Raw genomic sequence first — 134,182 nt, 5'->3', positions numbered from 1 at the left:
TATATATATATATATGATTCAGAAATATAACCGTGTTCAACAAGGGTAAAGCGGAACTATTATTTTAGTGTTGTGTTTCTTTGGGGAACAAACGTCAATGGAGCAAAAAACATTTTCGGTTTTCAAAATGTCAGAGCGGACAGCGAGTGTTTACTGATGAAGTTAATTATATGATACTGCAGTCTGGCGACTTTGTCAGCTTTTTTTAATGTTTAATTAGGACACCCAACGGAAAGAAGACACCAAACGAGGCAAGATTTGACCAATATTCTGTGATTGATTGTTTTTGCAATGTGCAACAAAGAAGTGGAAGGTTGAAAGTCGCGTAATTTACCAATGAAGTTGAAAAGCACGTAGCTTTTAGCAAGATCTTATTTGGTTCTTGTACCTTGGTCATACTCTGGAAGGTTTTAAATGTGTTTCGACGAATTGCCAGAAGAGTTCGTTCAGACATTCAAGCTGTTGGTTGCCAACACACACGCGCATACCTTTAAAAATGCCATTTTGGAACAAAATACTTAAATTACTCATTTGGTAAAAGTAATCAAGTGATGTTATATGTGTGTGTGTGTGTGTGTGTGTGTGTGTGTGTGTGTGTGTGTGTGTGTGTGTGTGTGTGTGTGTGTGCGTGCGTGCGTGTGTGTGTGTATATATATATATATATATATAAAATTAAATCTGCGCAGGCGCCGTCTTTTTTCATAAAGAATTCTAGCTCCGTGTTCAACTATATAGACTCACATTTCAACCAAGTTTGTGAATACATTGAGTCAAGATCATCATAACGTCTACATATTTTTGTTTTGTTTTGTTTTCTTTGGTGATGTGTTGTGAGCTTTTTCGACTCTTAACAATGTGCCTTGGCTGGATTAAGGTTGGAAAACACTGCCTTCAGGATTTGTAGAGCCATGCCTTACCTCCACGGCTTTCGAAGGATCGTATATGAGTATCAGCCATTGGTGGATGCTGTCATGAGTGTGGTTGGGCAGGAAGAAGGAAACGGTAATCATGAGAGCAGGTATTTGAAAAAATGAAAAACTTTCTGAAGTGTTTCGTGTCAGTTCAGTATTAAAAACAAGGCACAGGCAGCATATCTCACAGTTATAATGTGGTTTAATTGTATTTCTTCTTTTGTGTCCTGACACCGAAGACCAGAAGATGAGAGACATCGATGCAGTTCTTTAATAGAGCTGCTGGAGCGAGAGTCCCAATCTGAAGTGTTCTTGGAAGGGATCGGCTATTCTCTGTTTAAGGTGGCTGAGCAAGGAAGGGTGGAGGCTGCTGAAGTCCTTCTACAGTACAGAGCAAATCTTAATTTTGAGGGTGAGCATAAATACAACTTCGCTTTCAGTGTTTTCCCAGTGAGCTCCGTAATTGCCTTTAAATTTAGAACGAGCAAGTGCATATTGAAAAGCCAGAAGACAGAAAAGACCAGAAAAATATGTGAAAATGTATGTCTTACAGAGTTGTTTTGTTTGTTTGAATTCTTGCAACGTATTTGGCATTCTTGCAAAATATTTGGTTTAGGAGTGATCCAAAAGTACTTCAAAATATCTTTTGAAGTACATTCCTTTAATATTATGGTACTTAGATTACATTACTGACTTTATTTTTAACAGATAACTTGAAACTGTGTTGGAATACATTTTTCAAGTAACCCTGCCCACTTGATTCGCCAGGGTCTCCTATAATGCGGTGTTAGCCAGGGTCTACTATAATGCGGTGATAAAAACCCTCACAAAGAGAAGACATTGCATTCTATTGTGTCATGTTTTTTTTCTTCAATTCCCCAGACCCAGTGTCCTTCTACAGTCCACTGCATATAGCAGTTCTGAGAAACAGACCAAATATGGTGAAATTGCTCGTTGAGCACAATGCTGACATTGAAAAAAGAGACCGGGTAAGTCAAAAAATAGGACCAGCTGGTCAACACAGTGGTACAGGTGCCTTTTAGTGCGAAAAATACGGTACAAGTGCGATAGAAAATTAATGGATGCCTATTTTTTTTTTTTTTTTTAATTTGTGTTTTTGACAAAGCTCATGTATTGGATCACTGCTTGTGCCAGTGTACCTTATTTTTTGACCAAGTGCATAAGTCCACTACAATACAATACATCCTGATTTATATAGCGCTTTCACAACAGCTGCAGTGTTTTATTTAGTTTGCTGTGTTGTTCATTTCTTGATTTTGCACCAAAAAATAAATACAGTGATCCCTCGCTCTAATGTGGTTCACTTTCCGCGGTTTCGCTGTTTCACTGATTTTTTTAATGCGGTTTTTTTAATGCTTTTAAACAGTGAATTGCGTTCTGCATCCTGATTGGCTAAGGCACTGGCCGACGTGAACATTCTTCGCACCTCGTCTCTGTACAGCTTGCCAAATTTACCTTTTGCAAATTTTTGGTTTGGTTTCATTGTATCAGTGGCGGATATGGTCTGTCAAGGAAGGGAAGCTCAATTTCGGCCTACATCATAAAATGTGTCATTTTATTTATACCGAAATTCCACTCTCCGTTCCTTTTCAAAAAAATGAAAAGGATGCCTTCACCATAAGATCATTGGCTCATTTTGCTGTCAATCAAAAATGATTCAGCCTCAGTGAGATCATCCAATCATCATGATGAAAAGCTGAGCTTCTGCACGCCCACTGTCCATAGACTCCCAGAGATGGTGAGCGTCCAATGGGCGGGACAAAACCAGCATTTATCCAATGACTCGTCTCGTTTCAATGCATTGGGACAACCTAACCTGAACTTTCTCTAGACGCCCAGCGTCCGCGCGGTCGACTCTCAGCGTCCACACAGTTTAAATTTAAAGCACAGTGAAGCTGTGGGAATAAATGAGAAGAGAGTCGCGTCGTAACCAGTAATAAGAAGCTGATTCGGAACAAAAGTTGAGCACGTTATGGCGCATATTTAGTCAATGCAATGTCCACACAATTGTATGTACAAACATATATTTGATCACTTAGTTTTTCACATTTTAGGGGAAGCTGCAGTCTTGGAGCAATCGCTTCTGCATTGTATACATAGTTCAATATTGTATAATAACTGTAAAAAATGACTATCAAGTACCAAGTACAACTTTATCGTCCCTCTCACATTTTTTTGATTTTTTTTTTTTTTTTTTAATAAATCCACTTATCACTGGTTCTTTTTGGAACGTAACTCCCGCGATAAACGAGGGATTACTGTACAGATCTTTTATTTGTCACCCATTAGATCCATGAGAGCAGCCCGTTGGATCTTGCCAGTGAGGACTCGGACCGTTTGCCCTGCCTGCTTGCCTTGCTTGAGCTGGGTGCCAATGTGAATGCAAGAGATAAACGAGGTGCTTTCGTGTTAGCCTCCGAAGTACACAAGAACAGCCTTTTTTTTTTCTTTCTTTGTACTTTTGAAATGTTCTGACTTGAGATGTGATCAAAACATTTCCCATTGATACAAAGCTGCAAACACACCTGAAGATACTATAACATTCAAAGTTTATAACAAGTGCACCAATTGCTTGTCTTCTCCCAACCATATTTTTGATGGTCTACTCACGACAAATGCCGGCTGAAAATTTGAGTGACAGGAGTGTACACTTCTTTGTAGCAACATTATCAAGCTACTTATCTTGAGCAGCACATGCACAAAAATAGTCTGGGGAATAATATAGCCTGCGTTTTCCAAACTGTCACTTTGAGACCGATTTTTAATAGGATGCATTTTATTCACCCGAGTGTTTAAGGGAGGCCTAAACAGCACCGCTGTTGTTTGAAAGCAGTCTCGCACAAACAAGGTTTGATAGTTGTAGACTGACTTTGTTTACGAGTCATTATGTTGTTGTCTCAAAAGGAAAAACGCCTTTGCTTCATGCCTTGGCCAGCAGCGATGGCCTAACCGTGAACAACACAGAGAACATACAGCTTCTCCTTCAGAGAGGTATTGACCACACATTGCTGTTATCTCTGAAGCGCTTTTGGAAAAGCAAAATTGTAACGGAGTTGAAATCAGTCACAGTTATAGCAAAGGATAGGAAAGAATGTGCACCTTCTGCACAGGTGCTGATGTCAAAGCTGTTACTGAAGATGGCGAAACAGTTGCATCCTCGTTGGTCTTCCTGGTCAAGGAGGCGCTTGACGGCAGTGCCGAGGAGGCTGCCGAGATGGGGAAATTCTGCCTGAAAACCACACAGTTACTGCTGGCCCACGGTATGGACCCCAGCTGCGATGCCAATGACAGCGAGTCCTCCCTGACCCAAACAAGCCTGGAGCACTTTGACCTGCTTTTCCCACTGGCTGTGCTCATAATCCAGAGCGGAGCCTCTTTGTTTTCTGCCGACAGTGACTCCTGCTGGCAAGCTCCCACAATTATTTTCAAGCGGCTTCAGTCAGCCCTGCGGCACTGCTCAGATCCGAATTATGCCTCCGAGCTCCTTGAGCAAGCTGAGTTGTTGTTGGACCTAGCGAGAGTGAACTACCCCAGAGTGAGCCCGCATCCCATCTTGGGGGCACTTACGTTTGGACAAGACCCTCACCCATGTGCTCCAGCTCTTCAAGATTTATACAGCCAGGTAGTCATGCAAGATATGTGCCCTGCTGCTCTCAAGTGCATTTGCAGGGCATTTATTAGGAGCCACCTCCAACCGTGGCCACTGGAAGAGAGAATCAATGCTTTGCCATTACCAGACAGACTGAAAGGATTCCTTCTTCCTGAGCGCACATATAAGCCAAAGCCTGGTTGGGACTGTTTTAAGCCCCAGCAAAGCCATCTCTGATCATCTGTCGTTTCAGTTTTGTTCCAGTATTTCACATATCATGCAAAATTTTATATAAAGCAGCTGTACGTTAATCATCAACTATAACGGGAAAAAACCTACAAACCATTGAGGCACGTTGCTCAGATCCAATCATTTGTGCTTTTTCATTATATTTACTGCAAGACGCAAAAGACAAATTTTGTAAAGATTATGAAGTGGCTGTCAGGTGTGCTGCAAGTCTTCGTAAAGGCCACCAGGTGGCAGTATTTCTCTTTGGGTCTTTTAGGCTGCAGCCTGTTCAAGTTCCAACACAATTGAATTGACTTACCTCCTCAAAGCGAGTGTCATGTGAAGTTTGTTTTCTTCCCACTCAAGCTGAAGTTTGACTCATAAAAAGTCACAGTCTGGTGATGAAACAGTCTTGTTGGTCAACATACTACACCAAAAAGGATTCAGCATGGTAATTATAAATGATGCAGTGAGAATGCAACATCACTTCCTTTCACTGACTCTGAAGACAGGAGTGTGCATGTTTCTCTCACATTTAAACTACCGAGTTAACCAAACATCGTTGTTCATGTTAACACCAACCAAGCGCCGTAGGGTAAATTGATCAAATATATTAACGGAAAAGGTGCCGCATGAGTGACCTATACATGCTTGTACTGTACTTCAGTGCCTATGTGCCTGCAGCAGCCCGTGGCATGGAAACTTTGACCAACCAGTCTTAATGTTGATGCTTGAATTTGGATGCATTTAGGGATGATTTCTTTCCTCTAATGGAGTCCCTCCTTTTTCCAGAACCCGTTTGTCTCCTCTTTGACAACGCCCACATATGAGAATCAGAGTAGGGTTGACCATATAGGCTCCATACGCTCTATGGTGCTTGCATCCATGTGTGACAAGCAAACTAAATAGGACATTGTGTTACACAACTAACCCCTTCCTGACATTGCTGAGGCTGGAGTGGCTCCAAGGCTTGCAGGCGCTCCAGCTCCTCTTGGTTATCTAGGTCACAGCCTCTGAGGAGAAGAGCCTCAGCAGCAGCAGCAGCCCTGCATGACACACGCTTCACTCTCCTGTCTGCCTCAATCTCCCTGCATACTCTTGACAAAACCTCAACACCGGCCCTGGCCGAAAGAGAGGAAGGGAGGGGGAAACGCAGGAAGCTCGATCTTTTAAAGATACAGAGATGACATATGTGGAGCACACATGGAAATAGCAAAGCTGGCTAACATTGTGCAGAGCCGTGGAAGCGTAATCCACGCAATCAACTGTGGCGTATCTCTTTTAAAACATGACGAAGAAGCCTCCTTCCACAGCATCCACGGCCAGTTTGAAGAAGGTGATAGGATCGAGATAGTGGGGTGGGGCGGGGGCTAAGTCTGTCCTCTCCATCCAGCATTTATTGGAAAACGGTGCGGGTGAAGCTTGGTACTGAAATTAGTTATTGATCTATTCTCTCCCTGAAGCACATGGGTCTTTCCACCACACCTGCTTGTTCTCTCACAGCCTTTTCTTACACTGCAGCACCTAGCGTACAACCTTTGGATTCAAGCCCCTGCATGTTTTCTACCGCCTTCATTTTCTCAAATTCTACTTTTCACCGACAGACTTCTCTTCACAATTAGATCTTGATTAAAAAAAAAAAAGTTTTCAAAAGTTAATGTCCTAGTGCTAAGTGCTAAAGACGTCTATGGGGGGAGAAGCTCATACTTTATTGCTCACGATTTATTCTTATTTACTCCAAAGTAATTTAAAAATAAAAGTCTTGCAATGGTTCTTGTCTTTTCAAGATATTTAATGCATACTAAAGAATGTAGCGATCCGATTCATAAAATATTTCTTGAGACTATTGCTGACCACAAATTCCCCGCTGCAATATTAACCTCACTTTTCCTGTCATACTAAATATGTGATATTGATATTTATGACACTCAACAAACTGCTGTCAATAATTCTGCCCCCGTGGTATGCACTGATATTGCACTGCATCACGCCAGAAAATTCAAATCATTTTTGTTAATTAGGAGACTCAAAGTTACTAGGATCATTCAGACTTATGTAATATTGTGTTTCTTCTGGCATTGGACTCGTTTTCAAAATGTGAAAAAAAGAAAATACATCACTATCTGCATTTGGCCCTGTGTCACTTCTTGATAGATTACACTCATACAACAAATAAAAAACACTTTTAAGTACTGAAGCGTTGAACAATCGGAAGTGTGTATTCCAAAATTTTGAGAGTGTCTGATTACATTCATCAAGGTTAGAGTTCATTTTAGGTTCTTCCTGAAATTTTGCTCGACTCCCAAATAGCCACAACTTTTTGTGAGTCGTCTTAAGAAGCATTCTGCCTCAACGAATTTGATGATGTACAATCTTGCGGCATGGTTTTCTCTCTGTATACAGTGGGGGGGAGGAAATTATTTTAATTTCTATTTTGATGAATTTGCTTGTTTTTTTTTAATGAAATTCTTTAATTTACCTGGTTGATTATTGGTTTTGATAATAGACAAAATATTATTCAAACATGCAAACAAGTCCAATATTTTAAAAATCCATATTTAATTGCATTTAATGCTCAGATGAAACTCTCTAAGTCCTTCAAGTTGCTTGGCTGCAGTTTAGAAAGTTGAATATTCAGCTCTCAGCTTTTTGACTCTGGTCAACTGCATCTGGAGCCTGACTACTCCATGTTTCCACCCTCATGCTTGACTACGGTGATGGTTCAGTAGATTCTTTGGGTCATATTGACATTTTTTCATCTTTCAAGCATGACGGGTCGAATAGATGTCAAATAGATCAACTTAGTTCATCTGACCTCACCTCTTTCTTCCAAGCCCTCCTTGAGTCGTTTCGATGGAATTTTCACTGGCAAACAAGGCGGGCCCGTACGTGTGCCCTCTTCAGCAGGGGGGCCTTACGGGCACTACAAGATTTGGATCTTTTACTGTGTTCATGGTGACTGCGGTCTCAAATGTCTTCAGCTCATTAACAAGTTTGTGCAGTATACTTTCAGGCTACTCCCTTAAGGGCCGACAGTATCTCAGGTCACTTGTTGGTGACCTGATAGCGACGAGAGTCTTAGCTGATTGCAGAGCTTGCCTCAGCAACATCTCTTGAAGACTAGGTGTGTCGCCAAGGGAGTCGCAGTAAATTCACAGTTCTTTTCTTCCAGAGACCTTTTGAAGACTTTTTCAAGGTCTCTAGTAGGTCTCTGAGATAGACGCTGCGGTGTGTTCGGGGCGAACTGGTCTCCGCAGGACGTCATGCCTTTGAGAGCACAGGCAATATTTTGGCCTCCTGAGTCGCTGCGACTAACCAGTCATGGCAGTCACCACGACGTCTCCACCAGTGAGGTAGGCCCTTACACCTTTCTATGATCCTCATGCCACAAGATTCTGTATTTCACACCAAGGACAAATAACGGCCTTTTTGTGTCTTCTACTGTTGAAAAAAATGGTGCCAATAGTCTTAGGTGATAGTTTTGTAACCCCTTTAGCCTTTGCAGGTCAACAATCTTGTCCCAGACATTTTTTGGCAGCTTTGCCCACAGAGAGTGGAAGGTTAAAAATGTATTCATAGCAGAGGTGTGCTTTAAACATGAAAAGAGGAGTTTAAGGAGTACCTGATTTTGTACTGGTCATTGGTTGATTGTGTGCCACATGGGCACCAGCTGGGAGCCAAAATTCTGGCTGAGTTGTAGGGAATCAAACTCCCTTTTTCCACACCGTAATATGCACGCTATTTCATATTGCATGGTTTTTTTTGGGTATGCATTTCTGACAGATATTCTGTCTATTGCCAAAAGCCGTAAAAAAATGGATGAATGGACACTGTCATGAAATTCATACAATTTCACAATATATTGGCATGTAATAAATAATTGCATTCGTCGTGAACTCAACAAATTTATATTTGACATCAGCAGTTGTTTTCTTCGAGAACCACAAACAACAACTTGAATTTGGATGCTTATTTCTTCCTCCTAGCCTGGCGCTGACCCTCTTTATGGACAAAGTGTAGCACGACATCACCAACTGAAAGAAATCGTATGCGTTCCAGGCCTATTCTCCTATAGAGCTGTGCCTGAGCAGAATGTGCATCACTAGACGTTGTCTAGACACGGGATAATTGCAGACATCACTGAACACTCAGCTGCTGCCTCAAACCTCATGGGACTTGAGGTGGACTTGAGAGCAGCAGCAGTCAGTTAGGGGCTCACAACGTTCATGCCCCTTCAGACTGAGTGCTTATTTGTGTGCTCGTTTGAACTAGGTGTTTGCTAGTATGGAGGCAAGCAATGCTTCACCATCGTGTGCGAGATGGGGAAAGAAACAAGGGAAAGCGAGAGCGGGAGTTGAAGCACAGAGCACTTAGTGTTCATAACCGCAGATGTGGTGACTTCATCAGTAAAAAATGTACCCCGTCCTATTGCTCTTCTGGTGTTGATGGAGCACGCTAGAACGAGGGGTGCTAAAACTAAGATGAAACCTTGGATTTCTTTCTGGATCCCAACATGCTATATTCCTGTGTGCCTATACGTTACGTGTTGTAAGATCATATGTAATTATCGTCTTGCAAGTAGAGGCTGTGGCCGTGTGGGTATACTGTGGGGGAGGTAGGTTGGTTTCTCAGCATTGAAAGATGGCTGCAGGTCGATGGGTTCAACTAGGGCTTAGGAATAATCTCAGTGGGGGTGGACAGGTTGCAGGATGACTGAATCCTGCTGGGACAGGACACCTTCTTATTCAACTGGAGACACCTTTTTTATTCATGGGAAAATGGTGGGAAATTCAATATATGGCTGCCCTTGGTCTCACAAATTATTATACAAATTGATTCATGGCTTACAAGTGACAGATCTGCATTCAAGAATAGATGCATCGACTGTACTCACAAATTGATGGGAAAGGTGACCATGTTCATTTTTTGTGAACACAAGAGGAGAGTTATTAATTTCACATGGTCTTTGCTAACTTATATTAGATCTTTATGAGCATTCATTTAGTTAGTGTGGAAGCCGTACTGCACATTTAAATGTGTGGTGGACCATAGCCACAAAAAAACCTGTTGTGAAATTAATACATCTCTGACTGTCAATCAAACTTCCTATCATTGTGTGTTCCTTGGGGAAACAAAAATAACAATGGATTGGAGTCTTGGGTTTTTTTTTTGTCCTTGGCCGCGTCCATTGGCTCAGCATTTTATTTGTCACATTTGGTGTGCTTGTACGAGATACAGTATCTCGATAAATTCAATTTTGAATTTTGACAGTTATGACATTTGCAGTGCTGTGCAAAAGTGTCAGCCACTACTAGCTTTGTTTTAAAAATTATCTGTTTCAAAGCAGGCTTTTGACTTTCATGACTGAAAACTTTAAATAAGGAAACATTCACAAAGCAGCATTACATAACAAACAACGAACCGCTTTTCATAAAACTTTGGAACGAATTGAAGATAAGTGAAGGGGTCCCCCAATGGTCTGTGCTTAATCCTAAACTATTTATACTCTATGTAAATGACATTTGCTGTGTATCAAAAGTTTTTTTTTTAATGATGACATACTTTATCCTGTAAATAATGTACAAAGCAACCAGTAAGCAACTTTGCCACTACATCCGGAAGCTTTTTGAAATCAGAGATGGTTGTTATAGTCAACTGGGGACAAGTGTCTTTCAAAAAAATAAAAAAGAAAATCAAGGACTAGAACAAACACCAACCTAGTGGTCCAGTGGTTAGCGCGTCGACCTCACAGTGCAGAGGTACCAGGTTCAAATCCAGCTCCGGCCTCCCTGTGTGGAGTTTGCATGTTCTCCCCGGGTCTGCGTGGATTTTCTCCGGGTACTCCGGTTTCCTCCCACTTTCCAAAAAAAAAACCCATGCATGGCAGCTTCATGGAACACTCTAAATCAGCGGTCCCCAAACTTTTTCCTGTGAGGGCCGCATAAGCTTTGCTTCTGTGATGGGGGGGTCAGTCTGGAACAGAAAAAGGGTGACCGCAAGAGTACGGAAATGTAAAAATGGATTGTTTTCCAGAAACCCACACAAAATGAAGCCGCCTCTTGACAGATGAGACTGACAGACGTTTCTTTGCGCTGAAAGAAACAAAAACAAAAACATCGTTTGTCCACTTTGGTTTAAATACCCCGCATTCTATTGTTCTCTTACCGAATCTTTTCGCCATGATCCCGTTCTCTGAGAGAGGGGCCGGTTTCGGATTTTTTTTTCTGGCGTTGCCAGATAACGGCACAGAAAGATGCACCAAATCTCACCTTATTGTATCTGTGTTTATGAAATAGTTACTAATTAATAGTTAATAATGAAAACGGTTCAGAACTAAGGAACATTTTATTGCAAAAGCCCAACTTTATGATCAAAGACAAATCCACATCGATGAAAAATAAATCAAAATATTCTGTGGTATTTTCAGGGGGCCGGACCAAATGCGGAGGCGGGCCGGATCCGGCCCGCGGGCCGTAGTTTGGGGACCACTGCTCTAAATTGTCCCATGGTGTGAGTGTGAGCACGAATGGTTGTTCGTCTCTGTGTGCCCTGCAATTGGCTGCCAACCGGTTCAGGGTGTCCCCTGCCTACTGCCCGAAGATGGCTGGAATAGGCTCCAGCACCGCCCTGCGACTCTTGTGAGGATAAACCGGATCGGAAAATGGATGGATGAATGGATAACATGATATCTAATGATTTGTAGAGAACCAAGGGTAGGACTAGCTAGGTTTTTCTACTTGTTCCTACTCCCTTTGAAAGTATAACTGCACTGAACTAAGATATGTATTGATCTTTTTTCTTTGTATTTATTTTCATGTCTTTTATGTTGTGTTCATATGTTCAACAACATTTGAAAAAAAATCTATGAAAGGGGTGTTGCATGAGACAAAGAGAAAACGTTTACATTTTGCTTGGGAACTGAGTACGGTTGCAGTTACAGAAGTGAAGGCCCAGGATCTAAATACAGGGCCCTCCACTGTAGTCCTGCCTGACATATATTCACACGAGAATGTAAAAAAACTGAATTTATTAGATGTACGTACAGTGGATAAAACAAGTCCACACAGCTCCCACCCCCCTCCCCCGCCCTCATTCAAATGCCAGGTTTTTCTGATATACAAAAAAAGAGACCAAGACAAATTATTTCCATTTTTTTCCTCCATTCATGTGACCTATAACCTGTAAAATTTAATTGGAAAAAAAAAAGTAATCTTTTCAAGAGGGAGTAGAAGTAAAAACAAACCACCCTACCCCAGAGCCAAGACATATGAAGATGTGAGATTGCTACCACGTGTATTAAATAGCCACTTCTTGCCAGAAATCTCTGCAGCCTTTCTATGTCGATGTCCGCCTCTTGGCAGTCTCCCCGACCAGTTTTCGTCTCGGTCTTTTCATCATTTGTAGGGGTATTGATTTCTTGGTATTGTCACGATTGTGCCATATTTTGTCCACTTCACTGTGTACCATATTATATTGAAGGCATTGACATTAACTGTTTTGCTCACCAGCCACTACGGCAACTGGTTTCCCAGAGTTACTACCACTTGGGTTGTGCATAAATTGGTGGTGCCTCTCCAAGAGCAGCGATTTGGCTGTTAAAAATGAACATCAGATCGAGATTTTCGGATTCGAAAACGGGTAAAAAACACATTGCTATATTTTCAGAGAGGAATGCTTGGGTGGCAACACTCACATCTCAGTACGTGTGACGCATTGCAGAATGAATCAGGCCAAGCAACACGCTAGCAACAGTCACTTTAATAAGAACAAAAACGGTTACTTATGGCCATAATCACACCAACACAACACCGCTAACCGGTGTGTAGCTTCCAGTGTCATTTCTTTGTTGTTTGAATTCATTTCCTTATCAAAATACATGTATCAAAGGGGGAGAGAAAGAAGTTTTTCCTGATCAAAATGAGGTCTGCCACAAACGATTTCTTTCATAATCAACAGCATTCCTGACATGTTTTATATGTTTATTAATAATAATAATAATAATAATAGTAATAATGTGTTCTCTGTAGTACTGTGTGGACCATGGCTTGTGTTATAAGATGTGACTACAAATACAGTATGCCAGGAAAAGCAAAATGAAACAACTTTATTTAGGGTATGTGCTGACTCCCATCGAACATGAGTTTGAATGTGATTGGTTAATGTTAAACACAACCACATCTCCATTTATAAGAGCAAATTTGTGCAACCACAATATCTCAGTTGGTTATTTTTATTTCACCTCTGTAAAATATTTCCTCCTATTTTCAGTTGAGTTCTACAGGTCATAGGTCATATTAACCGGGTGCGGGCGGGGTTCGATCGAACCCCAGGGGTTCGGTGAGTCGGTCTGCCATGGAGGGTAAGACACACGGACCCAACATGTTAATTAGTTATGACACGCCCGCTTGGCCATCACTGGCTGCAGATGATCACATGGCATTGCTTGCCCAATCAGTGCTGTGGGAAATCTAGTTCGCTTCGTAGTCAACGTGTGACTGTCGCGATAGTACGTCGTTCAATTTAAAAATAAGGATACTTATCCCTTGAAACTGTATTAACTTTTTTTCTGTTTTTAATACATGCGGGGCGGGGGGGGGGGTTATATCTAGAATTTGTAAAATACATATTATTTCTCACTCATGAAGGGTTCGGTGAATGTGCATATTAACTGGTTGGGTTCGGTACCTTTAAAAAGGTTAAGAACCACTGGTCTGCACACTGTATATATGTTTAGAAATAGGCTGACATGTTTTTCGAAAACATTGAGAATGAAACTCATTCGCTGCCAGTGACATATTGCATATTTATGTATTTTTGAGAATTCAGACATTCAATCCCAGATATGTATTTATATATATATATGATAACATTTTTCATGTGGTAGTGTATAGATGGGTCTGAAAATGGTTGGCAGTGAATGAGTTTTAAGTCATGTATTATTGTACCCTGACCAACCCAACTTGTGCGAGTTATATCACAACATTAATACTGTAATTTGGAGATATCTGGTGGTACAGACACATTGTGTCCCTCCATAACTCTGCATTTCAACATCTTCGCTATTGCAACTCTGAATGTGTTTTCCACAATCTCTTTTCATTTATCTTTCCTCGGTAAATGAGAGCAACCGAAGATATAACGTAACAACAGTGCTTCAGGCAAGTGTCCATTTAAGTTTGTTTTTGGTATTTTGAGGGCAGACAGACTTGAAAGTGCTGCGCAGCAAAAAGTCGCAGCTTCAACTCCTATTTTGTAAGCATACAAATGCACCACCCTCTACGTTTCTACAACTGACGCCATTTCACAAATTCCAGACAACTGGCGCCTGAGTTCTGCCTCCAAGAAGGACATGATGAATAGGACACACCCTTGGTATGCTAGTGAATGGTAAGATACAAGGCACACTGCAGTGTTCTAGCCCGGATTCATTACAGTCCATAATCGTAGCTCGCAGCTCTTTTGAGTTGAGCTTTTCTGCGCTTTTCTCTCCCCGTTTCATGCTGCTCGCCTATTTTTAAAGCTTGAATTTGAGAGAAATGCACTCAGGCACCAGGAAGGCGAGCCACAGCTCTTTCCAGTGCTGGTTCCTGATCCACCCCTTTGTTGTGGTCTATGCATGCCTGCTCCAGTCACATGACTACGTTTCTATGGCAACTCGGGTTTGAGTAATCATTTGCGTTACGACCTTTATTCCCTTGAGGAAAGGGGAGGGGGAGGTTAGACTGAGCCTGTAGAAAGAGGGAGCAAGAGGGAAAAGGAAAAAGACAGGCAGAAGGGGAGCGGCGCTGAAGCGCACAGAAAGAAAATAGGCAAAAAAACAACGGCTGCAGAGGGAGAATGCGGTCTATTCTTGCCTTCATGTTTTGCTTTTTATGTCGCTTTCTTCATACTGCATGACAGATTCTACCTCAACATGTTTGGCAATTGGAACAAAAGACAAAGAGCTGCCACTGAAAGAGGCTGTGCTCTTCAATTGCACCATAATGTCTGTGTGACTCACTCGGCGACGTTTGAGTTGGAGAGGCAGCAGGCATGTATGTTTCATAAGGAGAACGAACACACACGTGTTTCGTGTAAAGAGTTGACACTGAAATATGATTTGGCTGTGTATTTGCTTTAAGCGGTGGACCCGAGCCACGCTTAACTCAACTAAGATAGATTGCATTCGGATCAAATGCTTGAAAAGTGGCACATGCCATCTGTGCTTGTTTGAACTGTAAGGTTGAATACACAAATCACATGGGGCGTTGTAATGAGACACACACACACACACACACACACACACACACACACACACACACACACACACACACACACACACACACACACACACACGTCCCCTCCACTTCTCAGAGAAAATGCAGCACTGTGCCACATGTGCAAGTCTCAGCAGAAACAGATTCTGTATATTCCTGTTTCTTGCTCTCCCGGCTGCGTTGTCATGGTTACCGAGCTAGTCTACCAAGGCAAGCTCTCTCTTGCTCTCTCTGTTTTTCCTTTCTATCTCTCTCTTCTCTATCTCTCTCCCCGTCCACCGCGGGGTGATTCAACCCATCAGTTGGGTTGTGTCACCGCCTAGGTGAGGTTTCAAGCTCCAACATCTCTTAAATTTCTGTTTGGGCTTGTGGGGTTGAAACCAAATAATAATTTTGGGAGGAGGGGGTGTTTTCCAGTCCTAGGGGGGGAGGTGGGCCTGACTGAGGGGGCTGGTGATAGACATTGTGGTTGTAATGTGCTCATGGGGTGGAAGTGGTGGTGCTGGCTGCTTCCAGGTGCCTGTGACTGGGGCTGAATATGAATGAAGGACCCCGGTTCTCCAGAGATGGCAGTTTGGGAGAGAGCAGCTCAAACCAGAGACCAGAGGAGTCTGGCTCGTTGAGAGGCCCCCACAAGCTGCTGACAGGAGCTGGAGCTAGCCATCACGTTAATTAGCGTTTTTTTTTCTTTTTTTTTTTTTTTACTCCAACCGCACCGAATAGGGGGAGTGGGTCAGAGGGATGTGGGGGTGGTATATGACTCATAGACACAGTATGGTTTATTCATGATGGAGGAAGGGGTGTGTGAGCGTGTGAGAGAGGGAGGGAGAGAGAACATTTGATTTGCACACAGTCCTGCGTTCTGTGTGTGTGTGTGTGTGTGTGTGTGTGTGTGTGTGTGTGTGTGTGTGTGTGTGTGTGTGTGTGTGCGTGTGTGTGTGTGTGTGTGTGTGTGTGCTGCTTTGGTAGATTACTGATTGGCACCAAGCCAAGGTATTATTATAGGTTGAATATAAGAACTGCCATGTGCGAAAGTTCATGCGTTTGCTTTGTATAGTTTCAAGTTATACACTAAAGAAATGCTAAATTCTGAATTTGTTTCCTCTGCATAGGCGATTATTGAATTCAAAAACTGATGCCAAGGCGCGGGTGAACCGACACAAACTATTGGAGAAATGTCCGCTGTGCAGTTATTAATGTAGTTCTTTCGGTACAATTAGAAGATGTGATTGATCCGAGGCTCTTGCGTCCTGTCCGGGAATCATCAGCCTGATGAAATGAGCTGAAGGTGCCGTTCTCCTTGGTGACCTGACCTTGTCGTCTCCGCCTCAGCCCCTGACAGTGATCTTTTCCCCTGAGGGATGCAAGGGGTCAATAGTTTTGTCTTTGACTCAAACTAATCACCCAGCATTTCCCATCCAAGTCCAACACAAAGTGAAGACCCTCGGCAGTCAACAGAGCATTCACCAAAAGGCATCTTCTCTTCAGTTGGTTGCCTTTGCTTTGTTCTTTATGTCAGAGCGGGGCTTTGCAGCCTCGTGGATTTGTTGGAGTGTGTGCAAAGAGGGTGTATGGGGAGGTTACATTACAGCTATACTACATTCTAATTGTCTCTTCTTATCATTAGCGACAAGCATGACCTCTGTTATTGGCATATCTGCATTCTGCCTGCACTGCAGAGACTCCACCACACTACGCGCTGCATTTTTCTCCCAAGAGCGGCAGGGCCCATGCCTCATAAATACAAACACAATCTCTCCTACACCTCCTGACTGCAGGACAGGACTCCACACATATCTGCCCGTGGAGCGGAGCCCATTTGCATACATATTAAAGTGACGCCTCAGAAAAAAGGAAGAGAGAGAAAGAAGGGGAGCGGGTGGCAGGGAGGGGGGGAGAGAGAGAGTGAGAGAGCGGGTATATGCAAACAAGGCTTTCATCTAATATGCAAGAACCGGCATTGCTCTGGCATAAATCTGCATCTCAGCTCCGGCAAAAAAAAAGTGCAGAGCGTATTTGACAATGAGTGAGCCTGGAATGGCTGACAGATGCACAGGGAACACTGCGCCCCTCAGAGGCCTGGCCGATTGATCAGTATGGCATGTCGCATAGAGTTGGAACTACGTGGCTTTAACAATAGAGCAATAGGTGCAACCTATCAATACAATGACAAGAGACTAAACAATGAATAGGGGCGTTTTTGACCTTTTTCAAGTTGAGGTTAATGTGGGTAACCTTAAAAGTGTCTCTTTTTTTTTTATCACACTATTCATTGTCATGAGGTACACCTTTAGGTGCACCTGCAAAGGTGATTTTGCAATTCCTATGGGAAAATGAAATCTACGATTATCTGCACTATTTAGAAACAACGTACCGGTATATTGGAGCATAATCAAATTGAATGCTTTTAAAGACACTTTTTTTTTTATGCTTTGCGTTTCTATTGTTTTACCTGTCTCATGTATTGTCGGTAAAGTTACACTCTATATTAAGCAGTTTATTTAATTATTTAATTGTACGCTCAAGTTAACAGGTCTTGAAATGGCTCCCATTAGATAGGGTACATAATCATTCCGGAGCGGGGGGCGGGGGGTATTTGGTTTTTTTGTGTACTGTATATGAATAAGGGTCAGCAAAATATAAGGATCGTTGCCTAGCATCTCAAATACCAGCCTCCAAAATGGCGTATTTATTTTTTTATTAAGCCTTCAGATCAAAAAAACTAAACATATCATTCGAGTGCTTGTCTTGCAGTGGTATGATTTCTGTCCCTGATTTCAGCAGCCACCTCACCTCCCCCCAACTGTCAAAGTATTCTTGAGAAAGTCACCAAAGCCCGTGATGTAGTCCACACATGCATTGTGTGAGACCAGGGGTGTCCAACTCAAGGCCTGGGGTCCAGATCTAACCTGCCACATTATTTTATGTGCCCTGCGAAAGATGTTTCTTGCTAAAACATCAAAATTCCTGAAAGGCTTGTTTTGGGTGAGTTTGGTGATGAAAAACTCCTCACACAATCCTGACCTCAACCATTTCAAAACCTTTTGGGTTGAACTAAAAATGGAAGTAGCGAACTAAAAATGAACTGTTTGTGAGCTGGAAAAATTCCTATACACTCCGATTTAAAATGTAGTTAAAAGTTCATTTGGAAAAAAATCCAGTATAATATTTCTTAACTCTAAATACCACTTTTAAGGTTTAGTATGATCATCTTGTTGGATTCTTCAGCGTCTCTACTGCCTATACAGTATAGAAAACAAATTGTTCATGAGCTAAACTAGAGCATGAGTAAAACTTTACTTATTTTTCTTCAGAAACTGGAGTGCTTCCATGAGCCCTGGGTTTCCCCTCACTCCGAGTATTTCATGTTGGACACCCTTGAACTCCCTTTTCCTGTTTTCCTGCCTGAGCTTGTCGCACTGAAGCACGGCATTCTGTCTGTACAGGTGATCTTACGCACGGGAAATGGAAACTCTGAATGTGCGTGAGGATGTGTTTTTTTGCGTGTGTGTGTGTGTGTGTGTGTGTGTGTGTGTGTGTGTGTGTGTGTGTGTGTGTGTGTGTGTGTGTGTGTGTGTGTGTGGTGTCTATACACGCATGTGTAAAGCATGCTGGGATACGGGGGCAGGCCCGAAACAGGATATGTTGGTAGGGAGTAACTAAAGCTTAAAAAAAAAAAAGTCACATGATCTGAAACACAGAGTTGATTTATTTGGATTCAGAAAGAATCTGTTGCATGTGGTTTGGAGGAGAGAATGTTTTCCTTCGTTGCTCTCAGTATGCTCAGACACAACACATGGAAACATTTTCCGAGAGGCCGCTGCTCTGCCAGTGAGGGGGGGGGCTAAAGCTTGAGACCTTTATTTCTCCTCCCACTTTTCATCGTGATTAAATTGTATACATGTGCTTGCCATGTGTAGAAATATCTTCTCGATGTATATTGGTAACCCACTCTGGTTTGGAGGAGCAATTACAAGATATGTTAAAAGGTGAAAACAGAATGTCGACCAAGGACTGGACTCTTCACTCTGAAAGAATGGCAGAGATTTATCAATAAGCAGCCAATTTACAGCCTCGATTTTAACGTATAATAAATAGACTTCCACTCAAATGAGACAGTTGCATGTCTGCTCTATTGTCTGCCATAAATATGCTGGAAGGGTTAGTTAAATATTGATAACGCCAATTTTCTGCCTACCCAACACACCCTCTCCATACACACACACACACAGACACACGCACACGCACGCACACGCGCGCACACATACCAAACCCCTCCCTCTTTCTCTCCTTCTATCTCGTGGTTATTTCACCCTCACAGTAACCTTGCTTATGCATATTGCATATGTAAATAACGCAACCCACCTCTGAAGTAATCGGGCGCATCCACTACAGAGCGGCATATTCCAGCTCGATGTTCGAAAGTCAGAACTGCAAAGGAATATCAGATATTTGTGTTAACAAAAAAAAAAAATCTAAATCAACAATTGCAAATGGATGCATTTCAGTTTTAGAGTTGAGTTAGGTTTGTGTACATTGTTCATTTAAAATCAAGTCACATTAAATTTAAAACCACTCAAAATTATTCAAAATCATAATTTCAGTTTGGCACAATGAATTCCAAAAAGTGGACTTCTCACATGGTCAAAATTATGTCTGGAGTGTCTGTCAAGAACTATGCTGTATTCTCTTGTGATGTTAAACAGGGCTCTTATGCACGGTATGCTGATAGAAAGTGCGAGGAACGTGGGGAAATATTTATTTATTGTATTATTGCCGAGCCTTATTTAATGCAAATTATGTTGACACGTAACACGTCTTGCAAAACGTTTTTACCGGGCAAGTAAAATAAATACCTTTAAGGTCCACTATTGAATATATGTACTTAAAATCTCTTTCCACTGAATCGAGTCACATATAATTTATTTTATATTTTGGATTGTGATGTTATCGATGACTGCATGATGAGAATGAACCTTTCCTTTTATTTGGTTTCTTCACAACAAAAGTTTGCCCAACATGATAAATTGTAGCAGCTCTTTAGCTATTTATTATCTGTATTAGTCAAGTTCAAACGTAAAGCTGAACACAGAAATGTGTTTCCAGTGGGTACACCTCATAGTCCTTGTGCACATAATAACAGGAATAGATTAACAAAAAAGGTTAGAGCAAATGCTGGTGATACTTTTGCTTTTCTCAAATTCATGTGAGCAGAAATCTGTTTATTTGTGACATATTCAAAATAGCATCATCATCAAAATCTACAAGCTGTGGTCTCACTCCAATCAGTTTGTCTTTGTTGTTTTACCTTGTGGTATTTGCTGACTTTTTTTAAATGTCAAGTTTTGAACCTCGCTTTGTTACCCAAATGTATTTTGTTTGCGCTTAACATTTGTAAACAAAACAGTGATGTCTTGTATTCACCACCCGCAAAAGCAGGTACATTCACACCACTTCAGTGCATTTCAGACAAATGCTATGTCAACAAATGGGCAATACAAAGATAATAATACTCAAATTTGATTGACAGTATCAAATTTACGATATTAATTTAACAATATGATCATCGCTGTTGTGAGGAATACACAACCCTAAGGCCGATGTCTCACACAGATAAACACTATATTATTGATTTTATTGTGTCTTGCTTCGAATGAGTAGAGGTAGAAAATTAGAAACAACTATGAGAATGTTGCAGTGCAGTTTTATACCACTCCAACGCACAACCACATTAATAAATCCACAGTAATATCCCAGTCAATGTCATTATCTCATTCACCTCACAGCAGTATCCTTGTAAAGCACAATTTTCCATACAATTTGAGTATTTAAACTCATTACATGGTGCAGGTGTGAAGTGCACTGTGTGCGTATATGAATATTTAGCTTTCTATATTTAGGAATGTAATTCACTTTTGGCCTTTTGACATTATGTACTTTATGAATCATAGAAAGCATTCAGCAAGAGGGTTTTAATTTATGTTGCCGGGCCCTTTGTGTTACTCTGTCAAACTGTATTTTATGGCATACATGGCAACTTTTACTGTATCACATTGTCTTTTGCACTGGTATCCTAAATGCAGCAAAGCAGATGTCGAAACAGTGGCCATTTCCTCAGCCCCTACCTAATGACATTCTTGTTTAATATCATTAAAGATGTGTGCTCAATTAAGACAATTTGCCCACCGATACTTTTTCATGAAGTGCTGAAGCAACAATTCCATGCCTTGCCGCACATTTGTATCAATCTGCTCAGCGCATTTTATATTAGACTCCTGCGAGAGCGCATACATGCCAAGCTCCAGTTGACACTATTATCGGAGCATGATAACCGTAATAGCGGCTGTCCCCCTCATTCACCTTTTTTGGCAGCAAATCAAAGTAACATCCAGGTGTTCGGCATGATGTCAGCCATCTGCATGTACGCACAAGCAGATGTGGGATGACAGATAATATCTCTACTAAGAGCTTTTACCTCACACCTCTGAGTTCTGTCACAAGGTTTGTATTATCAGAGGCAGTCCGACAGACATCATCGACAGGTCCAGACTGTACAGTCATGATTTACTTTGTAATTTACCAAGCCGATGCCGAAAGGAACATGTATGTACAATCATGAAGAACACCAAAGGTGCACTTTCACGGTATCGAACGCTCCTGTTAACAGCTGTATCAAAAACGTTGCTCCTCCCATTTAGCTCAGCCAGAACCAAAATATCAAAAAGACTTCTCACACATGATGCAGCGCAGGTCTCTGTGCCATTATAAACTTCAACCAATAAAGTAAGCAACAGTACAAACTGCATACATTTCAACACCCCTTAATTCTAAACTCAATTTGACTAGTTTAAAAAATTATGGGTTGTACATACATTTCAACACCCCTTAATTCTAAACTCAATTATGGTTTGTCAATACATTGTGTGTAACTGGTGGAGTGCCTCACTTGCCTAACTTCTGCACACAGCGTGGCTTCAGTTCACACTGTGTTAATGTCAATGCAAATGGTTATCTATCTCTACAGTGGCCTACGCTAGACTGCTGACCAATCCCGGGTGTTATCTGCCTTTCGCCTGACGTCATCTGGGATCGATTCCAGCTCTCTGTGGTCCTGAGGTGGGATAAATGGGAATGGGAAGGGATGGAGAGATAAATACCCCTTCCTGTTATACTGTCGTCACTCCTGTTTTCCTCTTTTGTTTCGATATACACTATTTACTGTATATAAGCTACTACATGATATTGACCCTACTACTGTATGCCACAGTATACATTTAACTATACTATAATGTACTATACTATACAACACACTATTGCACTACAATCCAAGCACTATCTTGTTTAGAACTTTAGACCATCAAATTAAAATGTAATCAAAAATGTTTCCCTAATGAGTTGCTAATACTTTAATGAGTTACCACTCATACATAAAGGCAACACTATTGTAATATCCCCAAGAGAAAAACGTGAAGGTGTTTTTTTTTTTCTTCATCCCGATAGTGTGACACATACATTAGCTAGAAATAAACACACACACAATCCGGATCCTATGGCCATGCATAACGAGTGACCCAAACAGTTAAGGATTCAATGTCCTGCTCAAGGGCACCTCTGCAGTTTTTCTTGGGAAGTAAAGTGGTATCTCTCCAGCCAGAAGCATGCGTTCTGCGCCAGCAATAGGACTGACCTGAACCAGTCAGTCTCTATTCTGTAACATCGGCAAATCTGCGCTGCATTCTGCTCTATCCAGCTCTACTACTGCAACTACTTCTAGTCAGTTTAGTCAAAGGTATTTGAGTTCATTATACACGAGAGGCAGTTGCTGCTTTAGTCCTCAATGAGATCCAATACTTTAGATTTGGCTTTTACAAGGATTATTGGACTGATTTAGCAAAATGTTATGATTGTGGTTTAGAGTGCTGCACAACTGCACTGCATCATATGGAGAGGTGTTTTAAAATTTACATTTAATACATGAGAGGAGCAAATTTTTAGAATATAAGTCAGATGCTGGACAATTCACAGTTCATCATCGACATTAATAAGGTTACTGTTGAAAAGAATCATCTGAAATTATCAATCAAAAGTGACGGCACAGCGGTAGACTGGTTAGCGCGTGTGCCTTTCTGCATGGGTTTTCTCCAGGTACTCCCACATTCCAAAAAACATGCACAGTAGGTTAATTGATCACTCAAAATTGTCCTTTGGTGTGATTGTGAGTGTGAATTGTTGTTTGTATATGTGTGCCATGCTTTTAGCTGGCAACCAGTTCAGTGTACCCCGCCTTCTGCCCGAAGACAGCTGGGATAGGCTCCAGCACGCCTGCAACCCTTGTAAGGATCTGCGGTTTGGATAATGGATGGATGGAAGTGACTATTACCTTATTCTGCTACTGGTCTATAAATCACTGAATGGTTTGGGCCCTGAATACATGATACAGATGCTGATTGAATCTAAGACCAGTATGGTTCTGAGATTTGCAGTCTTGTGTCAATTAGTGGAGTCCAGAGTTCAAAGCAAATATGGTGACACTACTAAAGTACTTTTGTTTCCTCTGCTTTGCTTCTGAATGTTGTTCACTTTTGTGTTTGGAAATGCTTGTTTGTGTTGTGTCTTTGCTTGTGTGACGCACATTGAGTTGTCTCTTGTATGAAATGGGCTTTATAAATAAAGCTGCCTTGCCGAGCCTTGCCTTACAAAGGCAGAATTCTTTGGATTCATTTATTGGATTGGATTTCATTTTGAAAGTGTACCTCGTGAAGTGTCTTCAGTTCCTATCTACTGGTGAGATGGTGTTTTTTTTTTAATTTTTTTTTTTTTTTACAAAACTGCATCAATCTCATTTTCCTTTAATAATAGTCTGAAACTGTATTGTGCTGTACTACTAGATTATCCATACATGATTAGTAGCCTGTAATGCAATCCTGCTCTATACTATACTGCATTTACTGTATATAGCAGACTACACGGTACCATACAAAACTTCTACTCCAAAATGCTATACAGTCTTGTCTGTGTTGTAACTATACTACTCACTTCAAACAATAGGTTCTCTTGTGTGTATGGCTTAATATATCCTGCTGTACTCAATGTGACCGTTAAAGTCAAGTGACTGTTGCCGCACTAACATTTAAAAAGCCTGGAACGCGTTTAGTGAAATGCAGTATAGCCATACTTATATGTGCATTCTGAATGAGGCATATAGTGATATTTGCGTATAACAGAAGCACCACCTCCCTCCCATTGGACGGCGCCTGTGTGAGGGCGTGGCAAGGAAATATGAGAGTTGCAAACCCATGCCCTTACCGAGTAGACATGGAGCGCCATGTACATGGTCTACTCGAACCAAACAGGAGTCTCAACTAGAAAGCTTGTCATTTCTTCTGTTAAAAAGGCAAAATATTTGAAAGACCGGAGGAGAAGAGCGGTCCTGTTGAGGATGGAGTGTGCTTTTGACGCACAGAATCTGATCTCCATTTCTTTGAGGAAAATCCAGAGCTCCAGGACGCAGCGAGGAGGCATAAAGCTCCACAAGAACTTGCTGGTAACGTACGTGCTGAGAAACGCGAGGCAGTTTTATATGAGCAAGAACTTGTCGCCGACGCCAAGGACGCAGCAGTACGAGGATGTCGCCGCAGCCCGAGAGACGCAAGAATACCTCGAACTGACCGGGAGCTTTACGGAGTTGGCCAATGACTTCTACTGCAACTTTGGCGGCATGGACTCGGACACTTGGCACTGCGGAGCTCCCCAGCAGCATTCCAGCTGCCAGTCTGCAGAGGTGGCGCACCAAGATGCGTCGGCGTGCGCAATGGTTCCTCCAAGTGACTCTGACCTCATGGTGTCGGAAAGCTTTTGGACTTGTGCGGACAAACCCGCTTGGGAGTCACACGCCCCAAGCTCACAGGTCAACCACAAAACTGTCCTGGATCTGGACACGCATGTGGTGACGACTGTCACCAACGGATACTTCCACTCGGACTGTTGCGCGCAGCCAAAACAGTCTCTGGGCGCGCAGTGGTACGCCAAAAAGAGACGGATTGACACGAGTTATCATATTGTTGAGCCAGAGTTCTATTTGTCTGACTTTGGGCCGGTGCCTTGTAAACGGCTGAGGACTGATGAAGATTCACATTCAGACTCAGAAACGTTGGACTCCACGAACATCTCCAACCTGATCTCGGTGTTGGGTTCAGGTGGACTATCTGAGTTTGTGAGTTGGCAGCACACGGACCTGGAGCAAATATTTGCCTCGCAAACTATTAGTTTAAAACACACATTGTTAACAGGCAGCGGTTGGACGCGAGCAATCGAAGCATTTTGATTTGTATGATTGTGGCTTTGTGCCGTTTTATTTCATTGCTTTCGAATAAAAGATGTCACCAATAAAAATCTGCTTCTCTCTGCTCTGTTATTAAATGCAATGTCACATCCCCTTCAATATAAACAAATTAACGTACCAGACAGTCGTAATAATAAATGGCATACATACACTAGGAAGTAATGCCTATATACATTCATTAAATTCATGTAGTGCGCTATATTGTTGGCGCGTCTGTAGTTGCAAAGTCTCTGGGTTGTTTACTGGCGAGGTGGTTTAATGCGGGATTCTTTGCAGCGACGCTGGAAGAGCTCCACCATGTGGCTAGTAACGAGATATACATTCTCACGAACTACATAGGTGTGCAGTGTTATTTTGGAAATATTCTCTAATATGTATCATTGGGCATACTGACCGGCACATGTATTTAAAACACAATTATGTTTACAATCATCTCTTGATATCGATTAAAAGGTTGAGCATTATTCATGACTGGTGTATAAAACATCAACATTAAAAACATTCGTCGGTTCCAAAAGATATGATAATTATGTTATTGAGGGAGAGGTTAATTTAGTTAACATTATTTGATAAATATTGAGTCGGCATCAAAGTCGAAAAGCAGGTATTCAAAGGGCTCGCAGTTGTTTTTACGCGCTGGGTCCGGGAGGTGGGGGGTGGTGGTACGAGAGGCTCAGAATAGACGCGGAGCGCGTCCTTGAGACATGACTGCTCGAAGCTTTGACATCTTTAAAGACATCAGCGCGTCGACCTGACAGGATGTTGGCCGTTTTTGTCAGAACCGCGGTGAGTGTATAGTGGGTTTATTTCGCAAGCGCTTGCATAAACTAAAGGTAAGGACAGTAACGTGTGTTTGTTTTGATTGCACTGGGACGGTTTGACAGGGGGTGGGGCGCAGCCTGCTCGGGACTGCCTGACACTATTAGCTTTAATATTACTCGTCTATCTTCCATCGATTCTTATTTGACATGGTGCCATGAAAATGAAACACAGCGCGTCCCTGTCGTCATTCATAATACTAGCCTTGCTTTCTTTTAGCAGGCCGTGCGTGTCATTAGCTTTGTGTTTGTGCAAGCTGCTAACTGACCGACTATTGCACCACCTGACGTTTTAAAGTTTTGCATCGATATAAACCGCGTGTTCAATACATACATCGTGGTTTTAGGTAACCATAAAAGACATTACGACGAGTCATACGAGTGATTTTTTTTTAATTATGACTTGTTAGTCTCGAAATAGAAGGATGAATAAACAATATCAAAGGGTCATCGCAGTCTATGCACGCATCATTTCCGTATTTGGGTTACGACGGCGTGCCAACTTCCGGTCGCTCGTTGAACGCAAAGTGATAACATTGATGGCATCAAACCAGGGATGGCGCTACACCGTGGCTCGGGGGTACTCCAGCCCCGTCAAAAATATATGTAGCCCCAATAAAGCCCCACAGCATTTTATATGATATTAAATACGCAGTATTTTCAAATTATTTTATCACCCCCCACCCCCATTGAATCGGTCAAGTGCCCCTTTAGCCCAGGAACAGAAAAAATGGTGAAGCAGCACGTCCATCAAACTCTTTATAATATGCTGGCTGCCCCCTGGAATTACATCATGTCGCCATAAATGACGTACACTATTGCCTTTCTAATTGCTCCAGTTATGCATGTGATGATGAAGCGATCAAAGCACCATATCTGATTTAATGAGCTGATTTATGATCCAGATGCAAAAGAATTGAGGTTATGAAAACTTAAAATGACAGCCAACAATCAAATAATAACAATGACCAGCATACACTACTAACTGCAAGATGAGAATAAATGTTCCCACTGCTCGAAAGTTTCCCAATCCCTGTGCCCAGAGTTTGCGACTCAACGGCCGACGTCATGGCTTTGCCAGCCGGGTGACAGAGGGAGAGAGAGAAAGAGCACAGCTCTGTGATGTGAGCGGGGTGAAATGGAGAGAGACGGACAGACTATGATTGCCGATTCGTTGTTGCCACACTGAAATTGTCTCGCCAAATTTATAAACTTGTCATCTCCTGCTCTACCAGCTCACTGGTAGAAGTGTTCAAATACAAATCTGAGTTGAATCGCTGAACATAATGGCCGACACGCCCCAGAATTGACTAGAGGAACTTCGGATGACGTTTCCACTTTGAAAAGCATCAGCTCCAAACTATTGAATTGGTATAACATAAACACACATTAAGACACATTGAAATAATGAGGTTATTTTTCCTCCAAGGTGTGAAACAAGCGAAGACCGGAAGCACATAACACTCCGCACCTTTGACCCGTAAATGCTTAATGGTGTTGCCTTCCACACACTGTAATCCATTTCAATTGGCAGTTTCCAAAATGGATGAATGGACAACTTTCATTAAGTGTAAAGTAGTCGTTGAAGGAGTAACTTTTGACTATTACAGGTTCTTTCCGAAATAGAACACAATAATACAAAAAGGTTTTGTGGTCTCAAAATATTATGTCAAAAAAACAAGCTTTGATGCTGATAACCACAAACTTTATTTGGCTATATAGATTTCTTACATGTGCCCATGTTTGTTTCACCATTCCAAATGTTTGAGTGTGTTAACCTTCTATTTCAAGTTAACATGGTGCGCACAAACACATCTGCTTTTCTGCTTTGTTGTTTTGGTGTCAGTTTTCACAATTTCACTAATTTATCCTACTGGAATGGAATTTGTAAACCCTTTGAAATGATGTTTACAGCACTAATACAAGCTAAATGATTGCAGACTGTTTTCTCTTTGCCAGACAAGACATATTGATTAATGATCGTCTGACATCAGTCAGACTTGTAGGCCAAATCAGTGCTAGTGTGCGTATCCAAATGTTCGATCATTTTTTGGCACACGGGTGACTCAAAAGAAGTGCAAGAGAGTCAAAATAGTTCACTTCTTTGTTTGTTGGCAGGTTTGTGCAAAATCTAGTCTGTGCGGCTTCATGGTCCAACGAAGTATCAATTGAGTGTAGTGTAAAAGTAGGTTAATGTGTACGTGTAAGATTTGACTATACTGTACAAGACATTATTCAACATTTATATGTGATTTTTATATGAATATTAGTTGTATGTATGGGTGTGAGGGCGTACAATCCGGATTGTTCAGCTTTGTCAGAAATCTTTCTCATTCTCATCAAAAAATGTCTTTTCCAGTTGCGGCCTGGCATGATGAAGCCATGCCGCATGCTCGGACACGTTACACACATTCAGGAGAGGTCCCTGGTTCACCAAGAGGGTTTGCCAAAGCTGCCTGTGCCACCCTTGAAGCAGACGTGTGATAACTATCTGGCTGCCCTGGAGCCAATTGTCAGTGAAGAGGAGCTGGAACACACACGGAAGTTAGTGGAGGAGTTCCTCAAAGGTGGCGTAGGAGAGCGCCTGCAGAAAGGTCTTGAGCGACGGGCCCGAAAAACAGAGAACTGGGTAAATGGCTACAGGACCGTAGCTCTCCTTTATGTTGCAGGTTTGAACTCACCCTTTATCATTTGCAGAGGTGGCAAAAGTGCTCACACACCGTGTACGTAAGTCGAAGTACACATTGCGAAAAGTAAAATGACGGTTATGTACGTAGAACAGAAATTCTACTGTCAATTGTATACAATGCCTATTTTGATACTGTGGTACAAAAGAACTTCTCTGCACATAAAATAGTTTACCTCCTTTTTTTTTTTTTAAGAAGCTTTCTGTTAACAGATACCTGAAAAATCTTCTTCGTAGCAAAGTACTTGGTTACTTCCCACCGCTGACCATTTGGTGTGTCTGCAATTAATACTTTTGTAATCTGAATCTGCGGTGCCCTCTCGGCTTTTTAATTCATAGCTGTCGGAGTGGTGGATGCAGTCAGCCTATTTGGACTGTCGGATGCCGGTGGCTGTCTACACAAGCCCCGGTGTTGTTCTGCCACGCATGCACTTCCACGATCGCCAAGGACAGATGAGGTGAGCCACCGGCCACAAACCACAGTTCGAATAGATTTCCACCATTTTAAACACAAGTGTCAATACAGAACGCAATACTACCAAATACTATGCTTCGTCAAGTTCTTCCTCCGCCATATCAGACATGAACCTTTATAGATAATAAATATTTTGAGAGGAACGATGTAAGCTTAGTGTAAACAAGTTCACATGCAGCTGGAGTTTCAAGCCGACCTTTACTCATGCTTTCTTCGCCATGCCGGCTATTTAAAGCGGGCTGCTCCTAGTATTGCTCAGCTGTTTTCAACTGCTGTGACCCGCGAGATATGCGGCGAACACGACGGCCACATGCAGCAAGAGTCTAGCAAGGATAGCGCATATGCTCCAGCAGTGCAGTGTTTTCGTTCAAGACATTATTTGTCATGCTTAATGTGTCAATAACACAAGTGGCATCTCCTCTGCAGGTTTGCAGCTAAATTGATTGCCGGAGTGTTGGAGTTTAAAAAAATGATTGACAGGTGAGTTTGACCAACCATTCCAAATTGTACAGTGGAACCTCAAAATTGAATACCCATGGAAGTCATGCTTCATGTACCTAAGCATGTCATACTAAGACCGCAGTTCATTGAGCATGTAATGATTACTTCTGCATGTTTTCCTCTTTCTAGGACACTTATTTCAAAAAGCACCTGCACCTTCCAATTGAGGTGTTAAAACAAAAGTCATCACAGTTTCACATTCCATGCAATCATGCTCCAGTTTAAACATACGAATCTTCACTCATTATCAGGGTTAAAACAGGATGCTTTGTTGTTTTTAATCTGTTTACATCTTTATAAACTTTTATGTTAAGAGTGTTAACTTAAGCTTCCCGCAATCAAGATTTTGGAGCTGATCACAGATACGATCAGAAGATGGACCACTCCATCCACTCTATTTAAATATTGTTTATTTACTCGACAGTCAGCCTCCACTATTAGCGGGGGATTAGACCGGGTCGGCCCACCAGTAGCACAATTTTGCCGATAATTAACGGCCATTAAAATGCATTGAGAAAAATAATATAAGAATCATCAAACCATCAATTTCTTGCAAAATCATGAAGGACCTTCAAAGTGTGGAAAATGATTGACCAATCGGCAAATTATGATGAAATAAACACAGGTTTGGCATAAAATGGCAAGTTTTTGCCTATTCGATTTAGCCAGTCAGATCTGTGTAAAGTTTATTAAAAGATGATTAATTTGAATCTCAGTTTTTTTTTTGTAGTCAAGCCTTTGTCGGCCAGTGGTTCACTCTTTTTACTGAGACTAAGATTAAAAGTGGTTGACTTATTTTTACACTTTTATGACAGTAAAAGTGAAGTTTTCTGTCCATTTGTGTCTTCTTGAAGTCGGATGAATCTTATTCTCATTCTGAAATGTTTTACCATGGAGACAATTTGACCTTCGAACAAATTGATACAATTTCCAATGGGGGAAAAAACATTTCTAAATCTCGACAAATCGAAAGTCAAGCATCATAGATTGTGTTGGCTGTCAAGGTTACACTGTTTCCAACTGTTTTAAACCAAATAAACATGGATTATCATGCAAAATAATTTGTTGATGCCTCACAGTGAAACCCTGCCAGTTGAGTACCTGAGCAAGAAGCCACTTTGTATGGACCAGTATTACCAGATCCTTTCGTCTTGCCGAATCCCAGGACCAAAGAGAGACACTGTTGTAAATTACGCAATTGGCAAAACGCCTTCCACTCACGTCACTGTAGTTCATAACTTCCAGGTACTCTAGATGGCACTGTTGTACTTCTCATAGATCTGTTGTCACGCTCAAAACAGAGTGAACTGATCCAGCCTGTTTGTTTTCCCTTGCAGTTTTTTATCTTGGATGTATACAACAGTGACGGGACCCCACTGACAGTAGATCAAATTTACATGCAGCTGCAAAAAATTTGGAACACCTCTTTGCAGACCAACAAGGAGCCCGTTGGTATCCTAACGTCACAGCATCGTAACACCTGGGGAAAAGCATATAATAATCTCATTAAGGGTAAGCATACACAAAAATGGCCTTCAGTCCACTTCAAAATCGCATCCCGATATTATCATCAAGAGCCATTTGTGTTTTTTCCTCACTCTGCAGATAAGACAAATAAGGAGTCAGTCCGTGCCATCCAAAAAAGTATCTTCACTGTATGCCTGGATGCTCCGATGCCTCGCGTGTCAGACGAACTGTACAAAAGCCGCGTGGCTGCACAGATGCTGCATGGGGGCGGGACTCGCTGGAACAGCGGCAACCGCTGGTTTGACAAGACGTTACAGGTGAGTGACTGTCTCTCCCATTGATCAATAGATACAAATATTCTGGTGACTCAGAATTGTCGTATGGATCATCCACAGTTTATTGTTGGTGAAGATGGTACCTGTGGACTGGTGTATGAACATGCACCTTCAGAGGGCCCACCCATTGTGTTCCTCATTGATTATGTTGTTAAGTATATGTAAGGTTACTTCTATTCTGTTTGGATGAACTATCTTCATTTATTCATTTTTAAATGGATTGGAAATGATTGATCATCTTTTTTTTTTTGTCACAGGCAGAAGACAGAAGTAGTCCGTTCCCCCATGGTTCCTTTAATGATGCCTCAGAAACTGCGTTTTAACATTACCCCTGAAGTCAAGAGAGACATTGAAAAAGCCAAACAAAATATGAACATGTACGTGTGTGTGTGTGTGCATGGTTGAAAGTATAATAACCATCTCGATTTGTCCTCGTCAAATATTTTATGCAACTTCTTGTTTTCTTTACGCTGTCAGAATGGTACACGACCTGGATGTGAATGTTCTGATGTTCTCTTATTTTGGAAAAAATGTGCCAAAGCAAAATAACCTGAGTCCGGATGCCTTCATTCAAATGGCTCTCCAACTTGCCTATTTTAGGTAAGGAATCACCTTTGACATCTAAATAGATGGTGCACAGTGATGGAGTGGACTCATGGTCAATTTGCCCAATTTTTGCATTTCAGGATGTATAACACATGTTGCGCTACATATGAGAGTGCATCATTACGAATGTTCAAATACGGACGAACGGATGCAATACGTGTCACGACCAAGGAGTCATTGAAATTTGTCCAAGCAATGCAGGACCCAACTAAACAGGTGTGGTTACTTGTTGGAATACAAAGTATACTCAGGGCATTGAATCACTCACAACTCAACCGGTCTGACTGACAATCTGTTCAATGTCCTGAGAATGCAATGACTTGTATGGATGAGAATATTTACAGTCTTGTTGCAATACAGCTTTCTCTCTATTTACGTTGTCTGACTGAGCATCAAATCTTGCCGACAGAACACTGAGAGATTAGCACTACTGCAGAAGGCTGCTCAGACACATAAGGAGAACGCATACAATGTGAGAACTCAAAATTGGAATATCAGAAGTATGCTCTTTATGTCAACTTGGCTCCTAAGCAACACTGTCTCTCTTTTAAGGCCATTCACGGACAAGCCATTGACAGGCATCTTCTCGGACTGAGGTTGCAAGGTATTGAAGACCTCACATCCATGCCTGAGATATTCATGGACACATCTTTTGCTGTGGCTCACCATTACAATCTCTTAACCAGTCAGGTATGGTCATCAAGATACAGTGAAGAAAGTCTTGCTAACATTTTTGAGAGTGCTGAGAGCGTGTTTAAAAAAAAAAGTGTGACTGCACTGTGATTCAGGCCTAACGATCTTCTGTTCTGAAAATGTGTTTTGCAAGAAGATGAAATGCAAAATCCTGGGCCAGAAAACAGGACTGATGCCGTGTACTGTATATGTATATAGCTGTGCTATTCTGCTCAAAGTTTATTGTGAAATATTTTTCATGTTGCACTCTTGTGTTAACAAGCTCTATAATTCAGTGTAAACAAAACGGGAAGTAATAAATCATTTTAGACACAGTATTATTGTGTCTATATACCTCAGAAGAACTTGTCTGGAAACATAAATGTAATGTTATGAAAGACCCGGTTATAAAATTATCTGGGATCATAATTACATATCTGATGTTTCGAACAAACCAATCCGTGTCAAAATCGGGAACGAGTTATGTTTCATTTATTCGAGCCAAATAATGGAAGGGACTCCGGCCGGTTCAAAATGGCGAGGCTCCCTCTAGTGGTCACTTGCCAGTATCTCTGGGGAAAGACAACAAGAAGGGAACGTCGAAAACTATGGGTAATGTCAGAAAACTGCCGGCAGTCGTCACCAAATCCATACAGACATCTATCTGCAGAAAATCTAAAATATTGGGGGATTATTCTAATATATGCAGTGGTTGAATTGGTCCTAAGTAGAGAAGTCTACATACATTTTTCTGAAAATTGCTTGCAGTTTTCTGACATCAAGCGGCGTTAATGATCGAACTGGAGATTGTTTTTCCACCTTACTATTTCCTTAAAAGGTACGATTTTGAGTAAAAAACGTTTTTAACGCACAGTAATTAAAAAAGATATATTGCAGCCACATGTCTGACGTCGGCGACAAACAAACTGCATGAATATCGCTGAGATCAGGGGTCTCCAACTTGGTGCCCGCGGGCACCAGGTAGCCCATGAGGACCACACCAGTAGCCCGCCAGTGCTAGGATTGTGATTTGCTCGTAGAAATTATGATTTAAAAATGCAAACATGGGCAGTATTATAGATTCTATAGCTACCTATTTAGCTATCTATCTAGCTAGCTATAGTATCTATCTATCTATCTATCTATCTATCTATCTATCTATCTATCTATCTATCTATCTATCTATCTATCTATCTATCTATCTATCTATCTAATGTTCTAATATTATTAAATATAATTTGTACAAATGTTATTTCAGACGTGTATCAATTTGGTAGCCCATCACACAATCAGGACACATGAAGTAGCTCTCACTCTCAAAAAGGTTGGCTTTGATATTCAGCAAGTTATGATGTTTTAAAGTGTGCTCATGTCCACGTATTCAATCAGAAATTAGTGAACCTCCCTTTAGGCAGGTGAAAGCTCTCTTCTGGTTCAACTTTACTTCCAGTGTATGCAACTCACGGCATTGCCAATATCCGTTGTGCATGATACGCCCAAAGCGTTAGGGTTTTTTTGTTTGTTTGTTTTGTTTTCCATTTTGCATTTGTGCACAAAATTGGAACTCAGAGAACAAGTCATTATAAGTTTTTTCATTTTGTTTTTTTGGAATGAATACTGACAAAACATGTATTTTTTTAAAAAAACTACCCGTTTTGTTTTGAACAACAAATGATACACGGATGACATAACTTCCTCAAAATTAATAAACACATAAAATATATATTTTTATGTAATCTCTTCTTTTTTACTATTGTTATGAAATTTGCAAATTTGGATATGATCATTTGGATATGATCCAACTAAAAATGTGTGTGGACAGTGTATTTTTTTAATGGAATACAAATAGAATTTGAATGTTCTGCTGATATAAGAACTTGCAGGAAAAGTTCTTAAATAATGTATTTTGACTTTCTTTTTGGGGTTGCATCTCATTTGTTTACTTATGTGTGAACCGTCATCTTCACCATGCCTGTTGGTTCCAGGTTGGTTCCAAGACCGACTGCGTGATGTGCTTTGGTCCAATGGTGCCAGATGGCTATGGAGTGTGTTACAATCCCATGGATGAGCACATCAACATCGCAATCACAGCTTTCAACAGCTGCGAAGAGACAAATGCAGCCAAGTATGCACAGACTGTAAATGATGCTCTGTTGGACATGAGAGCTCTGCTGGAGGACACAGCTTCAGCCAAGCAGTGAACCCACACACAAGCCTGCAGTGTTTTTTTTATTTTTTAGAGGTCCGGGGGTCCTGCCAGGCTGCGTGAGAGCTGGAAATTAAGCACCACTCGCTGACAAGGATCTGCAATGCACTGAAAGTCTGGGAGCGCAACTTAATTGTTTGTAAAGTTTATGAGGAGCTTGAGGCGGGACACTTTATTGAAACGAAACCGGAGTCTCACTGATAGAAATGATATATTTTGTTACATGATGTAGAATGCCTATATAAAAAACATTATGAACCAAATTTGCACATTGTACTTTTTAAATTTAACATCTAATTGAACCACAACATTCTGACTGCTCACTTACATCTACTTGCTCATGACAACCGCTAAGTTGGCTTTATCAGAAATATGTAAAAAAAAAAAAATCCTATTTAAGAAGAAATCAAAACATTTAAAAATTATACAAAAGAATATTCCGCTCTGAAGCTTCCCGCCGTACGCTGGTAATCTCCATGGAATTCAACCTCGGCCATATTTCCAGAGGAGTGCCATTGAAACAGTTGTGGGCCTTTAAACACTTTGGTCTTCAGCATGTCCGTGTCCCGGATCTGAACAACACACAAGACAGGTTGCATGAAAAAACACACAGGTGGATTTTTGCACAGAATTCCACGCAATATAATGGCTGAAGTGCCCACCATAATGTATGAAGAGTGTGAATTTGTAGCGTTGAATACCAATCCGATGTGCACTGCTTGGATTCTTATCTTCACCGAGGGAGGGGCATTGATCAGCACCCGACAGGTGTGGTTCGTGTCGGAGTTTGTTGGATTCTCAAATACCCCGCTGGAGGAAAACAGCTGCTTGTCACAATCTACGTAGACAAACATAAACTGCATTTTGTCAGTGGAAAACACATGTTGATCGAAGCATCACCTGATGAATGTAACCTGTGATGTTAAACAGCATACTGGAAATTTAGTTCATTTTGTCTTTTGTCTTCAATGAAACTAAACTGCACAATGTTTACTCACATTACATTACCCTACAAGAAGTGCAACAGCGATTCTGTCTTTGCAAAGATAATGTTCTGCTTTAGCTCAATGTAAAAGTACGGTAATTCATAAGTATTACATGCAAGATCATTTTCATGCCAATATTCATTCACTTCATGTGAAAAATGAATCAAAGTAAAATTAGCTAAAAGGAAATTTCTGTGCAGTGAGATATTTTAAAATCTGCATAACACTGTTTCCTGACTAACTGACCAAATATTTTCTAGAAACTTTACACGCGTGTATACTGTTGTTTTGTTTGGTCAGCTTTGCAGAGGGTGACTTGCGACTATACATCATACTTTGACGGTGGCTCTTTTTCGTATTTCTCTGTGAGCTGTAGGTGAACACGATGCCATTCCCTGAAGTGAGCAGATTCTGGCGCACAAGAAGGACGTTGGTTCTGGTGGTCAGCGTGCTGCCTCCTGCCTGCTCGCACTTCCTCACAAGCGCCAGTCGGTCAAAAAATAGAGCATATTCTCCTGTGGCGACACATTCAAGCAGTTACTTTTGGCCTTTTGCGTAAAAATACTATATATGAAGTTCAAGTCTAAACTGCATTTGCATGCTGGGTAACGCTCACTCTTTCTGCAGTTTAAGGAACTTGACTCGACTTTGACGTGAATGACCTCATCCAGGGGCCGGCCAATGGCCACCATGCAGGAACCAGTAATGTTGCTCAAGTCCACTGTGTCGGATTCTTGCAGGAGCAGCTCTCCACATGGATCTGGTGAGGAGCAAACACACGAGTGGTAAGCTGCCTCGAGCTCCCATGGAATGGAAGTGAAGAGAGCGATCGAAATGAATTACGGGGTTTAGTTGAAGGACTGGCTGCTCTCCTGGACTGCAGGATGGTGACTGCCTTAGATGGACTCAGAGGAAGATTACCCATGCGGTGCTGTTTTCTAATTGTATATGGAGTGTGAGACGGGTGAGAATCCTCTAAAGCAGGATGCATAGCTGGAGTGACTACTGAACTCGGTGGCAGATCCGTGCAGCTGTCCATGCTGCAGCCCTGGATGGTGATCGGCTTGGGTATGTGCATGCACAGTGGTGGGCTGAGGGGTTCTGGCTTCGAAGGGCCCATGCATGACACTGTTCTGGACTGGATGCCATATCCACAGGACACTGAACACTTCAAAACGAAATAGCAATGAGGATGACAATCGTCATAGCAGAGCACAATATGTAAATAAGCAACAATTGTATTCATAGCTTGTATTTTGTCTTTGTTATCATTTATTCTAATGATATGACCTGAAGACTCGTATTAAGCACGTTGGGGTATTAGTTAGCATGTGAGCCACACAGTCAAGAGGTTCTAAGTTCGCATTTTGACTCTGACCTTGGTATGTTCTCCCTGTGCTTGCCTGCGGTTTCTGTGGGTATACGCCATCTTCTGATTAAGACTCTAAATTGGCCATAGGTGTGATTGTTTGTTTATCTATTTTTACAATGTGATGCGTGTACCCCCTGCCTCTTGTTCAAAGTCATTTGATAGGCTCAAACTCAATGAGGCCAAGTGGTCGTACATATATTGATAAATGTTAGTGTTGATTTCCAGCAATTTTGATGAATGTACCTGGCTCCATGGCTTTGCTTCCCACCGAAAGGTGCACACCTGTACGAGGCATGGCACCGTGCTAGCAGGTTTGACTGATGTATGACATCTCTCTTCCAGCACCACAGTTTCCTTCCCTTGGACAAACTGGACACAGGACACATTCCTGTGAGCTACACCCAGGTTACAGGATAGAGAGCAAGGCGACGTACTCTGAACCTTCCACCTGAACACAAGAAAATGATGAGGAGGTAATGTTTGCATTGACAAAGAAAACCATTTTTAAAGAGTATTACCGGGATGTCTATTTTATGTCACCTTGCCGGGCAGTTGTGGGTGTTACATGGCACCACTGCTGTAGGTTTTGGAAGGTCCCTGCACTCAGAATCCTCCAGTACCTTCTCTTCTCCATCTTTCTCCTGAGCACAGTACAGCACTGTGTTGGCAACCCCTCCGCCACACGTTGTGCTGCAGATGCCTGGCTTAGATCGCCACCTGGTGGTGTAAAATGTTCTTTCATTATGTGCGTGTATGTTTCTACATATATGCCACTATTGCTACATTAGGATCATCATTCTCAATACTGAGGCATACCACAGTACCATAACAACCCACCACAATTGAATGATATCTATCTTTTATTTTGGTTTCAGCTTTCTGTGTGGTAAAACAGTACGACATCATACTGAGAGGTGTAACATTGCACCCAGTGCCTGAATACAGGTTATCTATTTTTCATGCAACGTCTTTTATTCCTTCATTGTATTTAATGCATCTGTCCGCTTCTGGGGGGGCCCTGAGTGACTAGCAGGGCTCAAGCAGCAGCTTAATTCACTCTGATTACAAACCTTTGTCTACCTCCACGACATAACCAATTTACAAGGCACACCTCTCTGTTTGATTCCACACCACTGCATGATCAACTATTTTTCCCCCTGCAAATGTCTTACATAGGAGGGCAAGGGAGTGTATTACAGTTCTCAGATTTTGGCGGAGGTTTGGTTGAAGGGTCACAGTGGAAATCGGGTACCATCCATGTGGTGTCATGGTCCACACAAGAGAACCACACTTGCATCGTTCCTACAGAAGAAGCATAGTTTGAGGGTCTGACGAGGACACATCACTTGTGAATAGAAGTGATTGCACATCTCTGCTTACCATTGCCACATGTCTTTGAGCACTGAATGATAACCGGACTCCACACAAACACGGGGGCTTGTCTCGAGCGTGGCATCAAGCCAGACTTTAAAGCAGGCAGGTCCTGTTCAACAAAAACAATCCTAAGACACACTTCGCACCTTAAAACAAGACAACACGGTCATGCGTTTTTTTTTTTTTTTGTGTTTGTTGGTTTGTTTTTTCTACCTCCCGCGTTACGTCCCACCCAATGGGACAGACGTCCACTACACAGGGCACAGATCTAGCAGGTCTTATTTGATTTGTGCAGAATCTTTCATCAACTTCAACTTCTTGGCCGTCTTCTTGCCGTACACATGACACGTTTCTTTTCATTTCTCCTGGCCCGCACACCGCTGAACAGTCCCCTGCCTCTGACACATGCCACCTTAGAACACAAATAGTATGTTAATTTTGGCATTGCTACCTGCTTTGATCCAAATGTCTTCTATCTATTGAGGCAAAAGGAGCAAACAAAATGAATCAATGTTTATTGTGCACATACTACCTGGCAGGACAAAGTGGAAGATGACATTTTTCAACAGCATTCGGAGCTGAATCAGCTGGACAGTCTGAATCCCGAACCCTCACAACATCCGCGCCATGTTTCTGTACACATGTTACAGAACGTATTCTCTCTCCTCTACCACAGGAAGAGCTACAGGATCCAAAATTTCCCGTGATCCATCTGCAAAGCGCCATATGAGTGTATTAGTGCCGCAGGACAAAACACGGTGGTGCTGTCATTTTCTCATACTGGCCTTGGTGGGCAGGCTGGGAGCTGACAGGATGTATGCTGTGGTAAAGGTGGAGGAGACGCATAACAATGGTGTCCCTCCAGATGTGTTTTCGTGTCTTTGTCCACACATACATACTGATGCTTCTGCACACCTGTAAAACAAGTCTGCATGAGCCAACACTGCATAATCTGTGATGTGTATTGTCGCCATAAAGTAGTTGATGAATTTCAATGAAACACGTTGCCGGTCACCTGTACTTCTTCCACTTCCACTCACCCACAGCTGAGCATGACATTGTGAACTTTTTTTTTTGTCCACAACAGATCATCCAATTACATATAATACTACAAAAATAGACAATTGCAAACATGCATAATTGGCCAAATGGATCGTATGAGAATAGCTGAGATAATGACCCATGCTTGACACTCTATTTGCTGAAATATTCCTAAGGTTTAGTACGTGGCATTTTTCTCTTTTTACTGTTTTTGACAAAGAAAATATAAACGGAACTACGGATTAACTAGAAAAGTAATGCATGAACATTTGGACCAGACTTCCCCTTTAACGATAGTGGCTGTGTCAGAGCAAGTCTCAGTGGGATTGTCGGTATTTAACGGAGGGATGTGAATCAATGCAAAATGGTGGCATACCTAAGCCACAGGAGACAGAGCAGGGTGTTGTCGTAAGGCTCCATATGCCTTCAAGTTTAATTTCTGTCAAGTCACTGTGATCATTTGGAACATAAAACTGATAACTAATGTTGGGGTTTGTTTTCTCTCCATATTCTTTTCCATAGTTGCGATAAACCTGGAAAAAGAACACATGACATTACGATTGTTTCGAATCAAAAAGTTGATCAAGTCAAATGGCCCGCCCTGACCTGTATGTCGATCTGCACTTGTACTGGTCCAGGAAGCAGTAGCTCTTCCTTCTCCGGCAAGAGGTCAGGAGTCAGATGTAGGCGGTACTCTAACCAGTTTTCATCCAGTGGGGAGGGATGGGTCATATTTAATGCCATTCTACCAGTCCCGGAGACAATATATTGATCTCCATATAATACAGCTATCGATGCAGAAGGCAAAAAACAAAGTCACAATAAATTCACAATCCTCCTAGTGTGTGATTTTAAATCTGACGGGATGTCACTCACCCATGTGAGTGAATAAAGGCGCCCTGTTGATGATATAAACCTGCGTAGCATTCAATGGCACAGACAAGAAAGTGGTGTACTCTGAAAGGAAATGCGGGAAATAATGAACAGAAGACACTTGTCAGATGGAAGAAATGCATTCATGAAGAATATAATAATTCTGCTTATAAACTTTCAGAAAAATACAGCGAAACGTGTGCTCAGTGACCTTAGTATTTTCCTCACATTTCAAAATACCGTTTCTCATTAAATGCATTGTTCTTACCTCTTGCCTGATCTCCAGTGTAAGATTCGGTGGTCAGTGTGCAGGAAGAGCCATCCCCACCGCACAAACCACACACATCTCTCACTTTCCCAGAGTGCAACACGCCGTCGCAGCCGAAGAGCTGATCAGCAGCAAATGTTGACATTGAAATACAAAGGTAAATGATCTACATCTTTTCTTTTATATGAAAATGATCTCTACCAGACATTTCCCTTGCAGACAAGCAGCTATTGAGCCAGGAGGAAGTTGGCCATCAGCTTCGCACCGTGTCCCGTCAGCAAACTGAGATCCACGGCTCACGATGAAGGCTTCTCCCTTGGACTGGCACATGTATCTGCATTGCTCATCACCTGATTACAGCAGGAACACTTCAAAACTAAATTCACAGGATGAGTAGCTTTTGTTTTCCCCACCTTGTGAGAAGCCCACTGCAGGGATCCAGGTGTAGAAGGAGGCCTGGTGTGGATGAAGGTATAGCGGTTGGAAATCAGTTTGGGAACATTGCTCAGCCATGAAATCCAGCTGGGTGCGTTCACATGGCTGTAACCACAAAGTCGCAAAGTTATTTTACATGGATTTTTCTGGCGTTCATGATCAAGTAATGAAATGACTTCCACAACTTCCGAGCGCTGTTGTGAACGTTTTTGTTTCCATTGACTTTGTTGATAGAGCTATGACTTCACTCTGTCTCGAGCTCATGGATTCACCTTCGCTTGGCTTCCTGTCTTTTATTACCGGTAAATCCGAAATCAATATTGAAATAATCAGGAGCGTTTTTGGAGGACACAGGCCCCAAATAGAAGAAGAAATCTTACAATGATCCACTTAGTAAACAGTACTGTCCTACTGTATAGAGGCCCAATGTAAACATAAACAGTCAACACTCACCTGCCTGTTACAAAGTTCAGCCTCAATATCTATCCCCACACAATCCTTTCCCCCAAAAGCGGGTCTGAAAAACAAAATCACAGTTATTCAGTAACTCGCTAAAAATAATGCTCTCTTGTTATTGACTGTGACTTGTGTTAACCTTGGGTTGTTACATTGGCGCGTGCGGTGAACGATTCCGCCGCCACATGTTCGTGAGCAGTGGGAGAACCCAGACCAGCCGGACCAAGAGCCATGCACCACTGCCGAGGTGCTGAGCTGGTCCGGGGATACGCAACGTCCCTTCAAACACCACTGCAAAAGAGAGAAGAGTAGCTTGTGGAACTCACGCTGCTCATCCTGCACTCAAATGTCAACCTAAGCTTTTATTATATTACTTGATCAGGTGCACATTGGGTCCCGTCCAGCAGAGGTACTAGAAGACGTTTGCAGGAGTTGTCATCATTTGTGTTCGTGTGACAAGATAGAACCCTACACATTGGCTGATGGAGAAAGAAGCAATCATAATTGTAAAATGTCAACATGTTACTGAACTGTAACAACGTAGGTATTACCATATCTGGATCTGTAAATGAGCAGCTTCTTGCATTACTTCCAAAAGCTATTCGACACTGGTCATCCACACCATAATAGAGGCCAGGCTTCCAGTCCTGTAGGGAGCTTTCAACGGCTGGTAGATCCTTTACGCACTCAGCATTGCCTTCGCTGGGAACACAGTTGCATGTGATACACTTTTAAAGTTTGGAATTGTAAAACATGATACAGAAGAATTGCCAGAGGATAGGTTAAAAAAAAAAGTGTAGGTCAGGTGAGTGTAAATCAAAACATAACGCGCTGGTTAATGTTTCGTGGGGAAATGTGAACAGAGTTGGATGATGTGTAAACGGATCATTTTTGGCAGACGTCGCATTTAAGATTTAAATGTTTAAGTCTTCTGAAAATATGATCTGAAACTACACTTTGTGTGGGTACATGCATTTGTGTGTGCGCGCGCGTGCGTGTGTGTGTGTGTGTGTGTGTGTGTGTGTGTGTGTGTGTGTGTGTGTGTGTGTGTGTGTGTGTTAGAAGTGCAGATGCCTCACCTGAAAAAAGTGAGCAGCTGATGTCTGCTACAGGGCGACCAGGTCAGATCCACACTGTTGTAGCCGCCATCAGATGCCATCATGAAGCCATTCCGACTGCATGTGTTCCCCACTCCATCATGATTGATGCCAAAACTGGGCGAAAAATGTAACTCTTTATATTTTACATCCTCATTTTGACCTTTTTTGAGGGGGAAGGAGACATGTTTTAGTTAGGTCATTTCATTCTGTGGCAATACATGAACACTTCGTGAATAGTTATACTTGAAGCTCCCATTGCAGATGTCACCAAAAATGATCCGGCATTGTCTTGGTACAATACATTTGTGTGATGGGCTCTGCGGTACCTGTGTGCAATCTCATGAGCAATAGTGATCCCAAGGTCAAATCCAGTGTCCTCTGTGATCACACAGCTCCACTCACTGGAACAAGCACCTCCCAGCTGTGTCACTCCCCTGACCTGCTTGTTTCCATCAGGCAACACCAGGTCATACCTGTTTATAATGAAAGCCATGCGGATATAAAATAGTGACTGTCCATTTCAGCCCTTGACACCAACAGCGTGCCACAAACCTTGTAATGTACAAGAGGAGATCAGCATGCAGTGGGTCCGTATCATTAGACGGATTTAAGCGGGAGCCCCAGTCGCACACACTTCGGAGAGAAGAGGTGATGTTTGTTGACATTCGGATCTCTGACTGAAATGGGAAGACAGGACAGGATTCTATTAAAGTGGCAAAAGCCGTGGTCTATCCAAGTTCTATGAGGAGTTGCTGACCTCTGGTTCGGACAGGATGATCATGCGAACCAGATGCACCCTCATGTTGGCTCCTAAAGTCATGTCCCTCAACAGTTCTGAGGCCTGCATGGACAGTGAACATACAGTTGAAAGGGTTGAATGGAAATTGTGCCAAAGAATGTACACGTTCTTTGTATAATTGGAATGTAATCATTATAAATGCAGCACGAATGAAAATATGTGCTTTGAAATGTAAGAGAACGTAAACCAAGAAACTTACATTGATCTATCAGCTGTTAAAATGTTCATACATTTTAGAGAGTCATTGCTGACACTTACGATGTTGAGGTTGGTGAGTATGTAGCGTTCGGTATCCTGGTTGTGGACCCGCTGGACATCAGATCCAACCACTACCAGTAGTTCCAAGTGCGTGACATCAGGCATCGGAGTTGGCCGACGAGGCTGACCTCTCACTGTGCATAAATACATTCGACATGTTTTGTACGCCCCATATAGTTACTGTTATTTCATCTCACATAGGCTCTTATACCTGAGACTCCAGAAGAAAGAGTATGTGAAACCACATCTCTTTGTCTGCTAGAATAATCAAAAAGCTGAAGAAACAAAACAAACAAAAACAATCATTTCAAATATTTTGGAAATGACAGATTTAGATCCCGAATAATACATATTTATATTGCTCTGTTTTAAGGTTGCAGCGAAATATAGTAGAACTCTGCAGGCTGCGGGTGTTTGACAGACGATAAACAGTTTAAAGTTGAAAAGTCCAATGTACTTAGCAGAGGCCTTGAGCTGCGGAATCACAAGCCGTGGTGCTTGCGTCGACGCGAGCGTTTCTCTTACCTCGCCCGATGGATATCTCATTAGAGTTCTGAAGCCAGGCAGGAGTAGCAGCAGACAGAGCAGAGTCATAAACATCATTCTGGCTCCCCTTCCTGAGCACATGCCTGGTCTGCTTTAGTACTAGGACAATATGTGATAGCCCCACGCTGCAGGCTGGGATCCTGCAAGGGGGAATGACTAACGTGTTTATGCAAACAGCAGGGACAAAGTTGATGGATGAGACATTTCATTTGCTCATTTTGCCCTGTGTGGGACCACAGAGAGGCCCCTCATTGGTTGCCTCTCTTGTGTGTATACTCTGACTGTAGTTTGGATTTCAGCACTTTTGGCTACTGACCATTAGGGTTCTCTTTTATTTGAATTACACTCTCATAGAGAGAATGAGTGATTTCTGTATTAATTACAAATCACACATCACTTTTTTTAAATGCCTTCTTTTCCTTCACCCGCAGCACCTTGCTGTAAATGGGATCCACATATTGATGCTGTGATCTATTATTGCCAATAGAGGGCAGACACGATCCTAAAATTAGTCTTCAAGGGAGGGGGCCGGAGAAATGTGAGGATTAAATTCTGTTCCTCGTGCACCCACACAGCGCATGACCTCCAGGGGTAACAAAATTACACGATTGCAACATTTTCGTTCGTACAATCTTTTATTTTATTTATTTTATCTTTATTTAACCAGAAAATGTCCCATTGAGTTCCAAAACCTCTTCTCACAGGGAGTCAGACGGCAGATAATAGCATCATGTGTACTATTCTCAACTCAACTCAACTGTATTTATAGAGCACTTTCAAACAGCCACTGGCTATTGAACACTTTGATATAAAACAATCTAGGTATGTGTTTAAAGTAAAATAAAAAGAGTAATTGAAGATTCTTAATTTGAATAGGATAGGCCTATACTCTGTGGTAGTAATAGGACACCAACGGAAAATAAAAATGGATACAAAATATGGAATTTGCTGTTCAACATTTGATTGGATGTGCATGCCGGGGCTGTCGAATTCTTTCACACCAATTTCATCCAAGCATGGTTCTCTGGAGCTTTCATTTTGCACAACGGGGAAGTGAGGAGGGAACAGAGGAGGGCTTTCCCAAAAAGTACACCGCATAAATTTCCCAAATTATGTATTTATTTATTTTAATTTTTTTTTTTTTTTTAGAAGTTCTTGTCCACCTCCTAAGTAATGAATTGACAAGCTGTCTACATATTTTGTGTGTCTTTTTTTGTTTGTTTAATGTAGCATTACCCGTGCAAGTTTGTTTATTCATTTATTTTTATTATACCACAATGTGTTATCATAATTTCATGCCCATGAACATTTTTCCCCCTTTCCACGTTAAAAGCTGAGTGACTGACCCTCTCATCATCTTTTGCTGTTCCTCTCAGCTCCATCCTGAGTGGGATTTTCTATTATTATTATTATGATTATGATTATTATCTCCATGAACCTTGGATTGAAGCCCCATGTGACATGGCTGAGCTAGATATCTGGCCATTGTCAGTCTGAATCAACAATTGCGTGACACTGGCATTACACCAGCATTGCTGGACCTCAATGCCTTTCTGGATTTACAGAGTGCAGTCGACTGTGATAAGAGTTGTTGGACTCTTGCGGCTATGTCTGTTGAGGGGTGGATGAGGGATTGTATATTTATGATGTTATAAATTATATATCAAGAGCCATATGGGATACTCCAACGGGCAAAACAGATAAAGTCATTGGAAAATTGTGTTTGTTCGCAACAAAGAGGGGATTCTTAAACGGAATCAATACAAACCAAATTATCTGGTCCTCTCCAGTCTGGGCGGCTTTGATTTTTACATGTCATTGCAAGTATTGAAGGGAAGCTTTTTTCTTCTTTTTTTTTTAAATATAAAACTCTCTTTGACATAAAAAGGGTTCCTGCCAAATGGTGTATTACTTGTCATCGCCAAGGACTGACAGTTGGCTGATGAAAGTTTGCTCTCTAAAGTCCAACTTTTCAGTATTTCATTTTGAGATGATTTTAAGTAGAGTGGCTCTGCCTTGTACATAAAAGGATTTTCGTTCATCTGCTCCTGACTGTTGATCTCTCCATCTGTCATGCTGGTGAAAGATTCATGTGTTCACTTCAACTATATTTAGATATTCTATGGATGATGAGGATTCCTGTGCTGACTTTTTTTTTCCTTACCGCAAGATGTTACAGTGATGCTAAATTCATTATCTGGAATATAAATCCAACTTGAATGGATGGATGTGACATACTATCTTCAATACAATGATCACTGAGCTTGGTTTTGCTATTTTCATATCTTGTCAGAGCAGTCTTATTGGAGTTGGAATTTAGCACATCTTTTATCTCTGGCTGCCTTTTTGTTCAAAGTTGGGCAAGCATTTATTTATAAAGTTGTCACATTGATGGATATTTTTGAAACAACGTTGGAACCATCCAGAAGAATTTTGTAAAAGCAACATATCGAGTGAAAAATCACATAACATGAGTTTTTCAAATACATAGATGTTTCTCACAATCATGCTTTGTCAATCTATGAACCGTTCCCACTGCTGATAGGTCTTACTACATTCTTGTGTCGTCTCAGTTAAATTTGTTGACAGAAGCTTCCTCCAAATATTTTCCTGCCTGCAATGCGTTGCCAAGGGTGACGATATTCAGCAGCAGAAAAATACATACTGTGATCCTTTCTAGAGGATCCCCTGGTGGATTCCCAAGCTATTTTAACTGTTGTTGATGCAAAAGACATCCACTGGTGAGTGTTGACTTTTTTTTTTTTTTTTTAAGTAAGCTTTTAGACTTTATGATCTTTGTTCGCTACAAATGCAAAACCTTTTAGTAAGTACAAGATAGTCAACAATTTTTACAGTGTACACAAATAAAAATGTCAGATGCACTGTATTTTTGGACATATTTTTGTTATGGATTAATTTGCAAAGCCATTTGTCCTTTTCAGGGTCACAAGGAGCTGGAACCAATCCGAGCTGACTTTGGCAAAAGGCGGACTGCTCTCTGGACTGCTCACCAGTCAATCACAGGAACAGGACACATAGATGTAGACAACCGTACAGACTCACATTCACACCATGAAAGAGTGAGAGAACTGAACCCACGCTTGGAGTTCTACCTCATGGAATTCAAGTGAGTAAACCAGCACACCCTCAGTGACTCTGTTGAAATCATTTTGAATGTAAAAAAAATATATACCAAGAAGCATTTGTGACAAACTATGAAAAAATAATTTTAGGATCGCTACATCTTCCTTATTGACACAAATGGGATATTGTTTTGTGTACTTATCAGTTATTTCTTATTTCTTGTCGATCATGTTAAAACATTAATCTGAAATATAAAATTATTTCAGTTATTGACTGAAACCAGATCGTAATGGACTAAATACCTGCTTCATACACACAGAATAATCTGATGCGGCTTCATGAGAATCAGAGGTGGGTGTAGGCCTAAATCACACATGTGCAATTCGCAAGTAAGTCCCAAGTCACTGTGGAAAAAAAAGCAAGCAAGTCAAATCGAGTCACCGCGAAATTTCATACAATTCGAGTCAAATCATTACTTGGTTCAAGAAAGTCCTCAATCAAGTCATAAAATCCTGCTCAGTCAGAGCATGTTGGACTGATAATAAGTCAAGTCAAGTCAGTTTTGTTGTCAAATATGCTCTATGTGCAACATAGGTCACAGATGAAATTTCTTTCCTCTCAACCACAGGGCAACCACACGAGAGAGAGGAGTCGCTGCGGGTACCTGCGCCACCATCAACAGAACAGTTAACATAAAATAACAAAATAATACAACGCATAACATAAAACACGGACAGTCGTGCAATCCTAACCACTTTTCCGTCATACGCTTTGTTGTTTAAAGCAGTTTGAGATGAAAGGGGAGAGAATCAAAGTGTCCTTTCACCAGTGGATCAGAGACGTCATGATCAAAATGTGCACACGTCTGCTACAAGCTAAGTTTGAAAGCAAACAAGAAGCTGTAGCGTCCATGGACGAAAAAGAGATTGGCTCACATCTCCTGTCCCATGTAAATCCGCTTCAATTCCAAGCGGCGATTCCCAGTTCCACATACGCATCTGCGCTCTGCGCTGATGCTCCTTTCTTCTCATCGTCGGCTCCACAAGCCATCCATCCATCCAGCCGAAGACTATCCTTTTCACTTTTATACGACAAAAAGTACATTATCTCTCAAAATGAAATTGAAAAACAACTAAACTTAAAAAAATGAATGAATCATACTTAGGTTTATTTAAGTGGCACACTGATAATGTGGTGACAAAGAAATATGCTGAATGCGGGAGTAAACATAATCGTCAGATTTAAAAACTGTATATGTAGTTTCTGGTGCCAATCTGTTAAACAAATCCTCAATACAGATAATTCAGTTACAGCAGCAAATAGAACGAATAGTGATTATTTGCTCTACTTTCTTTACTTTCTGCTTCAACGTACTTTACTAGATATTGCTCGTGTTTTGAATCCCACTGTGTATGATTCTGCTACTGATCAGTAGCGGATTTGGTCTAGTGCAGTGATGTCAAACATACCTCCTTGCGGGCCAGAACCGGGCCCCAAGGAGGTTCGATCAGGCCCGCAGGATAATTTAAAAGTGAAAAAATTCATAAGAGACACGGAATGACTACTTTTAACAAGGTGCAATTCATGGAGTATCCGCTAGATCTGCTGATTAAATTTCAACATTTTCCTAATGTTCTTGTGCTTCTTTAGACCAAAACAAAGGAAATACATTATTTTGGTTATTTATAGCACAGTATGGTATAATTTTAATGGTCCGGCCCACTTTACATCTACCGAGGCTATATGTGGCCCACAATGTGAAATGAGTTTGACACCCCTGGTCTAGTGGGATAACAGCTCCACTGACCACCCCAAAATCCTGAACATGTTTCGACTTTTTGCGTTATCACCTAGCTGTGCGTGTGTTTTAAATAAAAATATATACTTCTTTAGCATACCTTTACATAAACGTATTAATTGGTTTTAGCATGTTAAATACAGGGAAAATAAAAAATATCAAAATAGCCCTCTGCATCCTTACATTTTATTGTGTGTGGCCTGGCCCGAGGAAGAAAAAGTTTGGAGCGAACTTCACGAACACACGCGCATAGGCGCATACGCACGCACGCACGCGCGCACACACACACACACACGTGCACGCAGGCACACTAGCGCGCGCACGCGCGCGCACACACACACGCACACACGCACGCACTCACTTACACACACACGTACACACACGTACCCACACACACACACACACACACACACACACACACACACACACACACACACACACACACACACGCTTATCCACTTGCACGCGGTTGAGTCACGAATGTGTGAGCACTGAGGCCAGCAGCTTCAGCCAGCGTCACTCCCCGTCGGCGGAGGGCTGGAGAAGCACAACACGCGGCCATGCGCGAGGCAGTAGCTCCAGCATTTCATCTCTGCTCTCTTCTTTGCTGACGGAACGGCGCCTTTCCTCATCTGTACTTCAGGTAAAATGCCGAATGTTTACTAAAGCTGGCTTTGAATCATATCCTTTGTGTTTTATGACCTCTTAATACTTTGGCGAGATTGCGTTTTAGTGGTCGTGGCGAGCTCAATGACTAGCTAAACATCCAGTGGCTGTTGTACTGTAGCCATAAACTGTGTGTTGCTATGGTATTGCCAGGCAACATCCTGCCGGCAGCCGCAGTGGCCGCAGCCGCTCACGATGTAGGCAAAGCTTTTTTTTTTGCCACGTCATACGTGAATATACTTAAATATACCGATAATATCTCTTTGCTCATGGCTGATAAATCGTCTTCATTCGATTTACATGCATGCGCTCATATGACTCATATGAGTTGAGCTTTTTCCTGTAACCAGTTTCTATTAGGGTACTGATTTAATTAACACTGGCTACTTTAGTTTAAATGTGAACGCCAACACGTGTCTTTCGTTTTGTTTTGACTGCTGTATAGTTAAGAGCTTTTCTAAGCTTCTTTCCAGTCAGAAGTCTGTGGTTTGAGGTCACCGTACGATTCATTTCCACCACATCATCACCATCCATTCCTGTTCTCTCATCACCCATCTATTACTGGTCTTTTGTATGTTCATGTCCATAGTAGTACCTTGCAGCCCTGGACTCGTGAGGACTCAAGATGGTCATCCCCAGCGCGACTTGCCACAGCAGGACATCACTGGCCATGGGCACATGCAGATGTTTGCAGTGAAGGTGCCTGCACACAACAGTACTTAGTTCATGTGGGGCTGCAGTCGGGCATCAGTGCATCCCAACACCGGACCTCTGGTACAGAAAAATTCTATTATCCCTCATCTCCTGTCTGCTGCATTCATAGAAGAGGAGGAAATCACCATACCATGTTGTTTTGAAACCAGCAACGGGGGAGAATTATGAGTCACATTTAAGGAGGAGAGAACCGTCTCTCTTAAAATCTGCCGAGAAGCTTGACAGATGACTGTCATGCTTATTTTGAGAACAGGGAGCGCTTCTAATATTGTACAATGACCCACCAACCTGGCGTCTTCTTGTTTTCTGTAAATGATCACGACGTTGTTTTTGTTTATATTTTTCCTATAGATCATTGCCTAATACAAAGTGCACGTGACAAGCTCTCTATGTTCATTGATTTTTTTTTTCTTAGACACCTCCCTCTCTACTCTGTCGTGTGTCGAGTGTGTGTGTGTGTGAGGGGGGGGAGGGCGTTGTGGCGGAAGGGATGGGAGAAGACCAGACATCTGAAGGTAGGACGTGGGAGTGTGCTTCACTCACCCGCTGAGTGGTGACTTGCTTCCAAGGACGAAGGTAGCAAGACATCCAAGCGCCACTCAGCTCCCACGGACTGCTGTGAAGGATTGGGCAGAAACACCATGCTCTAAAATATCACAACAGTCTGACGGCCCTTCCTTACACGGGCCTTTGGCTCTATGGGGAGTGTGTTCAGATTTGAGCTATAGTCTCTTAGTTTGGCGGGAGCTGCATTCAGTCTTCTGCACCACACCTTACTAATGTGTGTTTCCTTGGTTTCACCGGTGTCATTGCATTTGCGTCGACTGGCTTTCCTTTGTTTATGTTTCTGGCAGAGGAGCAGACTGAGGTAATACAAGGTGGATTTGAAGGTGTGGAGGAGAGCTGAAAATCATGGGTAAATCCAACAGCAAGCTCAAGCCGGAGGTGGTGGAGGAATTGACAAGGAAAACCTACTGTGAGTATCTTCTGCTCTCTTTTTGCTTGTCTTTAATGAGCAACTCCTGCTGGAGCTTTTAATTGCAATGACAGCTTGCATAAAAGTAAAAGCGCAGAATGTGCATTGTTACGGCTTCTTCTCACAGCATACTTTTCAGCAAATAGCCTGTTCCCACTGCTTCCCTTATATAAGTGGCTCGAACAGAATGACACTAACTCGATTCAAGATGTGGGAAAAAAAAATCTGATCTTTAACAAATTGCAATTGGGAAAGGTCAGGCTCTAAATTACAGGCATCTTTTAATGTATGCTTTCATTGAGCAGTAGAATTGAAAACATCTTTAGCAACTTTTGTCATGTAATGTACCTTCACACTAATTATTGGACTTGTGCAGCAATAAATACTGTGAGATTGCTTCACAGTTAGAGTGGAAGGAGAAATTATTCATTTGGGACAGACATATTCACCCACAGTACATACACACTCTTGTATTTCCTCCTGATGATTTATTTCATTCAACTTTGGAATACAAACTGAACATGAACCCCCCCCCCCCCCCCCCTTTTTTTTTTTCACTCAAATTTCACTCAGTGTGATAATGACCAAAATGATGTCTATACTGAAAGACCCTATTTTTGTGTCTGTTATTATTGGAGAACGACATCATCATCGTGATTATTTTTATTATTGTCATTGTTGTCAAGTGTGCAGGTGTGAGTGGGAGCTGACATCCACTGGCTGCTTAATGACAGTGTTATTTGCGTAGTGGCACTCTCCACAGCAGAGGCAAGGAGGGCTGCTGCGGCAGGAAATTACTGTGGAGGAAGACGTGGCTTCATGCTGGGCTGGCCTGCTTGCTGCTGTCCTTTACTCTATTCCTCTCGCTCACCCATACTCTCTGACTCCATCCACTAATTGCCCTCTTTGAGCAGGGAAGAGAATTCTGCAATTAGGATCTTATCTGGTTAGCATCTTTGAGAGGAGCGCCAAGCTGTTCTCCTCCAGATCGTTTTTCTATCTTTTCTTGATTTGAGATTCCCTTCAATCTTACTTGATTCAACCTGCTACCTTATTCTTGGTCTCCCATGAGAAGTTCTGTCTCCGTTTTCGTCACCATTTTCCTTTGGTTTTTGACAGAGTAGGAACTGAGGAAATTTCTCTGTCTGAGCGTCTCTTTGTTGCCGTGATGAAAACGTTTTTTTTTTCTGGAAAACAAAGGTTGTGTTGACAGAAAACCAACCAAGTCCTGGCCAGCAATGAAAGCTGTCAAGTGTGTGATTAAGATGGAGAAACAATTTTATAAAGTAAACATGAAGACATTGTACAGTCAAAGCCTACAAGAGAACAAGAGCACTTAAAGCGATCCCAGATTAGGCCAGAATTATTGTTCAGTCTCGCATCACATAGAAACACCAGCAGTCATATTAAAATGTCTCCAGGGTGTAGGCTTGGCCTATCTAATAGCGTGATGATTCTTCTGTGTTGTCAGAGCCATGAAGAGGCTTACAGTGACAGAGTGCAAGCGGGAAGGGTACGAGCAGACCCTTCAGGGCCAACCGGCCGAGGAGGCCCCACGCTCTCTTGCTTAGACGGACGGATTGCATTATTGCACATTGGCTCTGACTGACTTATATAACATTTCTAAAGTAAATCATAGCCATGTTGAACTACCTCCATCTTTGACTGCATTGGCAATATAATGGCAGTTTATCTCGGCTGACAGGCGTGAGATTGACTGTGACACTCAATGCCAGGGGCGCATGAAGCCTTTCTAGTTCAGTTGTACAGATGAAAGCTAGCTGATTCAGCCTCCTGCATATTCGCCCTCATACGAGCAAGAATCATATGATTTATTTGGTTGCTAGTAATGTAACTATATTATATTAAAAAAACATGTTTTAAAAACTATTTTCATATGCGTTGCCATTGTTGCTCATGTCACAATGCATTCTGGGTAGTGATGTGGAATGGTTCCACGCAAATGTTTTTACCAGTCGCAGCGATCTGTTAGCATCGATGAGCTCCTCTGTTCAACCTTTTCAGTTAGAACCAGAGCATAGTTAAAGACATGAGGAAAGCGTGGAAGAAGACCGTGATGAAAATTGAGATGTGAGAAGCTGAAGCTGGTCATTTCTGGCGATGTGTTTGTGGCAGATGCCGGTTGAGTACGAGAAGCGGTGAACATTATACACTTACAGATCTAAGGCTGCTTGACTGGCACCTAGTGTTGCTTGTTTCCTGCATTGCGAATTTGGTGGCCGGAGGGGGTCCGTAGTTGTAGCTATTGAAGAAGAATCACGGTCCAGATATGTGTCCAGTGCCTCCGGTCATTAGTGTCTTTTGTCACGGTTTTCACTTGTGGGTGTTTAGGCTCCTTGTGAGGACATATGTTAGGCACTGCTTTTGGTTTTAACTGTCAATTATAGCCTGACATACCAGTGAGCTCTCTCACGATTTGAGGTCGAGGAAGGGCCTTGAATGCCTCTGGTTCGAAAATGACGAGAGCACAGCCGCGGGTCTTTGGCCAGGTGGACTCTACCAACCCCATCCTCCCATTGTTTTCCTAACTTTCCCTCTTTATTCCTCTTTGATTGAAGATCACATCCAAAAGCCACGCAGTGTGGCATTTTGACTCCTTTTCTCTGATGCCAGTCATAGTTTGCCGTTCTTTTGTTGGCAGAGGGCAACAGACATTGAGTCGCTGTATAATTGTCCATTAAAGTGGACACAGTTTAAGACAATGTCAATCTGTGAGGATTTTTGTTTGTTGAATATCAGTAGGAAATAGTGCCCGTGCAGGCATGATCACATATCAAGCCTTTTAAACTGACCTCGTTGTTAATGCTACGGCTGCCCCGTCTTGGCTCAGCCTTATTTGTACTCTTGTCGGGTCTTACTTGCACATTCATGAAACCTTCTGATATGATAAAATACTCAAATAACTTTCCACTCAGGGTAACCTGGATGCTTGCTATTTTCACTTGAGTGCTTGTTGCCACAGTGTCCAAAACGATGATCTTTAACCCTTTCATGCACCAACAATGATAACCTGTAACCTGATAACATGATAGGCTCTCCTCTGTAGTAACCGCTGTCCCCGAAAGGATTAATGGTGCTTTGCATTTTGTCCCCAAGTTAATGCCACTCTATTTCTCTTGCAGTTACAGAAAAAGAGGTGCAACAGTGGTAAGTGTGGGATTTCATTCTTAACGTATTTTTAAAACGACACTTTTTTTTCATAGTTTGCTTGGGACATGTGACTTATATCAGGTGTGACTTGTATTGAATTGTACATAACACTGCACAATCAAACTGCATGTTGATCCTTTTCATAACCCAAAGAGTTGACTTATTTGTCTTCCTCGCTGTTCTGTTCTGTAAATGGAATAACCAAAGTCTTCCTGAGATTGAATAGTTTTCAGGCATAGTAACGCTGAGTGTCAATTTCCTTTTTGCTTCATGTGGACAAGGAATCTCTGAAAGGAGAAGAATGGCGGGGACATAAAGAAATTTGACTTTCAAGGATGTAATCATGGCAAAACCCGATACGTGACAAGGCTTCTGGGAACTATTCCTTCCATCAGCGCCCCCATCTTTTGTCAGATTAGAGCCGACACACCGACATACTGTACTTGCATAGATCAAAATGACAAATATTTGAAAGAGGCACCCCAGACCAGGAGACGTCACACAACGTTGGTGAGAGTGATTATTACTGCGGAGGTGGGAATTTCTGAACGTAATTGTGAAGGGACTATCTGACAGCATGTGGCGCTGGGGTAGCATGCAATTTACCTTCATTACAAAGACAATTCAAGCCTGAGTGCAGCCCTCTCATTTGTTTGCTGATTGCTGATTGTTGGGGGCCACGAAAAAACAAACAACAGCACACGTGATAAAAAGAGCACTGTAATGAAGCATTCTCCGATGTTCACACTTATATATTCTCCTGCTTTGGCTTTGCATTTCACAATCTGATTCAGTATGCTTGAAAAGAGCTCAGCCTTTGAGATCTAGTCACTTTTCACGAGTCTGGTAGGGGATGGAGCAAAGGCAGTTTGCCTTTGGCCTGTTTCTTCAGTGCATTGGGGCAGAATTCAATCTCCAATTACCTCTGAAGCAAGCTCACCATCACTCAATGTTTTTTCATGGCAAAGTTTGCATGAATTGTCACTTGGAGATTAGCAGCAATCAACACTGCTGAGGGTGAGGGATGAGAGAGAATTTTACCAGGGGAAATGCCAGATGGCTTGTAATTAGAGCACATACACAGACACAAGAATTAGCAGGGAGAGAAAGATGACTGTTTCACAGGGAATCAGTTCCCCTTTCTAGTTATCCACCAAAGAAACAGAATGAGTACTGTATTCCCTATACTCACCTGAAATCAGTACCAACATGCCACTGTGCGCTGAATTGTTACCTGAGGGCCAGGTCCAAGAATAAATGATCTCCATAATCGTAGTCTTGTGCTCAGTTTTACTTCTGCTATGCCCGTTGCAAGTGCATCACGACCCCAAGCGTAGGCTGTGCATCTGTCATCAAGTCAGATGTCTAATACATGTTCATGCTCTTGACAAGTGAAGGTGATTCTGGTTAAGGCTGTGAAGACAGGCTGACACTGTGCTGACAGAGACTTTTCTCTGATTCCTCATTATACACTTGAAAAAAAAAGTCACTGACAAGTGTGTGAATCCAGTTCCCAATTAGTGATGGTGTCAATATGGGTGTGAATGGTTGTTTGTCTCGAGACAGCATGTGACCAGTGACTGGTGACAGGTTCAGGGTGTCGTCCGCCTTTTGCCCGAAGTCAGTGACCAGGCTCCAGCACCCTATTACCCTAATAAGCAGGATAAGTGGTGTCCTCTTCCCTATTGTTTTCCTTTCACATCTAAGATATCTAGACGCTAAACTAGTGTTTATGTTCCCCTGGATAGGTTTTAACTGCGAAAGGAAATTCCTTGTGTGTTTTACATACCTGGCCAGTAAATCTGATTCTCATTCTGAAAATGGATAGATGGATGGTTGGTAAAACTGAAACAAATGGTAGTAAATTAGCAACAGGTGAAATATATTGTGGGGGTTTTAGGAATTAAAAGAGCTCCCTCTGCACTTAATAGTTCCAAAGACTGAATAGCCAAATACTGTTATGTCAGGCTTTGTAAAACCCTTTGGGCAGAACCGTATGATGTACATACACTGGCATATTGTGCTTTCCATTTGCCATTTCAACCAAATTGGAATTTTCATCTCCTCTGTGTGTGCGTGTGTGGGTGTGCATGTGCGTGTGAAAATAAATAAATATGCCAGTCCAGATACTGACCAAATTGGGCTGACGAGCACACAAGTGCAAATTGAGTGGATTATAAAATGCTTCGTTTTACATTGTTATGTTGCACGATAGAACAGCTTTTGTGCACCAGTGTGTACTGTCAATGAATGCATTTTCCTGCCTGTCATTGATGATATAATAACCAATGGCTAAAGCTGCCTGCGGAATTCAGATGCATTGCTTTGGCCTTGAAATATGATACAGATTATACATCCTGCACTGTGAATCCCAATTTGGTTGTATGCTGCATTATAGTGAGCCATGCTTTCATCCCCCAACTTTTCTCACAATAAATCAAATGTGATAAGATTTTTTTTCCTCTTTTTTCTGAACTTGGAGCAGCATTGACTCAAAGCACTACTGTCTTATCTTGACTACATGGAACTCACTTCATTATCTCCAGAGTAGTTTCGTTTTGTTTTTGTGTAGGGTAATGATGATGTTTTCAAAGTCAAGAACTATTTTAATGTAAAGTGAAGATTTATTAGTTTTTGTTTAAAAGAAAAAGGGACCTGATATGAATCTCTACCGGTAGTTATTTGTGTTTTGCGATGTGTCTGCTGCATGCCTCACATGCACTGATCCACCCACTAACTGACTAATATAATACAGTGGCATGGTGATTACATGCTGCCTGAACGAATGAAACATAGGACAATTATTTTCCAGTTTTCATCTCGACGTGAATTCTGTTTCTCTTTCACATTCAAGGGCTGCTTCCAAACAAGTGGTCATTGGGCCCACAGTACACTGTGGGTGGGGGTGAGCAATGGCTCTTTTGCCAGAACCACACTCCCCTCCCCCAAACCGATGTGATAAGCAGATGCTAAGTGTATTGTAATTCTGAATCTTTAGTGTATTTTGACTGCAAAATCAAGACACCTGGGAACTTTTTTACATTGTGAAAAAATGCACAATGTCACTCAAACCAAAGCCATACAGAATTCCATTGAAAACGAATCGACATTTAAAAGCTATTTAATGGATGAACAGATGTGACATCACGTCGTTGAATGGTCCTTCCCTTGTACCCACTAATTGCTGTTAAGTGCCAGATTGTTTTCGTTGTCACGTATATATTGCATATTGTCATATATATGATAGTGCTTAGGAGCTGGACTGATATCTCAAACCGATTGCTGTCTGTTAACTATTTAACCACCAAATCCTGATTCGTTTCCAACGGATGTGTGTGTGTGTGTGTGTGTGTGTGTGTGTGTGTGTGTGTGTGTGTGTGTGTGTGTGTGTGTGTGTGTGTGTGTGTGTGTGTGTGTGTGTGTGTGTGTGTGTGTGTGTGTGTGTGTGTGGGATGTGACTCAAATCTGGAAATACTCATTTGGTGTTTCCCTTTCATTACTGCCCATCATTGTTTTTTTTCGCATGTTATTGCGACATCTATATGCTTTGCACTCTGCCATGATAGCTTTTTCATAGACCAGAATTTTATGCAAGCAGGTACTGCTTTCGTCAGCCAGTAGCCATCCCGACTTGCCTTTCAATGACACTACGCCACAGCTCTGTTTCCAGTAGGCCAAGAACGGAGCAAGCATGCCTGCGCGCTTAGCTGCCATGCTGTCTCGGACAGAAAGGTTCCGCGAATTTTTATAAGCTTTCTTTTATATAAATGAAATTTCAACTGAGCTCCTGTGTAACATCATTATCAAGACAATGTGCAGCAAATACTTTTTGGGGAGGTGAAATCAAATTCCATAAAAATTTTAACCAGTGTAACCAAAAGTGCTTGGATGCAATTTTCTCGATAAACTATATTTAATTTTCCTTCTACCACCACAGGTACACTTTAACAGCCTTTGACCTTTACAGCACAGGCAAAGAGAAAGAGGTGGGGGGGGGGGTGTCTCCATAACCCAAAAGATGCTGGTTGCGAGCTCTCTGAATAAATGCAATACGTCCACATTTCACATCCAATATAATCCAGGCTCCATATAATGTGCAAGAAACTAAATTGAGTGAAAAACACACCTTGCATGTTTAGACATGCATTGAATGCCCTCACTTCATTTGGTCTTCAAGTGTTCATTCACAGCTGCTTGGGGACAATGTACAAATTGTATTTTATTTTTCAATAACCTGCTGCCTTTCTAACTTCGGGTCAATCTTTTTCCCCAGTAAATTTAACTTAGCCTGCATCAAGGACATGTGTTAACGGATTGCGTACATTTTCAAAGACATATCACTGGTGGCAAGTAACAAAATGTTGAACTTGGGTGGTTAACTGTTGCGTAACTGCTGGTATAGGCTCGTTTTCTTGCCTGTTGTGGAATTATTAGTCTTCAGTCTGTCTGCCTTGGTTCTGTACACGGGATCTGCCCACCTTTGAGTGAATGCACTTGAAATTGTTTCGGAATTGCTTCTATATTTAGTCTAATATACAGAAAGTCGCTCTCTTGAGCTGCCATTTCCAAGAGTAAGCGGAAGCGCTCAGATTTATCTGCCAGCCATTTATATTATCAAAAGAAGATGAGAGAGTAATTTGATTACAGCAAACCACTCTGGGCTTGCTATTGGATTAGGCCGATTGCCTTATCTGTGAAGGAGACAAATAGCTGTGCATGTCCCCTTTTTCATCGGATGTATCCTTACTACATGTCAAATGCAGACAAGAGGTGTTTATCATGATTACTCTACCCGTTAGTTTGTTTTCGACCCTAATGCCTATCGGTTCAATTTTGTCCACATCTGTCTGTTTTCCTGAACAGGTACAAAGGCTTCATTAAAGACTGTCCCAGCGGACAGCTTGATTCTGTGGGCTTTCAGAAGATCTACAAGCAGTTCTTTCCTTTTGGAGATCCCACAAAGTTTGCCTCTTTTGTCTTCAACGTGTTTGATGAAAATAAGGTTCGTAGTCTGTTTTCTATTGTAGCAACGCAAGGAGAAACCTGAGACTTGCTTGGATGAAAATGATGATTTTCTTTTTCCTGTAGTTGCGTGTCTTCTTACGGAGCTCTGAAGCATATTATATTACATTGGGACAAGGTGTACATACTATTCCTGTGATGTACTAATCTAATCCATAGAGACCTTTAAAATGTTGTACTGTCAAACTGTCTTTGAACATCTGCCTATAGATTGGTAAACCCTGCGGGGTTATTGGCTTTGTTCAAGATGCTGTGTGTCTTTAAGATAACATAGTCCCCCTTTGCCTGATGTTTATCTATGACCCGTATTGCCATCAGGCACGCCATTGTTGAAGAATGCTCTGATCTGAACAGTTTCTACGTCTCATGCAATGAGCATGTCTGGTTGTGATAGTTACCAAGAGTCTTAAGCCAAGGAGCGGGCTTAACTGGCCACGGGTCGGGACCCAAAAGTGGGTCAGACAGCGAGTAAAAATGACAATGTATTCTTGTTTTGATTAATCCAGTATAGTACAGAGGTGCACCGAGAGCAAATTAGTTAAGCGACGGGAAATGTAGCTGCTTCACACTTTAGCCACAAGTTTACTACGTAAACCAATAAAGTAGGTCATAGCAAACAATACGTTCGTGGCGGTGCAGCAAACTCATTAAATAGCATTGAAAATATAATGTAGATACTGTACATGCGTTTTTAGAGGCTATTTTAAAATTAAATCATGTTCTTTATTATTTTAGCTTCGACAGAAGTGGGTCCATACCTTGCAACAGTAGGAAAATTTGTTTCCCTGTTGACAATATTTTAGAACCACTGATCTAGAGCCCACAGCGAAATGCTAAGAAGAATGTAGCCAGGAAGTGAGGCTGACTGCTGCCCCTACAGGAAGCCACTTTATATGAGATGGTCACTGTTTCATGCGTCACAGTGCTACTGAGTGACAATTTGAGTGAGGAGTCAGCCTGAATCCACATAGCATGACCATGCTGTCCCGGGCACAATTTAATGATGTACAATACAAAACTGCATAAATTATGAGCTGCAGTAATTCAGGGACAACTATTTCCACCATGTCAGGTATGATAAAGTGGCAACCATATTCTTGAAAAACCTGACAGGATTATTCTCTAGAAACCAGCAGTTGTGTGTTTTATAGAGGCTAACTTTTTAGACTTGTGAGTCATTGGCATCCATCCAACTAATGGCCATAGGTGACATATTTCTGCCTCTTGAGAGAGCTAGGTGCCAGGCAAAAATAGCAACAAACTTGAAGCAATCGTCTGGCCCTGTTTCGTGCAGCATGCAGCAAGGACATCTGTCTTAAGAAGTGTAAATGTGAAGTAAGAGTCCTCTATCATTTTTTCTCACTCATGCCATTTTCTAGGATGGACGTATTGAGTTCTCAGAGTTCATCCAAGCGTTGTCTGTGACTTCTCGGGGGACTCTGGATGAGAAACTTCGATGTAAGAAGTACCCTGTATTGTTGTCATTGAAATGATAAGTGATTTAGAATTGGGTGTTTTGTACTAGTTGACACATGACTTGCTGTGAATTTTGTTCACTGAGCAAACATGCAAGATATGCTTTATCCAAAACACTTTAAGTTGCCTGCCTGTTGTTCATTTTGTTATATACTATTGAAGCAATGCTTCAATAGTATATAGTATAGTTATACTATATAATAGTTATACTATTGAAGCAATGCTTCATCTAAATCCGTGTAGAAACACAATGATGCCTAATATTTCTTTTCATGGAACTGTGGCAGTAACTCTGGAATAATGGCATTTGCTGACTAGTCAATATTATTGACTGAGTTTCTGAGTTGTTGCAAACCACCTACTTAAGTACTTTAATTCTCTTTTCAGGGGCTTTCAAGCTATATGACTTAGATAATGATGGCTACATCACCCGTGACGAGATGCTGAACATAGTCGATGCCATTTATCAGATGGTGGTAAGTTGACCAATTACATAGAGCGGAATCAAACACAATCATCAGGCTGACCTCCATTAGTTTCTTTTTTTTCCGCCAAAAGGTTTTCAATAGATTACTGTAGTACTTTATATGTTCATGGGATAAACCACACTCAATACGCTCCTCATTTTAATCACAAATGAAGAGGGTATATCAATGTATGTTGCACTCTCATTATTTTTTTCACAAAAACACACAAAAGCGTAAAACAAAATTAGCTACTCATGTAATAAACACAAAACTAGTGACGATGCATCCCGTTAATCCAGTCGGCTTCAGGCAGCTAAATTAAGTAGCTAACTCCTGCCTGGACTGTTGTTTTCCTTGCAAAATTTACACTTACTTCCCCATCTACTCACTCATCTGCATTCGACTCCCATTACATCATTTGTAACTGGCATGGCACCGAAGTACTCTTTCAGCATTGTAGCTTGTTCGGGACACTCTGGAGCCTGAAGTCATCTTCACACTGCACTTGGTCTTCTTGACGTTCATCACGGTGGCAGCATGCATGACTATAGCGCTCTGGTGCAAGCCTGCCCAAATTTGGAAATGGTTGCTTCCTCGCATACAAGGAAGTAACATGTATCATTTCCCTGGTGATTGGTCTGTTGCTGTCAGCGCGCTTAAATCACTCCACTAGCCCCTCTCCTATTGGACGCGACATCACACTCTCAAGTTGAACATTTTTCAACTCGAGGGCGCATTGCGTCGGTGCAAACGTCCACCCTGCACGTAATCCCGTGACACGATATGACACGGTTTTCTGTCCTCACGCTCTCGCAGCACATACACAGTGAAAGGGTTCGTTGGCGGTTCGCTCTTCAATTTACTTCCATCCATCCATTTTCGATGCAGCTTGTACTCATATTAAGGCTGTGAGCAAGCGCAAACCTATCCCAGTGGACTTTGGAAGAGAAGCACAGTACACCCTGGACTGGTCTCCAGCCAATTGCACGGAACATAGTGACACGCAACACTTACCACTAACATTCATATCAAAGGACCGTTTAGGGTTTAATTCTCAATTAGCCAAAGATGCATTTCCTTTTAAATGTGGGAGGAAGTTGAAGTACCTGGAGAAAACCCATGTAAACAGGGGGAGTGCATGAGAACTCTACACAGGAAAGCCAGAGCAGAGATTTGAACCTCGAGCCTCAGAACAGTGAGAACAGAGGCGCTGGACCATCATGCTGCTATTTCCGTCATTGCAAATTTTAAGTGGTGGAAAAGAAGTGTAAAAAGCCAGCGAAAAAGCAAAACACACAGTGCCTTCTGTTATTTGTTGTTATGATTGTTATTCTTTTTCAATTATACAATCTTTTGAGTTGTTTGAAAGGTTTACCTGTACTTTTGTCTGATTATTTTTGAAATGGGAAGTGTAATGAGGTGATATTTCAGGGAAACACTGTGGAGCTGCCAGAAGAAGAAAACACACCAGAAAAGCGAGTGGACCGCATTTTTGCAATGATGGACAAGGTTAGTGTTTCTGTAGTCCACCAGACTTGATGTGCATTGAGTGTAAGTAAGAGCAATGTGTGTGTATTGTTTACCATTAACAAGAGTGTAGCGGCTGCCTCCAGGGAACTGAGATGGGCGCTGTTAAATTTAGAACTGCAAGCTGGATCTATCACTGTCATTCCTACTGTCAACATTATATGGTAGTCTCCTTCCACACTGTCCCTCAGTGCCAGTGCCCACTCTCTGAGCTCAGGGAAACTACTTGTCTTGTGTGACTGATGAGCTCGGACCTGCATGGGCGTGTCTAAGCAGCACTTTGTGATCTGTATCAGAAAACTGGCTACAGTCCAAGCCCACTGAGCCAGCAAAAGTCCATCAGCACTGAAAAGCAGCAAGCTGGTCTGGTCTGGGGCCTTGTTTGCCCCCTGCTGGCAATACTCTGGTAATGGCGCCTACATCTCATGTTCCTCTTCCAGAATGCAGACGGGAAACTGACTCTGCAGGAGTTTCAGGAGGGCTCCAAGGCGGACCCCTCTATTGTGCAAGCATTGTCTCTCTATGATGGTCTAGTCTAAGAATGTAAGGTGAGTGGAGTATTCATGTGCAAGCCACATGCACAATTGGCCAAGGGGAAGTTCCGGCCATTCAATATTATGCCATCTTTGTGTCATCTGAGCCAATGAAAAAAGAAATAAAAATCAGTGAATGGCCTCAATCCAAAGCAAAGCAGCTGCTTTCTGCTCTCAGTTTGTTGTTATGAATTATTCAGGCGACCCACTTGTTTGCTGGCAATCAAATGGTCTTTCAGTGCCGAGCGAAGAGCCTCTTCCGCCGCCTCGTGTAATCCACCACCCTCTGCCAATTGTTGCTGACATCGTGCTCAGCGTTTTGTCAGCTGTGAAGTGAGCTAGCGAATGCATATTTTGAACACACCATTGAGGTGATTATCCCTTATGGACTGGGCAAAGACACACACACACACACACACTCATATATATATATGTGTGTGTGTGTGTGTGTGTGTGTGTGTATATATATGTATATATATATAGATATATATATATATATCTCTCTCTATATATATATCTATATATATCTATATATATATAGATATATATATAAAAAACATGGTGATCACTCTCCTCACCTCGCTAGATGGATCCAATTTATCATCAGATTTGGAATCAGACACACCCAGCACCAACAAATGAGTCCATCACAGCCTCCTAACAATCGATCTTGCTCATCCAGCAGTGGACTGACAATCAGCAGACACTTGTTTGTGTTTCCACCAAGGACTGGGGACAAATTTTCCAATGCCGTTCAAACCTGGCAGCAAAGCCCTCTGTCATTTCAACGTGCTTCTGCTGCTGCTACTGTGTGCATCTGTGCAAACATCGCAGCCATCTCCTTTCCCCGCCAAAAGTCCCACAAGATGAATTCCGTTGGGGGATTTTCCAGACTTTTCCTAAGGAGAGGCAGAGAGCTGTGCTGTCATCATGGACTCTAGAGTTTAACATGTAAAAGCGTGTTACATGGTGATAGAGTGAACACTAATTGAACGTCACAAAGCAGTGTATTGTAATATGTAAATATAATATTATGATAATTTAGTTCCTGCTTTTCTGTATTCCAGAGTTTTCAACTCTTAAAAATACAATGAAGTTTTATTTTTTATCAAAGTTGTTGAAATGTTTTGCACTGCCTTTTTCACTACAATTGTGGGATTTTTTTGTTGTTGTTCTCACGCTCTGAGTTTCCTCTCCGGAGAGAATAGAATTTTTATTTGTGGAACAGTGTTGAAGGAGCAGGGAGTTTTCTAAGGATTATTTTACTACATTTGCAACCTGTGAATACTATTGTGTTTTCACTTCCCAGTGAGCATGAGTGTCTCGTGTCAGCAGCGCAATGGCCGAGCAGCATCGCCAAAGGTCATGGCTTAATTGAGGCTCATTACCCTCATTCAATTTCAGCGAGAGGCACAAACAAACACCAATTCTCGTTGTAAAGCTTAAGCGAGCTTTTTGGCTGCTGTTGTCCACTTTCTAGTTGTCCTGATGTGTAAAGCCAGAGTATGCGTTCATGCCTTCTACCAATTCTTAATAATTTCTTGTTGACGCAGTCCCATTTTAGCACTGTCACTGATGTTATGCCTTATGCAAATAATTTACTGAATGACAAATGCCATTTACCTGTCATTGATCAGTATGAGAGCACATAATAAAATGCATTTAAATGGCTATGTTGTGTGTCCTTTAGTATTACTTCTTAAGTCTATGAAATATTAGAACATTCTCACTTGATGGTTAGGGTGTAATTCGAAGTAACAGACGTAATGGTCAGGACACTGTCAACACCCAGTTTACATGTAGTGACTGAATGAATGAATAATGTGGCATTTTTGTGTCCCCTGGGCTTGCGTGGACCTGCCCTTTTCCGACTTTTGACTGAACACTTAAAAAAATGAATCAATTGGTTTATTCTCGAAGAAATCTAGCAACAAATGCTGCATGTGAGCGTGATGAATACGCATCACATAATAGTGGGAGAATAAGCCGTTCATCTCGTTACTGTTCCACTCGGTTTTGTTTTGTCAAAGTACGTACTGTATGTATGGAAGGTAAGCAAATACCTGTAAAGGAAATGTTCATAGCCTACGTTTCATTTAATATCAGGTGAGTATGGCATCTTGTGGCATGTCGAGCGTGGATCGTGGGAAATTACATTGATCCAACTGAATGTAAAAATGTCTATAAAACTGGAGAAGTTTAAATACTGGCCTCGTGGTGTTTATGCACGAGTATAATCTATCCGTTTTGCCAGTAAAATAGATTGAAGGGGCATGTTGAATCGGGTTAAAGGCTGCAAGTCACGGCGGGGTCAAGTTACACACACTCACGCATCCAAGTCAGGTTGGGTCTTTGCAGGAACTTTTTTAAAACCTATCCCCGCCCCCGTTCGGAGCGTCAGAGCACAAGCTCTCCAGGGTGTCGCACAAGTCAGCCTCTCCACACTTCGCTCCAAACTTTTGGCACGCATGTGCGCCTCCGGACCTATTTTACATCGCATTTAGATGCATTTTCGATCCAGGTTTATTACCGATTTAAAATAGTCACAATCCTGCTCCTTCATACGTCTTTCAGAACTTTGAACACGTTTCCCTAGTGATTCGTCTCATTCCAGCAGACGGATGCAGTCGAATTAAAAAAAAGGATGAAGGGTGACTTGATAACGTGCCTAGTCCTCGTGCTATGTAGCAGCGTGCAAAGGCTCCGGGCATCCCCCGCTTTGGAGGAGGGCAGCGGGTCGGATGGGAGCGCCTCGACCCTGGCCTTTGTGTTTGATGTGACCGGCTCCATGTACGACGACCTCAAACAGGTGATCGATGGCGCCTCGCGGATCCTGGAAAAGACCCTCAACCGAAGGACCAGACCCATCAAAAACTTTGTGCTGGTTCCGTTCCATGATCCAGGTATTGTCATTTTCATGAATGATTTATTAGATTTGATTTGTGGGCATAAATAAACACTCAAAATGTAGCCAACCTACCCTTTTTTTTAATCTTACGTTTTTTTGTGGTACAATGCATCAGAAAACAACAAGTCAAACTGATGGACAAATTTGGCAAGTGCAAATACAAAAGGTTATGATAGCTGTGTAATATGTGGTTGTATGTGGGTTATGAGTACGGGTGGTATTTTATCTAATGTGGCTAGAAGTAACCAAATATTTGAAACAGTCTTCACTATGATCCTGGCATAAAGTACTGCAAACCACAACAAGCATTCTTAATCACCTCGGACAGTGCCAGCTAAAACTTCCACGTTATTGCAAGATTAGGATTTTATTTAAAACATTCAGATTGTTGTTTTTTTTGTTTGTTTGTTTCTTTGGTCGAGGGATTTGGGGGGGGGGGATACAGATCTTGGATGAAATCTAATTGGATCACATATATTAATAATTTGTTTTTTCTTGACACAGCTGTAAATAACAACTAGCTGTTACACATTTTAGTCTTCAAACGTTACTTTTTGTAGGTCGCGTTGGTAACAGACATGTTAAATTGTCAAACTGAACCAATAGTTGGGCCAGGTAATGCTGAAGCTTGAAAATCAGAGTACCGTACTCAAATGGGGGAGGGTGTTTGGGCCCTGATGAGAAGCATATGCTGTCTGCCTGTGTGTAATTACCCCAATCACTCTCCCCAGCCCGCCCTCTCCACCATCCTCTAGTAAAAAAAAAACACAAAACAAAACTCTCAGCCCCCCAGTAAAGGCAGCCTGAGGTGGTGATGTTGGTGGTTAGGGGGACTGTACTGGTGGTTTGCCTGAACATCACTCATTTTGTTTCCGTTATGTGGTCTACCTGTGAGGACCTTGTAAATGTTCCTGATTGCTTCGTGTCAGAAGCTGTGGTGGCTGACAAAAAGGCGCGATGGTGCTGTTAGGCCATTATCGACACTCATGAGGAGCACAGAACATACTGTTGAGAAAATAAATGAGGTTGGTGAAGTAGATTCATCAGATTGATACACCACTGCTGTGTCATCACTCCAAGATACTTGGGGCCCGATTTACAAAAGGTCTGTGTTTGCAAAAAATGCACACAAACTGATGTGGAAGCTGAACAACTCACCAGACGCACCCAGTGTACCAAATGGGGCTAAAAATACTGGATCTAGGCAGGTGCAAACCAGCACTGCTTTGTGTAAGAGAAATTGGGAGGCTATTTTCTGCTCATGTTAACATTCTTAAATGGCCAGAAACAAAATCTTTGGAGCTTCTCAATGAACAAGGGTCTGACTTGGAGCCAGTCGCAAGACGGAGTCATGCCATAGCCATTTCCTTGCGTCTGAGCCATTTCAGCGGACTGCGACAATTGGTGCTGGCCTCTCCCGGAGCATTTTTTGTATGTCGTGTCCCTTAACACAATTTTACAAAAGCTGGCTAGATAAATCCAACGGCCACAGACTCGGGGGGCGAGTTAAAATAAACAAAACATGGCTTTTAGGGGTGCTGGGTTCCCCCAAAATTTCAGCGCAATCGTTTTCCTTTCTCGTTTCTCACGTTCATCTGCTTCTTTGAATAACACTCTATTCAAAGAAACTCAGTTTTATTTATAGAGCACGTTTCATGCCGACCGACCTACTTACTTTAATCCATTTGAACAAGAGTTAGTCATTTTGAGACGAGAAACGATCATGCTATCAGAGCTGTCCACCTGTAATACACTTGTGAGACACACTAAATTAATTATATTATTTAGGCACCGATCCGCCATTATTTTTTCCTCTCACTAGGACTTTATGGAAAAGACTCTTTTTAATTCCATCGCGACTGATTGCCCATAGCATAAAAACAAGGTCTGTCAAGGCAGGCTTGGCTGCGCTTTCAAGGAACCCTGTCAAACAACTTTGGGATGAATAATAACAATGATTCCTCAAGAGTCAAATAATGTGAAGCTGCCAAAGGGAGAACAACTCCCCTTTTCCTCCAAAACCTTGGTCCAGCGTGTATCTATATTGGCCTTGATGATCTTTTCATCCTTGCAGATATCGGTCCAGTGTCCATCACCACTGACCCTAAAAAGTTCCAGCAGGATCTTCAAGAGCTGTTTGTTCAGGTGGGAAGAGAACACATGCAGCGATTATTGCACCGTTAATATAACACAATATTATCTCAGGCTTTATGTAAGTGGATGTGTACTCTGTTGGTATAGGGTCAGTAAAATGCAGTGCAAACAGTAGTTTGATCCCTGAAAAGCTGAAGCTGGGTAACTCAGGAATGTCAATTTCAAGGGGGAATCTTCTGTAATTTGTAATTTGGATAGAAACCAAGATCTGCTATGTTCGTCACTTTTAGCTACTCGTCGTAGGATGCTAAGTGTGGCGGTCGAGTTAGAATCTTTGCACACTGATTCATCTTTTTAAATTTGCATTGATGATGTCCTGACTTGAAGTTGTATAGAACAACTCTGAATAAGTAATCTCCTCCAGTAGTATTTGAGAAAACATATTCTAGCTGTAACTTCCACAGGGTGGAGGTGACTGCCCTGAGATGAGTGTTGGAGCCATTAAGAAAGCCTTGGAAGTTTCTCTTCCTGGATCCTTCATTTATGTCTTCACCGACGCTAGAGCAAAAGACTATCGCCTGAAAAGGGATGTTCTTCAGCTGGTGCAACTCCGTCAGTCTCAGGTAAACAATAACAACCTTACATGATTATGCTATGACCAATTCTGTATCTCAAAGTTTAGTTGGCGTTATTGTATTATCAACAAAGCACAAACAAAAATGGATTTAGTGTGTGAGCTTCTGGGCACAACTGAAACAAGTTCCGAGAATGTGTATAGCATCTAAATCACGGATGCGTCCACAGACAATAAGTCCAAGGTTGTCAAACTCTTGAGACAAAAACAAGGTCAACAAGAATGTGGTCAGAAACGCAAAAAAATTGTAAAGTGCCCCTTTTCCACAGCACGGTGTCTGACTTGGCTGGACACGGTTTTACCCGCCATTGCCGCTCCCTTTTGCATTGGCAAAAGTTGATACCACACTTTCTAGTACCAGCCAGGTTTCTAAGCATGTTGAGACAATATCATATTGCCAACATAAACCTCTGCCGGCAGCTGATTGGTCGAACACATTACTGACTCTTTGCATGGTTTGAGGATACACAGACCGAAATGCAAATATAGACAAACATGCTTACAGTAGCTAACCCCATTAGGGTATCCGAGCCCTGGGCCTCCTCTTGAAGGCAGTTTGTCTCCCTTTCATATCCATAAGCCAAATAAATACTGAAGACACTTGTTCTCTTTGTTCATTAGTCTCATTCTGGTATTGGTATTAATATGAGTTGGGGGTTTAACAAAAGAACATGACATTAAATTTCAGAGAATTTAATGACATAAAAGAAAACATGAGTTTCAAAACTGTGCAAATAGTAGCTGATATTTCTCTTGTCTCATCGCCAGGTGGTTTTTGTGCTGACTGGAGACTGTGGTGACCGCTCTCAGCCTGGCTACAAGGCCTACGAGGAGATTGCGGCCACATCCTCAGGGCAGATCTTTCATCTGGACAAGCAGCAGGTCAACGAGGTGAGAGCATAGCACAGAAGCCTTCAAAGTCAGTCCATTTACAGAAGGGACACTTCTGTAAATGGGGGCAGTGGCAGGAGTGGAACATTTAGGGTGCTTTGGCTCGAATCAGATTGTCAAGCATAAAGAACATTGCAATTAGTAATTTAACAAATCAGCAGTCCTTAATAATAAAATAATTTTGCTGAAATGACATTGAAAGCTCCCCCAAATTTGAAGAACATTAAGAATTGAGTGTGCTATTAACAAACATACGTTTGTTGAGTCCACATATTCATTGCATTTACAATTCAAAATTTGCTGTGTTAATGACATGGTCTGTTGTATGTTGTCAATGTTATCCAATGTGTTGTCAGTCATTGATGACTCTGCTGCCCATATCAACGTAACCATTGAAAGATATAGGGATTTGCTGCTCCAAGAAAAATGACCCATGACTTTGGCCTGTATCTCACCGAGTGGTAAAGGTTAGCGAGTGTGGCTATAATTAGTTCAGATTGTCAAGCATAAAGAACATTGCAATTAGTAATTTAACAAATCAGCAGTCCTTAATAATAAAATAATTTGGGTGAAATGACCTTGAAAGCTCCCCCAAATTTGAAGAACATTCGGAATTGAGTGTGCAATGAATATGTGGATTCAACAAACATACGTTTGTTGAATCCACATATTCATTGCATTTACAATTCAAAATTTGCTGTGTTAATGACATGGTCTGTTGTATGTTGTCAATGTTATCCAATGTGTTGTCAGTCATTGATGACTCTGCTGCCCATATCAATGTAACCATTGAAAGACATAGGGATTTGCTGCCCCGAGAAAAATGACCCATGACTTAGGCCTGTATCTCACTGAGTGGCAAAGGTTAGCGAGTGTGGCTATAATTAGCGAATGTTGTTGTTTTTTTTGTTTGTGGGTTTTTTGTTCTTTTTGGTCATGTTTCATTCAATGTTGGAAACAGTTGCAGACTTTCGCCAGACATTTCCAAACACTTAATGGTCATACACAGTTTTTCTTGTCACCATCATATTCGCTCAAAACCTTGACAGCAACATGTAATTTTCATTCCACTCCATAATTATGTGCACCTTTGAGTTGATATCTTATGTAAAAGCTCTAGAAATACACAGATGTTGTGATTGTAAGGGCATAAAATGTGAAGAAATCCGAGCGCTATGAATACTTTTTCAAGGCACTGTACTGTATGGTTTTAAGTAACACTCTCGCAATGTTGATCAATGGCCCCCCATGTGGGGATCACTTAGGGAGGACTTGTCACCATCATATTCGCTCAAAACCTTGACAGCAACATGTAATTTTCATTCCACTCCATAATTATGTGCACCTTTGAGTTGATATCTTATGTAAAAGCTGTAGAAATACACAGATGTTGCGATTGTAAGGGCATAAAATGTGAAGAAATCAATATTATACTTTTTCAAGGCACTGTACTGTATGGTTTTAAGTAACACTCTCACGATGTTGATCAGTGGCCCCCCCATGTGGGGATCGGTTAGGGAGGGGCTTGGGTGATTTATCAAGTGCTAAAACAGCAAACTCGAATCCACTGCATATTTTTATCAGTAAGCATTGTTCAATACCCGTGAAGCCACTTTTTTATGTTACTATAAAAGCAGCATCTTCTTGAAATGTATCAACATAAGACACCACCGAACAAATATATCATGCATGAAAATGTATAACTCAGCATAATGCTAATTCAAGAGTCGCTTGCCGCATATTGTACAGAGCTGGCTTCGAGCGTGGGCTGTTTTTTTATCCTCATTTTGCTAGCTTGTGGGTTTAATATTAGCGTTATTTGACCGACACAATTACCGTAGCATCTTGATATCTAGACGCGGTGGGTGGGGGCGGCTGATTTTTATCATCGTGTAGGAGCAACCATATGTTGAAGTTACTTATGTCAAGACACCACCGAACAAATATATCATGCATGAAAATATATAACTTGATGAGCATAATGCTAATCCAAGAGTCGCTTGCCCCATATTGTACAGAGCCGGGCTGTTTTTCTTTTCTCATTTTGCTCGCTTGTGGGTTTAATAGCGTTATTTGACCGACACAATTACCGTAGCATCTTGATATCTAGACGGTGGTGGGGGCCACTGATTTTTATCATCGTGTAGGAGCAACCATATGTTGAAGTTACTTATGTCAAAATTTCCATCATCCAGTTTTTGTGTGGGTTTTGGATCATTTAAGCATAACAGAATTTTAGTTTTATTTGAGACTTGATTGGCTGTAGAACATTTCAACTTGTGATGTGCTCACTGGTTATTTGACCGACACAATTACCGTAGCATCTTGATATCTAGACGGTGGTGGGGGCCACTGATTTTTATCATCGTGTAGGAGCAACCATATGTTAAAGTTACCGGTACTAAAGTTAAAATTTCCATCATCCAGTTTTTGTGTGGGTTTTGGATCATTTAAGCATAACAGAATTTTAGTTTTATTTGAGACTTGATTGGCCATAGAACATTTCAACTTGTGATGGGCTCACTCTAAGTTGTCTTTCTCAGATGTAGGACAGTGAAGTTGTTCTGCAGAGGGCTAATGAGAAAACATAATACCAGGAGATGCTGTTGAACCTAGACTGCATCCATTGCGTTGCAAGGATTGGACCTCAGAATCTAAGCGTTCCTCCCTGATACATTGTAATAAAATGATTGCCATGGATGAAGGTAAACATGCTGGTAATATCAGATGACTGCCAAGGACAGTCGCGCTTACTTCCTAGGCGGACGTAAAAGAAGCCCGTCTTTCCTTTCCAAGCGATACTGGTATCCTGCCTGCCAACAGAGCACTGGGCTTGGCAGAACCCGTGCCAACAGCTCTGTGTTCTGGTGGCCTACTGTGACCTCAAACTTGTTAGTTTGTGTGTTCGGGTGGGTACGGTAGATGTTAGTGGGGGCGAGAGGTAGGTCTGTTTTCCGTCAAGTTAAGCATGCATGTGACCAAACATACAGGCCTCAATAACCCAGCCCAAAGGAGGAGTTCCTCTACTGTATGTCAGTTTTGCATTTGTGCTTTTTTATTTTACTGTAGCGAACAGAAAACTAAGTTCACTTGAGCGATCACACCTGAACACCATGTGGCTTTTGTTGGTACTAGCATCTTGACATGTTCTAATTCCATGTAAACATCTGTACACTTGAAATATCATGACCTCTTGTTCACAGGTCTTGAGTAGCATGCATTTAGTCAATTAATGCAAATTGTTTAGGCCTCTAACTCAGGGGTCACCAACTACTGTAAAATGTTTAATTCTTTCAAAAGTGTGGGCTGGTGTAGTGGTACACGCGCCTGACTTGTGTGCGGGCGGCGTGGGGTCGGTTCCCACTGAGTGACGGTGCGAATGTGGGTGTGTATGGTTGTTCGTCCCTATATGTGCACTGTGATTGACGAGTTCAGGGGTCATTCCGCCTTTCGCCCCAGGTTAGCTGGGATAGGCTCCAGCTATTCCCGCGACCCTCTTCAGGATAAGCGGTGTTGAAAATGGATGGATGGAATAGTGTGGGCTGACGCGGCCTTGTCCAAAGTGGCCCAGAGTTCTGTACTGGGCCATGCCCCGGTGGTTGTGGACCACTGTTTTCACTGTTCTCCTCCGCCAACATACCTGAATCAAGTGATCAGATGATCAGCAAGCTCTTCAGAAGGCTGGTAATGATCCTAATCATTTGAATAAGGTGTGTTGGAAGTGGGAACATCTAAAACATGTAGGATAAGGGCCCGCAAGGACCCTCGTTGGTTACCCCATCAACTAGAGTTATGGGAGCACATCTAACCTCAATACCCAAAACAGGCTTTTAATAAAATGTGGCCAAATTTAATATTATGTAAAGGGTCTCAGTCTATGGTCTCCATGGAGAAAGAGTGTCGAGCATTCTTATATTACTCCTTAATCCCAGGATATGATCTGTCATGGTTTTCCTCCATCGAACAGCTGCCCGATGGGGCTTGTGTTGGCTTCTCACAGCAGCTCATTGTCAGCTCTACATTTTACATTCTTTGCGGTACTACAGTTTGACCAGTCATTAATAATAACTTGCAGCGCAGCATAACCCATGAAATTACAGTCCAGCTAGGGTCATGTTGTAGTTCACTTCAAAATGGTGAAATTGTCAGTGGTAGCCTTAGCCATTGGTCAGAAATAAAGATGGTCTCCTTAAAGCACAATATAATATAATAAATGAGTTCTACGCATACAACCGTCTTTTGTGTTCAAGAAGTTGATAAAATCACCCTAATGGTTTTCTCATTAAGTTGACGCAGGGGTATTCAAGCATCTCTAATCGTTATATTTGTCCTCGGGTCATTTTTCTGAGTGTGCAAAACAAAGGCCGCCTCATTGAAAAAACAGGTGGACTCACATAAAAGGTCTTGGCAGGTGTGTTAGCAGCTCAATTAGTCGTCTCAGGGGTCCATCTGGGACTGATTTGCCCTAATAAGATTGAAGTGGGACAGCTTCTTGCAAATTCTCATGAGTGTGGCTTGTAGACCCAGACAGGAACAAAACTGACCCTTGCCCAACAAGGGGTCTGAAGTCAAGCTGTCCTCGTTGAACAGCTGCACCACCAAATTGTACTACTGGCAACTCAGAATTCCTCAAATGGGGTCAGCTCATGTACCTGGTCAATGAAATTCAATGGAGTCCCAACAGTTGATTTAGCCCATCCGTCATGCTTCTATGAATAGCAAATGGAGTCTTTGTGAGAGCCCTGCAAAATTGTTCAACTGAGACATCTTAGATGATGTTTCAAAGGACTTTTGATCCTCTGCATTCCGCAAGCTGCAACGGGGCGTATCTGCAGAGCTCAGCATGCTTGAGATGAGCACTGTTGCATGGACGGTCATACTCCCATGTGTGCCCTCCACTTGTTTTTATCTGTGATGTGAGGGCGGTGCTGATGCACACTCCTCTTGTGCTCTTTTGTGGAGGCAATAGACACCATTCAGGGCCAGATGTAGGTCACCTCTTAGCAGTTTCCTGCTCTGCAGGTGATGACTGCACATATGGCACGCATTACAGCTGTTTCCAGTTGTAAAACATCGAGAGGAACCAGCAGCTGTCAGCAATAGGTAGACCTCATAGACATAATCATGTAGTCCTAATGATTATCTTAGCAAAGGTTTTCTTGTTTTGGGTTTTCTATAAATGTCTACAAATGTGTTGCATTTGGCTCCTTGTCAAAGGGCCCACTGCAGGTTTCTTTCCTTACAGTTGCTGCGTAACTGCAATGCCTCACTATACAAGGTCAAAACAAGTACTACACAGCAGTTGCTGGTTAAGCGTTTGGAAGTTGGAGGACAGTGGGTCCATTGTGGCAATTGCAATGAAACTGTGATATGTCAAGTGTTTTTTTTTTTTTTTTTTTGCTGTTCCTGTTTTCATTTATCATACAATAAAAGGGAACTGTAGTAAAGCACCTGTCCAAACTGTAACTCTATAGTGTAAGATGTTTTTCTGGGGAGAGACAAGGCGGTTATTAGCACCTGGGATGTTTGATTTCGAATGAAATGGAGCCATCCCACATTGTTTTAGACCTTTTTGAATCAACTTGGAAAAAAATAGAATTAACATATAATAATAATGTTCAGCAGACGATTGGGAAATGCCTACCTATAACTGACTGAGTAAAAAGAGTTGGCTTTGTGAAAGACTTAGACACCTATTTTCTATGCTGATGTACAAGCATCATGATTCATAAAAGCTGTTGTGCAGAAGACACTCTCATGGGAATATAGACTTGAAAACGCAGAAAGTTTGAGCCTATCCCTTTGACAGTTGAGCTGTTTAAAACAAAAAAACATCAGAGAAATACAATTGTGATGATGAAGAAGAAAAAGTCCAAAGATAGCGAGCAGACCGCTGCTTGGGCAGGGAACAGACTGTCTGGGAAAGGTCATGATCGCGTCCTTCCTGCTTTTATCCTATTGAGAGCGGAACCTTCACAGATAATGTTTGACAGAACCCAGCTTCATCTAATGTCCCTGCATGAAATGTCATATTCTTACTGCGTTTTTCTACGCTTGCTAGGTATTGAAGTGGGTCGAGGAAACTATTCAGACGATGAAGGTCCATCTACTGTCCTCAAACCACGACAGTGCCCAGGAGAACCTTTGGGAAGTGCCCTTTGACCCCAGCCTCCGTGAGGTCACTGTGTCACTCAGCGGGCCCTCTCCGCAAATTGAGCTCAGAGATCCCCTTGGTATACATCGTAGCAGTTCAAGCCCAATGAACAGTGCTGAGTGTGTCGCCAAACATCGAATAGCTAAAATTGTATTTTCTACTCTCTGTAGGCCATGTAGTAGGTGTTGAGCAGGGTCTTAAAGAGCTTCTGAACATTCCTAACTCTGCTCGTGTTGTCAACCTGAAGTTTCCCACGCCTGGAGCATGGAACCTGAAGGTACCACTTTTGGAATCATTAATTACTTTTGCGCTACATCTTATGACAATAGGCTCATCGTTTTTGCTTTCATTCTAAAGGTTAGCTGCAGTGGTCGTCATACCCTGAGGGTCACAGGAGTCAGCAATCTGGATTTCCGTGCTGGCTTTTCAAGTGCTCCTGTTAAAGAGTTCAACCATACTAGGGAGAGACCAATAAAAGGTGCTGCTCGTGTTTCTGTTAGCTATTCATCTGTTGAAAAACGCTCGGGAAATGACTGTTTAATGGATTTGCGTACCTTTCACAGGACTGCCAGCGTATGTTTTGCTAAAATGCACGGGCCTGAAACCACCAGGTCACCTGAGTCATGTCGAGCTTATGTCTGGCTCGGGACGTTCCCTGCGCACCGTCCAGGTGCCTCTGCCCTCTGACCTTGGACAAATAGGGCTGTGGAGTGTCCCAGAGATACGAACCCCTTCCCAGAGTTTCTTCATCAAGGCAACGGGCAGAGATGAGGAGGGCTATCGCTTCCAGCGACTGTCGAGTGTTTCGTACACCAACATAGTTCCATGTAAGACCCTACCTTCCTTCACACATGTCTCCTTGGCTATGCTGCTAGGGTTCTAACACCTCATAAATCTCTCGTGTGGCTTTTCACCTTTGTTTCCTCCCTTGTGTAGCTCCCCCAGCTGTGAACATGCCTGATGTGGTGAAGGGTATCTACATGCAGCCTGCTGTGATTCACTGTTCAGTGGAGAGCGATATACCTTACAGGCTAAGATTTGCAAGAAGTGGAAGGACTCTGGGGGCGGAGAAATTCTTCCAGTAATTTTTCTTTTATAACTTTGGAGAATTTGTTAAATTATCACTTCAGAAGTTTCTGCGGTTCTAATAAGAGAATTATCTCCACCACACATATTCTTGGCAGTGAGCAGTCTTGGAATTGGTTCGCATTATTGGCTCATATGTCACAGGGAACGAGATCATAGAGTGTGTACTCACATGTCTTGATCAATTAATAATGTGTCCATGTGTCTCGTTCAACGCTCTGGTTTGAATTACCTGAGATTTACTTGCGGTGAAAATTCCAGTGTGTGCTTCTAGATTCTAACGGAATATGACATGAAATACGATCTTGTTGCTACCGTCATGCTCAGTTACTGAACCAAGCTTCTCTTTGGATCAGGAAATCTGCCACTGCATCATGGGAGATTCAGCATGCTTCAGCAGAGGATGAGGGCTTCTACGAGTGCATTGCACAGAGTGGCGCAGGACAAGGACATGCCTTAACCCAGCTGACTGTTACAGGTACTGCACAATGCTTACGACAAAGCCGTTACCACAGTCAGGGTAGAGTTCCGTTTGGCTAATCATGGTTTGTAACATTAAACCCTAATAGTGGGACATACTTTGATCACTTCATCAAATAAGGGACATGATGCAGTACAGTGATGCTTGGAAGTTGACCTTTCCTTTGAAAATACTGTGGCATGTATTAAGTTCCTGTGCAAATGTGGTAGACAGACCTCTTGCAGTTTTGTGACATGAAGCGAGATGAGATTGACACTTATGTTGAAGCATTTTAGACTGTCTCATGTGCAGTCTACCTCAGTTGTCCTCGGCTTTCGTTATATACAAATACAGTAGGTACTTAGTTTCCAGACATGTCATGCTACATTACACTCAATGTCACATGCAAAAAACATTGCAGTTTCACTTTGAAAAGTTTGGCTTATTCGTCACCTGCATACCTAACGTAATTTTCACAAAGGCTATTCCGGGGTGTTCCAAATAAGACTGGCCAATCAAACCAATTTGCACTATTGTTTCTTTCTAAATTTAATGTCTTGGTGACAAACAACTCAACTTTAATATTTAGCAACACAAAAATAGCAACTGTGACATAAAATTAAAATGTAGTTAAAATAAGATATATTTTTAGAGATTTGAGCGTCAAATTACGGGACACAAGCATCTTGAGGGGTGGGCATTTGGTCCCCTATGGCTCACATGTGGGAACAGGTGTGGGGGCAGACTAACTTTTTCTATTTTAACAAGTGGCTAATGTTTACAACACGTGGTCAACAGCAAATTTTAATGTAATATCGCTTTATCTCCCTAATAGTATTTTTAACACTGATTTGAATAAACGCATCAACATTTTAAAATATTATCATTTTCGTTTTTAAGTTGTTTTTAAGTAATACACACAATAAAAGTTTGTGCAATACGGATTTTACTATGCATTGTAATCATTATATCCATGACATTTCAGAAAAAAAAATCAAACTGTTGCTGAACCTAATCCATTGCTCATAAATATGAGGAAATGTACTGCTATATTACTTATTATATTATTGTTATTTTATTATTATTATGAAAGCCTGACGTGATAGAGAAAAAAAGGGCATATTCTGAATCAGAGCAGATGCCATTCAACGATGCTGAAGAAATTTTACATTCAGAGATTGTGCAAAAAGAAAGAATAATTTAAGAGTGCAATCCAGGACAATTTAAAAATTCCATTTGGATGATTTTTTTTTTTTAGGTTCCTCAGAAAGGGTTAGACATGCCCATGTTTTGAGAGAAGGACGTCTGATCACCCTATCAGTGGTAGTACTTCCGATGGAAGGGTAGTACTGTGATCTGTATTCTGGCATCCTTCACATCCTTTGAAAAAGCAAGCAGATCTGTCATCCTGTGTCCTGTACTGTAGCGATTTATTGAAACAAATAAACCTATCCGTATTTCCTCAGTTATCGTGCAAACACAGTGAAGTTAAGTTTTGAAATCACTTCGCACAAATTTCTTTTTTTTATGTTGCACTGGTATCTTTTTTTTTTTTTCATTTCTTGTTCCAAGCTCTTATATTTTGGTCTTTTTTTCTGATAAAACAGAGCCTCCGCCTGTACTCAAGCCAGCAGTCAATGTGACTTCCTTAGTTGGAAGTGTGGCTGTGTTGACCTGTAAAGTAGAGGGCACCATGCGCTACAACTTGACCTGGCATCGAGCTGGGCGCGCCATCCGAGCTCGTTCAGGGAGGGTGAGGCTGCTGTCTAACTCATCCCTGCAAATTAGCAGCGTGCAGCTTCAGGATGCTGGGGCTTACTACTGTGTAGCCTCAAATGCCCACGGAGACAGCAGAACCACTGTATGGCTCTTCGTCCCAGGTACGGTACGATCACACTCCAATGTGCATCTGTTTAAATATTTAGCCTCCTGGTTCCTGTCAGGACGCCGTCATCTGGTTTCCATTACAGGTTGAGCCGTCCTACAGACGGATTTAGCCACAACCATGTCAAGAAATGTTTCTCATGATGCGCGTTAAAATTTGTGGTTTCTGTTGTGGCATGGCCTCTGACTTTTCTGATGAATTTCACAAACAGTGCTGCTGGGCTGGATTCTTTACTGATGTTTAGTTTGCTAAATAATAAATGACACGGTGTCAACAAGGCCTCAACTAACTGTCAGTATTTGAGTTTTTTTTTGTTTTGTTTTTGGCTCATTGGACTGCAGAGGGACCTACTGTGGTACTTCACCCCCAGAGCCAGGTCTTTTCCCGAGGGGATGAAATCCGCCTTGTCTGCTCAGCATCCGGCTCTCCCCCTCCCCTGCTCTTTTGGAGCCATGGAAACACGTTCCTTGCTAATCGGCCGAGGTAAGAGGACTCTCAACCCACTCAACACCTCCGGCACAAAGGACTCATTACATTCCGCTGTTACTCCAAAAGAGTAACCACATCCTGTTGGAATCATTGTTCTGGTATAAAGATTGTTTTGCTAAGTAGTGTTTACGTGCATGTTGAGACAAAAAAAAACATTTCTTGATACACAAGAGAAACAAACTAATGTTCGTTTTTCTGTACATCTGCACATGTAATCAGTGTGAGACAGCGTCATGAATTCTGCCAATTATGTGATGCAGGTTGAATCTACACCAGCAAGGAGTTTTGACCATATCAGGGGCTATCCCGGAGGATGCTGGGAACTACACATGTCTGGCAAGCAATTTGGCTGGGACTGCCTCACAGTCTGTCTTGCTTACTTATGCAGGTATCCATGTATGTCTTTTCTCCGTCACTAAGAATGCATTTCTCAGTGTATTTAGATTCAAATTATTCTTTTAATAATGTTTCAAGTAGAGCATTGTAGATAGTGTGGCCTCATAAAATAATTCCCTTGTTTTCCCCACATCTACTGTGTTAAATTTTAAGTTTCATTACAATTACATTCAGTTACAGTAGAAAAATACTGTGTTAAATTTTAAGTTTCATTACAATTACATATATATATATATATACACACCTACCTGTATATGTTGACAATACATCCATCCATTTTCTGATCCACTTTACCCTCACACGGGTTGCGGGGTGTGCTGGAGCCTATCCCAGCCATCTTTGGGCAGTAGGCAGGGTACACCCTGAACCGGTTGCCAGCCAATTGCAGGGCACACAGAGACAAACAACTATCCGCGCTCACACTCAGACCTAGGGACAATTTAGAGTGTTCCATTAGCCTGCCATGCATGGTTTTGGAATGTGGGAGGAAACCGGAGTACCCGGAGAAAACCCACGCAGGCACGGGGAGAACCTGGAATCGAACCTGTACCTCTGCACTGTGAGGTCGACGTGCTTCCCACTCGATCACCGGGCCTTTTCTGTTGATAATAATATTCATAATTGTGATCTTAGAACTGGTCTTCATCATGTCATGACAATTTAGAACTGGGGTATGTAACGCCGGTTCCTCGAGAGCCATATCCTGCCTGTTTTAGATCTCTCCCAAGTCTAACACATCTGATTCAATTGGTCACGATCATTCCAGGCTTCTGCAGATCATGCTGATGAGCTGATTGTTTGAATCCGGTGTGTTGAAGTAGAGAGTGATCTACAACAGGCAGGATATGGCTCCCGAGGAACTGCAGTGTGCTTGCTCTGGTCTAGAACAAGGGTGTCAACTGAATTTTGTCACAGGCCCCATCATAATTTTGTTTTCCTTCCGAGGGCCGGTATGACTGTGAACCCAAATAAGTGTGTGATCGTCTCACATGGCATCCATCCGTCCATCCATCCATCCATCCCTACATCCATTTTCTGAGCTGCTTATTCTACACATTGATGAATAACTAATGCTGAAATCAGATTCCAGTAAATAGTGCTCGTTCAAATATTATTACATATATCTAAGAAGGGGATTGGTCACAAAAACATGCCTGCAACATCTCAACATTTTTCTTTTTTTCTACATGAAACCAATTTGCAATTTTGTTTTTTTAGCAAAAAGCATCAAGTCGATAGACATTATTTGCTTTGGTGGGCCACATAAAATGATTTGGTGGGCTACATTTGGCTCCGGGGCCTTGAGTTTGACATCAGTGGTATAGAACTTTGGGTCAGGTTGTCAGTTCTTATTACATCAGCAATCCTCAAATAATAAGCTTAAAGCAACATGCATGCAAAAAGTCCTTGCCAAAGGACTTTCTGAAACTGACCGTTACGCTGAATGTCAATGCTATATAAATACGTCACATCAGTGATTCTCCAAGTGTGGTACTCGCACCATTGATTAGGGATCGACTGATTATTCGGGCAGGCTGATTTTGAACATTATTTTTTTTAAAGTGTCAAGGCCAATAAGAGATCATTTTAAAATGTGTTAACTTCAGGGATTTCATTTATTTACATTTTCAGTTAACTTCATCGGGGATGCTTCTGCACTTTTTATTTTTGTTTGAAATTAAAACAAAGACAAGTAAAAGTTTAACATTCAGTTATTTACAGTGGAAAAGTACAGACTTGTTTGTGTTGCTGATGACCCTTGTGGGCTTCCTAAACTTTCTTTTAGAATTTAAAAACAAAAACCTTTTGTCTATTGTTGTTTAAAACAAAACAACCTTCAACAATTTGCGAATCTGGCAAGTTGCTCAGTCAACATAAGCTTAATGACATTTCAACAAAGAGTTGGAGTTCGTATTTTTATTACACCAATATTCTCCTTTAACTGAAAATGAATATCGTCTCCATATTTCGGTTATTGGCTCCCATGATGACGAGTAATTGATATCTGTATCAGCCCTGGCAAAAATATGTCGGTCTATCTCACTGGTAGTGCGCAAAACAATCATTGATGATTGATGCAACCCTATAGTTGCGTTGAGCAGATTGCTCATGAGGTCTGAAATTTTCACTTGTCTGTGAGGTCATGAGGGTAACTAAGTGTAATTTGTGATTGGATTTCTTTTCAAGAAAGAAGGTATTTATATGCAATATCTTTTGATTGAATCATGATTTAAGTACACTTCCTTCAAAAAAAAAAAAATAGAACCACTATTTGAGTAGAATGCAAACTGCATAATGTTACAATGTTTTGCGTTCTGTACAATAAGATTAAATAACATTATGAATAAAACCTGCTTCATTTTTTTATGAACACTTATGCCTACTGCCCTACTGTATTTTATTGTTGGTCATGATTTTGGTACTTGGAGAGCTTGGGGTTTTAATTTTTTTTTTTGCGGGGGTGGCACATGCAATATCTTTTGATTGAATCATGATTTAAGTACTCTTCCTTCAAAAAAAAAATAGAACCACTATTTGAGTAGAATGCAAACTGCATAATGTTACAATGTTTTGCATTCTGTACAATAAGATTAAATAACATGAATAAAACCTGCTTCATTTTTTTATGAACACTTATGCCTACTGCCCTACTGTATTTTATTGTTGGTCATGATTGTGGTACTTGGAGAGCTTGGGGTTTTAATTTTTTTTTTTTTGCGTGGGTGGCATGAACTGCTGTGTTACATCATTTTAGTAGGTTTTACTTTTCCACTTTTGGCTCATGAATCGGACAAAAAAAAGATCCTTTGTAGAGCGTTGGAATCCTTTAGATACAGTACATGATGCACTTTTACCACATCTGAATCTTGCTGTTTTCCCTCAGAGGTGCCTATCATAACAGTGGAGCAGCAGGTCCTACTTGTGGCTGTCGGGGATGATGCTACTCTGCAGTGTCAAGCCAGTGGTACCCCGCTTCCTCTTGTCCATTGGTTTAAAGGTAACTCACAGTCTAACCTGGTTTAGTACATTGAAAAGCAAAGGAAGAACTGGAGCTCGATTTTATTTTGGATTTCCAGGGAAACTTGAGGTGGGCTCCGCCCCCTTTGTTGAGCAGGATGTCCACCGCGGGACCCTGCATATTCGAAGGGTGCAGGATGTCGATGCTGGTCAATACAGCTGTGTGGCCAGCAGCCCTGCTGGGACTTCCTCTGGTACAGTCAGTCTGCAGGTTGGAGGTAAGACCAGACTGCCCTCTAAGGCAAGGCAATGCAAGGAAAATGGATCTCTGACCACTTTTCGCACCACAGTGGGACCTTCGTTCTCTGATGCACCGGTTGACATGGCGGCTAATGTAGGGGAAAACATCACCCTTCCCTGTGCCGCTCGAGGTTTCCCGCAACCAACCGTGACCTGGTACACTCAAGATGGTAGACACATTCCCGCAAGGACAGACAACCACGGTAGAAAAATGCAGCTGGAGAATGGATTCCTTCTGATTCAGAGTGAGTTAACTTGATAATCGTAACACGTGAGTTGACTAACATGTTCATCTCCCAGCATGACTGAGTGAGGCAGCACAGCCAAAGCCATGAATCTTTTCGTTCCTGTTTTCAAAATCCTAATGACAGCTCAGTCAAACCAATAAGAGCACTTGTTATTAACTTTGTTCTGACATAATCCATAGCGTTTCTGCTTATCTCCGCGGTGCAGAGGGTGCTGTGTTCGAAACATCATTCGTGTTCAAATTTACTTCAGGTGTCTGGCTGGATGATGAAGGGCTGTACACCTGTGAGGCCAAGAACCAGTTTGGAACCATCAAAGCTGAAGCCAGAGTTCGCGTCACTGGACTGGGTAGGCTTGTTTAGCATGAGATTTTCTTTTGCGCCCGACCGTATCCCTGCCAAGGGCAAATGCTTGAAGCGGCTCGTACTTAATTCATGTTCTTTCAACAATTCCAATTGCAGAGCCCCCTCTCTTAGCCCAAAGTGCCCCCATCATTACTACTGGCATCGGGCAGTCCTTGAGTATCCCGTGTATGCTGCTGGATGGCATACCCCTCCCAGAAAGACACTGGTCACTAAATGGGAAACATGTAAGATATAGTAAAGAAGAAATTGATAACGGTACAACATACAGGTTTATACAGATTTATCGAATGTGTCTTTGTTATTCCGCAAAGGTTCAATTGAACGGGAGAATGTTTGTGAGGAGTGATGGAAGTTTGTACATTGAAAGAGCTGTCCCAGAGGATTCTGGGGCATATGTTTGTACAGCAGTGAATGTAGCAGGCTCTATGAACATTACAGTCATCTTGGAGGTCCATGGTAAGTAGTCTTCTGTTTTCATGCTCTGTCCATGCTCTAGACTCGAGGCAGGTTTGAAGTAAAGTCGTTATCGAAAAGCATTGTCATTCTGACCACCTGTTGTTGACATTTGCTTTGAGCAGTGGGCTCATCAGAGGATAATGACAGACAAGCCAGATTATGATCCATCAGCGGCGTAATGAATAAATGCCTCAAGCGCCGATCCAGTTGGCCTTCTAAGGCCAGTGAGATTTGTGAGGGCCAAGCAAATAGTCAGCTGTGCTTTGTGGCCTACTTTCTTCACAGTGCCCCCAGAAATCAAAGCTGGGCCCTACCGCTACATAGCCAACGAGGGCGTAGCCATCACATTGTCATGTGAGACGAGTGGCATTCCTAAACCAGTTGTGGTCTGGTCCAAGGTAAGAGTTGGACGTTTTCTGTTATTCTAACTGCATGTATTCCTTACTCTGGTTCATACGTCCCTTGCCAGCCTTTCTGCTGAAAATGAAACATCAGGAGGCTGCAGTGCAGCATTGCTGACTTGCACCTTTTATTTAAACAAAGTGCTTAAACATGATTTTCCCAAGAAGTCACTCGTCGTATTTGTCAGTGAAGTATTTTTGCAACATTTTGCAATCCAGATCAGAGAGTTCCCCAATCTTTCTTTGTGAGAACATTGACATTTTGTTAATGGCATGACCATGTTGCACAAGCATGAACCTTGAGGTAAGCTGCAGTTTACCATTCACAAAATTCCTATAGTTGATCGGGGATCAGTCCCGAGTGTCTGCCTTTTGCCTTAAGTCTGCTAGAGTCTATCCAGTCTCTGACCTTGAGCAGACTAAGGCATAGAAAAAAATGATGGAATTAAAGGAGCACATATTCCCAATATATCAAATAGCGGTTTGCTGCTTTAGGATACCGTCTTTCTTTGCCAAGTTCTTGTTCATATAACATTAAGCACATTTGACTACCTAATTGTATTTTACTACTTAATTGTTGTCAGCACAGTGTGAGGTAGGTGGCAAGCACATTTGCCTCACAGTCAAAAGTTTCTGGGTTTGAAACTCAGTTTGGACCCTTTTGAGGGGACTATATGTTCACCCCGAGCTAAGATTCAACCCACATCCTTTGACTGTGAGGCAGACATGCTAACTACATGTTCCACAGTGCTGCCTACACACGATCATACATAATTTAGCATTTGCTCATGAATATATTGAAAAGAGCCGGAATGAAATAAAGTCAATATAACAGTTATTCATTCCGATGCGCAGTCAATTATTCCCATGATGACGGCACTCACAAGCCTCGTGTAAAATCCCAATCAAGATCCAGTTGTTTATGCTGTATTCGAACATGACTTTTATGGTTCTCTTTACACCCATTACTGCAAAGTGCTCAGCTTTATGCTTTTTGCTTACCACCGCTATCATTTAAACAGCTTTCAAGTCTGTAAAACATAAATGCTGTACAAAGGCGGTGTTCTACTTATAAATGTCACATCAGGGCTTTGAGCCAGATTCATTTTTCTTCCTTGCATTTTCCGAAACAATTTTATCAGCGTGCTGCACAGTCAAATTCCTTACCGCAGCCTACTTGCCAGATAAGGATACATCTGTAAAAGCTGTTCAAAATAAGTGTGAATTCAGTAGCCTGCATTCTTGTATGTTCACACTGGAGACAGAGAGCAGGTTAGAGGGGAGCCTTGTAATTAGATGAAACATCAAAGGTTTGGCTACAAACCTGAAAGGGAGCTCTGTGTTCCAACATTGTCGTGTGTGGAGATCTCGAGTGGTTTTAATGCATGCTGTGGCTTTAGGGAAGGCAACCTGTGCCTCGGGGCGGTTCCTCGCTTCAGGCTGACCCCGATGGACACCTCCACATCCCTCACCCAACCACTGACGATGCAGGAATCTACATCTGTACTGCCACTAGTTCTGTGGGTTACGCGAGTCGAGAAATCCAGCTCAGTGTTAACAGTAAGGCCAATAAATGCCTGACCGTCGTCACTCAATTCAAGTAGTTTCCAGGCGAGCCAACACTCACAGTCGTTTCTCTTTTCACAGCAATACCGAAGATAGCGGGTGCGAGTGACCATGACAACATAGTAAAAATGTCTGCAGAGGTGGGAGCAGAGGTAGTTCTACCTTGTGAGGCCCAGGGGAGTCCGACACCACTTGTCACGTGGAACAGAAATGGTCACCCCATCCCCCCTGTCACAGCAGGGTAAGTGGAAGGTTTTAACATCACTGTGGCAACAGCGTCATGCGTAGTGAAAGACAAAGGTGCTCAGCACGCCTTGAGTCTGCTCTGTACCTGCCATTCATTACTCCTCAAGTTTTTAGCGATGCCCTTTAAAGCGCAGCTTAGCCGAGGAACCAACCGTCTGCAGGGGGCCTGTGTGAAGGCTTGACTTTCTCACCAAATTGAGGTGGAACATCTGGCCCTGCATGGCTCACATTCATGTGTGGTCACAGTGGCTGCAGACAGGCAGGCAGACTCAGTTCACAGGCAAGAGGAGAGACCCTCCGACTAAATAGGTCGAGGGGAGGATGACGAGGGGAGGTGAAAGCCGCAGTGGTGACTCAAATGCCGTATGGCTAGTCTATGCGGCCGGGAAGAAAGGAAATGTGGGTGGTGGTGTGGGGGATGCCAGGAAGAGGGGAAGAAAGCTAACTGACAGGGAAGAGATACAAGCCCCATCTGCCTGAAGTTGGGAATCCCTGGGGTGCGTTAGCAATAAAACAACATGCTGACTCTTTGCTAGCCCTGCCTGATGAGGATAACATGTCTCTGTGAACAACCCCCACATGGGCTGCAAATGGAGCCACTGCAGATACTATGCAAGCTGTACAGTACTGAAGAGGCCAGCGGGGTGCTGATTGTTGCATCATGTAAATTAGAGGGGTGAGTGTGGTGTTTCAAAACCTGACACTTACCACATTGTATATCAATGTGGGAACTGATGGAGAGGGGATGTCCTGTCCCGTCTGCTTTAGCTTGTCTAACCCCGCAAAGTAACATTTTGCACAAAGCGCCGTCGCTCGGCGCCTCAAATGTCACTGCTTTTCTTCACATGACTGGAGGACTTGGGCTAACTGTGATAATATGGAGAAACAAGATATTTTTTGCTTCAAGCTTATTCCCACTGAAATAAACATGTTATTGTTATAGTTCAGTTGCCTAGCAAAAACACTCATCTACCATAACTGGGAGAGGTCTGTTTACACGTGCGTGTGTATTTTGCATTTATACAACTCCGCCTTGATGAATTTCAGACGAACACAAAAACCTTTCAAGTTACCAAGCAGCCTTTCACTCCCTTGAAACATCAAACAGATGGGCACGTTTTAGTCACAAGCATACTTTTTGTTTGTCTCTGACAGGCAAACTAATGGCTAAATTGGCATTAGCGTTGCTCAAGCAGATATCCCAGTGATGTATGTACATGCATCTAGCACCGCGGTCGGGCCTTTCTTTAAATCAAATCACGCGTGACGCCATCGTGATTGACTTAACACACTGTGTTATTGTATTGATGTTGGCATCTCTGTGACCTTTCCCAGGGCGACTTCATCAACTAAAACTCTGGCTATCCTTTTACACTGTAATTACCTTGGACAATGGTAACAAGTCACAGGGGAGATCACTCGACCCTCGAGGACGCTGCATTTCACTGAGTGGTTTCTCTTTTTTAGACCTTGGATTTCTCACTTAGTCACCACTCGGACAAATTATTTTTTTCAGGGCATCCACATTTTTTTTTTACATTTTAGGGTAACAAATGTTCTTGAAAAAAAACAATGACATTCGAGGAAGAATCTTTGTTTCAAACAGTCTTTTTAGTCTTACAAATGTTCTTACAAAAACAAAGGAATTTGCGCTTTTGTTTTTGTTTTTTTCTTCCAAACAAGATTAGCTTTCTTTCCACCAATATGAATAAATGGTAACAAGTCACAGGGGAGATCACTCGACCCTTGAGGACGCTGCATTTCACTGAGTGGTTTCTTTTTTTTAGACCTTGGGTTTCTCACTTATTCACCACTCGGACAAATTATTTTTTTCAGGGAATCCACATTTTTTTTTTTTTTTACATTTTAGGGTAACAAATGTTCTTGAAAAAAACAATGGCATTTGAGTAAGAATCTTTGTTTCAAACAATCTTTTTAGTGTCACAAATGTTCTTGCAAAAACAAAGGAATTCGCGCTTTTGTTTTTGTTTTTTTTCTTCCAAACAATATTAGCTTTCTTTCCACCAATATGAATGGATTTTCTCTCACTCTTTAAGTGTTGTGTTTTATTGTGTCATTTCTTTGCTCTTCACCCCTCACCATTCCCCAGGTTCACTGTTTTGCCCTCAGGCTCCCTGAAGATAACTGATGTACGCCTCATTGATAGTAAATTGTACACGTGTACTGCAGAGAACCCAGCCGGCAATGTGTCCTTAAGCTACAATTTACACATCCAAGGTAACTTTGTGGGGTTTTATGATAAAGTCGGAAACAATAACATGTTTGTTGAGAGCACTTTCATGTTGATAGAATTCATGATAACGGCACTTCTCTCTAAACTGTTGACATTATGGATAGATATGATAAAACACGTGTCAAGGTTGTTCTTTTGTCCTTAGCCAAGCCCAGGATTCAGCCCGCACCCCCGCTACTGAAAGCCCTGGTGGGACAAACAGTCACGCTCCCATGTGTGGTCCAGGGGGAGCCGAGCCCAGAGGTCAATTGGTTTCACAATGGTCTTCCTGTTGGGATCAAGGACACGTCACCCTTTAGGATCCAGCACGTCAGCATGGCTGACAAAGGAACTTACCAATGCGTGGCTCGCAACAGCGCTGGACAGGAGACTTTGGAGATCATGCTGGAAATTCTTGGTGAATTCCTGTTACTTAATACCAGCCTTTTACAGCTCAAGTAAAAAAACAAACAAAAAAACACTCGATCGTCTTTTCTTTAAAGTTTGGATTCAGTGTCTACCACATACTACTAATCATAACATAGGGTCAACTAATCCTACTATGTCCATGTTTCTATATGTCCATCTATTGTTGGGGGAAGGGAGCGGCCTCTCCTGTATTTTAACACTATCTATCTATCTATCTACTGTAGAAACACTCCACTTTTAAGCAGTGTTGTCATTTTAATGGGAATGCGTCAGGGACAGAATCAGTCTTTTGCGCCTCCAGTGACTCATAGTATATATTTAAAAAGTATAACAGAGTTGTACACGTCTAATGCCGCATTTTCCAACCTCAAAATAGGCCCCAGATTGCATTTTATTGGGCCACCAAAAGAGTAAAATGCTGTCATTTTTTTTTTTTTTTGCCCACCAAGCAGGAACCTAATCGCTTTGGAAAATGTATCTTGATTAATGTTTGTTCCAATGAATACTTGGTTAGTTCATATGAAAATACGGTGTCATGTAATTGATCAATTAATTTGAAGTTTGGGTTCTGGAGAGGAATCAAACGCGTGATTTGAAACCTTGGTCTACCGTGATACCATTTTGGCTTTTGCAACCCTTTCTCAGTCTGTTGACTCTGCCTTTACCCATGTTTTTGTTCCCACAGAGGCCCCGTCTTTTGCAGAACCAGGAGATGCAGTCATGGAGAAAATAGCTAACAGCAAGGTCATCATCCCCTGCCCAGCTGAAGGTAACAATAAAATCAAATATTAGGGTCAATAAATACTGTCGACGTATTCTTGTACTCATCAAATTACTTTGTCAGTACTCTGCCTAAGAGACACTGTTGCCTTAGTTTTGTTCACGGATTCTTTGTGAATAAATTAGCCTTCAGGTGTGAGGTAGTGAGCTCGCCATCCCCCACAAACACATAGGGTTGGGAGTGTTACTTTAAAATGTATTCCGATATCGTCTCTAGTGAAATGAAATGTAGCAAGTAATGTAATCCAAGTAACATAATATTAAAATAACGTAACGTGACTATTTTTATCCATCCATTCTCTTCCATTTCTCCGGGGTCGGGTCGCAAGGGCAGAAGCTTTAGCAGGGAAACCCAGACTTCCCTCTCCCCAGCCACTTTGTCCAGCCCTTTGGGCGTTCCTTGATAAGTCAGGAGACATAGCCTCGCGAGCGTGTCTTTGGTCGTACCTGGGGACTCCTACCAGGACGTACCCGGAACCCCTGACCAGGGAGGCTTCCAGAAGGCATCCTGATCAAATGCCCAAGCCACCTCATTTGGCTCCTCTCAATGCAGAGGGGCAGCTGGTATACTCCGAGCCCACTGCCTTGAACCACAAAGTACATGTACGAAGCAGGGGGGCAATAGTATGCCCACACCTGCTTGGCGCCTCTCTCTGTGGGCAACTCCAGAGTGGAAGAGAGTCCAACCTTACTTGAGAGGACTGGTATGAGAGCCCAGGCTTTGTGTGAAGGGGAGACCTATTATGTCTATTTTCTAGTCGGGACTTCTCAACTTCGCAAACCAGCTCCGGCTTCTTCTCTGCCAGAGAGCTGACATTTCATGTCCCTAGAGCCAGTTTCTGTAGCCTCTGGCCGCTGCTCAGTTCACATGGCACAAGACCCCGATGGCCCCTCCCACAGATGGCAAACCCATGGGAAGAGAATTCACATTACTGTGCCCAGTTGGGTCCCATGGGTGCAGTTGCTTACCTTTAAGCCCCGTCTTCAGGACTTGATTACTTTTAATTACTTTTAGAATACTTCATTGACAAATATCCTTTAAAAAAGGACTCTATAGATTATACAGGATCTAAAAATTATACATATTTATCTGGTCTTTTTGTTCATATTAATGTTTAATATGCATGGTTTTGGAATGTGGGAGGAAGACCGGAATCTTCGGAATTCAGATCAAAAAGCTCATCACTGTGAGGCAAACATGCTAATTACTTGTTACGCATGCTGTGCTAATGCTTTAGCAGCATTACTTTGGAAATGCTATCCAAAATGAATCAATCTTCCAGTGAATATAATTTAAACAGTCACTATCCATTCCCTCCAAGTTGCTTTTATACTCGCCGCATTTGGGGAACCCAACGCGTACATATATCCGATGGTCCGTGCCATTAGCCTGAATTAATGGCCAACATAAACTTTCCCAAAGACGAGTAATGGCGGTTCATTGAACTATCTTGTGACCATTTATCCATGTGTTGCTCCATTAACACTGGAAAAGGTGCCGCGAGTTGAAATGTGGGTGAGGGCTCCAATCAACAAACTGCCTCTTTCTGCCCTGCATTAAAAATGTAGAATCAAAAGTTTTAATAAATGAAACCTGTAATCTTTTTTTCTGTAACTGGAGTGGAATACAATTTCAAAAAAGTGTATCTTGATTATGAAACACCGCAGGTAGTCAGAATTACCGGTGAATATTTAACATATGACAGTTCATGCAAAAAAAAAAACAATAAAAAAATAATCGTGTTTGTTTTGTTCTGTGCCGCGCTAACCTATTAACCCTCAAATGGAGAAGGTGAGGGCTGTGTCTAATATGAAACAACAGCTGGAACATCCGCCTGCCTGCTGCATCCATGAGCCACATCTGCTCTGGTGTGCATATGGGCCTGCTGGGAAAGGAATCCTAATGACAGGTTACAGCAAGCAGATAAAGGGCATATACGGCATGTCTGAGGTGCACCGTGATGTACAGAGAGGCACCTGAAGCCATCTACCCCTATCTGCATCTAAGTCAAACAGGCATGCAGTGCAAGCTCACTTGAAACCCAAGTGTTTGCTTGACACAGCCAGAGAGAGAGGCAGTCGGCTGCAGGAAGGAAAAGGTTCTTCACCAGATAACTTCCTTTATGAGGAAGGTGTAACCCAGTTTTGCCTGAGGGGTGTTATTAATTCACCGACAAGAGCAGCATTGCATTTAAAAGGAGTAATCATTTCAGAAACACGTGCTGGGTATCAGTCAGTCTATATCGGCCACTGCAAATAAATTCGAGAGTCAATTAACTGAGTTCTGACACGTAAAATAGAACATCTGTTTGCATTTTCTTCCAGCAATGAGATAACTTTGCTTCCGAGCTCCTTAACTGTAAACATGTGTCCAGAAAGACACCAGATGATAACATCACTTTTTTTTCCCCTGCATGACTCATGGGAATTATTTTTGAGGGTTGAGGAAAGATGTTGTCTCCATTCTTAACACCTTTGTAAATAGACAGACGCGCAGTATTTGGTCAGTCTATACTGCACTGTGCTCTCAACAGTTGTCTTGTGATTCTGTGTTTGGGGCGAGTACCTCATCCTCCCACCTTAGCCTAATTCTGCCTTTCACTCATTTACCACTTCTAGCTGTTTTGTGCCCACTAAGCTATCGAAAACATCTGTTTGAGGCTCCTGAGTCTGAGAATTGTGCCTATGAACTACTCTTACTGCTCCTCTGTATTGGGTCATAAATCTCAATAACACTCAGACAGATCTTTCATTAAACCTTAATTCTACATGTTGGTTGTCCTTTCTTTCTGTCATGGTGCCCTTGAATTTCAATCTGACAGTGAAAGAAAATGCCTGCCCTGCTCTCTAACAGATAGATGCTTTGATTTTTCTTTTTTTTTTTGGAGGGGGGGGGCTGGTTGTCCACTGCTCATAGAGAAAAAAAAAAAAAAAAAATGGTGGTTGTTGTTTTTTTTCAGAGGCTTATTTTAAACGTCACCCATCTCTGTCTTGCAGGCTCTCCACATCCCAAGGTGCGCTGGTTCAAGAATGGCCTGGAGATACATCCTGGACAATCAGAGTTTTCTGTGACGAGGGATGGAGCTCTTGTAATTAGCAGAGCTTCTGCCAGTCACAGTGGCGACTTCAAGTGTGTGGCGACGAACGAGGCGGGCTCTGTCGACAGGAAGACCAGATTGAAAGTGAATGGTAAGACCTCATCCCCACTTCTATAGGGGAAGTGCAAAGCACAACAGACATCTTCTGCTGTCCTGTATTATTTCAGTTCCTCCTGAAATCCAAGATGATGGCCAGGCACACAACCTTACTGTGACCTTAAAGCAGCCCCTCACTCTTGGCTGTGATGCCTTTGGTATTCCCTCCCCGACAATTACCTGGAATAAAGATGGTCATCCTGTGAGTTTGTGACGCTGGTGTCTCATTGATCTGCAACTGCACGTTAACAGACTCAAGCCCTACAACATACCCGACTCTCCATTGCCATCATGTGGTCCTTGTTATAACTACAAGATGACGCTGGGGACAGTGGGATACAGTGTGGTATTTTCATCTGTCCAGGTCGACGGTCCTGGGTTATATCTGCAAAATGGGAACCGTCTGCTCAGAATCTACAGAGTCCAGCCAGAACATGCAGGAATATTTGCTTGCACTGCTCAAAACTCAGCTGGAGAGGCACAAAGAGAATATCATATTGTGGTGCAAGGTGTGAGCTCACAATGCAGCGACCCCACCGATTTGTTAAGTGCCAGGGATTTGTAGTCTGGTGAAAAAATGTCACTTTGATCAGTCCTGATATTAGCGCATCTGCACAATTTAATTATGTCAAATATGAGTTGTGTTATGTATTAAAGAAATCATATTCAGTCATTTTATTCACATTTTTAGAGCAGTCTTTAGTCAGCATTATACTGTCTATATTGCTACCAGAATATTACGTTAAAGCCATGTCTTGTTTTACAAATTCATGAATTGATACAGTAGCTTTACTGGATTTCAAACATTGTGTAACTGTGTATACTGTTGCTGTGCCTATTGCTGTTATTGTTGACGGTATATACAGCGCAGAGAATCCATATTTCTCTTACTAATGTTGTAGGCCTTCGTGAACTTGCCAATACTCTGTACTTGTCCTTGTGAAAATATGCATTCAATGTTAAGTGAATAACACCTTTGCTGTGTGTTAATCTACTGTTGCAGCTCCACCAGTGATCTCAGGAACATCCAAACTACAAGATATAACAGCCGTCCTAGGCCAGGAGGTAGAGTTTCAGTGCAGAGTTAGTGGGCGTCCAGCACCCATCGTGGAATGGAGTCGCGACGGAGAGTAAGCATTAATCGGTTTTCAGACGTTCTATTCCCCAGCAACTCCAAGGCTATGATATCCTCTATGGGTTCTTGCTGTTCTCAGAGTACTGTCCCGTGATGGAGATCCACATGTGGAGTTTCTGGAAGAAGGCCAGGTGCTGAAAGTGAAATCAGTCCGGCTGAGAGATCAAGGACTTTACCAGTGTCTGGCCAGCAACAATGCAGGGACACAGATGCGCCAGTTCAAACTAACAGTGCAAGGTTTCAGTTTTTTTTCTTATCTACTCATAATTATTAGAGGCTTGTTTTAAATCTAATGAAGTATAATGTTAACAAGTGCATTCATTATTGTGTTTCCAGTACACAGAATGAGAGTTATCAAAATAATTACTGTGCCATCGAGGATGAGATTATAGTTGTAAAAGTGTTTTGGTACCCATGTTGTTTTTAGGTTTAAATATTTCAAATGTTGCATGATAAATTTGCCTTCTTTGCAGCTCCTCCGACAATCAAGGGTTCCGGTGAGACCTCAAACGTGTCAGTGGTGCTGGGTTTCTCGATAGTTCTTCTCTGTGATGTAGAAGGTTCACCCATGCCAAGTATCACCTGGTTGAAAGACAACCAGCCCATTGTGTCGAGCCCCCAGCTGACATACACCCAAGGCGGGCAGGCTTTAAGGGTGGGCTCAGCACAAGGTGACAGCACAGGCCTCTATACCTGCCGGGCTTCCAATCCAGCCGGTACTGCTGTCAAGCACTATTCTCTTAGTGTTCTGGGTAGGACGCATTTCTACATGTCTATGACGCTAAATTGTGAAACAGTACTGTACATCTGATTTTGCTTTTCTTCCCTTTCAAGTGCCCCCACAAATAGAGGGGGACTCAACATCTTTAGGCACTCGAGAAGAGAAAGTACGAATCAATGGCAGTTTAACTCTTTCCTGCCTCGCTAAAGGCTTTCCTGAGCCCAAGATTGCCTGGTTCAAAGATGGGCAGGTTAGTGAGACACAGCATTTCCAAGATTACTGTTGCGCCAGACACCTTATAGCACATACTCACAATGTCTATAACCTTGAAAGTTTAATCCTGCAATCTAAGTCATTTTTTTAACTCTTAAGATGTTGACAGGAAGCAACCATGTTGGCATCCAGGAGAGTGGCGCCTACCTGCACTTAGAGAATGCAATGCTGTCCCATGAAGGTCAGTACACATGTGTGGTCACCAACTCGGCAGGAGAAGACAAGAGATACTTCCATGTTTCCATCCAAGGTGTGTTATGCTGTACCAAAGTTACCTCACACACCAGTTGAACATGGGTCTAAACTTGCAAAAACTTGGCGTCACCTTTTTAGTTCCTCCGGTCTTCCACCGCGTGACTAACAGAGAAGCAGCCTGGGGTGTGGAGGACAGGGAGGATGAGGAGAATGAGGACATGGTGGACACGCGCGAAGTAGTCCTCGGCCACCCCATCAGCCTGTCCTGTGAAAGTAATGCAATACCACCACCCAAACTCAATTGGTACAAAGATGGACAGAAGCTCACCAGCGCTGACGGAGCAACATTAATGCCAGGTCAGGTTCGAGGCCATTGTGTGAGCTCATTTTGAGGCCATTGTGTGAGCTCATTTTTGATCATGAAAGACCCAACTGCTCGTCTCGGTTTGTCTTCTCAGGTGGACAGGTGTTACAAATTGCTCGAGTTCAGAAAGAGGATGCAGGAATGTATACTTGTGAGGCTGTCAATGAGGCTGGAGAGGACCACATGCATTTTAAACTGGAAGTCTTGGGTAAGCGTGAAAATTTGCCTCATTTTGTTGCAATGACACTTACAAAATACATGAGAAAAACAATCCATTCTACCATTTGAAATTGTCAGTATCACCCGTGATCACGGGGGCATCAGAGGAGTTTATGGAGGAAATAGGAGCAGTGGTCAACAGCACGGTGGCCCTCCATTGTGATGTAACTGGGCATCCGACCCCAGCTATCTCGTGGCTTCGAGATGGACAGCCAGTTCAAACGGATTCACTGCATCTCGTCAGTGAGGACAAGGCACGACTGCAGGTAAAGCAGTGCTGTCCCATTGAGCCAAGAAATGGAATTTGGATTTAGGAATAACTCTCATCTTTATATAGCTCCTCAGTGTGCAGGTTTCAGACATGGCTGGATACCTGTGTGTAGCAGAAAACAAAGTTGGGTCAGTTGAGAAGCTCTTCAGTCTAACTGTTCAAGGTAAGAACATATATTTTTCATTCTGTTGGATTCACTCTCACCGAGTATTGATAATCAGTTGGTATTTTGATCTTGACACAAGTGACTCATGTCGACAGTATATGTACAATTCACTGTTTTTTGTTATAGTACCACCAAGGATATTAGGCCCGAAAGAGGAAGAGCTGAGTGTCACCGAGGGTCACATGGTGTCATTACTGTGTGATGTCCAAGCATACCCTCCACCAGAAATCATTTGGACCAAAGATGGGCAGATTCTCCACTTCAGTACTGGTATCCACATATTGCCAGGTTAGGTCCAGGAAACAAAAATCAATCGATAATAATGTTCCAATTGTATGTTTTTAATACAGTCTGTTATTATGGTCTTTATTATTCCTTTGTTTTTGTTTTTGTTTTTTTTCTTGAGGGGATAATATGATGCAACTTGCCAAAACACCCCAATGATCGTGAATTATTGGATGATTGTTGAATACTGTATAGATTTTTGAGTATAGATTTTATTAGCATGATGACGAGGCTTTGTTGTTCAGTCCATACATAAATACGGTTTCTGTACGCAGGTGACACAGTCATACATGCATTTCACTGGCATCTGGCCGAAACCTCCCATGTCCGAATGTCTTTTCAAAAATCTATGGGTCATTCCAGAATTGGAGGACATTTTGGCTTCAAAATTCTTGAAAAATAAACCTTCACTTTTCTGATTTTCTGCTACACATGTATTGATAATAGATCATAAACTATCAAAGGCTGGATTAGCCCAGTTTAGATCAATGGTATGATTTTTATTACATGATTTATTTGGTGTTTACAATACCTGTCACTGTAATCAGTGACAGGTATAAGCTGAACAAATGGAAATAGCAGATGAGAAAAGATTTATTTTGTTTTTTTTAATTTGAAATTTGATAGGAAACATGTAGTTCAGGCAAGGCAAATGTTTGTTCATGAACAATTCCAAAGTATATTTAATATGTCCCCCTTTAATATTACAGGTGGCCAGATGTTACAGCTGCCAAGGGCAAGAGCGGAGGATGCAGGACAATATGTGTGCACAGCTTCCAACTCAGCTGGCCAGGACCAAAAGAGTCTACTCCTCAGTGTTTATGGTGAGCCATCTGCACACGCCGGCTTCATACACAGATGATCACATTTCAAGGCATTGTCTCAGCAAAAAAAAAAAAAAAAAATTGTTTACCACAGCTGTGACAGAGAATATGTAGCCCGAAAGTGAATCGTGACAAGTTGAAATGAATCACAATGAGATCATGTCCTCATTCGAAATGCAAACCAACAGTCCTGCCCACCCTGAGGCCTCGTCTTGATGCCGAGTCAGATGTGCTGACCCCGCAGCTTGGCTCCTCTGTAACCCTGCAATGTGAGGCACATGGTGTCCCTGAGCCCGAGGTCACATGGTATAAAAATGGACTCCAACTAGTTACAGGGAATGGACTGCAGACAGATCGCCAGCAGCTGGAGATCACAGGAGTTCAGGTCCGGAAAACTTATCAAACTTATCAACTTATCAAAGTCATGCCATCACTTGACTCGACTGTCACACATTAAATCCTTACTTTGGAAATTGCTTTGCTCCCAGGTGGCAGATGGTGGCACCTATACTTGCAAAGTATCCAATGTAGCTGGCCAAGTCGACAGGACATTCACACTGGCGGTCTATGGTGCGAATATCTCTTTTGCGTTCCGGACGACCGCAGTGAAGCAAGAGTGGTGGACATGGTTTAAACTACGGTGCAATTTTATTTTTACAGTTCCACCTGTCCTTGATGAGCCTCTCCCAGAGGCCCTAAACTTCACCCTGGGCTCTCACGTATCCCTTCGATGTGAGGCCTCGGGGGTCCCTGTGCCAAGCATCACATGGCTCAAGGATGGAACACCTATTGGTAAGACTTTGACAAAGAAATGGAAATACGACAGTAAAGTATCATCCGATGTAAAATTTAAAATTGTCTGTTTCCAGAAAGTAGCCTGCAGTGGCAGTGGTCTATTCGGGGGAACCGCCTAGAGTTGGGGCCTCTTACTCTGTCTCATGCAGGAACTTACACTTGCGTGGCCAAGAACAGTGAAGGACAGGAACAAAAGGATTACATTCTCACAGTGCAGGGTAAAAAATGACATCCATCTACTAAAACAATGGCTGTCAATTCTCATATGAAATTCAAGTGTCATCCATGAAAGAACAAATTATTATTCGCATTGACCAGTTGTCTTTTTCCTATGTAGTGTCACCGACTATTCTGGACTCTGATCATCCATCTGAGGTGAGTGCACCCATAGGAGAAGAGGCAACACTTGAGTGCAAAGCCTCTGGAAACCCCGTACCTCACCTTAGCTGGCTGAAAGACGGCTCGACTTTGGAAGAGTCAGATACACGTCACGTTGCGTGAGTTATTTCCAGCCCACATTTCTTGACAGAATGTATGAGGTCATCGTAATAATACATTATTTGTATTTACAAAGTAGCTCAATTTGTTTTACAAGAGCCTAATCTATTCATCGTTGTCATTCCCCTAAAATTTGGGGAATAAACTGAAAAAAATCATTAGCATCAAAGTTTGTAAGCATAAAAGATGAATGTGTAGAGAAACAAATGGATTTGTTTATGGTACAATCATGGAGAACATTAATAGCAGCTGGTATACAGATGTTCGGTAACTTTTATGATAAATGGAAATGCAACAACCAACCATGTGTTTGACCGTGAGAACGTCGTGGGGCAACAATGATAATAATGAGAATGTTATTTTGGTGTTCGTAGCATTTAAACTATTTTGTACTTGTTATTTACTAGTGTGACTCCTGATGGCAGCACATTAACTTTACGAAGGCTTAGTCCTGAGGATTCTGGAACGTATACCTGCTTGGCTGTCAGTCCTGCTGGCCAGGAGAGCAAGATCTACACCCTTTTTGTCCTTGGTCAGTTTTAACATTCAACTGTCATCATTTTTGATCGAACAATATGCAGTTGTTTGTTTATTTCTTTATTTTTTTGTCACAGTACGTCCATCCATTTTGGGCGAGACCATCGAACCGAAAGTGGTGCAGGCCATACAGGACAGTGCGTTGACTCTTGAGTGCCATGCTGATGGAAATCCTCCACCTCAGATCAGCTGGCTCAGGAATGGACACCCCTTACTTTTATCACCCAATACACGCCTAATCTCTGGTGACTCAGTACTGAGGTCTGTCTGCGGCGCTGATTTGTGTATATGTTGTCAAATTATACATGAAAGTTATGCTGACTGTCCATTTATCTCATTTAGGATTTCTCCTGTGCACTTGTCAGATGCTGGAATTTACACATGCATAGCTCGCAGTCGAGCTGGTCTTGCTGAGCTTAGTTATGACGTCCAGGTCCAAGGTACCATCATTACACACACAGTTAATGTTTCAGGCATAACAACCATGCACCTACTTAGAACTCATTTACAAAGTAGTTCCATCAACTTTCAAAACTGTAATACACCCCCCGACCAAACATAAATGAATTAACTTCCATTGCTCCAATACAGTTGGCATACAGACCCAAGTTTTTTTCCAATTATTACCATATTGGCCCGAATATAAGACGGTGTTTTTTGCATTAAAATAAGACTGAAAAAGTGGGGGTCGTCTTATATTCGGGGTCTAGACATTATACCCATTCGGGACCCTAGATGGCGCCAGATATCATTGAAGCGAATACTGAACTTGACTCCCCAGGCCAAAGTGAACCCCTGTCATGAAGCAAAAAAAATAAAAATAACGGTGGCACGAAGAAGAAAAATAAAAAATAGTGGTAAGAAAGAAAAGAGAAGAAAATTTTTGTTTTGAAGAAAAATATAGAAGAGATAACAGAAAATGGAGAAACGTAGCGACAATCTGGAGAAAAGTGGGTCGAGGATCGGCCAGGTTAACCGGCAGCTGAGAAGTTATGATGTAATTACATTTCAAAAACCAGAAGCCATTCATTTATGAATGTGATTGCAGTTTAGTTTAAATATTCAAATGTTCAGATATTAAGATTTGAGGCAAAATAACATGCTTTTTCTCTATATTGTTATAATCATTTGTTTCAGATGTACTGTAATTATTTTCTGAATAAAAATTAATTTGGTGTTCAAAAAGTCTTTTTTCAAACTTGAGTCTTGAAAAAGAGGGGGTCGTCTTATAATCAGGGCCGTTTTATATTCGGGCCAATATGGTACCACAGTTAGTAGCATTTGGGATTCTGGTACTGCATGTCACAGCGTTATATGTTCTACAGTGCCCCCTGGTGTAGATCATGTTGAACCAATGGAACCAGTGACAGTTGTGAGAGGATCACTAGTAACGCTTACCTGTGAGGCCCGCGGTGTTCCTCCTCCAACCTTGACTTGGATGAAGGACGGCCAGCCAATGTCACTTCACCGGAACTTGTTGCTGGATGGACAGGAGACACGACTGCAGCTGCCTGATGTGTCACCCTCAGAGGCAGGCCTCTACAGCTGTGTTGCCAGCAACCAGGCTGGAAGCAGCACAAAGAGTTTTAATCTCACCATTCTTGGTATTATTATTCATATTGATAATATAATAATTGGCCCGATACTGTCTATATTTTTGTCTGAACACATTTCAACAAAGCGCCTTGAATTCTGATCCAGAGCCTCCAAAGATATCCAAGTCTGGTGCCCCAGAAGAGCTGACGATTGCAGTAAACAACCCACTGGAGTTGGAGTGCTCTGCAGAGGGAGTACCACCCCCTACCCTTATCTGGCTCAAAGATGGTCGTCCGCTGGGCGGAAACAACATCATTCAGGACGATGGACACATTCTCAGTATTAGCAAAATTCAGGTAAAAAAAACCAACAGCTTCTAACAGCCACAAATGCTGCAGTGCACATGCGGTTTAAAGATTTGTTGCAAAAACGTACTGTTGCTCTGAGCTTGATATAAAATATATCATAATTGTGCCTCGGAAAAAATAGGGCATGGCTCAAAGAATTACAGGTTTTAAAGACAAAAAATATAATCTCATAGATCTGCAGACATCTGCATTCAAACAGAGCTGAATCCACTTGTCAGTTAGAAATTGGCACGCATTGCAATGAATGAAAATTTTAGTCTTCATGGTCCAATTCTCATTACCCATTGTAGAAAATGTAGTATTATGCATCAGTTTTCTTTACATTACAGTCCAGTATACTAGAAACACATTAAAAGGCACAGAATCTACATTTGAGACTGGGCATCAGAGTTTTGCAAGAGATAGTCAACCTGACAAACACTGTCTTCTTCAAGGTTGAGGATGCAGGTCTGTATACCTGCTTGGCCAGCAGCCCAGCTGGAGAGGATGGAAGAAACCATTGGGTTCGAGTACAAGGTAAATGAAGAATGAGTTGTACATACTTTGAACTGCGCAATCTGATGTCTTCTGAATTAGTACGTGATTATGCAAACATTGTTCACACTACAGTTCCACCAACCCTTCTTGGCTCTGAAGATGTGAGGACGTTGTCAGTACCACTTAATGGACATTTGACCCTGGAGTGCCTGGCTGACAGTGACCCCTCCCCTGATATAGAGTGGTACAAGGATGAGGTCGAGATGCAGGTACAGGATGTGAACACATTCACAAAGAGTGAGTGAAGTAGAAGAACATCCCTAAGTCACATCCTTTTCTCCAATTAGCTGGGTGGTCGCATCCAGCGGCTTGCAGGAGGCCAGTACCTTGAAATACAGGATGTCAGACCCGAGGACAGTGGCCAGTACAGTTGTGTGGTTAGCAACATAGCAGGAAGCACCAGTCTCTTCTTCATTGTGGAGATTCTCTGTAAATTGCTCTTTTACCAGACATGGTTAAAACTAGTTCGGCACATTGGACCCTAATCATACTTCTGCCTCCCAGTGCCGCCGGTAATAAAGGAGAGCAGCGCAGTGGTGACAGCTCAAATAGGCCAGGATGCAGTTTTACCGTGTGAAGTCGAGGATGGCACGACTCCTGCAATCATGTGGCGAAAAGATGGCTTCCCCATAATCCACGATAACAACAAGTAGGTCTTTATTTTGTGTTAATGTTGTTAAAAGGTTAACATGTTCAGGCTTTTCGATAACAACAAGTAGGTCTTTATTTTGTGTTAATGTGGTAAATAAAAGGTGAACATGTTTAGGCTTTTACCACAACAGCTTGGGTGAATTTTATATTTCTAGTAAACCACGTACTGTACATACTTCAAATGTAGTCAGACTGCTAATTTCGGTGAATTCTTGTAATTTGAAGGATGAATTCACACCTTATCAAAAAGCATTGTACTGAAGCATTTTCAAACAATGTCACAATTAACTAATTTGCAAGAATTTGTCCAAGGATTCCGACAAATAAAATCGCATCATACACATTTGGGTATAAATCCAACGACCTTTTTGTCTTTGAAACTGAATGAGTATGGATAGCATTAAAATCCTATTGGATGTATTTTATGAAAATGATTCAGCATGTGAAATATTTCAGGTACACCATGGTACCAGAAGGCTCCTTACATGTGCATGGGGTTCAGTTGAGCGACGCTGGCCGCTACCACTGCACGGTATCAAACCAGGCGGGCTCAGACCACCGCGGAATCGATCTCAGAGTATTTGGTAAATAGGAAAAAAAACGGAAACTCTGAAATTAGTGACTTGGGTCAACATGTTGGAATCTGCTCTGTGTCGTGTTAGTGGGTCCTTCAATCAGTCCAGGTCCGTTCAACATGACGGTCACCACAGGCATCAGAGCTGTCCTGAGCTGTGAGACAACAGGCATACCCCCTCCTAAAGTGTCTTGGAGAAGGAATGGCTCTCCTCTTGATGCTAGCCAGGGTGCATACAGGTAAATACACACTTTTTTGTGACATTAGTGATCATAATAACAATAGTAAGACATAATATCTTATTTTTGAAGGTTATTATCTTCTGGGTCCCTGGTAATTTTATCGCCAACCAATGAGGATGAAGGTTACTTTGAGTGTACAGCCGTGAATGATGTTGGAGAGGAGCGCAGGGTTATTGAGGTCAATCTCCAAGGTATGGATTTTAAGGTGGTACAAGTCGACAACAGTTTGAAATTCAATAATTGTATTTTTGTGCCTTGCTCTTGTAGTCCCACCATCTATTGAAGATGATGTCACAACAGTCACGGCTGTGAAAATGTCTCCAGTGGAGTTGCCTTGTCATGTCAAAGGCCGACCTCAGCCCACTGTCTCTTGGACAAAAGGTGGAGCCAAGCTGGGCTCTAGAGGAGGAAGTTATCGCATCCTTCCTACAGGTAAGAAACCGTCTCTACTTGTGTTTTAGGGATTATCTCAGTGTCATGCAAAACACTGAGAAGAAAACTTGTCAATTACCCCATTTAAGAGGCAGATAAATATACTTATTTATTCAAGATGTGGTACTGTAGTAAGATTAGGATAACGACGACGGCAGCAGTGGGTCGCCTGTGTTATGACCCATTTGGTCAATAAACCTGCTTAGTAACATCTGATTTATTATTTTTTAAATGAAGCATGATCATCAAATATATAATAATATAATGAACCACTGTAGTTATTGCCCAAAAATGGAACTAAATCAATAATTAATTACGTACATCTGAATGAGAGAAACTAAATTAAGACACAATCAATTGTCTCAGGTGAACATTTATTTTTTCAAGTCATGAAACGCCACAAAATGCTGACCACGTAGAGATTACATGTCAAGTTCAAAATAGAGTTGTTGTAGGCTGAAATGTGGGCATATTTAGACAGACACAAATGACATGCATGACGAAGCTCTTGTTTTTCGTACTGTGTAGTTTGATGTGAGGCCAGGGGTGTTTTGCTTCGTCTGATTGGGGATCGCACGCCGTTGTTTCCACCACTATTTCTCCACTTGGTTCACAAACTTTGCTTCTATGTGGGCCCGTGGAACCTTTGTGCATGTTGCCAGTGAAGTCAAGTTAAAGGGCCTGAGGCATAGGTCAGGGCTCTGTAACAAACCAAATTTGATTCTGCAAGCAATACAAATAAAAGTAGTGAGCGCAATGGATTTCAATGTAAAGCTCCGATCGCACAGAGCGGCACATATTTGCGAAGTGTTTGTGAAGTTCGCGAATGTTGCGTTCTCATCAGGGTCCGTCAGGGTTGGTTCAAGGTTGCAAACTTTTGCCAAATGGTCGTCATCTCCCTTACTTTTCTTGTTGCAACAAGAAAAATGACAAAATCTGTTGGCGAACATCTGACAAACATTTAGTGAACATTTGCGACCTTGAACGAACTCTGACGTGAATACGCATTTTTCTCCCTTCGCCAACAGTCACAAATGTTCGCGGCTTAGTGGGATATTTTAATGGAGTAAAAACTATGTTTTTTTCTGTTTTTTTTAACAAAAATCTCAAGTGAGAGTGTAAAAAGTATGTTTCAGTAAAACGGCTGCGACAAGTCCAATTCATCCAAAAAGTTACTTCAGTAGTTTTAACAGGACAAATGTATGTTACGGACCACCTCTGTTTATATGTGACAACTGCATATACTACTGCTATCCTCTATGCAGGGGTGTTGGAGATAACTGCCGTGTTACCAAGTCACGCCGGCAGGTATACTTGCTCAGCTCGTAATACAGCTGGAGTGGCTCACAAACACATCTCACTTACGGTGCAAGGTGGGTAGTCATTTGTTCGCTTCAAGGCTCTGGCACAACATCATGTATTTGATTAAAAACGCATATCACGTAAGCAAGTTGAAACATAATCTCACTTTACCTTGATCCGATAGAGTCCCCAGAAATCAGGCCAATGGCAGAGGAAGTACAAGTAGTGTTAAATCACGGGACCGTCCTACCCTGTGAGGTACAAGGATTTCCTAGACCGTCCATTACCTGGCAAAGAGAGGGTGTTCCCATCGCAGCGGGTAACAGCAGCACATCATGGATCTTAAGAAAGGATAAACGACATATTTCTTCCAAAAATGCTTTTACTTGGTTTACAGGTCACAGGCTGGCTGTGCTCTCCAATGGCGCCCTCAAGTTTGCTCGTGTTACTCTTGGTGATGCAGGGCTGTACCAATGCCTGGCAAAAAATGAAGCCGGTGTGGCTGTGGGAAGGACCAAACTTGTGCTGCAAGGTAGTGTACTTTTGCTTTCGGAAATCAAAGGGGACATGCTTCCCGCTTGTATTCGAATTGCGTGACGTGATAAGAGCATGTGTTCTTATCACTGTGTGTCCTCAGTTCCACCAGTGCTGAGTGTGCCCCGTGTGGAATACACTGCCGTGTTGGGCCAACCAGTCAGTCTGGAGTGTGCGGCAGATGGTCAGCCGCAACCGGAAGTTACTTGGCACAAAGAAAGGAGGCCTATAATTGACAGTGCTCATATTCATTTACATGCAAATGGAACATTGGCGATCACTTCTACCCAGCGCAGTGATGCGGGGACATACACATGTACCGCCAAGAATCTGGCTGGCAGAACCAGTCACGATATCAGACTGCTTATTCAAAGTGAGTCAAGGCTCTTGGTTTGTCTTTGTGAAAATACACTGCACTGTATTTGTTGATTAAAATCAGTTGAAATGATCTAAGTTTCGCCAAGCATCGAGATTTTTGCACGGACCGTAAAGAAAATGCTGGGGTTCAAATATATGGCAAGAGAGGAATTCAAAACCTCCTCTGCATTAATGAGCTGAGATGTAAGAATGTTTTTGCTATTGTAACACTAAAACCTACACAGCCATTCTGGTTTTGAAAGGAATTATGCCTCGTCAGTAGCTTTGATGCGATCAGATAAAAGGGTGGATCGCTGGGAATGACAGGGTTCCTACCTATGGAAACTCAAAGTTACAGTATCTTTTCGTTGTGTTTCAGTTCCCCCAATGATTCTTCCTGGGCAAACAGAGATGTCGGTCATTCAAGGATTTCAGGCCTTGTTACCTTGTGCTGCTCAGGGTTCACCAGACCCCAAAGTATCATGGGAAAAGGATGGTGAAATTTTGCTCAACATTCCGGGCAAATTTACCATCCTGAGATCCGGAGAGCTGATTATCGAGAGGGCTGAGGTGAGGAGTAGAACATTGACAGATTCCGTGTCAGCCCAGTCTTGGCTCTATGAATGACTCTCATTTGCGTTTACTTACATAGTCAGGAGATGCTGGAATGTTCACATGTGTAGCCACCAACTTCCCGCTTGTATTCGAATTGCGTGACGTGATAAGAGCATGTGTTCTTATCACTGTGTGTCCTCAGTTCCACCAGTGCTGAGTGTGCCCCGTGTGGAATACACTGCCGTGTTGGGCCAACCAGTCAGTCTGGAGTGTGCGGCAGATGGTCAGCCGCAACCGGAAGTTACTTGGCACAAAGAAAGGAGGCCTATAATTGACAGTGCTCATATTCATTTACATGCAAATGGAACATTGGCGATCACTTCTACCCAGCGCAGTGATGCGGGGACATACACATGTACCGCCAAGAATCTGGCTGGCAGAACCAGTCACGATATCAGACTGCTTATTCAAAGTGAGTCAAGGCTCTTGGTTTGTCTTTGTGAAAATACACTGCACTGTATTTGTTGATTAAAATCAGTTGAAATGATCTAAGTTTCGCCAAGCATCGAGATTTTTGCACGGACCGTAAAGAAAATGCTGGGGTTCAAATATATGGCAAGAGAGGAATTCAAAACCTCCTCTGCATTAATGAGCTGAGATGTAAGAATGTTTTTGCTATTGTAACACTAAAACCTACACAGCCATTCTGGTTTTGAAAGGAATTATGCCTCGTCAGTAGCTTTGATGCGATCAGATAAAAGGGTGGATCGCTGGGAATGACAGGGTTCCTACCTATGGAAACTCAAAGTTACAGTATCTTTTCGTTGTGTTTCAGTTCCCCCAATGATTCTTCCTGGGCAAACAGAGATGTCGGTCATTCAAGGATTTCAGGCCTTGTTACCTTGTGCTGCTCAGGGTTCACCAGACCCCAAAGTATCATGGGAAAAGGATGGTGAAATTTTGCTCAACATTCCGGGCAAATTTACCATCCTGAGATCCGGAGAGCTGATTATCGAGAGGGCTGAGGTGAGGAGTAGAACATTGACAGATTCCGTGTCAGCCCAGTCTTGGCTCTATGAATGACTCTCATTTGCGTTTACTTACATAGTCAGGAGATGCTGGAATGTTCACATGTGTAGCCACCAATGCAGCAGGCTCCACAAGACAGGAGATTCATCTGTCCGTCAACATGCGGCCTGCCTTTAAAGAGCTACCAGGTGATGTAACCTTGAACAAAGGACAGCATCTGGCCTTGTCCTGCCACGCTCAGGGAACCCCTGCTCCTGTCATCTCCTGGACTATCAACAACAAACCTTACGCAGGTATCATTTACTTTGAATGGTGTTGCTGAGCTCCCAGTACTAGCAAAATACACATTTTTCATAGTGTTCAAATGTACAATTTTTTTTTGACCGGAGCCTGGATTTTGACTATTTAACTTGTTAATTCATGAATTTTGATTCACCACATTTTCTAGGTGCCACTGTAGACGAAGCAGGCAGGAACACCATCATCATCGACAATATTACTATGAGTGATGCTGGCACATATGTGTGTATCGCAGAAAACAGCGTGGGCTCCATCCGAGCGCTTTCCTTTGTTCGCATCAGAGGTAAACTCTGACTGATTAGCGGAATCTCTCACTGAACAGACAATTATCTCTGTATACTGTGTGCGTTTTTTAGAGCCTCCCGTGCTGAAGGGTGAAGCCCACATGTCTCAAACCGTCATTCAAGGTGGCTCCGCTGTGCTCGACTGTCCGGTCCATGGAGATCCCAACCCCGTCCTCCGCTGGCTCCGAAATGGAAAACCCTTGCGCCACTCTGTCCGCATGCAGACACTTCACAATGGATCATTGATCATTTACAGCATCACTGTAAATACAAAGTTCACACATTTTATCCCTTGCTTATTAGTCAAGTTTGAATTGTAAAGTTTGCGAGCGTAGACTTCGAGACATTTTATTTTTTTCTGAAAGCAAACGCATTCATCCAATTCAGGCTTCCCCTGTGTCGCTGACTGGCAGTGCCCTGCTTCCAACACAATCTGATTGGAGGCACTGCAGATAGAAACTAACAGCATTATCAACAGAAGGAGGAGGTCAACAGAGAACTGGATGTTCTCAGACTCTGGCCTGCCTTGCTTAGCCTCTAACATCGTTATGTCCCTCACTGCTGCCATAATTGCATCGCCTGCAGCTGAGATACTCACAGGCAGATGACAGTTCTTCCCACAGTGCTTCTTTCAATGTATGATATTCTTCGACTTGGCCCTACAATATCTTGCTAAGTCACATCAACTCTCAACGAGTCAACAGTGTATCATGTTATTTCCTGATTCATATATTGATGTTATTTCATACCTTACATCATACCAAAGCTTTTTGCTTTTGAGGCTATGGAGGGGTCCTCCTGTTTAGTAATGTTGGCATACCTGTGATTATGGATGGTTGTTTATCAATATGTACCGTGGGACTGATTTATAATCTGGTCAGAGTTTATACCGTCTCTCAGCCTGTCATCTGGTGTAGGATCAAGTGCAGCCATGTTTCCCGACGGAAAAAACATTCTAGATGTACGGTTGTGTTAAATTAATGACTTAGTTTGGTCCTGGTTTGTTTTTATGAGAGAAAGATTATTCATAACAGTGCCAATCATTTTAATCAATACATATCTGTCATTTGACTTGACAGGCTGCAGATGAAGGGGATTATGAATGTGTGGCTGAGAGTGAAGCGGGGTCAGCTGAACGGACCATTACTCTCCATGTTCAAAGTGAGTTTTCACTTGTTTATAATTCAACCGTGTTTAAGTAACCCTCGTGCCATGCACTTGGACCTGTCACACAGCCTATATTCCCTGTCAAAGTACACACAGTAACTCCTTTCCATCAGCCATCACACACTATTTTACTGAAACTGTCCGTTTCTATTCATTGGTCATTTATGGGTGGGGAGGTTGTTGCATCACCAATGTTATCTTGGTTGTGACTGCATTTTCTTCAAATATCTGCTAATGGCCACAATTATTTTCCTCTGTGTCTTAGTTAATGGAGGCTATTCCAACTGGCAGGACTGGGGTCCTTGTAGTAGCATCTGTGGTCAAGGCTCCCAAGAGCGCAGTCGACTTTGCAACAACCCGGAACCAGCTAATGGTGGACGAACATGCATCGGGCCCAGTATTGACTCCAGGACATGTCATGCCGGCCTTTGTCCAGGTTTAAGTAAAATCCTACAGTATATTTATTTATCTTCTGTCTGTCCGGTAGGTATATAATTAAAAATTCAGGCCAAAAAAAAAAAAAACCATTCTCTAAATGGATGCATATAATCTGTGTGCAATGGAGTAGATAAACACATTGGTTCAGGGATTTTTTTTTTTAATCCCATTGCTTTCAATATATTTGCATAATATTTTTAACAGCCATATATAGTATGTACATCTTTTCAACAATCTAATATTGCATCAGGAAGGCATAATAGAAGTCACGTTGCATCTTACCCTGTTTCATGCAAATGAGCCGGTACTCACTAAGTGCCCCTCTACTACGATTGCATTACCATGTCACCCGTGGTCGGAGCTATTTCGAGCTCCTAATTAGTTTCTTTTTTTCCTCACCCAACCATCCATGATGACGGCAAACGCATGAATTGTATTTCCACACATTGCATTTCATCAGCAAGCTGCCAAATTGCACATATAGACACCAATTAGCGTGCGAATCTGTGCACATGGTGTATACAGTGGACACAGTGTCAGGTTCCACTATTCTTCTTCTCATTATCCAAGCATAGTTATCCGCCTTGTATTATGATGCATCTGTAATGTATTTTTTTTTCTGATGAAAGGTGAAGCCCCTCGTAAGACCAGAGGCAGCCTAATAGGCATGGTCAACGAAAGGGAGTTCGGTGTGTCCTTCCTCGAGGCCAACATCACAGATAATGAAGAGGAAGGCAGCAGCTCTTTGCAGGCCCGTCTTGACAACATTCCGCCAAGTCTGGGTTAGTAGCACACAGAACGATGAAAGGAGTGGTTTTCAGTATTATAGTATACAGCCATGGCACCAGTAGGGACATCATTTTTGGCTTGCTTCATCGTGGTGCTCCTAGTACAGTGCAGTGTAGATTTCACTCTTGCTATAATCCAATTTATTGATGTTCATATGGTAGGGCCCTTGCTGCGGGTGCTGGTATCTGTTTTTGCACCTATCTACTGGACCACTGTGCTTCAGAACGGGCCCACGAGGAATGGTTACTCCTTCACACACGGCCAGTTCAGGCAGGAGTCTCAGCTGGAATTTGACACAGGTTTGCAGTTGATTGTACTTATTCACCCCCCCCCAACCACCAACACCTTCCCTCCCATCCCACCACCATCCCACCAACATCAGGAATGACTGTCGCAGTGCTGACAGTCTTGCTTTTAATGACTTCTACGTCATTTTATATACAAAAGAACCACAAGATGGCGGTACTGACTCGTGTCTTTGAAGGCCACAGTCTCCCAACTGGAAGTGTAAAATATTGTTTGGGATTCCTTCAACCAGGGGAGGTCCTTCGTCTCACCCATGTTGCCAGAGGACTGGATTCCGAGGGAGTTTTACTGCTTGACATTGTAATCAATGGATATGTACCTCCATCATTGACAACCTCACATCTGAGCCTCCAGGTGTGTTCACAACTCTCCTTATTATCAGCAGTGTTCTCAATTTCTAAAATGGAATTGTATATCCTGTAGGAGTTTGATGAGTCCTACGTGCAGACAGGCCAAGGGCAGATGTACTCCTGGTCGTCACAGAACCACCAGAGGGGAGGGAGGCCCATGGTGTTGCGGTGCAATCACACCATTATTTACGAGGGCGAGGAAAATCGTCAGGGCCCTCTGCTCCAGCTGTTGAAGGTTTCTGGAATGAATAGTGTCTACAATATGCTTACTCTTACACTGGACTTCCACTTCACTGCCAGCCTTCTTATACCAGGTCAGAGGAAATTATTTAGGGAATGTCAAATAAATAAATAAATAAATTTGGGGAACCAAACATTTCCCGCTAAATGGTTCTGCTTGCAGATGGATATGAAGAAAGTTGCCCTAAAGGCTTTGTCCTCGACACAACCTCATACTGTGCTGGTAGGTGGCCTCCGCCTCATGTATGGTTCGTCGATTTTTAACTTTAAATGTATGTGATTGTGCCACTTTATTATCGTAATTCAGTTTGTGGTTATGACTAGATGAAGATGAATGTGCCCTTCAGTCTCCCTGCTCTCACTCATGTAACAACATCATGGGAGGATTTTCCTGTGTCTGCCCTTCTGGCTTTACCATCTCCACCGAGACCAACGAATGCCAAGGTCAAACAAGCACACATGATATTCTTTAGTTAACAGTTCACTGACTGCATTGGCGGGTTGTAATTTGTATTAAGCTGTGAAAATTGCTCCCCGAATTCATCACGTGGACCCAACAGATATCGACGAGTGTGCCCAGAGCTTCCACATGTGCCACTACAACCAACAGTGCGTCAACACAGTGGGCACTTACCGCTGCCAAGCCAAGTGTGGAGCAGGGTTTAAGCCCAGCAGTTCAGGACACAGCTGTGAAGGCAAGTCGCCTTTTATCCTTGTTCACTATTTCATCCATACATTCATTAGATGGATAAAAAAAAGGGTGAGACCAGATGAATCCTGAAATGGTTGTCAGCCAATCGATAGATAGGTAGATATTATTCATCCCTAAGGGTAATTCACATATGTGTGATTACGAACCGTAGTCACTGAATTAAACCTATGGCAATTACACAGCAGACTGATGAATCCGGCCGGATGCCTAATTTTGTGTTTTAGATGTAGACGAGTGCCGAGAGTCAACTCTATCACCGTGCCAACATCAGTGTCTCAACACTTTGGGCTCCTACCGCTGCATCTGCCACCCCGGGTACCAGCTGTCAGGACACCAATGCATCGGTCAGCCATTTCAACACTAAATCGGCAACGGATACTAATGTTTCATTTGAATGATGGAGTAATTTAATTCTTTTAACAGACATCAATGAGTGCATGAGGAATGTGTGCCCAGCTCACCAGCAATGCCAGAACACTGACGGAGGTTACCAGTGTTTCGACAGCTGTCCTGCTGGCATGACCAAAGCAGAGAGTGGAGTGTGCCTGGGTTAGTGTCTGTTCTTTCTCACTTCATTCATTTTCGAGAATTTCCACAGCAATTCCAGTTTTCTACTCTACAGAGGTTAGATTATGTAAGATTATAGTTGAAGGTTTCCAGGAAATTTTAGAAGCACATTTTTCTCAAGTGGGTAAAGGTGGGGATGAGCCTGTTGGCACTGCATTTTACATTGTGTAACAGAGTCCCATTTCACAGGAAATCTGACGCATTGCTTCGAGGCAGCATGAAGCCATTGGTTTACCTCCATAATGTCAGCAAGAGCTTTCCTCAATGCTATAATTTGTTGCGCGGATTCCACATTAAGATCCTCAACAGGAGTATGAATAGACTAAATATAAAGCCACATTTCAAACAAGTGGTACAATTTAGTTCAGGTCGCCACGTTACATTTGGAATCGTAAACCGTGATCTGGCTTGTGTTTACACCACAGGAGGGCGTAACACACGGAACTAAAAATTAATGCAGCACTGCACTGGGTTGTATCTTGTCATGTTTTTTTTTTAACAGTAAAATGACATTTTAAACATAAGCAGCCCTCTTCTTCTTCTCCCTTGGTTGAACTGAACTGTCAAAATTCTGTTAGTGTGTCTCGGCCCTCTGGTAGGTACTTTTATTCTGTGGGGACCAAATACAGGTGGTGGTCAGTTGCTCTGGAACTTTGGTAAAATCTCCAAAATCTGCAAACGACACCCATCCATCCATTTTCCGATCCGCTTATCCTCACAATGGTCACGGGGGGTGCTGTATCCTATTCCAGCCGTCTTCGGGCAGTAGGCGGGGGGCACCCTGAACCGGTTGCCAGCCAATCGCAGGGCACACAGAGACAAACAACCATCCGCGCTCACACTCACACCTTGGGACAATTTAGAGTGTTCAATCAGCCTGCCATGCATGTTTTTGGAATGAGGGAGGAAACCGGAGTACCCGGAGAAAACCCACGCAGGCCCAGGGAGAACATGCAAACTCCACACAGGGAGGCTGGAGCTGGAATCGAACCCGGTACCTCTACACTGTGAGGTCAACTCGCTAACCACTGGACCACCAGGCCGCCTTCTGCAAACGACACCCAACACAATTTGTACTTCTAGCCGGGTGTTTTAACCCCCTCACTTGTCGTGTTTTTGAAAACTTGATGACCCTTTTCTCTCTTGTTTTTCAGATATTGACGAGTGTCAGGATGGAAGTCACATGTGTCGCTACTCTCAGATCTGTCAGAACACGATTGGTGGATATGGGTGTCTCTGTCCCAGAGGGTACCGATCTCAAGGAATTGGTCTGCCATGTCTGGGTAGGACATTGCTTCATCTCTTGCAGATTAGACACAAATATGAGTATAATTGTATTATTGACTCTGTTGTATACATGCAGATGTCGATGAATGCCAGCAGACACCAAGTCCATGCGCCTTTCAGTGCCGCAATGTGCCTGGCAGCTTCAGGTGCCTGTGTCCACCTGGAACTGTGCTGCTTGGGGATGGACGCTCGTGTGCAGGGCTGGAGAGAGGACAGTTCTTCACGAATGGAACCAGAGTCAGAGCGAGACTTCGGCCGCAGCTTGTGTCATCCCTCGGCAGGCCGATTTTGTCTCGTTCTCACGGGGTATCTCGTATTACCAGGCAGAGTTGCCCTGTAGGGTACACCAGCAGAGACGGCAAATGTGTTGGTAAGCTTCCATCGAAGGCTGCCGGTGCCCTTAGTTTGATGACAGTGCTCAGCCAGTGCAGCGAGGACTACCAATCACATCATCTTGTCCAAAACAGGTCTTGATCTGACAATATCTTCCAGAAATATGCTAACTAGGGTTGAGTGCCAAAATGTTTTTTGTCTACAATGTGATAAAAGTCGAGTCAAAGTACAAAGAAGCTGGCTTGATACCGTCATTGATATTCTTTCAGCACAGCACAGCGTTCCCCAACCTTTTTTGCGCCATGGACCGGTTTCAAGTGAAGACATTTCGATCGACAGGCATAAAAACTAATAAAAGGAAATGTCTTGCTTTGAGTCCCAATTTTTGGTAGAACCACACACTTGTAGCATCCATGTCGCTACTAGGCCTGTCACGAGGATCAATATATCAGCTTATTGCTCAATGAATAATGAAGTATATCGACATGATAGTATTTTTAGGGACTCCATAAATGGTCATTTACATGCGTGTTTGTTGACACACGTCATCAACACTGAGTCACGCTGGTTTGTTCCTTCTCAGGTCAGTCCACTCGCTCGCCGCGGTGCGAGGTGGCACGCACACGCACATGAACACACAAGGGCTGGAATGGCTTTTGAAAACTGTTTAAACGGTTCAGTTTGATTGTTGTTATCACCATTCGAAAGAGCATCCAAAAATAGAAAAACCAACAGTAAATATACAAGCTTCGTTCGACATGCTCATACTTTATCACTACAATGTGTTGTCATTTGTGTAGATGTGGATGAATGTCTGCTGAGGAAGCCATGCCAACATGATTGTCAAAACACCATTGGCAGTTTCCGGTGTCTATGTCCTCCAGGGTACCAGCTGCTACCCAATGGGAGGAACTGTAAAGGTACCAGAAAATCAGTTTGTGATTACGTATCTTTCATCTCTTCCGTAATTAGTAACTAGTGCTTTCTACTGTCTTTGTTATTCATTTATTTTTTTTTATTGTTGTATATATGATATTGCATTGGTTGTTTTAAAGTGCTCTATAAATACAGTTGAGTTGATTTGAGTAATTACAACAAGTGAACTTTCTTCTCCACTCTAGACACTGACGAGTGCCTAGAGCAAGGCATTAAATGTGGCTACAATCAGATGTGTTTTAACACCAGAGGAGGATACCAGTGCCTGGACACTCCATGTCCTGCATCCTACCAGCGTGGAAGAAGCCCAGGGTAAGTCCAACAAAAACTGACATGATTGATTGATTGAGAGAGAGGGAGAGAGAAAGAGAGCGAGAGAGAGAGAGATAATTGAGACGTGATTGTAAAACCATTAAAATGCCTCGACATGTCCCTCGTCTCATCTTTAAAAGGACATGCTACAAGCCGTGCTCTCTGGACTGTGCCACAGGAGGCTCTCCTCTGCTCCTGCAGTACAAACTCCTCACGCTTCCCTCTGGCATACCTGCCAATCACAACGTAGTGCGGCTGTCCGCTTTCTCAGAGTCCGGCATCCTCCAAGAGCGCACATCTTTTATCATGCTAGAGCAAGAGTCCGAAACGGGTCTGATGGGACAGGCATTTGACATCAGGGATGAAGCAGGCCGCGGGACGATCTACACAATGCGGCTTCTTGACAGGCCGGAACTAGTGCGGCTCAAAGTGCAGGCCACCACCATTTCGCAGCAGGGCCGTGTGACCTACCGGAGCATTTTCATCATCTACATTTCCATCTCAGCATTTCCCTACTGAGCATCTGCTGCTTCACAAGTGACTAGCCCCTAAAAGGCCTCTAGATACTTTTAAAACAAAGGCAATACCCCAGAAACCTTAGCCTCGGGTGCATTATGCCCTTCCACAGACACCTCAACATACAGTATATGACTAAGTGAACACAGTCAGTCAGACAAGATTCACAATTGTATCCTTATCTGTGACTGATAAATCCTGTAGATACTGAGAAATTTAGGACTGAAACACAAACTTAATATTGTCATGGTCGATATGCCTGACCAGAGAAAATTGAATCTGTCCTTAGCCCTAAAAATGGAAAGTGCAATGCATCAGTTGTTTTAGCAATAATATCAAAAAGTACCAAGCTTAGCTCTTCTGGCAGTGATTCAAGGTCTGGTGGTACTGTTTCTAGTAAAGTCTCAATAGGACAAATAAATGAAACTGCGTATGTAGCTTGATCTGTTTAAAATAATTCACCATTAATGACAATAGACAACATTTACATTAGTAATTGCCTATTCTGCAATCTTTAAAAAAGTCTGACTCTTGAGCCACTTGTTTTAAGTGACAAACCAGAAGAGGCGAGTGTAACAATGTGTAATCGTGTTGCACTTACGCAGCTTTTTTTTTTTTTTGTACTCTGCATTTTTTGAATGTACATATGTGTTTAAAAGTGCCTTTCTGAATGTATTTGAGTGACCTTTATTGAGGCTGTGACTCACCTGGTGCTACAAAGAAAACCATTTTTACAGGTATTGACTGCATTTACGGGTTGATTGGTGCAGCTGTAAGTGGCATGTCGTCCTTCCTTACATGACATTATAAACAATGTTGAAAAAAAGGTTATTTGCAACACGTTTGCCTGTGAAAAAAAATGAATAACGTGTTGACCCTTCTCAAGCTGGGTTAACACACTTTTCGCTGTAAATTGTATGTAAGTTGAGTTTTTGCAGAAATAAAAACAGACATTTTTTACGGTTGTTCTAATTGTCATTAGTAAAAAGCACATCAACAGCACTATACACATGTTTTAGGGCTTCTTTATTTTAACAATGAGATTTGCATTCATAAAATGACCTTTCGACCTTTCTAACTAGACACTATAACTATGAACAGATACATACTTGGCCAAACATCTGTTTCGAAGACAAAAAGTCAATGTGGAAAAATGCCTTTCGTCTTGAGTAAATAATGTGTTTGTTCAAGATGAAGTGCTGGGACATCCAGACGAGAATCAGCTTTGTATTAGGGGATGGAGAACAGAGTCCCAGCACAAGGGTGCTCTTGCCTGTGCTGGCTACTATTAAAAGCAGAGTAGAGGTACGCCAGACAGCTTTTACGTTCCACAGCAGAACTATCATATCCAGGTCAACGATTGGTCTCTGGAAAAGTCATAAGGAAACAACTATTTCCATGAAAAGCTGGTCTCCAAGCACCTTTTGTACGCACAGGAGCCTAATAAGGTCATACATATGGGGAAATGCTTGTGTTTATGCAAGAATATTAAAATATCAAAACATAATTCGGGCTTGAAGTATTTCAACAACGAAAACAACTTTCTGAATTCACTACTATACACCACCACAATGAATTTGAATTAAAACATTCAAGACATGATAGAAATGTGTTCTGGGCTTGAGATCAGACTAGGGTATTGGTGAACATTTGATTGTTTTTTTCATCAAAAAGTCTCGAGTGGCTTTTCTAGAAAGATCAGTGTCATTTTCCATCTTTCATCATCAGTTTTGTAGCATTTGATTGAATGTGAACGGCTCTGTGGCAACTAGGTAGCACATCCACAATGGATTGGTTCATGTTTGCTAAGCGCAGTGTGAAAAGGCTTTTATAATCGGGCTCTTGGCAGCCTCCCTGACAAATTCTCATCTTTTTAAGCAATTTTGGAGGGACATCCACTGTAATGTCACTATAATGTGATATTTTCTCAACTTGATGATGCCCGTGTTCCATAATACAGTATATTAAAGGCCTTGGAACTTGTTTTGTACCTTCCCTCTGAATGATTCATTTGTATAATGAGATCCACTTGAAGGTGTGGAAGCTCTCTGTGGGCCAAGGCTTGTGAATTAAGATGCAACTACAAAAATGTCAAGAAACTCCCACTGGAACATCTGAACTTTATTTTGGGGAAATCAGAGGAACTTTAAATGGTGGCAGGTGTGTGCTGACTCCTATTTGACATGAGCTTGAATGTCATTGTTTAATTCTGAACACACCCACATCTCTAGTTATAAGGTGTGCTCACTTGGACAGCCATATTATCTTAGATATATCATTTTCCTGCCCCACAGAAATATGTATTTCTTTCAATTGAAATCTACTGTTGATATGTCACATTAATGGTGGCAAATGGCTGATCTTGGTCTCTCTCCCTTCACAGTCTCTCTCTCTCTCTTTATATATATTTATATATTCTCTCTCTCTCTCTCTCTCTTTATATATATTCATATATATGTATATACATATATCCATCAATCCATTTTCTGATCCACTTGTCCTCACAAGGGTCGCGGGGTGTGCTGGACCCTATTCCAGCTGTCGTCGGGCAGTAAGCGGGGGACACCCTGAACTGGTTTCCAGCCAATTGCAGGGCACACATAGACAAATAACCATACGCACTCACACTCACACCCAGGTACAAGTTAGAGTGTTCCATTAACCTGCACATTTGTTTTTGTAATGTGTGAGGAAACTGGAGTACCCAGAGAAAACCCACGCCGGTATGGGGAGAACATTCGAACTTCACACAGGAAGGCGTGAGCCGGAATTGAACACTGCACCTCTGCACTGTGAGGCCGACGCGCTTACCAATCGACCACCGGGCTGCCCACTCCTCTCTCTCTCTCTCTCTCTCTCTCTCTCTCTCTCTCTCTCTCTCTCTCTCTACTGTACCGTATTTTCTGCACAATAAGGTGCTTCAGATTATAAAGTGCAGCTTCAATAAATGGCCTATTTTAATACAGTTTTCACATATGGGGCGCAGTGCATTATCAGGCGCATTGAATAGAAGCTACAATAGTGGCTGCAGTTGCACTCTGCATCCACTAGATAGAGCTACACTAACGAAAGACAATACAATACATTACGATACAGCTTTATTTATATAGAGCCCTCACAACAGCTGCAGCTGTAACAAAGCCACGAAAACTGGTCACAAACACTGACATGAAACATAAATACAAATGGCATCACAAAACAATAAATGAAAGACAAAAGTTATGAAGACAATTGATTCAACAAAAAAGGCACACAAACCTCGTGGGCTCACGTCCACAAGGGGCAAAATATCTTTAGAAATCTCGCTTGTCTGATCCTTCCTTTGTTTAGTCAGAAGTTAACGATGCTTGTGGTATTGTCTTTGTTTCATAATGGCTGTGCAGAGCTCAGACAATAGTTGTCTGTTTGAGTGTGTGTTGGCGAATGCAAATGCCAATCAGTGTCGGGCAGAACCCTTTTAGGTTACAATAGGTTCCTGCTAGTAATCACCACTTGATGCCATAGGAACACTTGCAGGGAAACAGCTCCACGGGGAATATAAAGAGACGGTGACACCATATATAAGGTGCATCAGATTTTGGGGCGTGCTGTTGCCGTTTGGGAAAATGGAATGCTTTTAGGTGCGCCTAATAATGCGGAAAATACGGTATATCCCAAAAACCTGACATTTCAACAGAGGGGTGTAAACATTTTATACCCAGTATAATAAGACAAAATACCTTCCTGTATATTGTGCAACATTGTAACTGTTTCAAGATGTACAGCAGGTGAACAGAAAGCAGCACTCAAGGAACAATTAAAAAAAAAAGTTTTTGAAATCAGTTATTTATTCCAATCTGGCAGATTCAGTATGTCTGCTTTCTAACAGAAAGCAGCACTCAAGGAACAATTAAAAAAAAATGTCTTGAAATCAGTTTGTTATTCCAATCTGGCAGATTCAGTATGCTTTCCGGGTGTAAACATTTTATACCCAGTATAATAAGACAAAATACCTTCCTGTATATTGTGCAACATTGTAACTGTTTCAAGATGTACAGCAGGTGAACAGAAAGCAGCACTCAAGGAACAATTAAAAAAAAAAGTTTTTGAAATCAGTTATTTATTCCAATCTGGCAGATTCAGTATGTCTGCTTTCTATTCTTTTCAAAAGCTTGTATCAGCTCTATCAAGATATTTGCTAAGGTAGCCGTCACACTAAATATTTTATTTGACTCTTTTCATGTTTGAAATTCCATCATCGAGATTTTGAGTAATGTACAAAATGCCTCAATATTCGCTTCTCAAAAATTTGAGTAGCGAAGTTCATCTTTTCTCTTGAGATTTCTTTGATTTGAGTTTTTCTTGAAACCAAAAGGAAGTTGGCTCGAGTAATACCTCAGCTTCTCAGAAGATTGTTCTACAAATGTTTTAACGGATCAGCAGCACTGCTGTGTTGAGTACTGTTGGGTCTCTTTGCTGTCATCGCTGTCAGACGTGGGCTGCTGGTTGTAATAACTGTTTGAGTTGAACAACATTGCAACCAAGATTGCTCTCAGCAGGAGTCGTGTTCAACATTCTCACTGGATTGAATAGAAAACCAAAATGACACTCTAATACCTTTTCATGGCATGAGTGAATTTTTGTCATTGTGCTGTACCAGGTGGATGAACGTTGTTGTTACCAGTCATTTAAAATAAATTTTTGTTGCTTGCCATTTCCTTGAGGGTGGCATGGTGGTTGACTGGTTAACACATCTGCCTCACAGTGCAGCGGATGCCTCACTTTTATTCACTACAGTATTATTACCAGGAGGCAACAACAAAGACGATGGCAAATGTGATAAACAATCACAATTAATTTTGGAACAGAAGAGAGGGCAGAAATGAACAGAAATCTATATTTGTTCTATTTGTGTTTCAAAATGTGCCCCCGGATTGAAAGTTGTCGGTGCTTCAGTAAATAAGTTCATGCAAAAAGGAATTTATAAATAAATCAATACATAAATAAACTTTCCCAAGAGTTTAGAGTTAAGAGTTAAGTGTTTGGGGTGCAAAAAGCAATGCATTAACAGAGTAAGTTCAGCTCATGAATTCTCCTCATTCAACTCTAAAATGTGGTTATCCTCTGAGAAATTTAGTAAAGATATACAGATAACAAAAACACTCAGTAAAGACCTGGTTGCTGGTAAATGCATCACAGCATTACACAACAAAGATATGATGCAAATAAACCAACTTGGGTTTGGAGCAAATACCTCAATCTCCGGCACCGTGTAACTCGTGGTTATTTCATCCAAGACAATGGATTTGAACTTTTGAGCCAGTATTGGTTTTATAGTCTGCAACTATACTCCTTACTTCTGTCCCACACCTCTGATGAGCAGGCCTTCTCTCCAGTAAGGCTGTTCTGACAAATGGAATATAAGCTTGGCGACATGCCCGCGACAGCAAGGAGACAAAGTTAGCGTCACATTTTGCGACAGAGCGTAGCTTTTTTTGGAAGCCACAGAAGCAGAGATGTCCATTAATTGTTCATGAAAACTGAAGAGGACTGTAAAAATGGCTGAAAAGCGCTCTCATGAATGCTAATGCCGTCACATGTTTGTTCAATGACTAGATCGACAGATGGTCATCGTTAACTCAGCGTGTTGTGCTGCCACCAAGAGATGAGCTGCTAGCGCTATTTAGTTTGGGTCATTGTTTTGGGGGATAAGCTATTGTATATGCATGTGATTTTGGGGCGAGTGCTTTGTATGTGGGTGGCAGGTCTTAGTCTAAGCACTGACAAGCTTTGTTAGTGTTGTCATGGAACATAGTTATTTTGGCCAAAGTGCATTATTGACATGACAATATGGCAGTGAACCAATACATGAGGTCAGTTGTTTCCAAGAAGATGGAAGATGTGTCCAAGAGATTTTTTCTTTGTCGGGGGTGTCACTGGAAAATAACAGTTCAACTATGAGTAATGCCGCAGTTGCACACGGCTGTCGAACTCATTTTGAGAAGATTGAGTAACAGGGCAAGAGTAGTGATAATGATAGAAAGTATAGCGCCTCCATGACCAATTGGCCGCGCATAAGTGGCAGGTTTTGGAGCGGTGTTGGGCACAGAGTAAGCTTTGTACATGGTATTCATTGTCAACATGACAACTTCCCTTCCATATGCTTGTTCTCAACGTCTCTCCACAGAATTCGCCGAAAGATTAGGTCACACTATACCAAGAATCTAAATTCAATCAGGCTGTGCTTTGTAGTGACCAAATGCAGCGATGGTAGCAACATGCTTTTGTAAGTTAAATATGAACGACAAGAACATACTGTGTCAACACTGCACGCAATCTCGAGACAAACGAATGAAACTGGAGCATACTTCCAGATGACATATTGCATTTCTCTTTTCAACGCTTGTCCAGCCAATAAATAATACGATAATAAATGCTCACGTTTTCTTAACCAGAGCAATCATATGACCTGTTGGAAATTACCGCGCAGATGAAAAGAATGGTTGGGTAATATTTACTCATTGCCATAGCAACAGTAAGCTACAAAAACCACAAGAAGTAGGTCAGCGGCAAAATACACAAGCGTAGAATAACGCACAGTTGACGCACACATCATGTATAATGAAAGATAAATCGCCTTTTAATGTCTTGACTTGTTACCTTTCCGTCCACGCGTTCATTAAGCATCTTAGTCATCATTCATAAGGATATGCTCAAACAGTGGGTAGAGGCCAAAATGTTTTGGGCAGAAATGTCAATGAGCATGAGATCATAGCAATCCGCAGTACAAACAAGATGGGAACAAGAAGGCGCTTAAAGGAAGCCCAAAGCAATTGGCCCCCTCGGTGAGGCAGTAAATAAAAAGTAGCGCAGTGTGCGGTGTATTCCTTCACATCATTCGTTTTAGCCAGCTTGAGAGTATTTCATGCACACGTATGAGAGCAATTTACTGAATACATGAGAGGCTTGAGGTGCACTGTGGAGCTTTACAACCCTGTGCATGGATTTATATGGCCACCTGCAGAATGAACAAGATCTCCACTCACCGTTGTGCTCTCACTTGAACAAAGCATCGACACTTGCTAAACATTTGCTCTCGGGAGATGCAGTCTGTAGGGGAAATATTTTCATGTGTTCTAAACATGTTGGCTGGAGTGGAGCTGCCGTCTGAGTGCTTGCGTCTGTTTCGTTTTAATGTGGGCCAGACTCTGACTTCATTGCCACAATGCTGACCACAGTAGTTCCATCCATCCTGCTTCCCAATCTGCCAGCCAAGTCCTGCTTCCTATCATTACTCCCCGGGGCTGCCGAGTGTGGGGAAAACTAGATGAGTATCTAAAGCTAACTAATTTTTTTTTACTTTCAGACGGAAAGCAGTAAGAGCCCAACACGTGATTAAGAAAAAATAAATAAAAGAGACCACACACAAGAGTCTTGGTTGCTATCCATTAATGGACTCAAAGCTTCTGTTCTGGATTGAGATTGACAGCTGAGGTGTTAAATATATATGAAATACATGGACTTGCTTCCAATGTGTGAATACCCATTTAGTAGCCCATTATAGCTCAATATAAACAAACTCAAAGATTCCCTCGATGTCTGTAGTGTGTGGCTCTTTTGCTCCTGCTGGAGTTTATTCGGAAGTAGATCTACTTGTATTCCAATGCATGGAGTTGAATACTGAGAGCCGGAGGTCTGACAAACAATTACATTTTTCAGGGTGTGCAAGAAACAACAACAACAAAACATCAGTTTGACAAAAGTCCAGGATGTCAGTTCAAACGATAAGATTTCTATTCCTGCAGATTCCAACTGGCCAAAAAAAGAATACCGATAAAGCTTGGATAAGGAGGTCAGGATTACTGTTATCAGCAGCTTTAAAACTTGGCCCGCTACCAACAAGCAAAACATTTGGCAGAGCAAGCAAGTTTACTGGCCCCTCAGGATATTTTGTGCCCACTGTATCATGAGACCAAAGCTTCCCATTGCCAGGACCTGCGGTTCCTCAACTAATCCCTCGGCTGAGTTTTACTGCAAAAGTAGACAGGTAATTGTCAATGTTACTTCACTGATTACATTCAGACACAGACTAAGTTGTGTGAGACCGGTGGTAAAGAACTCCTGTCTCATGCCAAATCTAGAGGGGTGGCAGTGACGGGAATACCTTCGGGGATCGACAAAAAGAACACGGTGGAAACTAGTCGCATGGCACAACAAGTTAAAAGCAATCTTTGAATAATAATTTTGGGACTCACGAACCAAAAATCATGTTAATGTTCCTGTTTGCATAGCATAAAATCACATTGCATCACGTGCACAAAAAAAAGCTTAAATGTTCCAAACTTTAAAACAGGAACCTAAAGCGCACTTCTGCTCCCTGTTTTCAACCAGAAGCCCCGGTAGCACGTCTGTAATCACACAGTTCTAAAATGACTTCTAAAACCTCAAGCTTGTTGTTTTATTTAGTGTTTTCAACAGCTGTTCTCTATTTTGATGTTTACGAAAATAATGTATGCCAATTTCCTGATTAGCTTTAATTCACAAATAGCTAACATAGTGTACATCAGAAACCAACAAGTCACAACAGAGGGAACACAATACTTGCTGATTAATCCATAGAGCTGCAATGGCAAACCATCAGAACAGGGTTGGAAATATTGTAGTCATAAATACTGTAACTTAAGTATGCCAAGGCAAAGGGAAATCTAAGAACAGCATCAGTGTTGTTTTAATCCTTGCGTACAGCAAAAATGGACTAACTTCGCTGAGAACACCCTGAACAATCTGATGAGTAATATAAGTCAGACGAAACACAAATCCTCACCGTCATTCCAGATGTCATATAATTTTTGCCTGTAAATTTTCGGTCTACTCGTGAGACGTGAAACAGATGTGGATGTGATACACTTATGGACATGAATACTGTGATGAACCTAAATCAATGAATAAATCCTTCATGAGTTGGTTTAGACCACAAAATTTTTCCTGAATCTTAAATTGTTATTTTACCAAGACATGTTGGACAGTTCAATGATTGTGACTTTGTGGGAACAGCATGGGGAAATCCCTTTTCTCTTCTACAAAGACTATGTTTCAGTAAAAAAAAAAGAAAGGACAAAAAGCATGGTTTAGTGCCAAAGAACTTGACTGCTTCATGTCGAGCTTTGACATCAACTTTCTCAAGCACCTTTTGTATTGTTATGACCATGTGACCAAAATTCTCTAATCCAACGGTGTCTATTTTCAAAAATGTTTATTGCTAATTACCCCAAACATTCCAGACACCTTAAAACACCTCATGGAATCCCTCAGTTTTGTTTCTGCATTGGTAATGTTCCCCTCCCGACACTTTTGCCAACAGAGTGGAGTGGAAGAATAGAAGCACATGGTGGCATTGAATGAATATACTGCAGTTCACGTAAATGCCATGCATTTAAAGCATCTGCTGTGGGCTACTTATATCTAATCTCAGGGACAGGAAAGCACAAGCAATTGCAGGCTGAGATCAGCGGATACACACTGGATGTAATTGTAATCTCACACCATTAGCTCAAGACAAAAGAATGAAACCTTACAGAAAAACCCCAAAATGACTCAAACACACTTTTCAACTTCATAGACGTAATCCTCACAAGTGAAATGGTTTACTGCTGAGGGAAAAAGACGTCAAGCAACAATGAGTAACGTTGTTCTGGTTAGCATTATCATTGCGTTGTTATTAGTCAGGCGTTGTCCACCTCACAATGTCAGTGTAGCCAGGATGCTCTTAATAGAGTTTTTCCATTCTGGAACTGTGAACGGTTGTGGCTGACATCCAGGAAGACATGAGCTCCAGCGATGCAACCCCCAGGAATGGTGTGGCACTGAGCATTTGACTGCCATCCATCACAGTTACTAGTGCCCTGGGACAGGCTGTGAGGCATAGCTGCAGCAAACTCTCTCTGCCTTGCCTCGCAGCACTCAAAATATGGCGCTTCTTGAATTCCGATCCAAGCCACACTTAAATATAGCTTGCCTTCTACTCTTTGAAACAGAGACTGGGCTGATTAATGGTCATGAATTGGGAGAAAGAACAATTCATGAACGTATTATCCATGATGACCCACTGAGAAGTTGCCTCAAGTCGCCTTTAACCACACATTGATACGTAAGAGCTGGTTTGCTTTATATTAGAAAATCTGTATTGAAAAACTTGTTGCATGAAAGCTCTTTTTAAAATGAGAATACATTTAATTGTTACAACTGCAAATACTTTAATTCTGGATCGGAACATTTAAGATTATTTGCTGTGTTTTCCACAAAAAAAGAAAGTTTGACCTCAAACAAAATGTGAAGTATTCTGATGTCATTTGACTTTTTCTCTGAAGGCCATTCCTCAAAAATGAGGTCATCGGGGACCAGAGGCCTGGAAAGCTATAAAATCAGTCTCGCTTATGGCTTTTCCATCTGGCTGTATTGTTTTGGGGTGAAAAAAAAATGGTTAGTAGGGGCCCCCCTCTGTGTCCAAGGATTAGGTAGAGGTGTTGAGGTAACTTATTACAGTCACTGCAGAGCAATTATTAAAAGATTGTATATTGTTATACTAAGATATAAGTGCAGTTAAATACTGAGGGCACTATTTTTGTTTCCAAAGCAAGTCTAGCGCGAGGTGTGATCGAAATCTGTGCAGTGGCGGGGACGCCCACGGCGTGGCGACCAAGGTTTGGTATTTTTTTCAGACACATGCAACTTGGCGCCTTAAAAAACAGGTGCTATGCGCCACTGTGGGCATGAACACAGCCAACTTCATTCATTGCCAATTGAAGGGCATCCTCTCGTTCGTTTTAAAATAGGCATGTGAGAAAGGCGTGTCGTGCTTCACTTGGCGAGAAAAAGAGTGTTTATAAATGAACTGCTATCCACACGTGGATAATGTAAAGTTGGGCAGGACACCACAGATGTGTGAAGTTGGCACTTGGAGACCGCCTTCCGCCCAGATCGATTGCTAGCTAATTGAATATAGCCTACCAGGGCTAGATAGAATGACTTGTAATCCATAAGAGATGGTTTAGATAGCGGGTGTATGGAAAAAGATCCTGGTGCGCTTCCTATCCCTTTATTAAATATATATAAAAACAAAACAGAGGAAACAGAGGCACATTTGTGATACACCTGCCAGGTAGCCTCAGCTGACACTGTTGCTGAACACCAGAGTGGCTAAAGTTATAGCCAAAAAATCGCAAATAGTGTGTACATACTGATTCGCTCACTTCCACCTCACTCAGCAGAACAACGCTGAATTTTTAGTGGCACACACACACACACTTACACAGTTACTTTAAACCATAGTGCAGGATGTATGAATGGCAACACCAAGTGGACAAAAATAACTCGTTTTAAAATAGGCATGTGAGAAAGGCGTGTCGTGCTTCACTTGGCGAGAAAAAGAGTGTTTATAAATGAACTGCTATCCACACGTGGATAATGTAAAGTTGGGCAGGACACCACAGATGTGTGAAGTTGGCACTTGGAGACCGCCTTCCGCCCAGATCGATTGCTAGCTAATTGAATATAGCCTACCAGGGCTAGATAGAATGACTTGTAATCCATAAGAGATGGTTTAGATAGCGGGTGTATGGAAAAAGATCCTGGTGCGCTTCCTATCCCTTTATTAAATATATATAAAAACAAAACAGAGGAAACAGAGGCACATTTGTGATACACCTGCCAGGTAGCCTCAGCTGACACTGTTGCTGAACACCAGAGTGGCTAAAGTTATTGCCAAAAAAATCGCAAATAGTGTGTATATCCTGATTCGCTCACTTCCACCTCAACTCAGCAGAACAACGCTGACTTTTTAATGGCACACACACACTTACACAGTTACATTAAACCATAGTGCAGGATGTGTGAATGGCAACACCAAGTGGACAAAAATAATATCTGCACCTCACATGCATATATTTTTAAAAATAAAATAAAAAATTAAAGAAATAGTCAGGTGCTATTTCACGAATTTACTTTATTATGAGGATGGTCTGAAAAGTAACCCCAGCCATAAATGGGGATTTCCAGTGTGCGTGTAAATTGGCTATATCTGTGCATCCTGCAAAACATTGCAGTTAAAACTTGGCACAGCACACCTGAAAAAGTACTCTGGGAGAGGCCAGCAGCAATTGTCACCTTGCTGAAAACAAATAACCCAAACGCAAGGAAATGCAGAATTGTAATTACTTTTGTCATCAGTTGATATGGCATGACTCCTTTTTGTAGCTGGCTCAAAGTCCTCAAATGGAATTTCATATTCATTGCAGAATGTGCACCATGAAGGAATGCACTATTATTAGTAGCCTTCATCTATCATGTGAAAACTGAATAAAAAGTATCAAACTAGCAAACTAATTTACTTGCACACTAAGCCTGTCACTCCAGGCCTGAATAATTTGGATGTTGAAATCCAGACTTAACCTTGGACTTTACAACACTTAAAAATAAACTGAGATTGACTAGTGACATAACAGTCACCACGACCAGCCTGGATTCACATCATCGAGGCATTATGAGTGGACAGACCCAAGAGTGTAATACAGTAATGTCTGTCTGGAGTACTTGTTCCTTTAAATGTTCCGCCTAGCCAGTGGAAATAGCTGGCAAAATACTGGTAATATTGTCAAGACTAAACATTGGCTCTAGTACATGGAAGCTATGACATTCAAATATTAGGTAACCGTGGCTCACTCTTTGGATGAAAAAATTTAATTATGGTTCTTCTCGTCCAATTTACTATCATCAAACGAGGGGTGGTGGAGGGCAACATTTTATTATCCTTGGGGTAAAAGGGCACCTTGTTCCCATGGTGGCGTACATGGAGAAAAGTAATACACTGTGGTCTTCGTGTCTACAAGAGGTGCAGTAATCAAGTTTGGCCTCTCTCACACAGTAATGGAAGAGAGAGTTTCCGCATGATTAAGCATCGGACTAAGGTAGTGAGTGAAGCAATAAAGCTTTTGAGGTTATAACGTTCAAACTGCTACCTTACGACCTTGCACACCAGAAAACAGAACTGGATCCATCGACACAGGGAGTACAGTATTGCTCTGTGGGAACAGGTCATTTAGATAGATAGATAGAGAGAGAGAGAGAGATGTGGAGTTGACCTGCTCATGGGTATAAATGTGAGAGGGAATGGTTTTCTGGCTCTATGTGTCAGTTCTGTGATTGACAGTTGATCAGAACAAGGGATTTCCCTCCTCTCACCCTAAATCCAGTAAACTAGGATCTGCCCCAGCTTCACTCTGACACTGAATGAGAATAAGCAGTAGGACTATTAAAAACGGATAGATGGAAACCACGATCTGCACTTTTTCTCTTGGGTTCAATGCTTTTACCAAAGAAACACCATCCAAGAGTCATGTCTTTCAAAACCATGTCGACGACGCAGAGGTTGAAGGAGTCAAAGACTTCAGTTACATGTCCATAAATGTTTCCCATGCAGATACCCTTCCAAACTAAACAGGGACAATTGATGTCCACATTCAAAGTGCAGTTCTGGCCTTTCTGTTATAGTTTGACCTTATAGTGCAAAAAGCCTGCAGACACTCAGCCAAATGATGAGATCAGCCTGGGCCCTGACAGCCGCCAGCACTGAGAGGATACCAAGTGTACACATGTGTTTGTTCAGAAGTGTGGAGCTATTAAGCCTGTCTACTTGTCTGATGTGGTCCAGGAAATTCCTCACAGCTTCAGGTAAGCCATGTTAAGGATATGCCAGTAAATTTTTTTGTAGCTCGATTTCTCCACACTAAGGGACTTGTGAAATAAGAAACTTGTGAAATTGAAGAGGTTACCAAAATAATCATGCCACTCTACTTTGCTATCATTTAACAGATGCCATTTTAAAGTGTGTAAATTATTCAGTCATTAGTCTCTTGAAAGGCGATATTTACTGTGGAAAAATCAAAACTAAATTTCTCGGGAAGCAGATTTCTGTTCCGAACACAATGCCAAACATATGACCTCATGTTCAGTGGAAAATCCAATTCCCTTTTGTGCCTTTGCGGCGACTTGGGCTTTCTTCTGTGAAATTGGGATCTGCCTTTCGAGTAAGAGCTTTGATCTGGAAAATATTACTGTGGGTGGAAGAACATGGGAAACGATAATACTAGAAAGACCTCTTTCCATCATCTGGGCTCGCTGTGATTTTGTGATATGTTCAAGTCTGCAACTTTTAATGCGCTACAATTACTGTATTAGCCCTCATCTTTTGTGTGTCTTTTATTACCTCAATGTAAAGTGACGATGAGCAAAATTGCTTCGAATCTGCACAAGAGCACAAACCCCTCAGGTAAAGTATTTGATGCAGTTATTTCACAGATCGGTTGGCTGGATTCACTCCAGGTTGATTCCAAGATGAATGCTTCATTGACATCGAGTTGTCTGGGGAATCTGCCGAACCCTTTGCCAGCAGAGATGCAACACAGTTAGATGACACGGGCGTGTTACTGGAGCTTGTCTCCTCCGTGGATATCTTTCCGTGTTCAGTCAAGGACTTCCTCTTCACACATGGAGAAGTAATCAAAACATGAAGACTAATGGGGCATGTAGGTCTCCTTCAAAGCACAATCTTCACCTCTGTTTAGAACATTAAGAGAGCCAAAGGTTTCCGACAGATGATTAACTACTGTTTTCACGGAGGAAACCATAACTAATGATCTGTAAATTGTTGCCCAACAAAAATCACCAAAGGGGCAATAAACTGAAAATCTAAACTCAACTCTTTCTTACCACTGCAGCAAATACCTCAGTGGAGAAAAAGGGTTTAAGTTCAATAATAATTTGTGGTTCTGTTTCATGTAACGGAGACAAAAAAAACTTCCATGTGATTGTTTGGCCATTTGTGGTACATTCATAATTGTTAATGGAGAATATGGGATTTGCAAAACTCCATCACGGTGTTGGAAGTTAAATAATCATTTATTTGAATAGGCCGGCTATAGCTAATTTTTCCTTCCCTAAAAATAAATGGTGATTGATCATCTTACTTGGCAGTAAAAATGCACAGTGGGTGCCTATGAAAGCCCCGAGCAAAACTATGAAATGACAAGCCCCTGGGCTTGAGTTAAGAGTGTCATTGCATTCACGTAATCACAGTTCTTCAGTTCGCAAAATGCTGGTGTCGATTTTGAATTTGAAATTATGGAAATGCTCACATACTGGTGTTCACTGAGTTTTCCTTGTTTTGCACGTTACTTCTGTGCTTAGTAAGCTAACATCTGACAGGGTTGCCAGACTATGATGACATTAGGAGCAATTTATCAAATCGGGCAGGAGCTATTTGGAGTGACTCCTCGGGGACTAGTGAGGCTACTGATCATGGCTACTCATGCAGAAAGTGTGTGTGTGTGTGTGTGTGTGTGTGTGTGTGTGTGTGTGTGCGTGTGTGTTTTTCAGGTATGGCAGCACTGTATGAGGTTGACAGATTAAGATGAGAAACACATGGTAACTCAGTTTATCTGTTCCTAGCCTTAACATAACGTTTGTGTCAAGCCACATCTGAAAAAAAATGTAGCATTTCGAAACTGTGACCATGATAAAAGAGACAAAAAAAGACCCACTGAAACTCCTGAAAAAAAAAAGTATGTAAATACAGTCAGTGCACCCTGTGTAGCTAATTTGACTAACCTGGGATGCAATGAGAGTCAATCCTTTATTGAAGCCGTCAACCATCATAAGTGAACACATGATGTAAAATGGTTCAATAAAAGGAACAGCAAGATGTGTCAGTACTGAAAAACAAGCACAAATGCTTTTTTTTAAAAAGATATATTGTCGTTTCCTCAGTAATTGCATGAATGCTGAAATATGGGATAATGCTGAGTTGAATTTCTAAAGAACATGAAATGGGGCACTTTAACTCCTTTGGTTCTGCTCGACCGGCCCGGTGGTTCGCGCGCCGGCCTCACAGTGCAGAGGTACCGAGTTTGATTCCAGCTCCGGCCTTCCTGTGTGGAGTTTGCATGTTCTCCCCGTGCCTCCGTGGGTTTTCTCCGGGTACTCCGGTTTCCTCCCACATTCCAAAAACATGCATGGCAGGCCGATTGAATACACTAAATTGCCCCGAGGTGTGAATGTGAGCGCGGATGGTTGTTTGTCTTTGTGTGCCCTGCAATTGGCTGGCAACCGGTTCAGGGTGTAGCCCGCCTACTTTCAAAATCAACTCGGATAGGCTCCAGCACCTCCCGCAACCCTTGTGAGGATAAGCGGATCGGAAAATGCATGGATGGATGGGTGGGTTCTGCTCAATACTCTTTCACAAGAGCGTCGAGGGTGATGTATGGATGGATTCAACAGCAAAATGTAAAGAAACCTTACAACAAAAACAGTTCACGGTTAAATACTCGAGAGACTCAATGGAGCTAATTCAGCATTTCTGACTGTCAAAGTCAAGATCGGATGCATGGGGGCTAAGCATCACTATTTGACCAGGAATTACGTCAGTCTCGGTAGTATATTTTTACAGGTTGCAGTTCTCCAAAGAGTAGGACATGGGTGGGCTTTCTTTTAAAACAAAACTTAGACATGTCAAAATGGGTCAACAGGATACTCGGGCAGGCATCAGTATCATTATGCAGCCTGTAAAAGTAGACACGTATGAATAAGAAGTGAGTAAGCTGTAAAAGACAGCAGAAAGGAGGAATATGTTTCAATTTGCGGCAAAACAGCCAAATTGTAACCTATGCCACAGGCTCAAGCAAATACATGTGGTTTGGTGAGACAGTGGTGGACACACTTGACTGAATTTGGTCACATAAACTGGAGCGAGTACTCCCTGGGAGTTTCAGGTCAATGCCTTTCAGTTGGAAACATGCTCATTAAATTCTCCTTTTTTTATTAAGAAACAAAAGCAAAGATGTGAAAAATTGAAAACAATGTTTTGGAAATTCATGTATCAGTCCATTTTTTTTGGATTATAAATCATAAAGTCTAACACTAATAAAAACAAGATCATGTCATAATTAAGTTTGTTTTCATTGTCCAGATTGTGGTGTAAGTCAAACAGAG

General features: G+C 42.1%; 6 protein-coding genes across 15 annotated transcripts; 5 read left to right on the top strand and 1 right to left on the bottom strand.

Moving 5' to 3' along the window:
- The first annotated feature begins 90 nt into the window (after positions 1 to 90).
- LOC109511614 (ankyrin repeat and SOCS box protein 6-like) lies at positions 91 to 5,072 on the top strand. Of its 2 annotated transcripts, none has more exons than XM_019862830.1 (7): positions 91 to 251; positions 875 to 1,018; positions 1,151 to 1,323; positions 1,794 to 1,900; positions 3,222 to 3,330; positions 3,837 to 3,923; positions 4,043 to 5,072. In XM_019862830.1, the coding sequence occupies exons 2-7, from the start codon at positions 909 to 911 to the stop codon at positions 4,756 to 4,758; spliced, it is 1,302 nt and encodes a 433-aa protein (XP_019718389.1). In that variant the 5' UTR covers positions 91 to 251; positions 875 to 908; the 3' UTR covers positions 4,759 to 5,072. The 2 variants fall into 2 exon arrangements, with proteins under 2 accessions (XP_019718389.1, XP_019718390.1); XM_019862831.1 differs by having other exon boundaries at positions 91 to 252; positions 870 to 1,018.
- Positions 5,073 to 24,289: 19,217 nt separating this feature from the next.
- LOC109511622 (immediate early response gene 5-like protein) lies at positions 24,290 to 25,411 on the top strand. The gene has a single exon (XM_019862845.1). The coding sequence runs from the start codon at positions 24,331 to 24,333 to the stop codon at positions 25,327 to 25,329; it is 999 nt and encodes a 332-aa protein (XP_019718404.1). The 5' UTR covers positions 24,290 to 24,330; the 3' UTR covers positions 25,330 to 25,411.
- A 593-nt stretch (positions 25,412 to 26,004) lies between these two features.
- Positions 26,005 to 35,371, top strand: LOC109511606 (carnitine O-acetyltransferase). The gene is made up of 14 exons (XM_019862821.1): positions 26,005 to 26,133; positions 28,525 to 28,794; positions 29,191 to 29,309; positions 29,753 to 29,806; positions 30,907 to 31,072; positions 31,165 to 31,339; positions 31,433 to 31,611; positions 31,690 to 31,790; positions 31,887 to 32,006; positions 32,107 to 32,229; positions 32,316 to 32,451; positions 32,645 to 32,707; positions 32,788 to 32,925; positions 34,893 to 35,371. Exons 1-14 carry the CDS (start codon positions 26,107 to 26,109, stop codon positions 35,106 to 35,108), a joined length of 1,887 nt encoding a protein of 628 aa, XP_019718380.1. The 5' UTR covers positions 26,005 to 26,106; the 3' UTR covers positions 35,109 to 35,371.
- On the bottom strand, positions 35,140 to 44,885 carry adamts13 (ADAM metallopeptidase with thrombospondin type 1 motif, 13). Its single transcript, XM_019862800.1, has 29 exons — positions 44,601 to 44,885; positions 44,287 to 44,350; positions 44,076 to 44,209; positions 43,776 to 43,859; positions 43,571 to 43,695; positions 43,345 to 43,491; positions 42,998 to 43,132; positions 42,470 to 42,620; positions 42,293 to 42,397; positions 42,058 to 42,209; positions 41,916 to 41,979; positions 41,441 to 41,567; positions 41,229 to 41,377; positions 41,028 to 41,148; positions 40,763 to 40,843; positions 40,493 to 40,674; positions 40,263 to 40,419; positions 39,631 to 39,760; positions 39,378 to 39,557; positions 39,059 to 39,257; positions 38,852 to 38,954; positions 38,644 to 38,773; positions 38,012 to 38,188; positions 37,715 to 37,919; positions 36,943 to 37,267; positions 36,716 to 36,859; positions 36,435 to 36,614; positions 35,776 to 35,951; positions 35,140 to 35,685 (listed from the first exon to the last, which is right to left on the bottom strand). Exons 1-29 carry the CDS (start codon positions 44,700 to 44,702, stop codon positions 35,536 to 35,538), a joined length of 4,179 nt encoding a protein of 1,392 aa, XP_019718359.1. The 5' UTR covers positions 44,703 to 44,885; the 3' UTR covers positions 35,140 to 35,535.
- A 2,735-nt stretch (positions 44,886 to 47,620) lies between these two features.
- Positions 47,621 to 65,726, top strand: ncs1b (neuronal calcium sensor 1b). Of its 7 annotated transcripts, XR_002167353.1 has the most exons (11): positions 49,965 to 50,146; positions 50,759 to 50,868; positions 51,738 to 51,859; positions 55,003 to 55,027; positions 59,894 to 60,032; positions 61,432 to 61,510; positions 61,916 to 62,004; positions 63,427 to 63,504; positions 63,963 to 64,070; positions 64,256 to 64,488; positions 64,597 to 65,726. XR_002167353.1 is itself a non-coding variant. In XM_019862854.1 (10 exons), the coding sequence occupies exons 3-9, from the start codon at positions 51,796 to 51,798 to the stop codon at positions 64,059 to 64,061; spliced, it is 573 nt and encodes a 190-aa protein (XP_019718413.1). In that variant the 5' UTR covers positions 49,965 to 50,146; positions 50,759 to 50,868; positions 51,738 to 51,795; the 3' UTR covers positions 64,062 to 64,070; positions 64,783 to 65,726. The 7 variants fall into 7 exon arrangements, 1 of the variants encoding a protein (XP_019718413.1); XR_002167355.1 differs by having other exon boundaries at positions 50,762 to 50,868; positions 63,963 to 64,488; XR_002167354.1 differs by having other exon boundaries at positions 63,963 to 64,426; positions 64,642 to 65,726.
- Positions 65,727 to 66,456: 730 nt separating this feature from the next.
- On the top strand, positions 66,457 to 118,123 carry hmcn2 (hemicentin 2). 3 transcript variants are annotated; one of them, XM_019862763.1, is made up of 81 exons: positions 66,457 to 66,958; positions 69,038 to 69,108; positions 69,522 to 69,680; positions 70,460 to 70,582; positions 76,644 to 76,815; positions 76,907 to 77,013; positions 77,094 to 77,214; positions 77,300 to 77,563; positions 77,673 to 77,817; positions 78,179 to 78,300; positions 79,890 to 80,162; positions 80,509 to 80,650; positions 80,917 to 81,044; positions 83,937 to 84,050; positions 84,130 to 84,288; positions 84,361 to 84,555; positions 84,809 to 84,904; positions 85,018 to 85,145; positions 85,233 to 85,377; positions 85,663 to 85,775; positions 87,179 to 87,338; positions 87,426 to 87,585; positions 89,701 to 89,828; positions 89,990 to 90,241; positions 90,938 to 91,021; positions 94,030 to 94,221; positions 94,298 to 94,428; positions 94,591 to 94,735; positions 95,230 to 95,356; positions 95,441 to 95,598; positions 95,835 to 96,113; positions 96,196 to 96,332; positions 96,455 to 96,605; positions 96,689 to 96,907; positions 97,009 to 97,122; positions 97,212 to 97,399; positions 97,471 to 97,567; positions 97,697 to 97,858; positions 98,566 to 98,679; positions 98,868 to 99,064; positions 99,168 to 99,249; positions 99,340 to 99,471; positions 99,549 to 99,692; positions 99,812 to 99,971; positions 100,380 to 100,504; positions 100,587 to 100,770; positions 100,852 to 100,949; positions 101,835 to 102,113; positions 102,211 to 102,401; positions 102,848 to 102,929; positions 103,023 to 103,159; positions 103,238 to 103,379; positions 103,455 to 103,599; positions 104,058 to 104,185; positions 104,264 to 104,414; positions 104,487 to 104,608; positions 104,685 to 104,849; positions 106,115 to 106,222; positions 106,336 to 106,470; positions 106,549 to 106,683; positions 106,789 to 107,058; positions 107,422 to 107,612; positions 108,706 to 108,919; positions 109,075 to 109,209; positions 109,283 to 109,473; positions 110,290 to 110,371; positions 110,643 to 110,813; positions 111,445 to 111,597; positions 111,766 to 111,903; positions 112,143 to 112,264; positions 112,334 to 112,574; positions 112,664 to 112,723; positions 112,825 to 112,944; positions 113,061 to 113,195; positions 113,437 to 113,556; positions 113,636 to 113,761; positions 114,934 to 115,062; positions 115,143 to 115,436; positions 116,200 to 116,319; positions 116,521 to 116,647; positions 116,788 to 118,123. In XM_019862763.1, the coding sequence occupies exons 1-81, from the start codon at positions 66,700 to 66,702 to the stop codon at positions 117,164 to 117,166; spliced, it is 12,594 nt and encodes a 4,197-aa protein (XP_019718322.1). In that variant the 5' UTR covers positions 66,457 to 66,699; the 3' UTR covers positions 117,167 to 118,123. The 3 variants fall into 3 exon arrangements, with proteins under 3 accessions (XP_019718322.1, XP_019718321.1, XP_019718323.1); XM_019862762.1 differs by having other exon boundaries at positions 106,336 to 106,683; XM_019862764.1 differs by lacking the exons at positions 113,061 to 113,195; positions 113,437 to 113,556; positions 113,636 to 113,761 and having other exon boundaries at positions 106,336 to 106,683.
- The last annotated feature ends 16,059 nt before the right edge of the window (positions 118,124 to 134,182 follow it).

The sequence above is a fragment of the Hippocampus comes genome, unplaced genomic scaffold, assembly GCF_001891065.2.
Source record: "Hippocampus comes isolate QL1 unplaced genomic scaffold, H_comes_QL1_v1.1 scaffold147, whole genome shotgun sequence".
Taxonomy (NCBI): domain Eukaryota; kingdom Metazoa; phylum Chordata; class Actinopteri; order Syngnathiformes; family Syngnathidae; genus Hippocampus; species Hippocampus comes.
Note: the sequence above shows the minus strand (reverse complement) of the source record. Positions and strands in the feature narration are given on the sequence as shown.

Coding starts and splice junctions, on each gene's coding strand:
- LOC109511622 (XM_019862845.1), top strand. CDS start 24,331: ATGTACATGGTCTACTCGAACCAAACAGGAGTCTCAACTAGAAAGCTT.
- hmcn2 (XM_019862762.1), top strand. CDS start 66,700: ATGAAGGGTGACTTGATAACGTGCCTAGTCCTCGTGCTATGTAGCAGC. Junction 100,771..100,851: donor TCTGGTGACTCAGTACTGAG/GTCTGTCTGCGG, acceptor TATCTCATTTAG/GATTTCTCCTGTGCACTTGT. Junction 112,575..112,663: donor TGCCAGCCTTCTTATACCAG/GTCAGAGGAAAT, acceptor TTCTGCTTGCAG/ATGGATATGAAGAAAGTTGC.
- LOC109511606 (XM_019862821.1), top strand. CDS start 26,107: ATGTTGGCCGTTTTTGTCAGAACCGCG. Junction 31,340..31,432: donor ATATAATAATCTCATTAAGG/GTAAGCATACAC, acceptor CTCACTCTGCAG/ATAAGACAAATAAGGAGTCA. Junction 31,612..31,689: donor GGTTTGACAAGACGTTACAG/GTGAGTGACTGT, acceptor GATCATCCACAG/TTTATTGTTGGTGAAGATGG.
- LOC109511614 (XM_019862830.1), top strand. CDS start 909: ATGCCTTACCTCCACGGCTTTCGAAGGATCGTATATGAGTATCAGCCA. Junction 1,019..1,150: donor AACGGTAATCATGAGAGCAG/GTATTTGAAAAA, acceptor CTGACACCGAAG/ACCAGAAGATGAGAGACATC. Junction 3,924..4,042: donor ACAGCTTCTCCTTCAGAGAG/GTATTGACCACA, acceptor CCTTCTGCACAG/GTGCTGATGTCAAAGCTGTT.
- adamts13 (XM_019862800.1), bottom strand. CDS start 44,702: ATGTGCTCAGGAAGGGGAGCCAGAATGATGTTTATGACTCTGCTCTGT. Junction 43,696..43,775: donor TCATCCTGTCCGAACCAGAG/GTCAGCAACTCC, acceptor TTCCCATTTCAG/TCAGAGATCCGAATGTCAAC. Junction 41,149..41,228: donor GTCTGCAAGGGAAATGTCTG/GTAGAGATCATT, acceptor GCTGCTGATCAG/CTCTTCGGCTGCGACGGCGT.
- ncs1b (XM_019862854.1), top strand. CDS start 51,796: ATGGGTAAATCCAACAGCAAGCTCAAGCCGGAGGTGGTGGAGGAATTG. Junction 51,860..55,002: donor ATTGACAAGGAAAACCTACT/GTGAGTATCTTC, acceptor TTTCTCTTGCAG/TTACAGAAAAAGAGGTGCAA. Junction 55,028..59,893: donor GAAAAAGAGGTGCAACAGTG/GTAAGTGTGGGA, acceptor TTTCCTGAACAG/GTACAAAGGCTTCATTAAAG.